General features: G+C 42.4%; 1 long non-coding RNA gene across 1 annotated transcript; it reads right to left on the bottom strand.

The window, feature by feature from the left end:
• Window positions 1-65,858: 65,858 nt before the first annotated feature.
• Window positions 65,859-128,580, bottom strand: LOC311242731. Its single transcript, XR_014620637.1, has 3 exons — window positions 128,447-128,580; window positions 66,100-66,188; window positions 65,859-65,969 (listed from the first exon to the last, which is right to left on the bottom strand). It is a non-coding gene; the product is annotated as an uncharacterized lncRNA (long non-coding RNA).
• Between the last annotated feature and the right edge of the window lie 15,599 nt (window positions 128,581-144,179).

Raw genomic sequence — 144,179 nt, 5'->3', positions numbered from 1 at the left:
CACACACACACGTGCGTAGTGTATAGTATATGTGCGTAATGAATGAACAGTAGGCTTATATTATTCGAATGACTATTTATCGTTTATCCTTCTAATAAAATTTCAAAATTTCAAACTTGTTTTATTAGGAGATCACAGATACTGCACTGCCTATACAGTACAGTATACATCTTAGTGTGACATCTCCACAGAGTCGGGCTTGAGCTGACCGGACTCTGCGCGGCATGTCCGCAATCGTTTGAGGTTTCAGTCAAGCTTACCACCGCGTACAAATTTCCTACATTTCTCATGGCTGTTTACTACATTTAATGCAGGTCAATGTCAACCAACACGCCGAGCAGTGTGACACCGGTGTGCAATGACTGTCGAGTCTGGTCCGCTCACGCCCGACTCTGTGGAGATGTCACGCTAAGATGTATACTGTACATACTGTACTACTATAGGCAGCGCAGCATCTGTGATCACCTAATAAAACAAGTCCTTAGAATAATATAAGCTAGGGGTGTAACGGTACACAATGGTTATAACTTATTATGTATTGTTTTATGGGCCCATAATAGTGATTATTAATATTATTTAAGTTACGTTTTGCCATAATCATGTCTTTTGCCATAATCAGGTAGCTGAAAAAAAAATACATTATATATATATTTATATTAATCATTTTCGGCCTTTCGACATTCGGTTTTCGGCCAACAGTTTCCTATTTTCGGTATCGGTTTTGGCCAAGAATTTCCCATTCGATGCATCCAGGGAGCGAAATTTACTTTTTGACTCACCGGCCAGTGGCAGGTAGATGGGAAGAGTCTACCCGCCAAGCATATTTCTTACCTGCCAACATTTTTTTGATTACAAAAAAATATATATATATTTTATATAAAAAAAAAATGTAAATAAAATATATATTATATAATCATACTTGTAGTTGTATTATCTGCGAGACATCGCCACCACGCAATAAGTCAAAATGCTTGCTATCTGCAAACAGCTCCACTGTCTGTGTGTATACTTGAGTAGCCTCCAGCTCCAGCAAGGATTCTCCGGCCCTGCAGCTAGACCCTATATTCAGCATGCAAGGATTCTCCGGCGATGCAGCTGGACCTATTTATAACGTTACCGTTCTTTTGTCAAATCACATTCAACATGCCCTCAGCTAGAATACGCATTCAATCAATGTTATAAGACATTGATATCAGGAGCTATCTGTAGCTACTGCTAGCCCGGTAGATAACGTTAAGACAATTTAGTTTACTGGGACAGATGGATCAACGTGAGCTAGCTAAGCTAGCTAACGAGGGACCGGAGGTATTATGCACTCGAGTAGACTATTGCTGGAGCATTTGTTGATATCAGCAGCTATCAGTAGCTAGCCAGCTAGATACCGTTAGACAATGCCTCGTCATGTATTAAACTAAAAGTGAATAGTTGACTGGGTCATTGTTTAAACAGTAACATTAGCTCTTGGAGGTCCGATATAGACTAGAGCAGATGGAAGTAAACAAGCCAAATGATAGCTTCCGATTGGTCATTTGCTTTTTTTCTCATGAAACCAGTTACGTCACTCTACTGTGATTGGACCGTTGACTTGAGTGCGATGTGGGACTTGTAGTTTTTTAACGTTCTCGCGGCGGAGAAAAAAAAGACGAGCGGCTATAATCTGTACTCGCACAAGAGTATCGTTATGAAGTTATGAACTACACGTCTACACGCCACACGGCGGGCAGCCCTCTAAGTGTCATGCGCCAAAGGTAAAAACAGCCCGCCCCTGGCGGGCGGCGGGCTTTAGTTTCGGTCCCTGGATGCATCCCTAGTGTTTTTGTTTTGTTCTCGACTTATTGTGATGTTTTTTAAAGAAGACGTGTCCGGCCCATGGGGACATTAACGTGTGTTGTCGGGCCTTACAAATAAATTTGATTTGATTTGATTTAAGCGCAACAGACCTCGGAACCTAGGAGCGTTACTGCAGAACCAATCAAAACTTGTTACAACTCCACGAGAGGGCCTACCTGGAAGAGGTCAAGGTCCTGGCGGGATGGTGCCAGGAAAACAGCCTCTCCCTGAACGTCAGCAAAACAAAGGAGATGATTGTGGACTTCAGGAGGTCGGGGGTCAAGGACTACAGCCCCCTCAGCATCGACGGGGCACCGGTTGAGAGAGTCAACAGCTTTAAGTACCTCGGAGCCTACATATCCGAGGACTTGACATGGACCACACACATTAACAGTGTTGTGAAGAAGGCACGACAACGCCTCTACTTCCTCAGGCGCCTAAGGAAGTTCCAAGTCAGCCAGAAGATCCTTAAGAACTTCTACTCATGTACAATAGAGAGCATCTTGACCGGCAACATCACCTCCTGGTTTGGGAATAGCACTGCACAAGACCAAAGCAGACTACAAAGAGTGACACGTTCAGCCGAACGCACAATTGGAGGGGGGCTCCCCACCCTCCAGAACATTTACTACAAGCGTTGCAAGGGCAAGGCTAAGAGAATCATTAAAGACTCCAGTCACCCGAACAACTGCCTCTTTGAACTGCTGCGGTCAGGCAAGCGATACAGGAGTCTCAAGGCGAGCACAGAAAGACTCAGAAGAAGCTTCTATCCCCAGGCCATCAGGCTGCTAAACGAACAATGAATGAACACTACACAACAACAACCACCAAACGCACATAGCACACACATCCACACGCACACACTCACTTTAAACAAACACACTGTAGCACCCACTCCACACACTTATAGCACACACCCACTTTAAACAAACACACTGTAGCACCCACTCCCCACACTTTATATTTATGGATGAAGGATTGCACTACAACTCGTACACCTTACTGTAAATTGTACCTAAAATTGTACCTCATCCCATTTCTGCTTTGCACTAGATAGTACTGTACATTAGTACACTGCATAGTATTGTGTATTGTATATTATATGGTAACTCAGAACATTGTACATATGTCTATACCGAACACTGTGACCTCATTTTCTTCTTCTAAATTCATGCTATATTATGTTATTATGTTATTTGATACTATCTTGTCTAGCACAGTCTCTGGAGCGTAACAGTAAGAAGCATTTTGTATGAAAGTATTCTGTACTTCTGTATGACAACTATTAAAGAACTTGAACTTGAAGTGACTTGATGTCTCCCAATGACATTCCTCCAGCTCAGGAACTAGGAAGTAAATATCGCCTTCAGTGTGTTGACAATGGTGGACTTTGTTCTGCACTCGGTAAGGTCTTAATTCATATAAATTAATATTGAAATGTATTTTTACTTAACTTTACAGCATTATTAAAAAGTGATAGGATATTAGGAGTCATCAGCAGTTTATATGCAGTACATTTTGGCTTCAGAGATTACACATGGCAAAGTGAGGGCAATGAATACTAGCCACCTTAACTCATTCACGGCCAACCACGACTATAGTTGGGTTATCTCGCCATGCGGTGAGCGGCAAAACCTGAGTATAGTTGGGTTTTCGATTGTTTATAGTTTTTTTCTTTTATTCTATTTTTTTTATTCATTACAGTCTGACGGACCTCTGTTTTACCATTGGAACTCATTCTGAGACCCAGAGAGTGCAATACCGGCAGAATCCTGCTAGGTGGCAGTACCCTTGAAACCTTATTTCACATTGTGTGTTCAGGGGAGGAAACTAAGTTTTTGGCTTACCAGCCAACTGGCAGGTAGATGATTTTTTTACCAGCCAAAGAAATATTGCGTATGTGTCCCCCACCGGCAGCCCTTTCTTCTCATCTAAACTGCAGAGACAAAATGGGTGATTATTATTATTATTATTAGCTTGTTAAACTGATGTTACCGTAACGTATGGTTATTCTATAACCCTAGTTACATGATACTGGCTGAGCTTCTCGCTCTGCTACTGAGATAACTTCCTCGCACCTAGCGTGCACACGAAACAAAAACAAGCACCCACTTGCCGTGACCGCGCCACCCCCATGCGTCCCTATATGACGCTGGAAGTGGTCACGCCTCACCCTTCCCAGTTCGATTTCCATAAGCGGAAGCACCCCCAAGGGACCTCAGGGCGCTAAGAGCAAGACGCTCAGCCAGTATCATGTAACTAGGGTTATAGAATAACCATATGTTACATTTCAACTGGCCTCACATCTCGCTCTGCTACTGAGATAAGGGGCAGAGCGGACGTGCAGCCCGACAAATGTACCCCCTGAGGGCCCGTAAGCCCCAGAAAGGGAGGAGGGGAGTCCTGTCCACCCTGCCCGTCCTAACGAAGGGGGGGAGGCAGTCAACTCCACCAAAGTGCGAAAAAGGGGGGAAAAGGTACCCCTGAAAGCACAGCACAGGCGGGACCACGTGTGACACAGCACCCCGCGGTCCACACCCACACACCCCTGCTAGCCCACCTGATGGCGGGATGCAGGAGAGGTCCCGGACCTCAGAACCGCCTGGGAGACAGAACCCCCAGTCATGTCCATGAGGTAAAACCTAACAAAAGGACCCGGGGAGGACCAGGAGGCCGCAGCACAGATGTCCTCCACCGAGGCCCCCCCTAACAGGGCAGCAGAGGCCGCCACACCACGAGTGGAGTGCGCCCTGACGCCCCCGGGGGGGGGACCTGTCCAGCCAACGTGTAGCAAAGGGCAATGCCCTCGCACAACCAATGTGACAGGCGCTGCTTGGATAGTGCCTTACCCGCGAGAGGGCCACCGTAACAAACAAACAGTTGATCGGAAGCCCTGAGATCCTGCGTCCGACTAAGGTAAACCCTCAGTGCACGGACAGGACACGACAGGTGAAGGCTCGCCTCCAACCCACTAGCGTGAGGAGGCGGATGAAACGCCTGAACCACAATATCCCTGGAGCGAAAAGAGCTCAGAATATTCTTCAGCACGAAGACTGGATTAGGCCTCAGAGTCGCACACGCGACGTCCCTCGGTCCGCTGTCACGAGACGAGGAAAACCCAGGACAGGACCGCTGCGCTGTTAGGATGTGCCAAGAAGGTTCCGGGGGCTGGTGAACTTCTGGCGTATACCCAACATTGTGTAATTTCTCCCTATGCTTCATAACAGCTAGTTTCACAAAGTGCACTGCTACTTCCGTGTTGGAAACAAAATGAGGAAGGGTGAGGCGTGACCACTTTTGGCGTCATATAGGGACGCATGGGGGTGGCGCGGTCACGTGCAAGTGGGTGCATTTGTTTTTGTTTCGTGTGCACGCTAGGTGTGAGGAGATAAGAGGTTATCTCAGTAGCAGAGCGAGACGCGAGGCCAGTTGAAATGTAACCACCAGTCCCCACCCCACCTACCCAACCCCCTCCAATGTAGAGTTTCTTCCCCCTAAAATGTATATACTCTTTTTAGAAACTCTATCTCTTAAAGAGTTTCCAACGCCAGGGTCTATGTGACAGGCGTTGTACTCTTAACCTGTTCCACACGATGTGAAAATCTGCATAAAATATATACCTAGGTAAATGGAATATTGCTCCACTTCTACAAGGGCTATTTGCATATTCTTGGTATCTAGGTACATCTATGGACCTCAGGGAATGTATTCACAGTGTCAGAAATATTGTGTCTATTACTAGGCTTGCTTAAATTGTGATGAAACAAAGGAGAATATGAATTATGATTTTTCTTTGCATCTTTGACAGTGAATAGCACCATGATAATAATGACCAAACTTAAAAAACTGACACTGACCTCGTTCAGTACCCTCGAGAGCATGTGTAAAAAAAAAATAAAAATAAAAAAAAGGAAATTAATAAAGGGAAGATGATAAAACCGAAGGTTCTGTAGATACAGTACTGAATTCTCCCATCCGGACCAATGCAATTTGAAATATTATTATAGAATAGATGCTTATACATTCATTACCTTATTATAGCCAATTCGCACATTTATATATATATACCGGTATATACATATAGTATCTTTCAAATGGCCGAGTTCAATTTGGATTTAGTATCACCAGGCGTGCATAAGAACAGATAATGATATCTACTGTAATCTAGTGTACTTTTTTATTTTCCCCACAGTGCAACCGTTTTGAAACTAATTTCAGATCTAATTGTTCCTACATGCTAACAATAGGGAGGAGAAACTAACTGCGTTTTAATATTTGTCAAAAACTTTACCTTTTGTGGTTTATTATCGTGAATAATAACAGTTATTGACATAATTCATAATTCAACTCTGAATTTTGAACCCCCATAGAACTTGCCGCAAAAAGACTACAATTCCCATGGTTCAAAATTTCCATTTTCGTTTCAAGCTTGGAATGGACGATCGAAAACTTAAAAACTATCTTTTAACACATTTAACCTATTGCTAAACTAACGTATTGATGATAATATACATTCTACATGCTTTTGTGACATGTTAGTGATGTTAATACTTGAAAACGTTTGATTTTAAAATCGCAAATCTTTTGCATCACTCTGAAAAATATGGATCTATGATCATAATGTCATTTAGGGGTCGGTACCGACCCTGATGGGTGACAGTTAGGGCTGCAACTAATGACTAATTTGGTAGTCGACTAATCTGTCGATTATTTTTTCGATTAGTCGACTAATCGAAAACCAATTATGTATGTTTTTTTTAACTACCTATCTTTGTGAAAGTGGCTTCTCAGCTCTGGTCCAGCTGAAGACAGAGCAGAGGAACAGATTGGACATTGAGCATGACCTCAGAGTTGCTTGTCTACCATCACCCCAGACTTTGAGACTCTTGTCAGGACCAAACAACAACATCATAACATGATGATCCCATAGCAAATTAAAATAATGACTTCATGAAACGTTTTAATTTGGATCTTAAGCCACTTTAAATGAAAATGTATTTGAAGAACAATACAGCAATCACTCATAACAAGATAAATAAATTAAATAATACAAATTAAAGTGGAAAAAAAATAAAAATAAAAAAGAAATAACTAGCAGCATCTGCCCCCAGCACCGCGGCTGATGGGGCTGTAACTTGGTCCAGGACCAGGAGGGTGACGTGGAACAGCTGTAAGGGGAGAGGGGGATGAGTCAGATCAGACAGACTTCTAGGTCTTTTGTTTGCTGTGTGTGAGAGGAGTCCTTGTGTGTATGTGTGTGTCTTACTCTGATCGCTGTGTGAGTGAGAGGAGTGTGTGTACTGTGTAATTTGTGTGTGTGTCTTACTCTGATCGCTGTGTAAGTGAGAGGTGTGTACTGTGTAATTTGTGTATGTGTCTTACTCTGATCGCTGTGTGTGAGTGAGAGGAGTGTGAATGTGTGTGTGTCTTACTCTGATCGCTGTGTGTGAGTGAGAGGAGTGTGTATGTGTGTGTGTCTTACTCTGATCGCTGTGTGTGAGTGAGAGGAGTGCGTGTGTAATGTATTGTGTGTCTAGTCTGATCATCATCTCCTGCAGGGGAACAATGTTTTCAATGTCCAAAATTTGCTATGGGATCATCATGTTATGATGTTGTCTGGAACCCTGAGAAGCCACTCTCACAAAGATAGGTAGTGCACAAAAAAAAAAACTAATCGACGCAACAATTTCTCGTCGACGATTTTTTATAAACGACGTCGTCGATTATGTCGACTAATCGTTGCAGCCCTAGTGACAGTGCTGTATTTCTGTAGATCTGGTATGTCATAAATGTCTGGATGGAACAGTACTGTCTATCTGTATGTCATGTATGTCATATAGGTAACGATGAATTGAAAATGGGGGACCCTGATGTAAACAAGACGAAAGTCTTTCTCTGGTCTGCATCCCCTTAACAATTGTGTGTATTGAGCTGTACTGTATTTATAGGAGCCAAAGCACTCAAAGTTATACCTTATTTCTATTGGCTTAGTTGCCTACACTGTTAAAGTCTACATTTCAGAATACAATGGGGCTTAGCTGTATATTTAGGTTATTGTATTATATTTAGTGAGAATTAGGGATGCCCCAATCACGTTTTTTGCCACCAATACCGATCGTCTATGAGTCATATCGGCCGATACACTGCCGATACCGATCGTTTTTGGTTTTCTTATAGCAGCTGGCAGTATTATACTGTAGGTCTAACACAGGCATTCTCAAAGTCCTGTCTAAATTATCTAATCTAATCTTAGAAATTAAGTAAAGTGAATAGTACTGGCTACTGGGTGTTGAGCATAACAGTATCTAAGTTAATTTACTTCTGACCATTATAGTCAAAGTATTTTCCTATGAACTGAAACTTATAAGATGTTCTCAGTGTTCAGTTAGCTATGAAGTACGATAGCTAATTAGCCAACAACTGCAAAAGCTAATGATGTTATAAGACATTGATATCAGGAGCTATCTGTAGCTACTGCTATCCAGCTAGATAACGTTAGACAATGCCTCATGTATTAAACTAAAGTGAATAGTTGACTGGGTAATTTTGTTTAAACAGTAACGTTAACTTGGTAGCCAACATTAGCTCACGGAACAACGATAGCTAGTTAGCCAACACTAGCCAACTACTGCGAAAACTATTGGCAAAATGATGATATCAGACGTTGATATCAGGAGCTATCAGTAGCTAGATAACGTTAGACAATGCCTCATGTATTAAACTAAAGTGAATAGTTGACTGGGTAATTTTGTTTAAACAGTAACGTTAGCTAACGTTAGCTCACGGAACAACGATAGCTAGTTAGCCAACTACTGCGAAAACGATTGCCAGAATGATGATATCAGACGTTGATATCAGGAGCTATCAGTAGCTAGCCAGCTAGATAACGTTAGACAATGCCACATGTATTAAACTAAAGTGAATAGTTGACTGGGTAATTTTGTTTAAACAGTAACGTTAGCTAGTATCACTCTTGCCGGAGCATTTGTTGACATGGGCTCTGTGAGGGGGAGGGGCAAGGCGTGCAGCAGCAGCAGCTGTAAGCAAGAGACAGCGAGTGAGAACTCTGCTGAGAATTGGATCATGTTTTTCACATGTGTCATCCGCTGCTGAAGTACACAGGAGACTCCGCCTTGAGCCATCTAGTGTTTTATATCTATGTGACTAGCTACCGTAACGTTGGCGATTGTCTTTACTCGCCAGACTGGCGAGTGCTCTTCATGAATCACTCGCCAAACATAAAAAATACTCGCATTTGGCGAGTAAAATGGCCTAATTTCCTCCCCTGTGTGTGTTACATTGTATATGGTCCGGGTGGAGAATTTAGACCAAGCCAAGTGAATCGCTTCATCCGAGCACTTTGGAACGCATTCAGCACACTTGAGGATTATCTTGTGCCACTTCATGTCATATAAGGACTATATGACATCAATCCTACTTTGATCCAACAATGATTTCACATCGATCGCAACGATCATATCGCTGCTGTCGGGACAAAACCTCATAACTCCATTTTTTTATTTTTTTTTATTATATAAATCAACTCCGTAGATCATCCTCCATATGTGTGTGTGGGTTTTACAAAGTTTAAATAATGGGAAAGCATTAAACCGATCATCTGTCTAAACCTCCTAACTCTATTCACCCTCAAATCTGTGTTAGTTTTTTTCATCTGCTGAAAAGTTGGGTTTTTGGAGTTATGAGGTTTTGTCCAGACAGCAGCGATATGTAACATACTCCAAAACGTATGCCGTTGCTGACGATCAGAGCATCAAAAAACGAAAACATAATACCCATTATATACATTTGATTTTGAAATAGTAACATGTCCAGGCGAGCAAGGCAAACAACGTTAGCAAAATTCACATAGAGCTCCATGGCTCAGTTTTTCAGGAATTAGCCCGGATCACTCTGAAACTGTACAATATTCACCATGGGATAACACCACGCGAACGTATACATGAAAAGATTTACTCTTTTTTACATGTTGGACGAGAGAGTGACTGTCAAGTGTCATAGTATTGTCTCCATAGCTATAAAATAGAATATAGATATAGCCCTGCAAACATTGTGACGGAGTGAAAATCCCTATCTTTTAAAGTGTGGCCCATTGACTGCAAGGATGGATAAAACGGCTGGCGCTAAGTGTTAAGGAGACTAACGTTACGTTAGCTACAGTAACTCTTTAATTTTTTATTTTAATTTTTTGCATTCATCTAAAAATGTTTGGACCTTATGGTGTTCTTGTTCTGTTCTTGACTTATTGTTATGTTTTCTTCTTGACTTATTTAAAGAAGACCTGTACGGCCCATGGGGACATTAACGTGTGTTGTCGGGCTTTATAAATAAATTTGATTTGATTTCTCCTAGTTTTGCCTTACAGTCTTTCTCAGATAGCAATCTAACATTAACATTAGTGGAAACAACCCTAACACAATGCTAATAAATAATAGTTGTTCCACATTCTTGTTGGGTGTTACGTTATATATTGTAGTAGCAATTAGGCATGCATCGATCCGATATTGGTACCGGTATCGGCCGCCGATATCAGTAAAATAGCTGGATCGGGTATCGGTAAAAATATATATATATATATCGGATTTTTTTTTTTATATATATATAAATAAAATAAGATACCCATTCAGTACATTTATATCTATGTGTTAATTTGTTACATTTAGTTTCACTAAGTTAGGAAAGTAATGTTTTAAGTCAAGCCTGATGTTGCCTTGCACAAAAGAATGATCCCAGTCTCTTCCACACAGTGACAGTGAGGCATACAGTTTATTAATTGAATGAATGAAGTTTATTTTCTGTCTTTGTTTACAACAAATCAAAAACACACTTGTGATCCTTTACAATTCTTAAAAACAAAATATATTTTAATCTAAAAAAAAAATCGGCCGATACCCAAACCCAGGTATCGGGACTGAAAAAGTCGGATCGGTGCATCCCTACTAGCAATGCTCCAAAATATATTGATTGCTTTTCTGTTTCGCCAGATGCTCAACCATGGACCACACTACAGATATATTCTAGGCCGGGCGGCCGGGTAGCGCAGCGGACTAAGCGTCTGTCTACCACCGCAGAAACAGTGGGATCGAATCCGGCTGCCGCGGTACCTCCGGCTTAGTCGGTCGTCCATACTGACACAATTGGCAGTGTCAGCGGGTGGAAAGCCGGTGGGGTGGGCCCTGTCCTCGTTGTAAACAGTGACTCCTACAGGTCGGTCAGGGCGCCTGCACAGGGAGGGAGGGAACTGGGGGAGGTAGTGTGATCCTCACACGCGTTACACTTCCCCAGTGAGAGTCCTCGCTGTCAGGTGAAAAGAGGCTGCTGGCTGTAGGGCTGTACCGAATGTAATTTTTTAACATTCGAAGCTTCGATTGAAGTATTCGAACGAAGCTTCGAATGTCTATAATAAAAAAAAGAATTACTGTAAAAAGAATTGAAAAATAAATACGTATTTTTTTCTTTTTTACTAAATCCTCTATTTGAATAAAGTGATTAAATTTGTATTTTTATTTTATTAAATCAACTTTCTTTAATCAATATAACTCATCAGGTTCGTCAATAAATAATCCAATAAGGGCACGGTTGGTATGAAAGTGATGGTGACGACTTCTAGTATAATATTATAATATTAGTGTAGCCTAATCTTTAACTTCAACTGTGAAGAAAACCCCCATTGGTTTAAACAGATTGAATAGACACAAAAAAAAGAAAAAAGAATGTATTACACATTTTTTATTCGAATGTTGATTTGGAATTCGAATGTCAACATTATGATCGAAGCTTCGAAGCATTCGGTACAGCCCTAGCTGGCTGTCTCCACATGTATCGGAAGAAGCATGTGATAGACTTCAGGGCTCCCTAGCCTGACAAGTGGGGGGGAAATGCGCGCAACAACCAGGAAGGGGAGGGGGGAATTGGCATAACGACTAAATTGGCATGAGAGACAAATACAGAAAAATAGGAGAAGAAAAAGTAGATAAAAAATATATATATTCTAGGCCTAATCTAACCTAGCCTGAGGGGTCTATCGTAATCTTAAAATATTGAGCTCTTGGGGTGACTCTGGCCCTGCTCCATATCCAGGACCATTATCAGGCAACTGCACTAATATTTCCAAAAAAAATACCACCATGATTGAATGAGAGGCCATGGTAAACAGCACAGTGAATAAACAACATGCAGTCCCCTTATATATTGTTCTCGATAGAAGTGGGGCCAGGCTAATCTGCAGAGCTCAACTTTTGAACATGGGGATAAGGATTGTCATCCTCTCACAGATGCTGTCCGGGTACCACTCTCACACAGCTCTCTACTCTGCCTGGGCCCTGGACACCCCTGCACTGTACTAGTTACTCATCACAAAATCAACATTCTGTTCTCTATTCCAGGCTAGACCTGTACTTGACTCATAGATGATGTGCATGTTACAGGATTAATACACATCTCTTACACCCATATTGATTACAGAACCAAAACCAGGGGAAATTACAGGGCCAGTCCAGTAAAATAAAATACAGTAATCATGTATCATATGTTTAAAGAAAATTGCATTTGGTACAAACCTTTTGTGGTCTTTGTAAAATGTTCCTTCCTCTTGCTTCATTTAATTTTAGCTACCATTTATATTGTACATATCTCGCAGTCCTGTATATTGTGTGTTGTATATATATATATATATGTCCTATATGTTACTTGTGTGTTTTATATTGTCTAGATCTTTTTTTATATACACCGTGGGAAGGGGGGACGACGCAATTTCAATATTCTGTATGTCTTGCACAAATGGAAAACTGACAATAACGTTGACTTTGCCTTCCTTACATTAGCAAATTGCATGTAGCATTATCTGTGGTAGCCTGTATTAGCTGGCACATGTAGAATTGGGCTGTTCTCTTCAAAGTTATGTTTTAACAGCCAATTGTGCAATTTCACTTTCTGGGCCATCTAAATTAGCCTACTGCAATGAACAGTTAATACATTTCACCTAGGCCTGCCGCGATAAGCAATAAATCGATTAATCGGCGCGATAATTAAAATGAATGCAATGATTTTGATGGGCGCGATTAATTGCTATTTGCGCGTTTGTTTTAATGAGGCGGAACCAGTACCCCTCGTCATTCACTCTCCGTGTGGGGGGCCGCTGGCCTTACTACAGAGCACAGCACGGGAGCTCGCCTATAGCAACGCCACATATAGCTTAACTACATTTCTCAATAGTGTTGCTCCTTTTAACCAAGTAGCGTTATTTGTAGTGTAACGTTAGCTATTTTTAGACCCAAGTAGTTACTCGCTACTGCCCGGAGAAACTGGACTGCTAAATAAAGATGAAAGATCTAGCGTTCGTTGATGCTCATTCAATGCTAACAACATTAGCTAAATAGCTAACAAACGAAATACAACGTATAGCATAGCTACAACACAGAATAACGTTAATACAATTACATGCATCATTGTTTACAATGAACGGGTGGGGCTAGTCAAAGGACTGGACACAGGGACAAGTTAAACATGAATTAATTCATTATAACAGCAACAGGTAATCGAGTTGCGCTCTCGTGCCTACGCACCACGGCTATTCTATTATATACGGCTTTGACGCTTCCTCCTCATCGTTGATCGCCTGTAGTAGCTGCATCTAACGTTAGTAGCTAACGTTAAAACTAACCTAAAGTTAGTTGTTCACCAACAATCTCAACATTTGTTTTATCATTAGCTCAAACACACAGAACCGGACGAGACAAGTTGGCTGCTAGGATAATAACAAGAATTAACAACAATACTTCCGCTCCAGGCGGTTAGGTGGTCGAGCGGAGATTGCGTTCGTCACCAGCCCCGGAGCTGTGAGCTTGGTTCGCCTGTTCGAATCCAGCTCACAGCTCCGGGGTTGTCACCAGCTTGGCTGGCCGTCTGCACTGATACAATTGGCTGTATCAGAGGGTGGGAGAAGCTGGCGGGGTGGGTCGGGGTCGTTGTAAACAGCGACTCCTACAGTTCGGTCGGGGCGCCTGCTAAGCGCGGATTGGACGTGAGGGGGATAGTGTGGTCCTCCCACACGCTACGCCCTCTCAATGAGAATCCGCGCTGCCAGGTGAAAAGAAGCGGTGATTGGCTGGACGTGTGTCGGAGGAAGCACGTGGTAGCCTCCACTCTCCCAAATGATCTGACTGTGGGGGGTAAAGCGCAGCGACCAGGAAGGGACTGGGAATTGGCATACGACTAACATTGGGATGGGAGAAAATCGGAGGAAAATGGAGGGGGAAAAAGACAAAAAAAAATAAAAATAAAAAAACAATACTTCCGCTCCGGTCGGTGGGCTTCAAAATAAAAGTCTAAAACACCGGAAAAGACGGAGCGGTGGGCTTCAAAATAAAAGTCTAAAACACCGGAAAATACGTTTATTTTGTACAGCGTTTTTCTCCACGAGTACATCATGTGATCAATCGATCTGGATTATTTTTGCCCATCCCTAATTTATCCTGTGCTGAAGTCTCCATTCCAATAGAGATAGTATATATTTTGGTGTTTATTTGATTATTGTTTCACTGCCTTTTTATTTATTACGTTTCCAGTTTTTTCCTCACACTTTATTAACATTTTGTACATGGTACCTGTAACTGAGGGGTACAATTCCCTGACTGTATTGTTAGATATGATACTTACTACCACTACCTCTTGTACTTTAGACTCTGGCCACCCAGTACTAGGTATAAATAATTATGATAAACACTCCCACCTGATGAAACGGATCCAACACAAATGTACCAAGTCGAAAGTCTGCGTTTAATAATAATACATAGCAAAAGGTATGTACAACGATCACTTAATTACATTTATGATTTGAAATAGTATGCACTTTTATGGCAAATGAGTATTCGTAGGTAGATCAATATCGAATGTCCAATCTCTGATTGCGCAGGAAGCAAATATACAACCTGGAATATTTAGGGAACAATAGCAATGATACTTGAATGATTATATAGCTGGATACACTAGGGGGAGGTTCCGACTGCTTGTAGGACAGCTGGAGGGGGGGGGTAGAGTCTGGCTGTATCCCGTCTGGCCGAGGGTATCCTGGGAGAGCCCACAGTCGTGCGACCCGGTGCCCAGCGATCCTCGATCCACAGATGAAAGCAGTTGGACTCTCTGTGGCCGGCGTCCTCCGGTCCACGATGGAGAGACGTGAGGCGACCTCGTCGTGTAGAGCGTCTTCTCACCTGTCGTCCTCTCCGGGGGGGGTATTTCCAACACACCGCAGTGTTGGCCTTTATCCATAGAATAATCAAAGTACTCAAAGCATAATCCAAGCCGGGGAAGGCTAGCCGTCGTCGGTAGAATAATCCAATATACAGGTCCACTCGCTCTTTGGCCTGGAGCTCCTCGGGTGCAGCTTCACGTGGGGTCAACCACCCTGGATAAGCGTCCAGCTGATGCCCGAAACGATGGGGGTGCTGATTACTATAGAACTCTTACCGCACGAGGCACTACATATGAATAGACTATTATTAGCTTAATAGAATACGTCCAACTCGACGATATAGTGCCAAATATGACTATTCAAATATTAATATACACGATGTCTCAATGCCGATACTGGGCCGAATTGGCCTTACTGCCCACACGTGGTTCGCGGGGAGGCTTTTGCGTCTGTCACTCTGTTGGAGGGTAAGGAACTGGACTAAAAGAAAGCTCTACTTTAATAGCGCAGTATATATACGCACTATGAACAAATAGTACCATTAGTGGTGCGGTAGACATATTCCTACGCGGAACTAGGACTTGTCCATACATGTTGAGCGGTACGATTGAACCTGGTCTGAGGGGTATGGCGACCTGGCACCAAGGTCTCGTCCAATGGTAGAATGGAGACTATTATGGGATGTTCAGTAGACTAGAAGGGATATTCAATGCATATTGTACAAGGAATATACAAGGGATATCAGGGGATATACAAATACAATTAAATATATATATATAAATAAATATATATATTCGGTTTAATCTGATCCTTCAGAACAGTACCGCAAGGTACATTAATAATACATGTACATGTTAAAAGGATGACACAAAAATCCAGACAGAGGGCTTGTTTCCAGTTTCAGTTTGTTTTATAATAAACAATCAAACTGAGCATTTTTTTTATTTAGGATATTTAAAATGTCTTCCAATGTTAAATAAAAGTTTATTGCACTTTGAAACGGTGTCCTTGCATTATTATGCTATTATCATTATATTAGTGAATTTTTTAAAGAAAATTGAGAACTTTTGGGAAATAAATGTATAAAAAAAAAATCTCGAACCGGTCGCTTATCGCGATATTTTCGGGGGCAATTAATCGCCCAGCAAAATGTGTTATCGTGGCAGGCCTAATTTCACCCAACTTGTCTCTGAAAATGTTATAATTTTTCTGGGCTCTTTACAACGATTAGATCATTAGACACATGCATGCAGCATCTTTAATCATCTTTCCCACTGTGAATACCCCCTCCCCCTACACCAAACCATGGGGAAAGTATTCAATGTAACCTTTTGGACATACGGTTGGTGGTTCATTAATTTGGTGTTGATTGTGTCATACTGGGAAATATGTCATATTGGGGGGGGGGGGGGGTCTACTGTAGGAGCATTACAATTGTAGGGAGTGGGATGGTAACCACATCCCTAGCCCAAGATGTTTGTCCTGGTTCTCGGATCTAACCTTTACCGGGAGTTAACGTTGGACTCTGCAAGGTGGGGCCGGGGAGGAAATAATTCAGTTTTTTTTTAATGAAGAGGACGTCTGACAGACATTCACAGGGCTGGACGCTAAGCTATGTCACTAGGGGCACAGGTAACAATAACAATTTTACCATTATAGTGCAAAAAAATATGTTCCGCCTGCCTCATTACTGTGGTCCTGTAACTGAGGGGTACAATTCCCTGACTGTATTGATAAGTATGGTATCATTAAACCACTACCGCTTTATGTACTTTAACTACTGGCCATACAGTACACAATATCTAAATATGATGAACACTTTCCCACAATGAAATCGGGTCCACACAAAGGTAATAATCAAATATTTAATATATAGCAAAAGGTACATATAATAGTTACTATTACATTTATGATTTGAATGCACTTGTAAGGCAAATGAGTACTCGTAGGCAAATCAACACTGAATGTCCAATCTCTGGTTACGCAGGAAGCAAGTATACAACCTGGCTCTTAGGGAATTATAACGATGGCACACTTAATGATTATAGCTGGATATACTGTAGGGGTCCTCCCGGTTGTAAGCCGGTAGGGGGGGTAGGAGAGCCGTCGGCAGTATCCCGTCTGGTCAACGATGTCTAGGGAGACTTCAAGTACAGAAGACAGTGCAGTAGAATCTTGATCCACAGATGAATACACCTTGGCTCTCTTGTAGGCTGTAGCTGTAGCTGTAGGTCCACAATGAAGAAGAAGCGAGGCGACCTCAGTCTGGTCTGAGCGCCGTCTCACCTTGACTCCTTTCGGGGTAAATCCAACACTCACCGGTGTTGGCGATTATCCGCTCCACAAATCAAAGTACCAAAGCAAATATATATTCCATGCCGCATAGGGCTCAGCAGTCGTCGGGTAGGTAATCCAATGTACAGGTCCACTCGGTCCTCGCCTAGAACTCCTCGGATGAAAGCACCACGTGTGGTCTGCCCAACCTGGCTAAGACTCTAGATAACACGAGGAAGCGACGGGGATGCTGCTCACTTTAGAACTCTAACCGCACGATGCACCATACATAATAGACTATTATTACTTAATAGAAATACGGTGCCAAACTCTGACAATTCAGCTATTAATTCGCACGAGGTCTCAATGCTATTCTAAGGCCAAACAGGCCATACTACACCGCACGCGGTATCGTGGGGTGAGGCTTCACGTTCTGTTACTTAGTTGGGTAGAAGGGTAAAGGACTAAGGGTCTTCTACATTTACTTGCGCCATATTTATATGCGTGGTGAACAAATAGTGCCACTCTCTTTTCGGTAGCCGTATTCCTGCGCAGAGCCGGGGCTAGTAGGGACATGTTTCGTCGGTACCATTGAACTTGGCTCCAAGGGGCTTGTCTCCTGGCGCCAGTTCCTTGTCCAATAAGAGAATGAACTATTATGGGCTATAGTAGACTAAAGGGATATTCCGTGTATATGTACAAGGAATATACAAGGGATATCAAACGATATACAAATACTATTCAATATATATCCATAAATAAATATATATATTCGGTTTAATCTGATCCTTCACAACAGCCGCCCCCTAATTAGTCCCACCTAATTAGCTAAGCAGAGACAGATTAACCGCACTGTCCACTACTCAATGTCCGCTGTGAGGGTCAGTCAACTCACAAAGTCATGGGGTCATGGTCGTCATCGATAGTATCGGGGAGCCTTGGCAGTTCTATTAGCCTCGCCACGGGTCGGGTGTAGGTCCGCCCTTGGACGAGCACTTCAGCTGCTCGGACCTTTCCATCGGCACCGGTGATCACTTTGCTTACGCGGCCAGCCGGCCACATAGCTCGGGGTAGTGACTGGTCGATAATCATGACGACTGTTCCTTCTGTCAAATTCTCTCTCTTTTACCCACTTCTGGCGGGTCTGTAGAGACGGTAGGTAGTGGAGTAGGAAGCTGTTCCAAAACTTGTCAGCCAGTACTTGACTGTACCTCCACATTCTTCGGCCGTTCGCTTCTTCAGGCCTGTACATTGTCTGGGGTAGCGCGGGGTCCAGCCGCCCCATCAAGAGTGTGTTGGGGGTGACTGGGTCGACATCTGCTACATCACTTGAGACGTAACCGAGGGGCTTTGAGTTCAATACTCCCTCGATCTCCGTGAGGACTGTCATTAGGACTTCTTCCGCCACGGTCTGGGCCCCAAGCACGGCGTACAGGGCTGTCTTTATGGAACGTACTTCTCGTTCCCAGGTTCCACCGAAGTGAGGTGCGTTCGGGGGATTAAACTGGAAGTCAATCTGGGATGGAGCGAGGTGGGTCTTAAGTTCTGGGCCCATAGCTTGGAAGCTCTCTCTCAGCTCCCTTTCTCCGCCTTTGAAGTTTGTCCCGTGATCAGACAACAATGTAGACGGTTTTCCTTTCCGTGATGTGAATCTTCGGAAGGCCATAAGGAATGAGTCTGTGCTCATGGTTGGAAGGAGTTCGATATGTATCGCTCTGGTGGTCATGCATTTGAATACAATACCCCACCGCTTCTCGGTTCCTCTTCCTTTCTTTATATACAGCGGGCCGAAACAGTCCATACCGGTGGAGTGAAAAGGCTTGTCGCCGAGTCGGAGGCGACAGGGAGGTAGGTCAGCCATCCGGGGTATACTGGGCTGGGCTCGCCACTTACGACAGTCTAGACAGGTTCGCTGGAAGCGCCGCACTGCTTCTCTCCCTTGCAGTATCCAATAACGACGTCTGATCTCCGCGAAGACTCTCTCTGCCCCTGCGTGGTGCACATCCTCGTCGTATTTCTTTATAATCAGCTCTGTGACCTTGTGTCGGCTGTTCAAGACTATCGGGTACTTGACGTCATCCGGTAAGTCTGGGGCTCTCCGCAGACGACCACCCACTCTGATGAGATTATGGGCGTCGCTCTCGGGGGCTAGGTGGAGCAGTCTGCTGTCTGATGGGACGGGCTTTGCTCCCTGTAGACAGGCTAGCTCATCGGGGAACGAGTCTCTCTGGGCTCGTTGTAGTAGAAGAAGTTCTGCTTCTTCGTAGTCAGCTGCTGAAATGTCAGTTGTGGGCTGAACCTCTGGGTGGTGCCACAGAAATGTCTTTAGCTGCGCACTCTGTAGGGTGAGGCAATAGTCTAGATCGGGGTCTGTGGGGACGAGTGTGTGTGTCAACCCACAGAACATAGGTTTTGTTCTCTGCCTCCTCTTTACTCGCCCCCCGTGGGGTGGGTGTAGGCCACTCTTCTTCGGGGAGCTTGAGAAACTCTGGTCCGTCACTGTAGAGGTTGTGACGGGTGAGGTCATCCAGGGACATTCCCCGGGTGATGACGTCAGCTGGGTTGTGTTTGGTGTCCACATACATCCAGCTCGCTACTTCTGTTAACTCTTGAATCTCGGTGACTCTGACTCCCACGAAGACCTTGTATCTGCACGAATCAGACCGGATCCATGTGAGTACTGTCGTGGAGTCTGACCACAAGATTGTTCTTTGCACCGGGATGGTGAGTTCACGTTGGATTAACGTGGCGAGCTGCGCTCCTGCTAGGGCTGCGCAGAGCTCTAGACGCGGGATAGATTGTTGCTTTCGTGGGGCTATTCTTGAGCGAGCCAGGATGAAAGCAGTATGTATTTCTCCTCCCTCCTCTCGGGCACGCAAGTAGGCCACCGAACCGTAGGCTACTTCGGAGGTGTCGCTGAATACGTGCAGGTCGATCTTGCATGTCTCTGGCCTCACTGTGGGTGGGAAGTAGCTGCGGCGTATATTAACACCTGGGAGTGAGCGGAGTTCCGTCTCCCACTCTCTCCATGTGGATGCAAGGTGTTCGGGTATGGGATCGTCCCAGCCCTGGTCCTTGTCCCATAGCGCTCTTACAATCATCTTTGCCCTGGTGGTGTAAGGTAGAATACATCCCAACGGGTCATATTGTCTGGCGAGTGTTCTGTATACACTCCGTCTGGTGGTCGGTATTGCCGTCGACCTTCCCTGCTCCTTGGTCAGGGGTTTGTGTCTATAATGGAGCGAGTCTGTTTTGAAGCGCCAGACTAGTCCTAGTGTCATTTCTTGGGCTTCTCCTGGGATGGTCGCCATCCAGGTGTCGCTGCTCGCTGCCTTGTCCTCGGGGGAGAGGCTGCGCAGTACTTGCGGGTCGCTGCTGGCCCACTGCCTGAGAACAAAGCCGCCTTTGATCAGGGAGGCGCGGAGCTTGAGTAGGAGAGCCTCGGCTTCTTCTGGCGTCGAGACGCTTTGTAAACAGTTGTCCACGTAGAAACTATTTGTCACACTTTGTTGGACCTCTTCATCTGCTGCTGGGTCCTCTGCGACGTGTTTTTGTAGTGCAAACGTAGCACAGCATGGGCTGCATGTGGTTCCGAAAGGGAGGACTTCCCATTGATAGATGGCTGGGTGCTCATCTCCGATCCTCTCTCTCCATAGGAACCGCAGCAGGGGCTTGTCCTCCTCCACTAGTCTCACCTGCAGGAACATCCCTTTGATGTCGCCGCTGATAGCCACCTTGTCCTGGCGGAAGCGTAGTAGCACGCTTAGTAGAGAGGGGCAGAGTGTTGGGCCGGCCAAGAGCTCTTTATTTAGATTTTGTGATCCGATCTGGTAGCTGCAGTTAAACACAATACGATCCTTGCCGTTGTGGTGGACCTTGTGGTGCGGCACGTACCATGATTCGGTCGTCTGATCGGCCTCTTTAATGTCAATTTTCTTTATGTGTCCCTCTGTGATTAGCTTGTTAATCTCAGCGCGGTACACAGCTTCTTGAGCGGGGTCTTTGGCTAAGCGCCGCTCTGTGTTCAATAGATACCGCTCCGTCGCCTCTTTGGTGGCGTGAAAGGTGGGCATTCCCTCTCGCCTCAGGAGTGGAGTTGCGTATCTCATCACTCCGTTGACGTTGACTCTCTTTGTCCCGTGCTCGAGGAGGGCTATAGCGTAGATATCTTCCTTAGAACGAATGTCTTTCTTTTCGTTCTTAAAGGGCATTGTCTCTAGTGTCCATAGCCTCTCGACATGCTGCAGGAGTGTGGTGTCTCCTTCTGTCGCTCTGGAGTGGAGGCAGCTAGTGGCTGCTGTTCGGTTAAGAGACTTGGCGAGGGGGCCTTGTAATGTCCATCCTAGGCGGGTCTCGACTGCTGCAGGACAACCTCTGGGTCCTGTATGGACCCGGTCTATCGGGACTATGAGGTCTGCATGGTCGGAGCCTATCAGCAGGGTCGGGGTGGCACCGTCTATGAGCGGGATAGGGAGTTGACGCAGGTGCACATATTTATCCATCAGCTTGGCGATGGGGTAGGTGTACTGCGATAGTCCTATTTCTTGGCTGGTGAAAGCCTTAGTAATCCTATACCGTCTCTCGGGCTGCCCGCTTGCTGCGATAGTGAAGGAGACATTCTCGCCCTTTATCGTCTTTAGATCTCTTCTTATTGTCCGAATCGTCATCTGGTTCTCGCTCCCCTGCAGCCCCAGCTGGGCCGCAGCGGACGCGAGGAGAAGGGTCTTCTCTGACCCGTCGTCAAGGACGGCGTAAGTGTCCATGACCTTATCTTGGTAACTCAGTGTTACGCGGACCACCTTTAAGAGCACCTGGGCGCCGCTGCTGCTAGCGGGGTCAATGTACATAACGCTTGCCTTTGTGCTGCTGGATGGTGCAGGCTTTCTTTTGTTACTGTCGTGTAGGACATCTAGGTGGGCTCCGTCACACCGACTACACCTCTTCTTGAGGCGGCACTCGGCTGCCATGTGACTGCGCGCACATCGGTAACAGCGCCTGTTGGACTTTATCCAGTGACTCACTTCTTCAGCGGTCATCTTCTTGAACAGGTCACATTGTGACAACCAGTGTTCCTTCTCGCAGTACGGGCACACCATCTTCCACTTCTCTTTCATCGAGGGGGTACTGTGGTTCTTGCTGCTCGGTACTGATTCTGATTGGTGCATGACAGTCACCGATCTTCGGCCATCGTTTGCTCTCCTAGGTCCCTCTCTGGAGCTTGGTGTGCTCCGCACGAACGTATCCAGCCGTAGGATGCTGACTTCTCTCGCCAGGAAGTCGGCTAGGTCTAGGAGGGATGGCTCGGGACCGTTAGGATAACGGTGGTCTCTTTGCCGCCTGAAGCGCTCCTGTCGGGCGGCCGGCAGCTTCTCTAAAATCCTCTCGACGTTCGAGTTTGCGTATAGTTCGTGCATACCCTTTTCTCGTTGCGCCCCCAGCATCCCTACCAGGGATTGTACTTTGATAGACAGGTCGTCTAGTGAGCGATTGTCTGTTGCTGGGGGTAGGCGGTCAATATGCCTTATCTCTTGTATTACGTAATCCCATATACGTCCATATCTTTGGTCTAGTGCTGCTAGAGCCGCTGTGTATGGGGTAGTAGAGGTGGCATAGGCCAGCGCTATGTTGTGCGCTCTGGGCACTTTCAGGTGCTTCAATAGGATGGCATACTTGTGGCGTTCATCAGCTACATCCACCATCATTGTCTCTAAGCACATCCGTAGCTCCGTGTACTGTGCTCGGTTCTCATGGGTGAAGTCTGGAAACGTCGGTGTGCCAATGTATGACGCCGTGGATGGCTGGCACATCGGTGAGCGTTGGAAGAGAGGCCTCCTGGGCGAGTCTCCTCTTACGCCTCTCGGTGGGCTGGTACTGGCAGGGTACCATGGCCCGCTGGTCCAGGTGCTATTCCTCGGGACTGGTCGTGCGTCATGCTCACCCGTGAATCGAGTCGGGGGTCTGTAGCGCAGAGCCGCGGGGGTATAGCCTGGGCTGTACTGGACCTCCTGGTCCTGTGGAGTAATGTGCTGCTGTCGGGCTTGACTCTCCTCTTCTCCCTCTTCTTCCTCTGCCAGGTCTTCTAGATCCTGTAGTCGTCTATTTAGCCTCTCCGCGGTGTCCGCCGTTCCTTCCTTGTAGCTTGTCTCACTTGGACTGGTCGGGGAAGGAGTTCGGAGGGGGGTGTAGGCTCTCTCTGGTGGTCGGGCTCAGGGTCGCTTAATCGGTTAGGGGAGGGTGCCCTTGACCCGTGTCTTGACGAGGCCCTGGAACCCCTTGTGGAGGGAGGGGGTGTTGCCCTGGTGATCAGCTGCTCCATTAGCTGCGCTTGTAGTCTGTCGCGCTCGGCTTGTAGTCTGTCGCGCTCGGCTTCGCGCTTGGTGAGATGCTTCTCTTTGGGCACCGGCAGCGGCACGCTGGGTGTCGGCCCGGTCTCTTGCCATATTCTCTTCCGTCTGAAGGCGTCTCAGCTCCAGACGTATGTGCTCTTCTTCGCTCCGTTGCTGTGCTTGGAGTCGATCGCGTTCACCCTGAAGTCGATCGCGTTCGGTAGAGGCTGCCAGGGTGGCGAGGAACGCCTGTGCCAGCATCCTCTCTGCCTCGCTGGGGGAAGACGTTGGTTGAGGTGATCCGCTCCTGGCAGTACCGGTCGGGGATGCGTTCCCCTGCGGGGAGTCCTGGAGCTCTATCTCCTCGGCGCTCTCCTCATCTTGTTCCGTGCAGAGTTCCATCTCTGAAGGGTTGTCTTCCTCCCGGAGCTCTTGGGGGACTACTTCTTCGGTCTTGGCGGGGGGTAAAGTCGTGTCAGTTCCCTCCTGGTCCCCACCGTGAGCTTGGTCAGTTACATTAGAACCCACTAGGGCCTCTGTGGTCGGGGTATCCTGGTTGATAGGGTCGGACATAATTTTACTTTCTACTTTTACCGCGTTTACCGTTTGTAGAAGGCTAGGTAGTATACTGGCAGCGTAATCCTCTAAGTACTGAGGTGGCTGTCGTCTACGCTGCGGGCGTTCTACTTTAGGAGGACCGTTTCGTGGAGTGTTCATCATAGGCCATTTCAATATTAATACCACTATATTAATATTACACTAATTACCATCCGGCTCGAAGGACCAATTGTAACTGAGGGGTACAATTCCCTGACTGTATTGATAAGTATGGTATCATTAAACCACTACCGCTTTATGTACTTTAACTACTGGCCATACAGTACACGATATCTAAATATGATGAACACTTTCCCACAATGAAATCGGGTCCACACAAAGGTAATAATCAAATATTTAATATATAGCAAAAGGTACATATAATAGTTACTATTACATTTATGATTTGAATGCACTTGTAAGGCAAATGAGTACTCGTAGGCAAATCAACACTGAATGTCCAATCTCTGGTTACGCAGGAAGCAAGTATACAACCTGGCTCTTAGGGAATTATAACGATGGCACACTTAATGATTATAGCTGGATATACTGTAGGGGTCCTCCCGGTTGTAAGCCGGTAGGGGGGGTAGGAGAGCCGTCGGCAGTATCCCGTCTGGTCAACGATGTCTAGGGAGACTTCAAGTACAGAAGACAGTGCAGTAGAATCTTGATCCACAGATGAATACACCTTGGCTCTCTTGTAGGCTGTAGCTGTAGCTGTAGCTGTAGGTCCACAATGAAGAAGAAGCGAGGCGACCTCAGTCTGGTCTGAGCGCCGTCTCACCTTGACTCCTTTCAGGGTAAATCCAACACTCACCGGTGTTGGCGATTATCCGCTCCACAAATCAAAGTACCAAAGCAAATATATATTCCATGCCGCATAGGGCTCAGCAGTCGTCGGGTAGGTAATCCAATGTACAGGTCCACTCGGTCCTCGCCTAGAACTCCTCGGATGAAAGCACCACGTGTGGTCTGCCCAACCTGGCTAAGACTCTAGATAACACGAGGAAGCGACGGGGATGCTGCTCACTTTAGAACTCTAACCGCACGATGCACCATACATAATAGACTATTATTACTTAATAGAAATACGGTGCCAAACTCTGACAATTCAGCTATTAATTTGCACGAGGTCTCAATGCTATTCTAAGGCCAAACTACACCGCACGCGGTATCATGGGGTGAGGCTTCACGTTCTGTTACTTAGTTGGGTAGAAGGGTAAAGGACTAAGGGTCTTCTACATTTACTTGCGCCATATTTATATGCGTGGTGAACAAATAGTGCCACTCTCTTTTCGGTAGCCGTATTCCTGCGCAGAGCCGGGGCTAGTAGGGACATGTTTCGTCGGTACCATTGAACTTGGCTCCAAGGGGCTTGTCTCCTGGCGCCAGTTCCTTGTCCAATAAGAGAATGAACTATTATGGGCTATAGTAGACTAAAGGGATATTCCGTGTATATGTACAAGGAATATACAAGGGATATCAAACGATATACAAATACTATTCAATATATATCCATAAATAAATATATATATTCGGTTTAATCTGATCCTTCACAACAGGTCCTTTTATTTAACATTTAAGTGCTTTTGTTTTCAAAAATATAATTTATTTTATAATGAACCAACTGAAGTATTACCACAGCTGCAAACATTTCTTCTTTCATTGATAACAGTGTATTAACACATTGACACACTTCCGTGCCGCCCATTAAAACCCATGTAAACATAGTCGTAGTTTGTAGAACTAAACCTATATTTTATAGTATCGCTATGAGTCTAATAATGCCCTCGAGTCTCATTGAGCTACTTCTGGTCAACGTGCAAAAAACAGATTATTTTTTCATCCGTACATTTCCGTTTGATACCGTTATGAACATAGTCCGGCCGCTTCTGAGCAATTCCAGGGAAAAGACACGAAAACAGGGGTTTTGTGTAATTCAATAAACGCGTTGTCATTTTTCGCCTGATTATCGGATCTTCCTGAAATCAACGCTAGATCATCACTATTATCCTTTGTGGTGCACGCATGCAATGTGGTTTAGACCGGCGCCCCCCCCCCCCCCCTGCATCCCAACGGCAGAGCAGCCAGACACAAACACATATAGCTTCAATCGCAGTAGAAATAAATATCAGAAAGCAAGCTTTCATATATAGTGTCCTTACCTGGTCTCTGAAGTAATGAAAAAAAAAGAATCCAATAATCTCATCGCCATTCCAGTTATCCACAGCGATCGTCCCTCCGACGTTATTGGGCATTGCTCTTCAACGGGCAGGCGGGGTCAGTTTTCCAAGCCATCCCTATAAGCGTGTGTTTTGCCGGAGTGTTTAGGACCCTCCCCCATGCCGCAGCTCGGTATAGAAAATAAACGAACCCATTTCTAACCGGGTGCATTACTGGCCAAAGGCGTTAGAGGGTGGTATAATACCGTCTGCCAGCTTAGACACACTCAGAACAGTATTTACAAGGTGCCCCGCTGAATTATGAATAGGGTTGGGCACCGAAAACCGGTTCTAATAAGAACCGGTTCCTAACTTCCGGTTCTGGAACCGGAAGTAACATATTTGAATTTCGATTCTAAATTTCGATTTTTTTTTTTTTTTACTTTTTTTTTTTTTTTTTTATTATTTTTTTTTTACTTTAATACCCTAGTTACAGTACAGCAACCAAATTAAACTGTATCAAGTCAACTGAGAATGTGAATAGTATGATTTTCTTTTTGAAAAAAAGAAAAAAAAAAAAATCTCCTTCGAAATAAGCTGTGACCTGTTTTGACCTGCACCTCAAAGAATCGGAATAGAGAATCGTTTAGAACAGGAATCGATATGGAGAATCGGAACCGGAATCGTTCAAATCCAAACGATGCCCAACCCTAATTATGAATGGATATAGATAATAAAAGAAATACCGTGACAGAAACGTAGCAATACAATCGTCAAATTTGCTGACGACACAGTGGTGGTGGGCCTGATCTCTGCCAACGACGAGAGGGCCTACCTGGAAGAGGTCAAGGTCCTGGCGGGATGGTGCCAGGAAAACAGCCTCTCCCTGAACGTCAGCAAAACAAAGGAGATGATTGTGGACTTCAGGAGGTCGGGGGTCAAGGACTACAGCCCCCTCAGCATCGACGGGGCACCGGTTGAGAGAGTCAACAGCTTTAAGTACCTCGGAGCCTACATATCCGAGGACTTGACATGGACCACACACATTAACAGTGTTGTGAAGAAGGCACGACAACGCCTCTACTTCCTCAGGCGCCTAAGGAAGTTCCAAGTCAGCCAGAAGATCCTTAAGATCTTTAAGACATTAAAGACAAAAGACCCATGCATTTAGCATTTTTATATTATATATTAGATTATTGGATTATTAGATTATATATTATTGCATATATTTAGCATTTCGTTTTTTTTTTAATTATATATTAGATTTAGATTATATATTGTAACTATTTATTGTAGGGTAAAAACAACTGAGGGCATACATAGTACTTATCTTATTAAAAAAACAAAGCATTCATTAGCAAAACATGAAAATGTCAAACCACATTGTCAGAATTGTAATGTTTATTGTTTACTGAAACGTTTGACTGTTTAAAAATAAATGAACCACCACACTCACACATGACGACTAATTTATTTTCTTTAATTGTTACATTAGATATAAATACTGATATTTTGTATGTAAATCTACAAACTAGTAGCTTATAACTGGTAATCGAATGCTTTTGCATACATTTATATGAACTATTCCACTTACCAATGGCCAGGTGAAGCCTGTGCCCAAAACACTGGAGTCGAGTCCACTTGTTCAAAGCCAAGGCTTTGACAACGTTGGCTGCGCTGTCTTTTCCACGGTTGTCAATTGAACCATGTCCTTTCCTTATGGCTATGTGGAACGTTACCCCCCCCCATCGCTTGCTCTTCTTGTCATAAAGTGAGCCGCACACGGCGGGCGATTTTTGCCAGGTGACTAGGGGTGGGGGGGGGGGAAATCGATACGTAATAGTATCGCAATACTTTGCATGGCGATACTGTATCAATACAGGGAAGCCAAGTATCGATATTTAATTATTCATAAAAAATAAAAATAAGTGTATAAGGAAGTTGCATTGTTCATTTCAATATCTGTAATAGTACAGTAGTCCACACACACACATGTGCATTCAGTTAAGTTGGAATATGACTGTAATACAAACAGTTCAGTTTGTCAGGTACATGCAACACAGATTACAGTGTTGACATCTGTCTGCTTGAGAAAATACCATGTTCTGCAATACAAATTATTGAAGTGAGATGAACAGACTGAACTTTATTTTATTAGATAAAACATGTTGACAAAGTTTTACTTTGCAGTTGAAAAAAGGTAATAAATGAAATTGGATCAAATTTTTTTTTTGCAAATATAATATAAGTATCGCAATATATTTAGTATCGCGATACTATCGTATCGTGACGCAAGTATCGCGATATTATCGTATCGTGAGGTCTCTGGCGATTCCCACCCCTACAGGCGACCGACTTTTATCGCGTCCATTGTTATGAATGAGACAACCCACACATAACAGGGCTGTACGCTAAGCTTTTTCACTAGGGGCACACTTGCCCCTAAATGAGAAATTTAGGGGCAAAGAATATTTTTTAGGGGCACATTTTTAAATAACTATTTTACCATTATACGTAGGGCTGGGCGATATGGCCTCTAAATGATATCGCGATATTTTTGGCCATATCACGATACACTATATATATCGCGATATTTTGACATTTCCTCTAAAGCACTTAAAAATGCTTGATTTAACCCTTTGATGCATACAGTCACGCCAATATGATGATTATAAGCATTATTAAACCATGAAGATGCTTTAAAAAATTATTTAATGAAAATGTACTAAGAGTAGTCTACTGACACACTAATAAAAAAAATTATTTACATCCAAGACCATTTATATAAAAACTCTTGGGTGCCTTTTTTTTTGCACAGTACTGTGTTTTCTATACACTTTAGCCAAACACACATATATATATATATACACACACTACTGTGAGAAAATAATAATCACACACAAAGGGATAATGGCTTATAGCAGACTTAATGATTTTAGAATATTTCAGATAATGAAATTAAATGTTTATATCATCAACTATCCAGTTAGTATTTATACTGTCTGTAACGTTTGGCTACTTTAAATCATTGAATGTAGAGAGAGAGCGAGAGAGGGGGCGAGAACGAATGAGAGAGCCAGCCCCCCCCCCCCCCCCCCCTCGGGTTTTGTTCTAGGTTCGCGTTTTGATCGTCTAAGCTGCCGTAGGTGATGACGTCACACTCGAATGTAAACAGGAAGAGTTTAACACACAGAGATGGAAAGTGGATGATATACAGAAACGAATAACCAATAAATATGAAGTTATGTTTAAACTTCTGTTGTCAAGCGTCGTCAATATAACCCACCCCCTTTCCTCACGAATGGAACTAGTGTTGTGGAGTCCGCTTTGACCGTTTCCAGGGTTAGCAGCAGCTAACGCTACCTTGGTTACCAGCTAACGTTAGCCCATTGCTCGTGTCAATTAAATTGCATGTTATTAAAGGTCCACGCTGGTCTGTCTAATGAAATTACAACCGCAACATTATGTCAACACTATTTTTTGTATCCAATTTGTATGGATTAATTTAGGAGTGAAATGCGAATGAAGGGTTGAAATCACTACTCGCAAGCTTGCCCCCAGATATTATTTTCCACTTGCACCGGCCAGATTAGGGGGCAATTTGCGATCATCTCGTCGCAGTGTACAGCCCTGCATAAGGGATGCTGCTGCTGGCAAATGTAGTTAGCGTCGTCTGTTTTGGCTGTGGTTTTAAAACACTCGAGGTAGTAGGGCTACCGCACAACTTAATGCTTTCGGCATATTCTTTTGGGTGTTTTCTTTCCTCCCGTTGGCCCGAGTTTACTTTACAAAGTTTGCACAGAATGGTGCTTTGACTCACGTCTGTTCGCGTGTAGCCGAACCAGGTCCATATCACTGAGGTAGAACCCTTTTTTGGAATTAATTCTACGGAGTCCTCGCTTTCGTTTTCACCACACCGAGCCACCCCTCTGTGTCTCTGGCTAGGTGTGTGCGCTTGCGTACGTGTATGTGCGTTTAGATGACGTAATTTGGACGAGTGTGTGTGTGACTGACTTCTTTTTTGAGAGGAGAGGCGAGAAAGCATTTTGCGCTTAATTTATGAGTGAAATGCGAATGAAAGAATTGAATCAGTACTCGCAAGCGTGCCCCCAAATATTATTTTCAATTCGCACAGGCTATATTTAAGAGCAATATGCGACAACCTCGTCGCACTGTACAGCCCTGATTCAGACAAGATGTGAGAGCTAGCCACCTTGGTTTGTTGTTTTGAATTGGATAGCACTCCAACCCGGTGAGGCATGTAAAAAACTTGAAATATAATTGTGGTCGGATACATCTAACATTACTAACGTTAATGTTAGCCATCTAATGGCTAGCAAGCTCAACTGTAACGTCGGTATGGCTGAATACAGTTTGCAAAATACAAGAGGGAATATGTCAGGGTTCAACAATCTTAGTAACATTTTGTGCACGACACAAGTTGGAGCATAGTCTTGAAAGCATTTTGGGAGTCCTTAATCCCTGTATGCAAATACAGCAGTATTGTACAGCCAGTAACTATACTTTTGCTCACACAATATCTTGAATGAATGAGTTTATTTATTTCATACTGTAGTGTATAGTATAGCAAATGGTTTTACTTTTATAAGTGTTACCCCAAATCTCCACACAGTAGTTCAGATATGGTATACTAGTGAGCAATATAGATTGTAGAGTGATTTATCCCTGCAGATTAATGTAACCTTCTGAGTCTTGGCAAATAACACCTCCATGCAGTCTTTGAATTAGGCTTGGGCGGTATGACGGTATACCAGGGTATTTAGAAATCCTGACGGTATTGAAAATCAATACCGTCAAAATCACAGATGCGTTTGTGGTAATATTGCCTTGGAATTTCATAATTAATATGTGTGAATAAATTGGAGAACCATAAATATAAAGCCAGATGTACCTTTCAATAGCAGAGTGGACTCAGTGGCTAAACAGTCTCAACTGTCAGTTGAGACAGCTGCATCAGATAACAGCTGCAACAGTTATTTCAACCCCCACTCAAGCAATGACTAAATTAGAGAACAAACGACACCTTCTCGAACTGACTGTATGTAAATGCTGATCAGAGAGAGCTGGGTTGACCACAGGGCAGACCAGTTTAGACTTGTTGAAGCATGGACACTAACTCACAGACAAAGTAATCTATTAATCAACTGTTTAGTATCAAAAGGTCTCATATGATGTCTGGTATCAGTCTTAGAAAGCACTGACTGTACTTGGATGATATTAGACATCTATAGCCATACCAAAGGGTTAAAGCGATCATGTCACACCCCCCCTTGTGAGACAAGCCAGGTCCCTTCATCTCAGCAAAAGATCACACGGACGTGGGCCACCGATGGGCCCCTTCTGTCTGTCCCATCACGTCCCCACAACCCCAAGGGGGGGGGGGCTGCCAGCGCCCACAAGGACACCCCCCACAAGAGATCAACCCCCACAAGAAGACGCTAGGATTGGACCAGCCATATGTATTATTGGCTAGAAATGATAGGATATAAGGCCCTACATAGGGTTATTCAGGAGCTCTCAGGCCGGAACCAACCAGGGTCTGGGGGCTCCCCCACCGCTAAACCACCCAGAAACAACTGTGAGCTGATTGCATTTTACGTGAGTAAAATCATGGGAAACACCAAATGGTTGTTTATAGATTAGAGTAATGTTGTACAGATCCCTGATCTGTAAACCAGATTTACTCATGTATAATGTGTACAGTAAACCATGTATGTTCAAATTATGTTAACCAAGTGACTGTTTGATGTGCAGTATTTAGGTTTGAGATGCAAACCTGATTGTGATATTTCTGTACAACAGACAGCTGTTAAATATTCTCTGATCATCTGTTGTATGTAGAAGTCAACCTTCTATTCACCTTGGACTCCTGGCTCTGATCAAATAAATCAGCTGAGTTGAACTACAATTCTGGTTTGTCTGGCGTACACGTTTTATTCTTCATCTGCATTAAGCCAGATGAGGAGACCAACCATTCTATCAAGTATGAATCTTTCCTCCTCCGTCCAGATAATCAATCTCATTGTATTGTACTACAATAACCTCAAATTATTGTATAAAGTCTGTGGGAATTTACTACACGTTTCAGTTTATATTACACTGAAACAGAGTTTTGACTGGTTCGTTGTAGTGCACACACGCGCCAGCAGAGGGCGAGACCAGTCCTCACTAGTGGAGCGAGCCGCAGAGCTGGTTGTCTACACACAGGAGGAGGAGGAGGGGGAACCCCGCTTCAGTGAGGGAAATTAAATGAGACACGCTTACTGTTGCTGGTGCTGCGGGCTAACTGGCTATTCTGAGAGCTAACTGTTGTGTATGTGGAGCGTTGTGGTAACGAGAGTGTGTGTTGTTGTTGTGCACTGGTGGAGCAAGCAAATAAACGGTAAAACGTTACGTCGCAGTCCGGTGCATTTTTGAATACACAATACTAACGTTACTAGTACTAGGGTGCTGCGGGCTCCCGGCTACCATTCTGAGAGCTAACGTTACTAGTACTAGGATGCTGCGGGCTCCCGGCTACCATTCTGAGAGCTAACGTTACTAGTACTAGGGTGCTGTGGGCTCCCGGCTACCATTCTGAGAGCTAACGTTACTAGTACTAGGATGCTGCGGGCTCCCGGCTACCATTCTGAGAGCTAACGATAGTAGCACTCTGATGCTGCGGGCTAACTGGCCATCTCCGTGATTTGTTTACTTGGTAACACGGGTTGCCACCCCAGCTGATGAAAATGAAAGTCATACCGTCATATACCGTATACCGGGGTATTAGGTCATCAAGGTATGACGGTATGAAAAAAATTATACCGCCCAAGCCTACTTTGAATGCTTCAATGCTGGAATCTGGAGCTCTGTATACACAACTGACAATCACGTTTCTCAGATCTCTACTGAGATACAATCCATCAAGTTGTCAATGGTAGTTGACAAGCATTCTACAACCTTATATTTGAGGCTATTTTTTATATAAAGGGCTACACCCCCACCTCTTTTCCCAATCCTGTTAATATAATTGAGTTCATATCCATTTAACTCAATGTCAACTATGATGAATTGAAAATGGGGGACCCTGATGTAAAAAAAAGATGAAAGTCTTTCTCTGGTCTGCATCCCCTTAACAATTGTATGTATTGAGCTGTACTGTACTGTACCCATTCTGCAATCTGTTAAAGTTTTCAATCAATCAATCAACTATTTTCTCAGAGCTAAACCAAGTTTTGGATATTGCTATGATATTGAAAGGTTTATGGAATTGCTCCAAATATTCTTTAATGTTTTGATGGTTAGCATATAAGCTTCTGCTGTTGAAGTTTTAAACAATATAAAACTCAAAGGTATTATTATAATTCTTCTTATAATATTGAAACATAGCAGCAAATAAATAACTCAGTAGTGCAATAATGACGGCATCCTCTCATGTTATTTAGACTTCATATCAATAGGGTGTAGCTTTGTCAACAACACAGGGAAGTTCTACAAACAGGCCAGAGGATGTACATACTGTATGAGTAAAATATATACTTTATAGATTTCTCTTTGACCCAAATCAGCCATTGGGTGGGTGGCGCTAATGTAGCCGGTGTGATCTTGTCTGCGTTGTGTTAAGTGGATTCGACCCCTGTTAAGGGATCGCCCCGAGTGAGAGTTGAACGCGGCATCACAGACCACTAAGCAAGAAGACGTGAATTCACTTCTTGCTTCCGGGTCTGGATGCCTCTGGGGAGTGAGTTTTACTTGCAGTACCGCTTAACGTCCACAGCCACTTCACGACTTGTACCTCGTGACTGTGGATAGACTGCGGTACCTCCGTTACACTAAGATGGCGGAGGTCTCGTGACCCAGCCATTGGGTGGGTGGCGCTAAGATGGCGGAGGTCTCGTGACCCAAATCAGGCATTGGGTGGGTGGCGCTAAGATGGCGGAGGTCTCGTGACGGTAGGTGTGGAGGCGTCTCTACAATTCGTAGCCGCATTTCTGCAGACCCCTCTCTGATTGGTTGAACTCCATTTTTGCAGACCCCTCCCATTTCTGCAGACCCCTCTCTGATTGGTTGAGCGAAGCCCCTCTCTGATTGGCCCCCCGCATGAGCCGAGACAAGCTCCTCTAGCCAGGAGTCGAAACTCCGTTAACTCCAGAGAGAGAGGCTGAACGCAATTTATACGCATGGAAGTATTGATTACGCCATAACGAATCATTAAAAAAATATACCGTTAACTGGAATATGTTGTGTGTGCCTTTACACATGTTGGATAGGATTATGTAATTGGTTTGTATAGCGTCGCGTATAACGTTATTTCGCGTGACTTCACGGTTTATTCACATTTCACAACACAGCCAGCGGTCAACTTGTTTACACTCCCCACTTACTGTACAATGTAACATTTAGATTAACCCAGTTGTCTATCTGTATGTCATATGTTACGATGAATTGAAAATGGGGGACCCTGATGTAAACAAGACGAAAGTCTTTCTCTGGGGTCTGCATTCCCTTAACAATTGTATGTATTGAGCTGTACTGTGTACTGTACCCATTCTGCAATCTGTTAATAAAGTTTTCAATCAATTCAATCAATCAATAACTAGACAGTTACAATATAACATTTAGATTAATTAACCCAGTTAATGCCTTAAGAGAGAGGCTGGTGGTCAAGTCAAGTCAAGAGTTATTTGTCACAAGTTGTTTATTAGCCTAGACATTTTCAATTCATCATCTTGTTTACATCAGGGTCCCCCATGTTCAATTCATGATAACATATATGACATACAGGTAGACAGATGGACAGTACTGCTACATTTAGACATTTATGACATACCAGATTTTGAACTTGTGGTAGGCCTAGACATTTTCAATTCATTGTCTTGTTTACATCAGGGTCCCCCATGTTCAATTCATGATAACATATATGACATACAGGTAGACAGATGGACAGTACTGCTACATCTAGACATTTATGACATACCAGATTTTGAACTTGTGGTAGGCCTAGACATTTTCAATTCATCGTCTTGTTTACATCAGGGTCCCCCATGTTCAATTCATGATAACATATATGACATACAGGTAGACAGATGGACAGTACTGCTACATCTAGACATTTATGACATACCAGATTTTTAACTTGTGGTAAGCCTAGACATTTTCAATTCATCGTCTTGTTTACATCAGGGTCCCCCATGTTCAATTCATGATAACATATATGACATACAGGTAGACAGATGGACAGTACTGCTACATCTAGACATTTATGACATACCAGATTTTGAACTTGTGGTAGGCCTAGACATTTTCAATTCATCGTCTTGTTTACATCAGGGTCCCCCATGTTCAATTCATGATAACATATATGACATACAGGTAGACAGATAGACAGTACTGCTACATCTAGACATTTATGACATACCAGATTTACAAATACAGTACTGTTTGTGATACAAAAAGAGTCCAGAAAAGAAAGGCTATACATTTGACGTAGAAACTGTACATTGGAGGAGGTTGGGTGGGTGGGGAGTAGAGCCATATGAAATCCGTTTTATTATTTTCCAAATTCCATTTTATTTTTTCCCAAATTCCGTTTTTTCCGTTTTAATATTTCAGAATTCTGTATTTTGCTTTTTATGCTCATTTTACCATCAGAAATAGTGTCTAATAAGTGGGAATGAATAAATGTCTACAATTGAATATGATATAACAGTCCATTTAATGTTTTTAAGTGCTGCAACTCAGAAATACAGTTACATTTTACACAATACTTTTCAAATAATATTGTGACAAAATAAAAATACACATTTCAAGTGTAAACAATGGATACAGCTAGCTACTACTGACATTATCACAATGTCAGTAGCCTAGCTATATCTATTTTATTGTGATGAAATATAGTAATGCATAATTTAGGCACCTTTAGTTTAGTTTATTTCGTTTATAAAGGACAGTGTATAATGACAATCGTTTGCATTAAACAAATGGATTGCACCAGATTTAGCAAGAAGCTATCATTTCCATCTATAGTCCTATGTACTGTAAAACGTTTCATAGCTATTTAAGTTTATTTCAATTATAAAGAATGAATGAATGAATGAATGAAAACTTTATTTAACAGATTGCAGAATGGGTACAATACAGTACGGCTCAATACATACAATTGTTAAGGGGATGCAGACCTGAGAAAGACGTTTGTCTTGTTTCCATCAGGGTCCCCCATTTTCAATTCATATAGACATATATGACATACATGACATACAGATAGTCAGTACTGCTACATCTATACATTTATGACATACCAGATTTGCAAATACAGTACTGTTTGTGATACAGAAGGAGTCAAGAAAAGGGAGTATATACATTTGACGTAGAAACTGTACATTGGAGGTTGGGTGGGGGGGGTTGGGTACATTGGGATATTGACAACCATACTGGGTAATTTACATTGGAGGTGGTTGGGGGGGGGGGGGGGGGGGGGCGGGGGGCATACTGTATAAACAAGTAACACTGTACATTGAGGGGGGGGGGGAGGAGACACTGTACAAACAAACACAATTGTACATTGAACTATTGACAGAACCATACTAGGTAAATGACTGTACATTGGAGGGGGTTGGAATGATTGGGTTAGGATATTTACAGGGGCCAGTGTTGAATTGCAGTCTCCCGTAGGTGTCCCTTGAGAGAGGTTTTGAAAGTGGGTAGTGATCCACATTCCTTTACAGCTTTGGGTAGGGCGTTCCACATTGATGTGGCATAATTGCGAAACGTGTTTAGTCCCTTATTTGAGCCGAATCTGGGTTTGACATGATTTGTGGAGCTCCCTCTGGTGTTGTGATCGTGGTATTCACTGACCTTTGGGAAGTATTTTGACATGTACATGGGTACCTTGGTCGTGTAGTGTATCTTGTAGACCAGGCCCATTGCAAGTTGTTGTACTCTGTCGTCTACTCTAAGCCATCCTAGGTTGTCGAAGTGGGCAGGGGTGAGGTGGGTTCTAGGAGTAAGGTCAAGCAGTAGTCTGACCAGTTTGTTTTGAGATGTTTGTAATTTTGTTTTTAGCGCCTTTGAGGTGCTTTGGTACCATGAGGTGCAAGCATAGTCGTAGTACCCCTGAATGAGTGCTCCTGCCAGAGTCTTCAGGGTGTTCTTGTTTACCAGAGAGGAGATCCGGTACAAGAATCGAGTTCGTTGGTTGACTTTTTTTATTACATTGGATGCCATTTTGTCACAGGAGAGATTAGCCTCTAGGATGGACCCCAGGTAGGTAATTTCATCTTTCCTTGTGACAATATTGTCACCCACTGTAACTGAGAAGCCGTCGGTCTTGCTGAGTTTGTTATTTGAACCGAAGAGAATGGACTCTGTTTTGCCCATGTGTAATGATAGTTTGTTATCAGCGAGCCATATGCAGATTCTGCCTAGTTCCGAGCTGAGGGTTTTTTCAACCTGTAACTTGTTCTTGTCAGAGACCAGCAGGGCTGAGTCGTCCGCAAACAGGAACAAGTTGCAGTCACAAGCTGACGACATGTCATTTGCATAAATTAGGAACAGTAGCGGTCCTAGTATGCTTCCTTGTGGAACACCACAGCTCACTGTGAGGGGGGGGGATAGGGTACCGTTTACCTCCACCATCTGTTCCCTCCCCTCAAGGTAGGATTGCATCCAGCTCACTGATAGACTATCAAAACCAATTGCTTTTAGCTTGTCAATCAGAATGGAGTGATTGACCGTGTCAAAGGCCTTTTGTAGGTCCAGCATGACCATGCCGCAGTATTTGCCTGCGTCCACCTCTTGTTTGATGTGGTCATTCAAATAGAGAAGGCATGTGTCAGTGGAGTGGGATGTTCTGAAGCCAGATTGGAATTCGTAGATTAGATTTTTTTCCGCTAGGTACTTTTCGACCTGTTCGTAGACTATTTTTTCCATGACTTTCGAGATGGAGTGTATAATGACTCGTTTGCATTAAACAAATGGATGGGTGCACTAGATTTAGCAAGAAGCGATCACGTCCTAACGTCTATATGAATTGAAAATGGGGGACCCTGATGGAAACAAGACAAACGTCTTTCTCAGGTCTGCATCCCCTTAACAATTGTATGTATTGAGCCGTACTGTATTGTACCCATTCTGCAATCTGTTAAATAAAGTTTTCATTCATTCATTCATAGCTATTTAATCACAATAGTGTCGCAAGTGTTTTTGCGGGTCCAGTCCACGGAACGTTGACAGAATTAGCAAAACACCTTATCGCCGGAGGCATAAAAGTCATAAGGATACTGCTCTGCTCTGAATTGAGGGCTTATTGGGGAATTTATTAGCTTCTTGACGATGTAAACACCGAAGCAGCGAGACGCTTGGGAGACTGCCTGTGTTGTGTGTAACCCGCTCTAGCGTCCGCCTCCCCGGTCGCGTGTGCACCAAGCGTTCCACCCAAAAACGGAATTTCAGTCCAGATTAGGCCAAATTCTGCAATATTCCACGTTTTGCAGTTGATTCCATTTTTATTGGTCAATTCCGCGATTCCGTCCGCGATTCCGTGAACGCGGATTTCATATGGCTCTAGTGGGGGGGACTGTACATTGCTTCTTCTAAGTGTCTATGCTTTTTTTTGTCAGTATTTACTGGCTTTCAAAAAAATAACATCTTGTTGCTTGTGTGTTGAAGGACTTTTACCGAAGGGTTACACATATCATGTCTGCACGTACAGACGTGCGGTGAACCCATCCTGCGACCTGCGTTGACCATACCTCTTTTGAGGCCACTGTGCGAATGACTCACCAGTCTGAGGAGGAGATCCTGGTGTGGGCAAGGTCGATGCAGGTCACCTCACTGTGCGAATGACTCACCAGTCTGAGGAGGAGATCCTGGTGTGGGCAAGGTCGATGCAGGTCACCTGGAGAGTGGCCCATACATATATGTCATATATGTTATCATGAATTGAACATGGGGGACCCTGATGTAAACAAGACGATGAATTGAAAATGTCTAGGCCTACCACAAGTTCAAAATCTGGTATGTCATAAATGTCTAGATGTAGCAGTACTGTCCATCTGTCTACCTGTATGTCATATATGTTATCATGAATTGAACATGGGGGACCCTGATGTAAACAAGACGATGAATTGAAAATGTCTAGGCCTACCACAAGTTCAAAATCTGGTATGTCATAAATGTCTAAATGTAGCAGTACTGTCCATCTGTCTACCTGTATGTCATATATGTTATCATGAATTGAACATGGGGGACCCTGATGTAAACAAGACGATGAATTGAAAATGTCTAGGCCTACCACAAGTTCAAAATCTGGTATGTCATAAATGTCTAGATGTAGCAGTACTGTCCATCTGTCTACCTGTATGTCATATATGTTATCATGAATTGAACATGGGGGACCCTGATGTAAACAAGACAATGAATTGAAAATGTCTAGGCCTACCACAAGTTCAAAATCTGGTATGTCATAAATGTCTAAATGTAGCAGTACTGTCCATCTGTCTACCTGTATGTCATATATGTTATCATGAATTGAACATGGGGGACCCTGATGTAAACAAGATGATGAATTGAAAATGTCTAGGCTAATAAACAACTTGTGACAAATAACTCTTGACTTGACTTGACCACCAGCCTCTCTCTCTTAAGGCATTAACTGGGTTAATTAATCTAAATGTTATATTGTAACTGTCTAGTTATTGATTGATTGAATTGATTGAAAACTTTATTAACAGATTGCAGAATGGGTACAGTACACAGTACAGCTCAATACATACAATTGTTAAGGGAATGCAGACCCCAGAGAAAGACTTTCGTCTTGTTTACATCAGGGTCCCCCATTTTCAATTCATCGTAACATATGACATACAGATAGACAACTGGGTTAATCTAAATGTTACATTGTACAGTAAGTGGGGAGTGTAAACAAGTTGAACGCTGGCTGTGTTGTGAAATGTGAATAAACCGTGAAGTCACGAGAAATAACGTTATACGCGACGCTATACAAACCAATTACATAATCCTATCCAACATGTGTAAAGGCACACACAACATATTCCAGTTAACGGTATATTTTTTTAATGATTCGTTATGGCGTAATCAATACTTCCATGCGTATAAATTGCGTTCAGCCTCTCTCTCTGGAGTTAACGGAGTTTCGACTCCTGGCTAGAGGAGCTTGTCTCGGCTCATGCGAGGGGCCAATCAGAGAGGGGCTTCGCTCAACCAATCAGAGAGGGGTCTGCAGAAATGGGAGGGGTCTGCAAAATGGAGTTTAACCAATCAGAGAGGGGTCTGCAGAAACGCGGCTACGAATTGTAGAGACGCGGTGTGGAGGGGGTCCATTGTTGTTAGCCGCATTAGCTCGATGCCTCGCTGTTTGAATAGCAATACAACCCGGTGAGGCATGTAATACACTTTGAATGGTCGGATAGAACTACCGTTAATATCACGTTAAAGTTAACCTCTAATGGCAGCAGCTCCCCGTAACGTCGGTCTGGCTGAACACAGTGAACAGTGAACAACAACAAGTGAAGTCAACCAGATGGAGCCGCAGTGTTCTGTCTCTCTGGGGCTCCGTCCAAATGTTGCTGGATTTGGTTCATTTTTACTGTATGAAGCCAGTGGCGTCGCGTGGGTAAAATAACAGGGGAAGCCAAAAAAATATTATTAAAAAAAAAATTATTCAATATTTTTATTAATATTTTTTTTTTTTTTTTTTTTTTTTTTTTTTTAGGTCAAGCAGTCACCATGTACACTACAGTATGGCTCGGCGGCCAGTCAAACGTTATTTTTATTTATTTAACAGATTGCAGAATGGGTACAATACAGTACGGCTCAATACACATTTACGATGAATTGAAAATGGGGGACCCTGATGTAAACAAGACGAAAGTCTTTCTCTGGTCTGCATCCCCTTAACAATTGTATGTATTGAGCTGTACTGTACTGTACCCATTCTGCAATCTGTTAATAAAGTTTTCATTCATTCATTCATTCATTCACACACAATTGTATAAGGGGATGCAGACCAGAGAAAGACGTTTGTCTTGTTTACATCAGGGTCATTAATACTGCTGGAGCATTGGTTAATTTTTGGTCCGATTTTTCCTTGCGCGATTTTGCGCGCCGCGTGGGAGCAAATTCGAGACACATATTCGGTTGCAAAAAGGTGTCCCACGGTCTCCTCTATGGCCGTGAATATTTTCACGCGGATCGGAATCACGGCGCGCCCGTGGGACACTTTTCCGTTTCGGCGAGTTTATTCCACGCTTTCTGTTTTCCTTTTCTAAGCATTTTAGGGGCTACATGTGAATCAGTAAAAGTTGCGGGACGCCCAGATGTTTCCACGATAGAAAGCTCGCGTGGATCCCATAATAGGCTCACTTAATACAGCGTTTTTAAAATCACGCGACATTTTCAGGGTCGCGAGCCGACCTTTTCCCCTCGTTTTCGATGATGGAAGTGATTTAGGAAAAGCTTCGGCACGCCGAGAGGTCCCCGTGGATTTAATCTCGCGAGGATCGGGGCAATATTCGTCCCGTGGGAACAGTTACGGGTTAATACAATGTTCAGAGTGCAGAGGGGAAAATATGGCACCTGCCCCGCCTCCAGGTGGAATATTATGCTGAACGTCTTCCTCCCAGCTCCGTTTTAAACTTTTAGGGTGTGGCCCAGTGGCAGTCAGCTCGAATCTGATTGGCTAGGATCGGATTTGGAGTTTGGACTCACTCTATAATGCTGGAAGCCTGGAGAAAGAGACCTACCCACTGCTTCTCTCCTATACTAGCTGCAGTAGTGAGCACAGTCTGACAGTGTGTTAGAGGGAGTGAGAAGGAGAAGAGGGAGACATTAAAAAAAAAAAAAAAAAAAAAAAAAAAACACAGATGCACAGATGAAAATGAATGTAAACTATATAAAGAAAAATATATTTTAATTTTTTTTTTTTTTTTTCATATTTCATATTTCATAATTTGATATGAAATTTATAGGGAGGCATGGCTTCCGTTGGCTTCCACAAGGATTCGCCACTGTATGAAGCACAATCTCAGGGTACCAAGCATATCACTATAATGTACTTGTACCTTATATGTGACAAATACAATAAACGTGAAACTACAGCTACGATAGAGCTAACGGTATCGGCAGAAATGTAATAGTTATTGTGAAGAGAATTATGTCTCTGCAGATGCTAGCAGTTACTGGGATTGTACAACTTCAAGGCTCCTTTCGAGCCGCTGCTGCAGGAAGCAGCACAAGAGAGGAACACAATGTGAACATAATGGTACTTACAGATGTTGTGGTGTCCACAGTGTGATGTGTGTTTTCTCAGGAAGAACGTTTTGATCCAGATGTGAAGTCTTGCTCCAGTAGAGTTCTGCTATAAGATAATCTTTACACTGTAAACACACAAAGCGTTCGTGGAGGAATCCAGGAAGACGTTGAAGCCTCAGCGCCGACGTTACACGTATCAGGAAATGATATGGAGCAAGACCTATTTTTTTTCGTAGCCGCAGTTTGCGGAGACGCTCTCTGATTGGCCACTGACGTTTCTGGTCATGTGACATGTGCGCCTAATCGCGTGACGAGCTGTGTCTTTGCCCATTTCCGCGTCGAACAGCCTGCAAACTACCTAACGCGGCGCCTAGTTATCACTGGTTAAGTTTAGGCCCTCTTTCGAAGTTGGTTAAGGTTAGAGTTTGGAATCAGGGCTGGTGTTCTATCGCCCTGCTCTAACACAAACTCTAACCTTAACCAACTTCGAAAGAGTGCCTAAACTTAACCAGTGAAAGAAACAGCGTCACACGATTGGGCGTCAGTGGCCAATCAGAGAGCGTCTCCGCAAACTGCGGCTACGAAAAAAGATAACGCAGCTCATGGAGGAAGTGCGGGGGGGGGGGGGGGATGTTGATGAGAGCCTTGACCTCCAATAGGGGGTATCTGCAGAGCCGCAGAGCCAGGCTGGACGGGTATAAGTGGTCTGCACAAGTATAAGTGGTCTGGACAAGTAGTTGCGAATGGGGGGGGGGGCGGGGTTCGTCTCGTTTACATAGGTACATTATACATAGACAGTAATGTTACATCTAGACATGTAATAATAGAGTAAACTTGTACCCATACAGTGTTACATCTAGACATACCAGATCTAGTAATAATAGAGTAAACTTAACTTTCGTCTCAGTAACAATGTTCATGAATGAATGAATGAATGAAAACTTTATTTAACAGATTGCAGAATGGGTACAATACAGTACGGCTCAATACATACAATTGTTAAGGGGATGCAGACCTGAGAAAGACGTTTGTCTTGTTTCCATCAGGGTCCCCCATTTTCAATTCATATAGACATTTATGACATACATAACATACATGACATTTATGGCATAGGGACATATAGGTATTGTCGTGGAATATATTATCATGTCATTATGAGTCTCTGTTATTTTATCATGTCATACAGCTTGAGTTTCAGTCCAACCAGATTTACTGGTTAATGTGTGTATGTCTCTTTAAGATACTCTATCATTCTCTCAGTCGTAATGAAGTTGCTGTTCCTACCAGCCATAGAGCTATAACCCAAGGTCATGGGAACTGTAAGATGGAGCTGTTTTTCCTTCCAGGCTTAGCCATAACATAGTCGTATTATTAATTTCTCTAACCAGCCATTTTGTTTTCTTCTACGTAATTTCATGTATTCAATTGTGTGTCTGACGAGGCCTCGAGGCCAGTCCCTGTCAGACGCTAGGGGGTAAACATGTCTGTCTCTGGCGGGTGACTGGTCTGGCAGCGTGGCCACGCTGTCATGAACTTTCTTTATTAAATAAACCTTTCTATTATTATTAATAATGACTCAGAATGATTAATGTAAGCGGCTCATCGTTTGTCCTTTAATAATTCCCATGACAGATGGCGACGAGATGTTTTTTTTTTTTAACCGATGGGTGTCGAGGTCGGCCGCCAAACGGACTCTGCAGAAAGGGTGAATCCTGGAATTCCGGGGGAGCGCTGTCTCGAGGCTCCTCCGTGCGAGACACCGAGGGGAGAGAACCAGCTGCGCCGTCCGCTTGGCTGTCACCTCCGGCATGAACCTTGGGGACGCGTGATGGGGAACACTCGGTGAGCTGTTGACATTCTGATTTCTGTTTAAAACATTTTTTGTTTTTAAATTTATAATTAGAGGTCTAAACTAGAACATGGTGCCGGTCAGAGCTATTTTTTAAATGTATATTACTATGTGCTCTGCAGTGGTTATTTTTTTCATTGTATTGGTGTATTACTGTGCTTGGTAGACTGGCAATGGTTTTTTCTATAGTTTCTCAATCTTGGTACGTCCCGAATGTATTAGGCAGGGATTAGGCTCGTGCCTTATAGACGGGGTGCGGGGGCCTACCACGAGTATAATAAAATATGTTGACGACGAGAAGAATTATGGGGTATTTTTTTTAATTAGGTTAATATATATTTTAGAGCGATGGGGGTCGAGTTGGCCGCGAGCCGAGGCGCTATGCGGGCAGGTTGAAGTCTTGGGCTTCAGGGAAAGCGCTTTCTTCTCCTCAATACTCCCCCGCACATGATGGGAAGGGAGTGAGGAACCGCTTGCTAGCGTCAGTTTGGCTGCCAACTACGGCTAGAATCCATGGGAGCGTGGGGGAGATATTCGGTGAGCTGGGCATTCTGTTTAGAAGCGGTTATTTATAAAGTAGCCATTCTGTTTAAAAGCGGTTATTTATAAAGAGGCCATTCTGTTTAAAAGCGGTTATGTATAAAGTAGCCATTCTGTTTAAAAGCGGTTATTTATAAAGTGGCCATCCTGTTTAAAAGCGGTTATGTATAAAGTAGCCATTCTGTTTAGAAGCGGTTATTTATAAAGTGGCCATTCTGTTTAAAAGCGGTTATGTATAAAGTAGCCATTCTGTTTAAAAGCGGTTTTTGTTTCTATCTATAAAGTACTTATGCGAGTGGGGTATTGAATATAGGATAATGTGTGTAACCCCCCTGTGTTTCCTTGAGTACTGGGATTTAAGGGGTATGTTCTGGCTGTACGCTGTTTACAGAGCTTTTTGTCTCCGAGTGCTCAGGAGGAACCAATTTTTGGGGGCTACATAATTTGTACATAGTATTGTTTTTTTTGGGTACCTTTTTTATGGTTTTCCTCTGGACACTTTAAATTAAGAGGTATGTTCCGATAATTAGGCGTGAATTACATTTGTATCCGATATTGTAGGCGTGTGCAGAATGTACTGTGGAGTATAGTGGAAAGGGTTTTAGGCACTGATTCTGGGTTTTTTGGTTGTTTTCCTAACAAGGAGGCGGGAAGTTGGACCGTGCGTGGGATGCCAAAAGATAGGGGGACAGGGGCTTATGTCGTGTGATTAGTTTTCCACTGTCTTATCTGGTCATACTGCAGTTTTTCTGAAAAGAAATAAGATAGGGGCATTGTATCCGAGATAACAGGCGTGATACGCTACTCCACAGAGCTTTTTTCTCGAAAGTGTTCAGAGGAAACGATTTGTTGCCACATATTGTGGGTTTTTATTTTCTGTTTGTTTAGAGGGGCCAGAAAGGGGGGCCTGTGGGGTCATGACGGGAGAAGCTAAGAATCTGTTTTTCTGTCTTTTCTCCCACGGTGTGCCCGGGGCTGGATTTTGGGCTCGGTGTCTTTCCGTGTGCGTCACCGTCACCGGCCGTCCCGTCTTCTATCCGCTGGTCTCGCCGGCGACCATCAACTCCGGTGCGCCGGGCATTGGTGTAAAGACCTATAGAGCCTATAAGGAGGTGTTCGAGGGGAAAAAAGCACAATGGCGTGCGGAGGTGCAGGACGGGACGGGCCCACAGCGCATTGGCTGGACGCACGGCGGGGAGACATCGACCTGAGCTCAGGCAAAGTATAGCGCACACTCACATGCACGCACACAGATCGATGGAGATACAGGTACAGCAATATATTAAGGCCATGTGAACAAATCACTGACAATGGGCCTTCTGAAATTTGTATTAGTAGCTCCAAAGTTATCATAAAGTGTATAGGGTTTAGGTATACCTTTGAGACTGGGATTTAAATACATTTCAATATATACCCTGTTTTGAATCAACATAAAAAAAAAAAGAGAGCAGCCATAAAGGCACAAATATGGGTAATTATTTTTATTAAATACAGGATAGAATAGAAACAAGTGCATACTGTAGCACAGGCTGTGCACGCTGTTATATTACATAGAAATATTTTCCTCTGTCTGTGTAGGCACACACACACACACGTTTACATGCACGCACGCTGTGATAGGGGATAAACAATTCGCTATTTTATCTGCATCGTTTGTGTTTATCTGCATCGTTTGTGTTTATCTGCATCGTTTGTGTGTGTTGACATTGCCATGGGTGAATTTACGTCAGTTAGTATCTTGTTATTGACAGTAGAGCTGGACTGTTTTTGCTCATCATCACATTGTATCAGCCACCAAAATACTCATCAATATTTACATAGATTGACACTTGTGTCTGTGATCAATACATAGCTACTGCCGGAGAAATTGGGCTGCTAAATGAGGATTAGAGATCAGTAACGTTTTGGTGGTGTTCGTTCAGTGATAACAACATTGGCTAAATAGCTAACAAAATGAATACAACATATAGCGTGGCTAACGACACAGAACAACGTTAAAACAAGTGCATGCATGATTGTTTACAATAAGCGGGTGGTCAAAGGACTGACATAACGGGTAGATTGCCTGCACACCACGGGGCACACAGGGGTTCCGCGAGGTGCCTGATGGGAATGTTTCTTTAAGAACAACTATTGAACTAAACAAATAGTCTATCTAGTGCTTCATGTGTATACAATAAGTGCTTAATCTAATAACATGAACTAAAAAAAAGAAGTCGATCAAAATGTCTTCACACGTTTCGTAAAGTTATTATAGGAACTTTATCAACTTGACGTCCGCGGCAGGCGTCATTGCTTTTACCAACAGGGTTCCCAACGCGGCTCTGGTTCGTTATCGTTTACAAGGGAATACAAAGCGGCTGTCGTGATAATCACACAACAATACTTCCGGTCCGGTCGGTGGGCTTCATAATAAAAGTCTAGAACACCGGAAAAGACGGAGCGGTGGGCTTCAAAATAAAAGTCTAAAACACCGGAAAATAAGTTTATTTTGTACAGCGTTTTCCTCCACGAGTACTCGAGTACATCATGTGATCAATCGATCTGGATTATTTTTGCCCATCCCTAGTTTATCCTGTGCAGCAAGTCATATTGTTTATTGTTGAAAAGGATCCCCATTAGCTGTGGCCTGAGCTGAAGTCTCCATTCCAATAGAGATAGTGTATATTTTGGGTCTTTATTTTGCTATACATTGTGGCGAGGGGAAGCCACTGTATATATATATATGTATATATATATGTTATGTGTGTATATATATATATATATATTGGGGGGAGAGACAGGTATAATGGGGGGGCAGACATCATTATCAACATCAGCTCACATATTTAAGTAGTGCATTCTTAGGTGGTATTTGAAAGACACTTTACTATTCAATTTACTTATGTTCAGTGGGCAGTTATTCCAATGATTGATGGCACGATGAACAACAGTCCTCTTTAAAGATTTTGGTATTGTATGAGAGGGCGCTGTCATAACCCTGCCCTCTCACTTTCAAACATGCAGAGCGGCAGGGTTTTTGTTATGACGCCAGCTGTAATAGTGTGCCTTGGGACAGGCGAGTGCAAGAGGTACATGCGCGTTCACAAGTAATGTATGCTTGTGGATAATAGAGTGGATATGTATTAATACTCCCAGATGAAGGTACTAGGCTAATGTGTTGGACCTGAAAGGCTGTCCCTCCTAGTTGTGGGCTTTCAGAGGCAGGGCAGAGGGAACAGAGCGAGTGGAGAACAAGACAAACCACTCTTTAGAACCAAATTATCAGAGTAGCAGTATATACACGGCACTCCATTTGCAAAATAGGAAGAACAGCAATATTCTTCACTAACAAATTACAGGACAACTTGCTTGTGCCATGTCTTTACAAAACTGTCATGGGAGATGACCACAGCCAAAACGGCGCCGGGTCAGAGAGGTGGAAGTGCATGCTGACGGTGGAAGCAGGAGATGATGGTTCAGTAGAGCAGGGTGATTGTTGTGAGCCACACTGCCAGCGAGAGACTGTTTGTTGACATTCCTCATTAGAACATCTGAGATTAGAGTGTACTGTAGGCCCAGTAGCAGGAGGGAGAGAGGTTCATCTTAATGAAACGTGAGTTTATTAGTGTTAAAGGTTATGCAGTTGTCATGACAACACGTCGCATGACAACCAGAAGGCGGGACGAGAGATCAAAATGTGCATGGTTTGCCTATGTTTAAAACTCAAGTCCGCCTTCCCTCCATCCTGTATGACACAAGACATCGGCAATGTATAGTTTTCTCTGATTACAGTCCCAGATGCCCCCCTGGAAAATGCATAGCGCCCGCTTATTTTGCCCCTGGACAACTTTTTACCGTAAGCACGCTATGTGTTGCTCCTGAGTCAACAATGAATGTCACCGGTGCATTTGAAATATACAAAGTCATAACTGGCATTTTTTAAGTGAACTGTATTCTCAAACTTTAAATATGTTTCTACAGCTAAAACAGGCCCTCTACTTTCAATATGCGAAATGGCTTCCGCTATCAGTGTGTGCATTCCTTCATTTTGTTTTTCATTGCACATTGCATGTGTGCGAAGTCGGTTGAGAGTGTGTGTGTAGTTCTTTAATCCATGTATAGGCTAGCTGAAATAATGTCATTTATAACCAAAGTGATGGCAGATGTTGTACTAAGTTTGGCTCTAAAACCAGATGTTTGAGAGCAGCCAACTTAATAAAAAGACTCTAAGTTATCCTCACCTGTAGCATCAATTGATTAAATTACCAGAAGGATCAGGCCTCATGTGATTAAAAAAAAAAAAAAAAAAAAGGGTAGTGTCTTAAATGTAAGTAGTGAACTGGGGAAGTTTCAGTGTGATATATATTAGTTCACCTGCAGTGTCTCCCCTTTAAGTTCAGTTCAGTCTTAGACCTGTCCTCTGGTAAGGAGGTGAGAACTACAACATGTCACCCCTGAGTGACAGTGTGATTGAATGACCTTCGTCCAGCTTCAGAATACAGTTTTTTTATTATTAATTCTTTATTTTCTTTCTCTCTCTTTAATCTTATTCGTATGTCACAGGAGTGCACGTGATTGTGTTCAGTTGTGTTTGAGCCATGTACTGATAACACTACAAGTTATTGCTCATATTATATTGTAAATCTCCCATAACAATAAGTATCAGAAGGCCTAGGTCAAAAACCTCAGTTGTATTTGAGCTATGTACTGATGGTTTTTTCTTTCTTTTTTCTGTGGTGGGGTCTCGCTGAACGGTCTCTTCACTCTCCTTGCGGTCCGGGCACCCATCTCTGACCAAGAGGAGGACGCGCAGAGGACCACTGTCTGTACCAGGCTTCTGCAGTTACAGCGGTGACACATGGACAGTACTCCGTGACCATCAGATCTGTGAGACGGTTTCCAGCAGAACCTGACGGGGGAACCGACTACAGCTGATTACGGGGAGACAAGCTGGCCCAGCTAATCTACTGGACCAGAGCTCCACTCTGCAGCTACAGCATGGACACTGAGACAGTTTCTAGCAGGCCTGTTCCATCAGGGCCACAACCAAGGGCCTGAGTGGGGGGACCGACTACAGCTGGTTTCTGTGAAAGTAAGCTGTCCCAATCTGCTCCAGAACTAGGAGGCAGAGGGCCTATCGGCTAGTGAACGATGGGGCGCTAAGACCATCAACCGACAGCTGACTCCAGTCTGATAGGATCAGTGGTCCTGAGATAAAGATCTTAGAGACAGTTTCCAGCAGGTCTAAGCCATTCACCGGACAGGCTCCTTGCATCGGAGGGGAGGATCATCAGGACCGAGCCACGGCATACATGGACTGCAGAGGGGGGGTGCTTGGACCAGCGACCGGGGGAGGGAGAAGAGACCGTTTCCGGGATGAGGCAAGTTTTACCCACAATGCTTAGGTTTGAACCACAATACATGCAGATATTACAGTATCGTCCTAAAAGATGTTAGGTAATGATGTAATGAACTTTCTTTGATTCAGGTGGAGATTTTGTAATATGTTGTGCATTATAATAGTAACCAGTTATTTTTTTTCATTCTTTGTGAGGAGTCTGCAGATTGTTTTTGTTTTGTTTTGGCTATCTCCCGGAGAATGCAGTCACGTGTATTCTGTTTTCGCTATGTTATATTTCGTGAGCGCAGTCTATCTTGCAAGGTACTGCCCTGTGTTTTCTTTTGTGATTTCAATTTTTCAGCTTGGTGGTGGGAGAAGTATGGCCTTGACAAAACCAGAGACTGGACACTGTACCCTTGAGTCCTCCGACCATCCGTCTGGGCATTTGCAAAGAGACGCTAATGAGGGTTGCTATTATGACAACTTCTCTTTTGCACGTGACACGGGGTCTATGCAGAGGACCTTTTGTTTTTTAGATAATAAAAATAGTTTTTGCTGGGTTATTATAATCTGTGTTTGAATGATAATATTTTTTGTTGTCTTTATGAAATGATAAATGATTGTGATTAATAATTATCAAGAGGAGGGAACTGTCGTGGAATATATTATCATGTCATTATGAGTCTCTGTTATTTTATCATGTCATACAGCTTGAGTTTCAGTCCAACCAGATTTACTGGTTAATGTGTGTATGTCTCTTTAAGATACTCTATCATTCTCTCAGTCGTAATGAAGTTGCTGTTCCTACCAGCCATAGAGCTATAACCCAAGGTCATGGGAACTGTAAGATGGAGCTGTTTTTCCTTCCAGGCTTAGCCATAACATAGTCGTATTATTAATTTCTCTAACCAGCCATTTTGTTTTCTTCTACGTAATTTCATGTATTCAATTGTGTGTCTGACGAGGCCTCGAGGCCAGTCCCTGTCAGACGCTAGGGGGTAAACATGTCTGTCTCTGGCGGGTGACTGGTCTGGCAGCGTGGCCACGCTGTCATGAACTTTCTTTATTAAATAAACCTTTCTATTATTATTAATAATGACTCAGAATGATTAATGTAAGCGGCTCATCGTTTGTCCTTTAATAATTCCCATGACAGTATTTAGTACTGATACATTTGTGACATAGGCGGTATTCAAATATACAGTACTGTTACCCCTAGATCCTGACAGAGTATATACATATGATGGGGAGGGGACTGTACATTAGGAGGGGGTGGGTGGGTGGGAGGGGAATATACATACGGCGGGGAGGGAATATATACATGCGGTGGGGAGGAGACTGTCTATTAGGAGGTGGTGGGGGTTTTGGGCATTTACGGTGGCCAGTTTCGAATTGCAGCCTCCCGTAGGTGCTCTTTAAGGGCGGTTTTGAATGTGGGCAGGGATTCACATTCCTTTACAGCTTTGGGTAGGGCGTTCCACATTGTTGTGGCATAATTGCGAAACGTGTTTAGTCCCTTGTTTGAGCCGAATCTGGGTTTAACATGATTTGTTGAGCTTCCTCTGGTGTAGTGGTTGTGGTATTCACTGACCTTTGGGAAGTATTTTGACATGTACATGGGCACCCCGGTCGTATAGTGTATCTTGTAGACCAGGCCCATTGCAAGTTGCTGTACTCTGTCGTCTACTCTAAGCCATCCTAGGTTGGCAAAGTGGGCAGGGGTGAGGTGGGTTCTGGGGTTCAGGTCAAGTAGTAGTCTGACCAGTTTGTTTTGTGATGTTTGTAATTTTGTTTTAAGCGCCTTTGAGGTGCTTTGGTACCATGAGGTGCACGCATAGTCATAGTACCCTTGAATGAGTGCTCCTGCCAGAGTCCTCAGGGTATTCTTGTTTACCAGAGAGGAGATCCGGTACAAGAATCTAGTTCGTTGGTTGACTTTTTTTATTACATTGGATGCCATTTTGTCACAGGAAAGATTTGCCTCTAGGATGGAACCCAGGTAGGTAATTTCGTCTTTCCTTGTGACAATATTGTCACCCACTGTAACTGAGAAGCCGTCGGTCTTGCTGAGTTTGTTATTTGAACCGAAGAGAATGGACTCTGTTTTGCCCATGTGTAATGATAGTTTGTTATCAGCGAGCCATATGCAGATTTTGCCTAGTTCCGTGCTGAGGGTTTTTAAAGTGTTGAGTGCTACAGTGTAGGTTAGTTTATTAGGACAATTCCACCATTGTGGGGCAAGGACTAAGAATAGGCGACTTCTCTTTGATGACCCGACTTCTCTTTGATGACCCTCCCGGAGCTTGGATAGGAGTAGGAATAAACTGTACATATACAGCACTGTTTGAACCTGGCACACAACATACTTCACATGTCATTTTTCTTTTTGTGGAGACGAAGATGATGAGTACCGGTCTTCTCCACAGACATAAAATCAGTTTTTCAATACAAGTACGACTCAAGACACAGAACATTAGTATGCAAAATAAAAAATGAACACAGATTTTGAGTGTGAATGAAAACTTTATTGCAACAAGATTGCAGAATGGGTACAATACAGTACGGCTCAATACACACAATTGTTAAGGGGATGCAGACCAGAGAAAGAAGTTTTGTCTTGTCTTCTCGTACTGAAAACGTGACTGTTAGCACAGAGACGGCTGCAGTTACACACAGGGCCATTTTCGTTTCGTTTTCAGGGTCAGTTTAGCTTTTCAGAACGCAACGTAATGGCAGGCAAGTTGCCCAGTCCACACGAGCGCTGGATTTAATATAACCATGATTGTATGTGCGCAGTTGCACTGTTCGGCCACACACAACCGGGGATTTGCTACACTGCAACCCCGGTCTTTGAAAACCGGAGTCCAGGGTGAAGTTTTGCGGTTTTGTGTGGGCATAGCAACCAAGGTTCCCAGTGTACAGCAGAGCTGTCGCAATTATTTCCCATGTTCACGGCAGACTGTAAAAAACAATAGCAAGTTAGCAACCGAGCGCGGGGTAGAGAGATTAGTGTCTCGTTTACATCAGGGTCATATCGACCCTGTACCCGTTGCTCTTGAAGGGCTATTAGACAAGTACAGTACAATGAGAGAGGTAGTGCGACCTTCCACACGTTACTCTCCTAGTGAGAATCTGCGCTGCCAGGCTGGCCGCACATGCGTCGGAGGAAAGCATGAGACAGTCTCCGGCCTCTCGGACCAACAGTGGGGGGGGGGGGGGGGGGGGGGGGGGGGGCGCACAACAACCAGAAAGGGGGTTGGGAATTGGCATAACGACTAACAGTGGGATGGGAGAAAAATCGGAAAAAGGAGGGGGGGAAAAGATAATAAAAAAAAATATCTAATGATTGCGGAGGAGGAGGCTCTTGTAGGGGATTCGGTAGTTGATGGGGAGCCAGTGGAGTTTTTGCAGGGTGGGGGTGATGTGCTGCCAGGGTTTGGTATGTGTGAGGACCCTTGCAGCCGAGTTCAGCGCTTGTGTGTGGCCGAACAGTGCAACTGCGCACATACAATCATGGTTATATTAAATCCAGCGCTCGTGTGGACTGGGCAACTTGCCTGCCATTACGTTGCGTTCTGAAAAGCGAAACTGACCCTGAAAACGAAACGAAAATGGCCCTGTGTGTAACTGCAGCCGTCTCTGTGCTAACAGTCACGTTTTCAGTACGAGAAGACAAGACAAAACTTCTTTCTCTGGTCTGCATCCCCTTAACAATTGTGTGTATTGAGCCGTACTGTATTGTACCCATTCTGCAATCTTGTTGCAATAAAGTTTTCATTCACACTCAAAATCTGTGTTCATTTTTTATTTTGCATACTAATGTTCTGTGTCTTGAGTCGTACTTGTATTGAAAAACTGATTTTATGTCTGAGGAGAAGACCGGTACTCATCATCTTCGTCTCCACAAAAAGAAAAATGACATGTGAAGTATGTTGTGTGCCAGGTTCAAACAGTGCTGTATATGTACAGTTTATTCCTACTCCTATCCAAGCTCCGGGAGGGTCATCAAAGAGAAGTCGGGTCATCAAAGAGAAGTCGCCTATTCTTAGTCCTTGCCCCACAATGGTGAAATTGTCCTAATAAACTAACCTACACTGTAGCACTCAACACTTTATGAACATTGTTACTGAGACGAAAGTTAAGTTTACTCTATTATTACTAGATCTGGTATGTCTAGATGTAACACTGTATGGGTACAAGTTTACTCTATTATTACATGTCTAGATGTAACATTACTGTCTATGTATAATGTACCTATGTAAACGAGACGAACCCCGCCCCCCCCCCCCCCCCCCCCCCCATTCGCAACTACTTGTCCAGACCACTTATACTTGTCCAGACCACTTATACCCGTCCAGCCTGGATCTGCGGCTCTGCAGATACCCCTTGACCTTTCGCAAAGCCACACCCCTAAATGCCTGTTGTCCAATCATATTCGATCACGTGTGCGGCTCAATGTGGAGGTCGGACAAGCTTTTCTTTGTGTTCATGCGTGCAGGGTTGGAATCCATTGCAAAAATGGTGAAGCGTTGTGCTTATGGTCTTTGCAAATCCGACAGCAGATATCCCATAACTTAGAGGGGGGGGGGTGATATTTTACCCGTTTCCTAAACCGAAAACCCGAGAGGAGAGATGCCGACAGTGGATAAAGAAATGCGGCAGACCCCATGGCCAGCTGAATATGGCGAATATCAACAAACACAAATACGTTTGTTCCAAGGTAAATACGTGCTAACGTAGCTAGCTTACTATATATATACTATATACTACTAGTATCCACAATGAGGAGAGCTACTAAATGGTAAATAGCTACTAGTAGCTAAGTAACGTTAGTTAGGTAAGGTTGTTGTGTTCACCTGGCTAACTTGGGTACTAACGTTAGTTAGGTAAGGTTGGCCTTGTGTTCACCTGGCTAACTTGGGTACTAACAACGTTAGCTAGGTAAGGTTGTTGTGTTCACCTGGCTAACTTGGGTACTAACAACGTTAGCTAGGTAAGGTTGTTGTGTTCACCTGGCTAACTTGGGTACTAACGTTAGTTAGGTAAGGTTGGCCTTGTGTTCACCTGGCTAACTTGGGTACTAACGTTAGCTAGGTAAGGTTGTTGTGTTCACCTGGCTAACTTGGGTACTAACGTTAGCTAGGTAAGGTTGTTGTGTTCACCTGGCTAACTTGGGTACTAACACGACTACAACTGTAAGCTGTGTGCTTCTAGGTCGTGTTGACCATGTATATCACTTGATGCATAATAATGTCTGAACAGCTGAGGCCTGTATTAGTCTACCTGTGGTCAAAGTACAAACAAGAAAGCCAACAGGCAATCACTCATTTATATTTTGCTGTCATCTTTGTAGCATTTTGTGCATGGAAAGCCTACTGCCGACTTCCCTAATCCTGTTGCACAAGTGGGCAACCCAACCCCCACAAAGGAACAACAAGGTGGATGCAGAAAGTCACCAAGGAAACGGTAGTTAACTTTAGACAAACTACAACATTTAATGCCTCTTGTGATTGTATTGTTTTATCCCAAAATAACACAAATTATGGTTGTACAGACTCATGAAAACGTTGCAAGAGGCATCCACGTCCAGGACCATTGAGGAAACCCCAGAAGAGACTCTGTGTGTGATTTTCAATGATGAGTAATGATTTTCAAGTTTCAAGTTGTTGTATACATATATACAATACAGAGTGAATGAGAAGTGTGTGTGTTTTTCATGCCCTGTTTGCTTAAGCAGCAATTTAGCAAGTAATAAATTAAAGGTGTCATAAAGCTACATGGGGAGAAAACAACTAAATGAACACAATGCCTGCATCGAGTGTGCAGTAATTTTTCCCGATCCGATCTTTTGGCAATGCAGTAAGAAAAAAGAAAAGAGAAATTCAATCAAGTTGACCCTTAAGTTTTTTTTTTATTATTATTTAACAGTATCCAACAATCCATTATATCCAACATGGATATATAGCTTCTTTTTTTCACTTATTGCAGCATTGGATAAAAATTCAAAACTAAATAAAAATAAAGCTTATCAGTGGTGCACCACAAAATAAATAAACTAATAAACTAAAACAAATGAGATGTGCAGAATAGTGCAATAACAAAGGTAGTGCGCTTCACAAGTACAGTTACATTCAGTCATAAATAATAAAATATCAAATTCGTTTAGTGCAGAATAACAGCCATTCTGATTAACAAAAACACACCATTTACTCCATCTGATGTGATCTCTGACCCTAATGGCAGATTCATTATAGTTTCAGGAACTCTCTATTCCACAAAGGTAGTCCTAGTCAACGTATATGCTCCCAATTTTGGTGACACGCATTTCATCAATGCCATGTCCATCATTTGGGAAGCTCTTAAAGCTTTTCTCCGTGGAGAAACTATTTCTAACTGTGCTCGACGTAATAAACTGCGCAACAGCAGACGCGCTGAACTTTCAGACCAAATTATTAAATTGGATTATTTATATTCAGTCTCTCCGACACCATCACTTTATAATGAAAGAGTGACTCTACAGACGGAATTTAACCTCCTTTCCACCAGCTTCTACTCAAATCACGCCAGTCCTTTTTTGAATTTGGTGACAAACCTATAGTAAAGTGCTGGCACTACAGCAAAAACACTGCACCGCTCAGAACTTGATCACGCAAATTAACTCTGCCACTGGAGAGATCTATACGGACCCATTGGAAATAAATTGTCAATTCAAAACATTTTATTCTTCACTATATACCTCTGATTTTATGCTGGATTGTAAAAATCAAAGTTAAAAGCATCAAGCTTGCTCTTCATCTGCTCCCATTTAGCTACATTAAAGTGTATTCTTTGTAGGTGGTAGTCTGCTGCACAGTGCACATAGAAATCACACCATGACATACCAGTGAGCCCGAGCTGCCCTGTTATCTGATAGTGATAATCGTGACACTCTTTTAGCTGGTAGCTGCCATCTGCCTGCTTTAAGAGGTAAGCACACTCAGTGAAGCTTTCCTTGGATGGACACTTAATTTCTAAAAGCCCATAGCTTGGACTCTCTCCTATTTCTAAGACCTTACGGTCAGGTGATGTACCGAGGTGTGGTGCCTGCGGATTCACAACAAAACCACATGGATACACTTGGTTTCCTGTTAGCTTTGTGTATTGTGTTGCTGCTATGGGCTCTAGTGCTGTACCCCTTTTCATGGCCTTGGTTTGTAGTACTGATCTTTTGTACTTGAGGCTTACAGCAAGTGTTTCATGGTCTGCTCTCCTGGAGCAGATTCTTTTAAAGGTGCTTGATGTTAACCGATCAGATCGTGCAGTAAACCACAGGTTGTTTGTGTTTTGTTCTCTGGTGTCACATTCTAGGGCTATAGATTCGGGTAGGGAAATGGCCACTCTGTTGTAACTACGCGTGCCATTTTCATCCAAGACTGTGCACAAAGTTGTCGGCTGGGATGGTAGAGGAAACCCAGGGAAGTCATCTGGTTGACTGACAGGCGGCGCTTCAGCAGAAGGGGCTCCCTTGTTTAATAGGGGAAGCTGTAAAAAAGAAAAGATGGGATCAAAATGCTATTAACATGTAAATATGTGTCTTTTTCAGAGACGGTGGTGCCACCCCTCCTTTCTGAACAAGGTCAACTGGAAGGGGGACCAGAAGAACAGCAGTCCACAGACTCTACAGAAAGAGAGAAGAAATTAGAATTAGAAAATGGTAACCTGAAAGAGATGCTTGCTTTAAAGGAAACGGAGGTAGAAAGGCTGAAAGCAGACAATGGCACATTTAGAAAAGGAACTCTCACACCGGAACTTCTCCAAAACAGTGACATCCGCCAAATGTTAGCATACAGTACTGGGTTCACATATGAACGCTTCAACCACCTGTGCACAATATTTGGCATTCCAAGTGATCCATGTGCCACTCAAATAAATGTCCCCTTAAAATACCAGCGGAATGATTGGCAAGTTGTTGAAATGCCCCTGCGTAGCCAGCTGTTATTTGTTTTAATGAAACTACGCAACAATAAAGACTTGAAAAACCTTGCCTTTAGATTCAACATAACCGTGCAAAGTGCAAGTAATCTTTTCAACTCCTGGATTCATTATATGTTCAACGTTTTGGGTGCAATACCAATTTGGCCTCACAGAGATGTCATTATGGCAAATATGCCAGACGCCTACAAAACGGATTATCCATCAACATTTGCAATATTGGATTGCACTGAACTAAAAATGGAACGGCCTACCTCACTGGTGTTGCAAAGTCAGAGCTATTCCAGTTACAAAAGCACAAACACTATTTTTTTCTTTTTTAAACTTTGGCCATTCCGCTGGCTCTTTTTTGCGTTTATCGCATTTACTCTGGTCAAGAATGACCGACAGAAACAGGCTGAAGGGGGTACAGATGGGGGGGAAGACACTCTGGGAAAGGCACGGCTGCAGTCCGGGATTCGAACTCGCTAAACCCCAGATCCGTGACGAGCACGGTTGTCCCCGGCGCCGAAATAGCGCTCGAGGTACGCGGTGAGCTACTGGATCTCCCCAGCACAAACACTCTTAAATCGTTAGTTGCCTGTGACCCCTGTGGTGCTGTGATTTTCTCTTCTGCACTTTTCACAGGCTCTATGTCTGACAAGGAGATAGTCAGAGAGAGTGGTCTCATCCCACTACTGGAGAAACTGATAGAAATTGGCCATCTGCAAAGAGGTGATGGCCTAATGGCCGATAAGGGATTTTTGATAGACGACGATATCAAGTCTATCGGACTGCAGTTAAACCTGCCACCCTTTGCGAGGTCTAAGAGGCAAATGCCATCTGGAGATGTGCTCACAACTAAGCGCATCGCAAAGCACCGCGTTCATGTTGAAAGGGCCATCGCTAAGATAAATAAATTCAAAATGGTGTCAGACCGAATTCCCAATACTAGGTTGGGGAATATAAGTCAGATCTGGTATGTGGTGAGCGTGCTCTCAAACTTCCAGCCACACATTCTCAAACAGTGAGGGCACCGGACTGTATAAATCCTTGTATAGCGCGTGGGCCCACCTCGGTTGGAGGTACCTCCTAGTCCTGTACAAAGAGTTGTGTTGAGCGCTGCCGCCCCAGCGTTATGGATGTTACATTCAGAGAGAAAATTGGAAAACTTAACATTGACATGATGGCATCGATTTGAATTGGAAGTATAATTTACACATTTTAGTTACACTTATTGAGATAAAGATGAGCCTGCAGTAAGAAATGTTTTCACCTTTTGAGATAGGTGACAAAATACACAGCGTTATGGAAATGGACAAAAATTGTATGAATTAGTAAATAACATAGTATGTTCTGATGAGTACATAGGGGTGGGATTAAATAAGTGTGCTTCTTCCCATTCCTTTTCAAATATGTAAATGACAAAAGAAAAAAGATTTTGTTTAACTTAGTTGGTTTGTTATTTGAAATTTGTTATATACATTTATTATTAGAACGGCTTATACATTTATTATTAGAACGGCTTAAGGCTATATATGTACTTGATGTTTGTTTGTTAAGTTGCATATTTGAAATAAACTTCAATGAAATAAAATATAATATGTATGCATCAGAGACTGGCTTCTTGTGTTTAGCCAAGAATTTTTCTCGTTGTGACATAGATTTAACAATAATTCTGCTTGCACCTTGATATGATTTATTCCATTTATTTTTGTGGTTCTTAGCACTGCATTTTGAGGAAAAACTAACTTTTGTTTCATAGTGGCGTTTCAAATTGACACTATTCACAAGAGCTACCGTTTCTACATTGGTTTGGTGCTGGTTGGAGGGAGGATGAACGCATATTTTATATACAATGTACAGGTGGTTAAACTGGGTACAAAATATACAAATTAATATGTATGTGTACAGAGCTGTATTATATAGGGGGGGGGGGTCTTATTTTATTCCATAATTATACACGTTTCTCACCTGGTGGCTTAGGCCACATCCCACAGGATATGTCATGCCGCAGACTTCGACCTCGGGTGTGTGTTCTGCTGCAAGGTAGCTTATAGGCGCGTCGGTCATCTCTTCCATGAGCTTGTAGGTATTTGTACCTAGTGTTTGCCTAGACACAAAAATAGCATTATTAGCAAGAGCATGACTGGTAAGTATGGTAATATGCAGTACACAGAATGGAATAACTTACTTGTTGTGGGTATAGTTGGATGTTATAGGCTTCCGCTTACGGTTGACCTTGGCCTTGGCTACCACCACATTGAAAATAGCTTGTCCAGTTATTTTCTTCCTTCTGGCTTTGTGCCATTGTTGAGGTTGGCTTGTGGAGGAGATCTCTTCTCCTTTTGCACGCCAAATGTCCAGTGTGTGCATCAAGCCAACAGTGTGTGAACAGTACCCCGGCATACTGTAAAAAATTATTATTTTAAAAGATCAGCTTGGTGGCATGTTTATCCAAAGCAACTTACATGTTTTGTACAACAAGACAGCGTGTAGGCTCTTTTTTTATTTTTATTAAATCGTTTACCAGTCAACATCTAGTTATTCCTTTTTCATTTCAGATAATCATTGAAGAAGTGTGTCTACTCTTTAGTCGACACGTTAAGGACAGCATTAGCTGTTACAGGCTGGTCTACAGCTCCACCATGTGGGCTTACTGAGCCTGTATAATAGCTTTTATATTAAAAGTATAATGTCGCACGTCATGGAAAAGGTGTGGTATGTTTACTTGTGTTCTGTAATGGCATTGAGACACAACCCGACTCATTTATTGTACAAACATTAGCTAGCTATCTCATTCATTCATTCAGCTTGATAGGATGATCATTCAACATCATCCAAGTTGTCCTTAACGTTAGCCATTTGTTGTCGTCGACTAAAGACGCACTTCTTCAATCATTATCTGAAATGAAAAACAATAACTAGATGTACGATTTCAATAGCAATAACAACTCGATATTACAAAAAGCAGAACGTACCCAGCAGTACATGAACAAGCTTGGTCCACAATATTGTGCTCGTCGAACTTAACATAGAGCTCGTGTGGTTTCTCACTCTTGCACTGTGATCTGTAAGCTAGTGCTTCTATCGTGGTTGTGCCTCCCTCTTTCTGCATCTTAATGCTGTGGATATATCCCTCCATGGCATATTGTAGCCCCTTTTGTCGGGACCTGGAGGATATTGCGGCGTTATTGCTCCAAAATGAGTCTGTTAAGGCGACTGATATGTTACGGAGAACCTCCATGATGTCAACACCTGTTGAACATATCCGGTATTGTGCCGCATTCTGGCTCTTAGCTTGTCGGACGTAGCAACAGTAACCAAGGGGGGCGTGGCTTTGCGAAAGGTCAAATTGGTTGTAGCTACGGCTCTGACCCGCGCTGCTGGCCAATGGAGACCGACGTTATGGAGGTAGATTTATATATAAAAAAAAAAAAACTGGTAGTGAAAGGTTAACCTGAGGGGTTGCTCCATAGATATATATAGAACACTAGATAGCTTACCCGCGCTGCCGGCCAATGGAGAGCGACGTCACTGAACCGCCGCCATCTTACCCCAGTCAGCCTTGAGTGAGAGTGAGTGAGCTGCACAGACAAAAATACTCATAACTCGCTGAAATATTAACGGATTTACAAACGGTTTGGTTTATTACAAGCATTATTAACGTGGCTATGATTCAAGCGGTTTGTAAAAAAAAACATCTTTAAAAGATTTTTTTTTTATAAGTATGCAGTATCATAACTACATCTTTGATGTTTATAGCAAACCAACCCGTTTGTAAATCCGTCAATATTTCAGCGAGTTATGAGTATTTTTGTCTGTGCAGCTCACTCACTCTCACTCAAGGCTGACTGGGGCAAGATGGCGGCGGTTCAGTGACGCTGGTGACTCCGCCTTAAAGGCCAACCTTCACGTTGTATTTTTGTTCAATAAACAATGTGGACTAGGCCAACGGTGAGTTTCATGAAGAAGGGAAAAAAAAGTATTGAAATTGACCCAGTTTTAGCGTTTTTATCAAACATTTTGTCTGCCCAACACAATCACCACGCCCGTGGATATTTTAATCAATGGTTCATAACGTGCGTGTGTAATCGAAATGATCGTCACAACAGGTGCAGGGCACCAGGGGGCGCTGAGAGTCACACACAGCTAGTGGCAGGCACTGCAGGCAGAGAGCCTTGCTACCATAGATATATGCTACTACTAGCCGAATGAAAATGTATCTGTTTCACCTAACACTATTGCTCCGTGATTATAGCCACCCATCTCTAAAGCCACAACCACGTTACCATATTTGTAATAATGTAAATCATTGTGTCGTTGTACACATATTGTGTTTATAACGTTAGTAGCTAACATAGCTTAGCTTGGTAGCTATTGTGCTAACAAAATATCCCGACATCCGGCTCGCTGGCCGGCATGAACGGCCGACCCAAAATGGTTCTCTCCTCTCTGTACACCCCGTCCCCGCGGGTACCCTGCCGGGGGGCCCATGGACGCGACAACGGCGACAATGGTGGCAGCCTGTAGGGTGCTCGAGCCCGTAAAGGCTAGTGATACACGATAGCTATGAGCTAACAACGGCCGCCGCTGTTGTCGCGTCCACAAGCTCCTCCGCAGGACACCCGCGAGGACGGGGGCACACAAAGAGGAGAGAACCATAGGCTAACGTCAGTGTAGTGGTCCCGACTGTAGCAGGGACGGCGGAGCTATATAGGCTAACTGTGATGCACCGAGTGGCCCACCATTGATCTAGTACTATGACCCGGACAGGCAAGGCATTTCCTGAAGTGACGTCACGGCCGTGCTAGCGTCTGATAAGCTTTTAGATTCGGCTCATTAATATGCACCTGTAGTGACGTCGGCGTTTGATAAGCTTTTTTGATTCGCGCGTGCATGTTATTCGTGCGTGGACCTTTTTAATTCTTTCAGAGTGGCATTTCCGGTGTCAAATGGAAAAAAAATAAATAATGAAATTATATACCAATGATGTAAACTACCCATAATTGATCAGTAGGGTTTAACCTGGAGGTTGGGCTTTAAGCTATCTAGTGTTCTATAGATATCTATGGGTTGCTCGGCCGTGGTTGAATGAATGAATGAATGAATGAATGAATGAATGAATGAATGAATGAATGAATGAATGAATGAATGAATGAAAACTTTATTTAACAGATTGCAGAATGGGTACAATACAGTACGGCTCAATACACACAATTGTTAAGGGGATGCAGACCTGAGAAAGACATTTGTCTTGTTTCCATCAGGGTCCCCCATTTTCAATTCATATAGACATTTATGACATACTCAACATACATGACATTTATGGCATAGGGACATATAGGTATTTAGTACTGATACATTTGTGACATAAACGGTATTCAAATATACAGTACTGTTACCCCTAGATCCTGACAGAGTATATACATATGATGGGGAGGGGACTGTACATTAGGAGGGGGTGGGTGGGTGGGTGGGAGAGGAATATACATGCCATTCGAAACTACGGTGGCCAGAATGGCAGCCTCCCGTAGGTGCTCTTTAAGAGCGGTTTTGAATGTGGGTAGGGATTCACATTCCTTTACAGCTTTGGGTAGGGCGTTCCACATTGATGTGGCATAATTGCGAAACGTGTTTAGTCCCTTGTTGGAGCCGAATCTGGGTTTAACATGATTTGTTGAGCTTCCTCTGGTGTTGTGGTTGTGGTATTCACTGACCTTTGGGAAGTATTTTGACATGTACATGGGTACCTTAGTCGTATAGTGTATCTTGTAGACCAGGCCCATTGCAAGTTGCTGTACTCTGTCGTCTACTCTAAGCCATCCTGTCAAAGTGGGCAGGGGTGAGGTGGGTTCTAGGGGTAATGTCAAGTAGAAGTCTGACCAGTTTGTTTTGTGATGTTTGTAATCTTGTTTTTAGAGCCTTTGAGGTGCTTTGGTACCATGAGGTGCAAGCATAGTCGTAGTACCCTTGAATGAGTCCTCCTGTCAGAGTCTTCAGGGTATTCTTGTTTACCAGAGAGGAGATCCGGTACAAGAATCGAGTTCGTTGGTTGACATTTTTTATTACCTTGGATGCCATTTTGTCCCTGATGTAAACCCTGATGTAAACAAGACGAAAGTCTTTCTCGTCTGCATCCCCTTAACAATTGTGTGTATTGAGCCGTACTCTATTGTACCCATTTTGCAATCTGTTAATAAAGTTTTCAATCAATCAATCTACCTTAGGTAACGTTGCAAGTGCAGTAGGCATTTATTTACCATCATGTGGCGACATCTTGTGGATAATTAAAGTACTGCAACCAGAAAATCTCCCCAATGTGGCAGTTTAACCCAAATCAAAGCAGTACTGTCTATATAGATTCTCTTCAAGTTTGATTTCAAGATGTCATCAATGATAATGGATGAATTATCAAAATCCAAGTTTCATATTGCCACTAAAGTCATTTTACATAACTAAATAAAAATGTTAATAGCCAGTCGTATGCATGAGGATCTGATATGAGCCAAATGTATTTTCCTGTACCAGGGCTCACTTGGAAGCAGACAGCTGGACCAGTTTGTTGTGGAGAATCTTAGTTTAATTCACAAACTCAAAACAAAACCACTGAGGATTAACAATCTAGGGGTTCACTCCTACCCAACTAAAGAGTTAATGCCCAAACAGTCTTATCTTTTAATAATAAGTAGCCCAAATTCTTTGAGTAGCACAGAAGAAAAATAGGTAAAGCAAGTATTTAAACTAAAATCTAGTTAACTTTACAGTACAGTTTAGATACAGTAGGCCTACAGTTTATACATGAAGTCAGGAACAAGAAGAGATCAGGCACTAGAGTTTCAGGAAGGATGAATTAAAGCCTTTATTAAATTAAAGCCACAGCTGCATCATTTAAAACAACGCCAACAGATTCTGACAGCTGCTCTTCAGGGCAGAACAAGGGCGGACATCTTAGGACATGTGGCCGACATCTACACCACATTGTGGACCACGTGTCAAATCTTGGGACAGTCCAAACCGGCCTCCAGAAGCCGTACACTGCCCCAACCTGGAGAGAGACAGGACAGGTCCACTGCCCCAACCTGGAGAGAGACAGGACAGGTCCACTGCCCCAACCTGGAGAGAGACAGGACAGGTCCACTGCCCCAACCTGGAGAGAGACAGGACAAAGGAAGTGTCAACACCATACAGCAGGACGAGGACAAAGTTCCGTTGCTCAGCAACTAGTGATTCTGGTCTTTAGAATATTGGCCATCTCACCATGATGACATTATAGAGGGTATAGTTGCACATCGTCAAATACTTTTGTTAAATAAAAAAGGTAGCAACATAACAAGATATCATAGAAGCATTGAGAAATGTTTTTCCCAATTCTGAAATTGTGTGAAGGGTATGTGAAAATGTTTTGGTTTTCCATTCATAAAGAATCAGATAAGAGGCTAAATCAAGTTATGTTATAGCAACTCATACCAGAAATCTTATAGATTATGATAAATGTGTTCTTGGAATTTGTTTACATCTATAAGCCATTGTGGGTAGACTCCCGTTATCCGTCTCGTTAACCATCCTACTCTTGAGCCGTGAGCTAGTAATCCACCCCAATGCTCTCCTCTCTTCTTAGGATCATCCTCATGGCGGCCTGGAGAGACAGAGCAGCAACAGAGGCTCATTAACTGGACCACACCCCTCTCTGCATGAAGGAACAGACAGTAGAATCACATCATACTGTAGAATGACCTCATACCGCAGAATAAATATATATGCAGTACCTTGTAATAGCAATAGAGGGCAGTGTAGGACAGCACCAGAGCCAGCAGCCCCACGACGTGTCTGATGATGATAGCAGGCAGAGGAGAGTCTGCAACACAGAAATGTTGACATGACAACATCCATAAAATCACAGCTGATCATGTGACACCTGGAAGTACTCTCATCAAGTTAGAGTAATTTACAATAAAATACATTAAATACTTTGTCTTTAAACTCTTTATAGTTACTGGGATCAATGGTGTTAGTAACGTCAACAATACAAGGTACATGCACTGCCAGTAGCACAGTCCTGACTGAAAAGTCCATTTCATGTTTTGTACTTTGTCCTCATTCTCTGTTGCTGATTGCAGAGTCAGGACTTGCTGTGCTACTTAATATACTGTCTGCCTTTTAGACTCAAAGTCTAATAATTTGACTACAAAACATGTGGACAGGGCTTCATGAGCTGCTTCATGAGGGTTATGTGCAGGGCTTGACATTCACTTTTTGGCTCACCAGCCACTGTGGCTAGTGGTTTTCTTGTATTTTATTTTTTTTATTATTTTTTAAACAAACACATAAACAAACATGACAACACAAGATAAGATATACAAGCATTAGTTGACAGTGCACATCCAATGAAATCACCATTTAGTTAATTGTCTTATACAGGATATACCCCTAATACCTGTTATCTAAAAACCTACACACATATGCTCTAGCTCGTACCCCCCCCCCCCCCCCCCCCCCTCCCGGACCCCCCATTGGATAATCCAACCATTGTAACTTGTTCCTAACCAGACACTACCATTATATGCTAGCTTTTATTCTCTCCACCACTTCTAACCACATTGTCATTTTGGATTCATTGAGACCCAAAATTCTTGCTGTAGATATTTCTTGATAAATCACATCGAGATATGTAAGAATCCAGACCTGGTTTTCTGAAGTCACTAGCCACTCAGCATTTTCACCAGCCAGAAATCCCCCCGCTCGCGCTCCCTATCCATAAACTTCAATCGGTTCGGAACCTTTGAATGAAATGAAAATGTAAACAAACACTGGCCTCACGTTAGAAAGTAGCACTGGTGACGTGAAATCACTGCGCCCAGAGAGGAGTTAGGCAAAAAAAAAATCCGAGTATATTTGCTTAGAAAACGTAAATGTCGAATTCAATTATTTTTTATTTCTCCACATGGTAAATACACAGGTCACAACATGTTTACAGGAACGTTTTGGAGTTGTATTTGGAGTGTATTTCGTGACTGTAGGGGACTGTAGGGAACTTCAGGGTAAAAGTCTGACCCACTTCCAGTGATGAAGCTAAGCTACGCTAACGGTGCGGGCGTTCCCTAAGCCTAATGCATGCATATAGACAAAAAAGGTATGTATCTTCTTGTCTAACTCCAGGGAAGATGTTAAATAAGCTAATTTCCCAAAATGTTGGAGTTTTCCTTTAAGTGACTGAATCTTATGATCACATTATGTTTAAATATTAAATTGAGTTTGGATTTTGTGTGTGAGCTTACTTTGAATATGTACATTTGTGATTTTTTTTCCTTTTACTTTTGAAAGTCCACACATGTGTGTTTTTGATTTATCTGTAAACAAAGACCGAAAATAAAACTATTCATCATCATCATCATCATCATCATGATTAATACAATCTATTTAGAATTTGTCATGGACCTCGGCCACTAACACTAACCCTCTGCAGAGTCATGGACCACTAACACTAACCCTCTGCAGAGTCATGGACCACTAACACTAACCCTCTGCAGAGTCATGGACCACTAACACTAACCCTCTGCAGAGTCATGGACCACTAACACTAACCCTCTGCAGAGTCAGGGACAGACTGCTGAGCTGAGTCAGCATGTCATGAAGGAAGCAGGAGAATGTGATGACTGCTCCAACAATATGGAGGAATCATCGGGCCTTTGCCTTCTGCACTGCATTCCCATCTGCTTCTGATGACGGTGTATGACATGAAACAAATTGTATGGCGACTGTCCAAACAAACTGTAGTCACAGAGAGACTAAATCAGGGAAATAATTATACCTGCCAGATGCGCTGCTTGTCATAACATCACTGCTCCAGGATACTGCGTTTGGTTAGTTTATTGAAGTTAAAAACAGTTCATATACTAGTATCAAAATAAAGTGAACCACGGCTTGATTCATCTATTGTGTAGTATCAGGCCTCATGCATGAAATGATATATGAACAGATTTCGTTCTTAACTAGCATTTCCTCTTACTTTGTTCTTACCTGGGATTCAGCAAAGTTTTCTTATTGTTGTTTTTTTCTCAGGCAAGAACAAATTATAAGAGTGGTCGAGAGCACTCTTACCGAAATAAGAAACTCTTACCCAAAATAAAAATTAAATTAAAAAAGCATACCATTGGTTAATTGCCCCCAAATACGACTTTAAAAATACAGAACTTTTCAATAATAATAATAATGATTATTATAACTTTTTGTGTGCGTTCTGTCTGAAATGGATTATATGCTCTGGCCCCCCAGGCCATTGATTGATTGAAGATTTTATTTACAGATTGCAGAATGGGTACAATACAGTACAGCCCAATACACACAATTGTTAGGGGGATGCAGACCAGAGAAAGACTTTCGTCTTGTTTACATCAGGGTCCCCCATTTTCAATTCATAATGACATTTATGACATACACAACATACAGATATGCAGTACTGTATACGTAGCATAGAATGCATATTTAGAGATTGTCTGTATCAGTGGTTCCCAAACTTCTGTTTTATGCGGACCACTAGATTGTTATCAAGAACATTTGCGGACCACCTTGTATGCAAACAGTAAAACATAAATAAATAAACAACTGACTTAAACCCAGTAATACACGAGACCCTCTTCTTGGACCAAGTAAGGTTTTGTCGATAATCCAATGTACGGCTACCCCCACCCCGCCTACCCATCCCCCCCCACCCGACCCACCCAACCACCTCCAATGTACAGTCCCCCCCCCCCCCCCCACCTACCCAACCCCCCCCCCCCCCCACCTCCTCCAATGTACAGTTTCTTCGTCAAATGTATATACTCTCTTTTTTTTAAACTCTTTTTGTATCACAAACAGTACTGTATTTGTATGTCATAAATGTATAGATGTAGCAGTACTGTCTATATCTGTATGTCATGTATGTCATATGTTATGATGAATTGAAAATGAGGGACCCTGATGTAAACAAGACGAAAGTCTTTCTCTGGTCTGCATCCCCTTAACAATTGTGTGTATTGAGCTGTACTGTATTGTACACTGTAAACCCGCATGTTCAAAATAATCAATTAGTTTGAGTAGGGTATACTCAATATTCTATGAAAGTTCTACTAACTTGAATGTCTTGAGTTCGTGTGACGTGTTCTTATGTTTTGAGTAAATAAAACTCATAGTTTTTGATTGACTTGGAACTATTCACTTATTAAGTAAGTATAATGTAAAAGCATAACTTAAGTACAACTTAAGATAATTAAGTAGATACAGACTGAAAACCGCATTATGTTTTGAGTAAATAAAACTCATAGTTTTTGATTGACTTGGAATTATTCACTTATTAAGTAAGTATAATGTAAAAGCATAACTTAAGTACAACTTAAGATAATTAAGTAGATACAGACTGTAAACCGCATTATGTTTTGAGTAAATAAAACTCAGTTTTTGATTGACTTGGAATTATTCACTTATTAAGTAAGTATAATGTAAAAGCATAACTTAAGTACAACTTAAGATAATTAAGTAGATACAGACTGTAAACCGCATTATGTTTTGAGTAAATAAAACTCAATAGTTTTTGATTGACTTGGAACTATTCACTTATTAAGTAAGTATAATGTAAAAGCATAAATTAAGTACAACTTAAGATAATTAAGTAGATACAGACTGTAAACCGCATTATGTTTTGAGTAAATAAAACTCATCGTTTTTGATTGACTTGGAACTATTCACTTATTAAGTAAGTATAATGTAAAAGCATAACTTAAGTACAACTTTATTAACAGATTGCAGAATGGGTATAGAGGTGTGATAGGTGTGATATGTGTGAGAAGTGTGATAGGTGTGATAGGTGGGATTGGTGTGAGAGGTGTGAGAGGTGTGAGAGGTGTGATAGGTGTGATAGGTGTGATAGGTGTGAGAGGTGTGAGAGGTGTGATAGGTGTGAGAGGTGCGATAGGTGCGATAGGTGCGATAGGTGCGATATGTGTGATAGGTGTGATAGGTGTGAGAGGTGTGAGAGGTGTGATAGGTGTGATAGGTGTGATAGGTGTGAGAGGTGTGAGAGGTGTGATAGGTGTGATAGGTGCGATATGTGTGATAGGTGCGAGAGGTGCGATAGGTGCGATATGTGTGAGAGGTGTGAGAGGTGTGAGAGGTGTGATAGGTGTGAGAGGTGTGATAGGTGTGAGAGGTGTGAGAGGTGTGATAGGTGTGATAGGTGTGAGAGGTGTGAGAGGTGTGAGAGGTGTGAGAGGTGTGATAGGTGTGAGAGGTGTGAGAGGTGTGATAGGTGTGAGAGGTGTGATAGGTGTGAGAGGTGTGATAGGTGTGATAGGTGTGAGAGGTGTGAGAGGTGTGAGAGGTGTGAGAGGTGTGATAGGTGTGAGAGGTGTGAGAGGTGTGATAGGTGTGATAGGTGTGAGAGGTGTGAGAGGTGTGATAGGTGTGAGAGGTGTGATAGGTGTGATAGGTGTGAGAGGTGTGAGAGGTGTGATAGGTGTGAGAGGTGTGATAGGTGTGAGAGGTGTGATAGGTGTGATAGGTGTGAGAGGTGTGAGAGGTGTGATAGGTGTGATAGGTGTGATATGTGTGATAGATGGGATCGGTGTGAGAGGTGTGATAGGTGTGATAGGTGTGAGAGGTGTGAGAGGTGTGATAGGTGTGAGAGGTGTGAGAGGTGTGAGAGGTGTGAGAGGTGTGATAGGTGTGAGAGGTGTGATATGTGTGATATGTGTGATAGGTGGGATCGGTGTGAGAGGTGTGATAGGTGTGAGAGGTGTGATAGGTGTGATAGGTGTGAGAGGTGTGATAGGTGTGAGAGGTGTGATAGGTGTGATAGGTGTGATAGGTGTGAGAGGTGTGATATGTGTGATATGTGTGATAGGTGGGATCGGTGTGAGAGGTGTGAGAGGTGTGATAGGTGTGAGAGGTGTGATAGTTGTGAGAGGTGTGATAGGTGTGATAGGTGTGAGAGGTGTGAGAGGTGTGATAGGTGTGATAGGTGTGAGAGGTGTGATAGGTGTGATAGGTGGGATCGGTGTGAGAGGTGTGATAGGTGTGAGAGGTGTGAGAGGTGTGATAGGTGTGAGAGGTGTGATAGGTGTGAGAGATGTGATAGGTGTGATAGGTGTGATAGGTGTGAGAGGTGTGAGAGGTGTGATAGGTGTGATAGGTGTGAGAGGTGTGATTGGTGTGAGATGTGTGATAGGTGTGAGAGGTGTCATAGGTGTGATAGGTGTGAGAGGTGTGATAGGTGTGATAGGTGTGAGAGGTGTGATAGGTGGGATCGGTGTGAGAGGTGTGATAGGTGTGAGAGGTGTGAGAGGTGTGAGAGGTGTGATAGGTGTGATAGGTTGGTATCTATGACCTGTGCCTGTATGCTAGCATGACATGGTTGGTATCTATGACCTGTGCCTGTATAGCATGACACTGTTGGTATCTATGACCTGTGCCTGTATAGCATGACACTGTTGGTATCTATGACCTGTGCCTCTATAGCATGACACTGTTGGTATCTATGACCTGTGCCTGTATAGCATGACACTGTTGGTATCTATGACCTGTGCCTGTATAGCATGACACTGTTGGTATCTATGACCTGTGCCTGTATAGCATGACACTGTTGGTATCTATGACCTGTGCCTGTATAGCATGACACTGTTGGTATCTATGACCTGTGCCTGTATGCTAGCATGACACTGTTGGTATCTATGACCTGTGCCTGTATGCTAGCATGACACTGTTGGTATCTATGACCTGTGCCTGTATGCTAGCATGACACTGTTGGTATCTATGACCTGTGCCTGTATGCTAGCATGACACTGTTGGTATCTATGACCTGTGCCTGTATGCTAGCATGACACTGTTGGTATCTATGACCTGTGCCTGTATAGCATGACACTGTTGGTATCTATGACCTGTGCCTGTATGCTAGCATGACACTGTTGGTATCTATGACCTGTGCCTGTATAGCATGACACTGTTGGTATCTATGACCTGTGCCTGTATGCTAGCATGACACTGTTGGTATCTATGACCTGTGCCTGTATAGCATGACACTGTTGGTATCTATGACCTGTGCCTGTATGCTAGCATGACACTGTTGGTATCTATGACCTGTGCCTGTATGCTAGCATGACACTGTTGGATCTATGACCTGTGCCTGTATGCTAGCATGACACTGTTGGTATCTATGACCTGTGCCTGTATAGCATGACACTGTTGGTATCTATGACCTGTGCCTGTATGCTAGCATGACACTGTTGGTATCTATGACCTGTGCCTGTATGCTAGCATGACACTGTTGGTATCTATGACCTGTGCCTGTATGCTAGCATGACACTGTTGGTATCTATGACCTGTGCCTGTATAGCATGACACTGTTGATCTATGACCTGTGCCTGTATAGCATGACACTGTTGGTATCTATGACCTGTGCCTGTATGCTAGCATGACACGGTTGACCAGTATCTATGACCTGTGCCTGTATGCTAGCATGACACGGTTGACCAGTATCTATGACCTGTGCCTGTATGCTAGCATGACACACAGAGAGAGAGAGAGAGAGAGAGAGAGAGAGAGAGAGAGAGAGAGAGAGAGAGAGAGACAGAGACAGACAGAGACAGAGAGAAAGTGAGAGAGATGTTAATAAAGTTTTCAATCAATCAATCAATCAATCAATCCGGGCCTGTGACGTCACTGTACCCATTCTGCAATCTGTTAATAAAGTTTTCAATCAATCAATCAATCAATCCGGGCCTGTCACGGTCACTGTACCCATGATTTCAATAAAGGAATATCTTATCTTATCTTATAAAAAATATATTTTCCACTAATTTCTATGTTTCAACATTACTGTCTGATGCAGTAACATTAGTGTGATGATGTCTGCATGAAAACATGCAACCTGCATGTTTCCCAGATAGCAAAAGACATTAATTAAATGTTGGATTTTGGTCAGATTGGTTATTTTTGGTTGAGGTTGAAAAAGCTATGTTGATTCAATATTTAATTACAGATACCATTTCAACATTTGAAAAACTGTCGTTGAATCAATTTAGTATAGATTCCCCCTCCCCTCCTCCCCCTCCCCTCCCATTCGAGAGGGTAGTCCTAAGCAACTCGCGAGACCTAGAAGATCTCACGGGACTTGAGGTATTCAAACGTAACTTGTTGGCGCGATGGTGTCTTCACTACTGGCTTGACAAATAGTCTGAGCCAAACTCCTTGATAAGTCATTGACAATATAATGTATTATGCCATTCACATACCATAATCTTGCTGTCATCGTTTGACTACATGCTACTTTGTGAATTATTACCGTGATGGCAACTAGTAGCCTACAGTGCAGAACGAAGCTTGTAGCATTGTTAGCATTATTAGCTAGCATGCTAGATAGTATACTAGTTAACTGGTAAGTGAGTTCTTATGGGAATAGTATGATCCCGTTCAGATACCATCACCGGGCTGTTATCGTTTGACTAAATGTTATCTCTGTGCCGTGGCAAATAGTTTGGAGCTTGTGTGGTAGTATTGACGTTGAATTTCATAATTAATAGGTGTGAATAATTAGGAAACCATAACATTATGCCTTGTATACTGTTTAGCAGAATGGGCTGCAGGGCTAAATGAGGAACGAGACTAGAGACAGTTGAACAGACAAAGGTCACACCTACTGTGACCAGATTACCACCACACCTACGGGGGCCACTAGCAAAACCCTGCTGTACTCAGCAAAATACCACACCAAAATCAGGCTCAACGGCCAGGGGAGAGCCATTCTCAACCCCCCACTAGTCATGGACACTAAAACACAAACAAAGTTATCTATTAATCAACTGTTTAGTATCAAAAGAGTAAACCATAATATTAGAAATAAGGTTTGAAGGGTGATTACACTCTTGATATAGAATTCTGGTTAGTACTGTATGGTAATAGGTAGGCCCTTCTGTTCCCAAGCTATGGCCTAAAGGAGGGGGCTATTCACACCACCCCACCAGATGACATCACACCAACCCCCACCCACGGACTGAACCTGTTGGGGACAGACCCAACAGGAAGACAATGACGGGGGCCACTAGCGGCCCCCTCTGGGTATTGAGTCAAGATCCACACAGGAGATCAAGGAGGTGGGGGCAGCCGGCCCCCCCCCCCAGAGAAACCCAGAGGTGGGGGCTGCCAGCCCCCACAGGAGACCGCCCACAGAAGACGCCTGATTGGACCAACTGTATTAGTAAAATGTGCTATTATTGGCCAGAAATTATAGTATATAAGAGCGAACATATTGGTAGTTCAGGAGCCCAGACCACCCAACCCAGGTCTGCGTGCTCCACCCGCGCCCCACCCAGAGACTACTGTGAGCAGATGGCATTTTACGTGAGTAAATCATGGGAAACACCAAATAGGTTGTTTATAGATTAGAGTAATGTACAGATCCCTGATCTGTAAACCAGATTTACTCATGTATAATGTGTACAGTAGGTTCTCTATGTTCAAATTATGTTAACCAAGTGACTGTTTCTGTACATATTGGGGTTTGAGAATGCAAACCTTATTTGTGATTTCTGTACACAGGCAGCCATGTTGATGTTTTCTGATAATCTTTTGTTTGCAAAAGGCAAACTTCTTATTCACCTTGGCCTCTGGCTCTGATCAAATAAATGTTGAATTGGACTATAGTTCATGGTTGTCTGGCTACACGTTTATTTCTTCCAGATGAAGAGACCAACAATTCTATCGATATGATCCCTTTCTCTTCCTTCCAGATAAGCAATCTCATTGTACTGTACTACAATAACCTTAGATTATTGTAGGATTCTGTGGGAATTTACTACACTTGTTTTAGCAAATAGTATTGCATATTATTACAGTAGCTAGCATGCTACTAACGTTAGCTAGCTAGCATGCTACTAACGTTAGCATGCTAGCTAACGTTAGTCCGCCATTTTGTTTCGTGATTAAAATGTAAGTTTTTAATAGTTACATAAGCATTGTTGTAACTAGTGACCTGTTCCACCCCAGGTGAAAATCTGCATAATATCTATACCTAGGTAAATGGAATATTGCTCCACTTCTACAAGGGCTATTTGCATATTCTTGGTATCTAGGAACATCTATGGACCTCAATGAATGTATTCTCAGTGTCAGAAATATTGTGTCTATTACTAGGCTTGCTTAAATTGTGATGAAACAAAGGAAAATATGAATTATGATTTTTCTTTTCATCTTTGACAGTGAATAAAACCATGATAATAATGACCAAACTTAAAAAATGCAGTACCCTCTTGAGATCACGTGTACAAAAGATCTAAGGAAATTGATAAAGGGAAGATGATCAAACTGAAGGTTCTGTATATACAGTACTGAATTCTCCCATCCGGACCAATGCAATTTGAAATATTATTATAGAATATAGAATATATGCTTATACATTACCTTATTATAGCCAATTCGCACATTTATATATATATACATATAGTATATTTCAAATGGCCGAGTTCAATTTGGATATAGTATCACCAGGCGTGCATAATAACAGATACTGATATTTACTGTAATCGACTGTACTATTTTATTTCCCCCACAGTGTAACCATTTTGAAACTAATTTCAGATCTAATTCTTCCTACATGGTAACAATAGTGTGGAGAAACTGACTGTGTTTCAATATTTGTCAAAAACGTTACCTTTTGTAGCTTATTATCGCGAATCATAACAATTATTGATATGATTCATTCAGAACGCTGAACTTTGAACCACCATAGTATGTGACAGGAAGTGTAGATCGGAGAAATTTCAACGCAGGCCGATAGCTAGCGATCTCCTCTACAAAATGGCCGCAAGTAAACTACAATTCCGATGGTTCAACATTTCCATTTCCGGTTCCGGGTCAGAATAGACGATCGCAAATAGAAAACTTAAAATGATATAAGTACACTTTTAACCTATTGCTAAACTATTGCCAACCTAACGTTTTACATTCTACATGTATTTGTGACATAGAAAGCTGATGCAGACCACATTTGCCCTGCGCCGACAGACCATAGTGAAGTCCAGCCCACCAGTGAAAGAGCTCATGGACCTCTGGCCTGCTCTCAAAATGGAGTCTGAGGTAATATAGATCAGCTCTCTTTCCTGTGTTAACATTTGGCACATTCTGTGTGTTTTAAAGTGAAACTTGTGATTCTTAAGCCTGGTTTATATACTCTAGCGGCGCATCTGCGTGTGTGTTCTGTGCGCCCCCGCGAGCTAGTCATCAGCGACCGATTCCGCAAATCATGTAATGACATGGTTGACCAGAAATCCCGCCGTCATGCTCTGAAGCCCAAACCAAACAAAGTAAGAGATCCACTAAGTTGAAGTGACTAATTGATGTTGATATACTATATTGTCCTGCTGTTTTTAAATATAGGTGTATGCAGAGTTCCAGCTGATTGCCAACCAGAACCTGCCCAACACATTCTACGCTGAGCTTGACCGCCATCTTCCTCGACTGATGACGTTATTCAGACAGAAGGCGTCCAAAACTGGGAACACGGCAGATGCTTTGGCTCACATTTTAAAAAATCCACGATGAACAGGTGAATAGATTATTATACATGTCATAGGTCGAACCTCTGTAACATTGAACAGGTTCAATGATTCAAATGAGCTTTTGAATTTTACAATTAGTCCACCATTGTGTTTGCCATTTTTCTGATTGCATTAAAGATGTGAACATGTTATTTGTGGACATATCTGATTGGACTAAAATCCGCTTTGTTCAGTAAACATTTCCATATAATACAATTCTTTTTTTCTTCTTAATCTTACATCTTAATAGGAAATCCATGATGTTCACACCAGGCATACCACTGTTCTCCATGCCCTGCCTGTGTATCTGCATGAGGAAGTCTCTGGATTTTTCAAAACCTGCACAGTGAGTCAGAGTGAAAATAATTTACAGTACAACTGTATATTAAGTGAACAGTTAATCAAAATGCTAAGTATCAGTCTTCCTTCCTTCCAGGTCTCCCTTGTGAAAGAGATATTTGATCTCGACGGGACTAACCTGGTTAAATAAAAATAACCTTCTCACCAAAAAAATTGTTCTAACTAAAATATAAACAACTTACAAACACAACTCCATATACTTAGCTTTGTGCTGCACTTTGTAGAAACCATGGATTTATTTGTGATTATTATGTCTCTTTCATTCCTTCAGGACACGCCTGATGAGCCAGAGCTTCAGGGTGTTGCAGTGGCCCTCCTTACTGTCATCAGTGACCATGACACAAGTCCAGTTCACTACCAGCCTGTGACAATCTCTGATTGGTGATTCCTTCCTGGTAATGTTTGGACTAATCTATGCACTACACCTCAGCTACCCCAAGGGACTTACCAACACTTTTGAATTCATTCAGAAGATTTTACTAGGTCTAGAAGCTGGTAAACTGTTGCCCAGGTTGCAGACTCTCAAGAATGACTTGATGATGCAATCATTTTTTTTTCTTCTGATTTTTCAATGGATTTTCTCCCCGTCCCAATTAGTCGTTGTGCCAATTCCCCCCCCCCCCCCCCCCCCCTACCTGGTGCTGGATGCATGTTCTCCTACGAGTCGGTATAAGGGCGTCCCGAGTCGATCGCACGCTTCCCCCGAGACGTGCGCCGACAGCCAGTGACGTCTTTTCACTTGGCAGCGAGGGCTCTCATTGGTGAAGTGTAACGCGTGGGAGGGCACACTATCTCCACCAAGTCCTGCCCCGCTTAGCAACGGCGAGACCTGACCTGTAGGCGTCGCTGTCCACAAGGCCAGATTCCCACCCGCCAGCTTCCCCACCCCCTAATACTGCCGAATTGTATTAGTGTGAACGGCCAGCCAAGCTGGTGACAACGCAGGGAGTTGGATTCGAACACGCGAATCCAGTGTCTCCAGCGTTGGTGACGAACGCAATCTCCGCTACGTCACCTGACCGCTCTTGCATTAAACTTTTGAAGGTATTATTTTGACATGACAAGGAAATTAATACCTCACCCCACATCCTTCTTTCAGATGAGTTTCTATTCCTTACTGTAATCAGTGATCATGACACAAGTCCAGTTCACTACCAGCCTGTGACAATCTCTATTGTCATTGAAAGTCATATCATGATCAGCTTCCCCAGATTTGGTGATTCCTTCCTGTAATGTTTGGACTAATCTATGCACTACCCCAAAGCACTTACCAACACCTCAAAAGTGTGTCTATAGAAACTCATCTGAAATGTCTTGTCATGTCAAAATAATACCTTCAAAAGTTGCTGTACTACTTTGCAGATGTTCAGCCAATAGGTCCAAACTACTCAATGTACCTTGTTCTTTATTTTTTATGTAATATGTTTACATTTGAGAGTTTTACAGTTCGAATTTTCTTAACCGTCTATAGCTGGCATTATTGTAATTTCATCCAAGTAAGTTTTAGAGTTGAAAGAGTTTATCAGAATCTCAAAGGCAACATCCAAGTCCCAAACGTTTGTTTCTCGAGGAACAATAGGAGGCAATGGGCATAAATGCCACTCTGCTCTGACTGCTTCCATTGCTTGTAGGCAGTGGTAGAGTTAGTGTTCTCAGTACAGAGTACAAGGCGATATACCAGGAGCCATAAACGCAACACAGAAGCGTTATTATTAACATATACAGAATATGAACTTATACAGAATATGAACTGGTCAATTACACAACTAGAGTGAATAAAGACACATAATTGATTAATAAAATAACTATTCACCATTAGCTGGACTCAGTTCCGTTTCACTTGAATGAATCGCTTGGGAGTCAGCAGCAGCAGACCATCGATCTTGTATGCTGAGAGTGGGACTGTATCCTTGAGACCTTGTAGGCAGTAGTATACTGCCCTGTCAAGGGCTAACCGCAGTAACTTGAAAAAAGTAAAAATTTAGTTATGAGTGAAATTGACCTTGTCAATAAATGTTTTATCTTGTGACCAAGTTTCAGATGTTAATGTCGCTCAGTTTTGGAGATATGGGGTTTTAAAAACTGCAGTAACTACAAAATCACACTCAAAACCCAGGCAGACCGCAGTAACTTCCAAACAGTGAAAAATGGCTTTAAAGTGTTTTGACTTGCCATCCAAAATGTGTTATAGGTAAATAGATGATAGTACCCAGATTTAACATGTATTAATGAAGTAATCTTTAGGCATACAAAAATATGACATAATTATTTTAATTAACCCCAAAAAAGCAGATATTGCACTCTGCTGCACGATTTCCTTAAATAATTATACAGGTAATGTACAGGCAAAGTGCAGTAACTTCAAATACAATGTTGTTTTCCCTCCAGCTTTCATAACTTAACCTAACCATTTTGAAAATGAAATTTAATACCTGAATATATTGGAATGATGATGATCCAAATAAAATGGCTAGGTGTAATATAGTCCAAAAACAGTGTATACGGTGTTTACAGTGTTATTGTACATTGCTAACATACAGATTATATATGTATACTCTTTGAATAGAAAAAAATAAAAGAGTTGTTTGAAGTTGATATAATGTGCTTGTGTAGTTATTTTTCTGTTAACTTATTCACATGGATTTTAAAACTGAACCTTAAGTTATAGTAACTGCAAATATTTGAGTTGATTAACTTAAAAATTTGAGTTGATTAACTTAAAAGAAATGAGGCATTCGATTGCCTCAATGTCTTTGAGTTCTGTTAACTTAATCACATGGATTTAAGGTTGAACCTTAAGTCACAGTAACTGAACATATTTGAGTTGCCTCCACTTGAGAACCTTAAGTCACAGTAACTGAACATATTTGAACTGCCTTAACTGAGAACTGTAAGTCACAGTAACTGAACATATTTGAGTTGACACCACTTGAGAACCTTAAGTCACAGTAACTGAATATATTTGAATTGCCTTAACTGAGAACTGTAAGTCACAGTAACTGAACATATTTGAGGTGACTCCACTAGAGAACCTTAAGTCACAGTAACTGAACATATTTGAACTGCCTTAACTGAAAACTGTAAGTCACAGTAACTGAATATATTTGAGTTGCCTCCACTAGAGAACCTTAAGTCACAGTAACTGAACATATTTGAACTGCCTTAACTGAGAACTGTAAGTCACAGTAACTGAACATATTTGAGTTGACACCACTTGAGAACCTTAAGTCACAGTAACTGAACATATTTGAATTGCCTTAACTGAGAACTGTAAGTCACAGTAACTGAACATATTTGAGGTGACTCCACTAGAGAACCTTAAGTCACAGTAACTGAACATATTTGAATTGCCTTAGCTGAGAACTGTAAGTCACAGTAACTGAACATATTTGAGTTGCCTCCACTTGAGAACCTTAAGTTACAGTAACTGAACATATTTGAACTGCCTTAACTGAGAACTGTAAGTCACAGTAACTGAACATATTTGAGTTGACTCCACTTGAGAACTGTAAGTCAGAGTAACTGACCATATTTGATTTGACTTAACTGAGAACCTTAAGTCACAGTAACAGACCATATTTGAGTTGCCTTAACTGAGAATTGTAAGTCTTAGCCAACTGAAAACATTTGGGATGGCCTCAATTTTTTTAAGTTCTGGAAACTTATTCGGGTTTACAGTGTACCCATTCTGCAATCTGTTAATAAAATGTTCAATCAATCAATTTCAAGACCCGCATCGCGGGCACAGCGTTCCGTTCTCAGAATGGATTTGACTCGAGATAGATCATCAGCAGGCTATGCGGAGATATTCAGACTCTAGATCTATTTGCAGAGCCAGGTGAGATGAGGCAACCTGTGCGATTGGCTCTGGACAACGCACAGTCGTTCAGTATATTGACAAAGCCTACAGTACTTTGCTGGCCCACTGCGGGAGGTGGCCAGAAGCGTGCAACTAGCCAACTACTATTATATTCAGTGATGCAGTCGTAATATGGGAACTGCCCATACGCCACGTGCACGCGCATACATGTTCCCTCGGTTGCGCACAGAACAGATGATTATTATGCATAACAATGTTTTAAATGTAATTGTAGTTACAATTTCTTTAATTGAATTAACTTAAACTAGAAAAGTAAATACAAACTAAATTAACAATGTAACTTAGAGTTAGTTTACAGAAGGACAGTTTCCTTCAGACTGAAGCACAACTTGTCTCATCCTTCCAGTCGGGAGATCAAGCAGCCCCCCACCAATTGGTAGCCTAGAGGGCTTGTATTTTGGTTTGGCACTTCTCGTTGTTATGCTATCGGTATCCTATTATTATGCAAAGTCTAGGTGATAAGTGCCGGCCGGGTAGCTTCATTGCTTTCTACAACGGCCGGGTACTTATCGCACGGCGCGAAGAGTGCGCACGTCACGTGCACATATATTGTGCGCACTTCTGCCTCAGTGACCTACTAACACGCCGTGTAACCGTGTGTGTGCACGACTGCATGCCTGATATATTACTACTATATTAATACAGTCTATTCCATTATATAGCTATAGGTGCTGTATGATGACAATACATTTGATTCCTATCTAATTTTGATCCATCGCAAAGCGCTCCAGCGCTTGAATACGGCCGGGGGATCCGATGCAGACCCACGGCTCTCGTATTATAATGAGCCCGCGAGGCGTGTCTCTGTATGCAAATGACTTGTGCGAGAACATGCATCCAGTTTAGAATGAGTGGAATTCACCATTCAAATCAGGGGCGTCGTTCTGGTATGGCAAGGTATGGCACTCGCCATACCTTGGCAAAAAATAAATAAATAAATGTTTTTTTTTTTTTTATAATTACAATTTTTTTTATGTTGATTTAGAATTCGAATGTCAACGAAGCTTCGAAGTATTCGGTACAGCGCTAGCATGTTTTGATATTGTCAATTATCTCACTTTTACTATAGGTGACTAACTCAAATATGCCACAAAAAAAAAGGAAAATGGACATACAGACGTTTTTTAATCAAAGGGCAGCAGAGACAAGTGATACAGGGACATAAGGTCTTACAATGGCTTAGTGATTATAACAGTGCAGTTCAGCATTCAGTAACCCATACTTTTTTTAACATGTTTTTGATAGTTACATTCTGTTGAACACACACCTCAAAACTGTACCTAAGGAAAATTGGCTCAATTGCAAGAAAAATAATAGACAGTTATGATATTACATTCTGCATAATTTGTATGCTAAATATTGTGGTTCCCTGCTTTAGTCTGTTGACACATTTCTATACTAAAAATGCTTGTGTAGTCCTGTGTCATAACTAAATGTCATATAAGTGAATTGTATAGAAACAACTCACCAAAAGTAACTATTGCGCAACTGATTTGACAAAAAAAAATCGACCAAGGGGGGGAAACCCCCCCTTCACCCCCCACCCTTCCTAATTGCCATACCTTGGCTTTTACTGAAACGACGCCACTGATTCAAATCTCCTGGGTACGCAGATTTGGACTTTAAGAATGGCTTAATGAATGTGGCGGTGGCTTTTCTTATTGTTCTCTTAACAGACAAGAATATAAGAAAAATAATAATAGAGTATTGTTGAATGAGGCCCATTTGAGAGTATCAATATTATAATTTTTTTTATTTAAAAACGTTAATCGTGCACAAAAAAAATAGTGGCGCTAAAATAATTGTGCGTTAACGCGTTAATACCACTTAACTTTGACAGCCTTATGAAGGAGAATTCTTAAGGAAAATAAATGAGGCTGGACTTAATCAGATTATCTAGTACTTTATTCTAGTAAGAAGTAAGACATTTCACAATATCATTGATACTTAGACATTCAAGACCAGCTGATCAAATAACCAAAATGACAAGTTTAAAGACAAAAGTCTTTCTCTGGTCTGCATCCCCTTAACAATTGTGTGTATTGAGCCGTACTGTATTGTACCCTTTCTGCAAGCGGTTAATAAAGTTTTCAATCAATCAATCATCATCATCATCAAATGAGTTTCAGAAATGGCTACAGCTTCAGTCTAGTCCTCGTTAAGGAAGATGTTAGATCCTTTCAGTTTATGGCGTCTTTCCAGGACTGCCATCTTGTCCTTGAATCGTACTGTAGGAATTTCACCACGATCTGCCTGGGCCCGTCACTCGAGTTGGTTCCTGTTCTGTGGGCCCGCTCCACCTCGATCCTCCTCTCATCCATCTGTAGTTTTACAGTGAGCATCTCACAGACCTTGTCCTCTGATTCCTCCCAGCTCTCCCGTGGGGACTCAAGAATGCCGGCTATAATTATATTGTTCTGTTTAGATTGACCCTCGAGGTACTGTAGTCTGCTTTTCCACTCATAGTTAAGACTGATTCACACACAGTATTGATATCTGTGCTTCTTTGCTCTTGTTAGTCAACTCCTTGCCAGTCTCTTTTAGTCCATCCACTTCTTTTTGGGAGAACTGCAGACTGCTCTTTAGGTCCTGGACCTTTTTGATCATACCGTCCATTCACTTGTTAGTGGAATCGACCATGATTTGGAGGAAGCTCTTTTTTTTTGTATTTTATTTTTTTATTATTTTTTAAACAAACATATAATCAAACATGACAACACACGATAAGATATACAAGCATTAATTGTCAGGGCACATCCAATGAGATCACCTTTTAGTTAGTTGTCTTATATAAGATATACCCATAATACCTGTTATCTAAAAAAAAAAACCTACACACATATGCTCAGCTCGAACCCCCCCCTCCCGGACCCCACCTTGAGAAGTACCTCCACTATCCCTTGCACCTAACCAGACACTACCATTATAAGCTAGCTTTTATTCTCTCCACCACTTCTAACCACATTGACATTTTGGATTCATTGAGACCCAGAATTCTTGCTGTAGATATTTCATGGTAAATTACATCGAGATATGTAAGAAACCAAACTTTACGGCACATTTTTTCCGGTTGAAACCAGCGTGATGCGATCAGCTTTTTGGCTACTGTGATACCCGATAAAACCAATCTCTTTAGCTGTGGATTCACTGCAAACTCAAAAACATCATTCAATAATAATACCGAGGGGTGTACAGGTATATTCCAAGATACGAGTTTTGATATTTGTTGGGTCACATCTTTCCAGAATGCCTTAACTGGTGAGCAGTCCCAATACATGTGCATAAATGTCCCTTCGTCCCCATTTGTACATTGGGTGAATTTGGAATCTTGTTTAAGCCCCATTCGGCACAGTCTTATAGGAGTCAAGTATGTCCTGTGAATATAGTTAAGATTGGAGGAAGCTCTTAAAGTTGTTTTCTTGCTGTTTTAGTAACTCCACGTAGGCATCTTGTTGTTGTTTTAGCAGATCACGCACCTGTGATAGGCTGACGTAGTCCTCTCCTTTCCGTGCCATGGTTAGATGTTGTCCTGATGGTGGTAGCTGAGCAGGTGAAGCCTGATGGTGGTAGCTGAGCAGGTGAAGCCTGATGGTGGTAGCTGAGCAGGTGAAGCCTGATGGTGGTAGCTGAGCAGGTGAAGCCTGATGGTGGTAACTGAGCAGGTGAAGCCTGATGGTGGTAGCTGAGCAGGTGAAGCCTGATGGTGGTAGCTGAGCAGGTGAAGCCTGATGGTGGTAGCTGAGCAGGTGAAGCCTGATGGTGGTAGCTGAGCAGGTGAAGCCTGATGGTGGTAGCTGAGCAGGTGAAGCCTGATGGTGGTAGCTGAGCAGGTGAAGTCTGATGGTGGTAGCTGAGCAGGTGAAGCCTGATGGTGGTAGCTGTAACTTCCTCCCACCTGGGACACCCTGTACTGTAAATGAATCATGTGCGCCCCCTGCCTGTCAGCTGGTGAACAGCCATCACCTGCTGCATGACCTCCTACACAGTGTACCCTAACCTAGTAACCTTAACCACTCTCATAACCCTATCCCTATCCACTCCCTAAAATGTTTAAATACATGTAAACATATACTGGGATTGCAGGCCCCATGGGTGCATTTAGTCTCCTGATGCTGGGCATGTGGAAGTTGTTGATATCACAGAGAAGATTTTCACCTTTTAGGTGACTGTATTTGCAGTCGCTGGGATTAGATCAACCCAACCAGTTGCTGGGATTAGATCAACCCAACCAGTTGCTGGGATTAGATCAACCCAACCAGTTGCTGGGATTAGATCAGCCCAACCAGTTGCTGGGATTAGATCAACCCAACCAGTTGCTGGGATTAGATCAGCCCAACCAGTTGCTCATTTGAAATGGTTGTTTTACATTCCATTTTAATTTGACTCTTTTTACTGTGCTGCACTGGTCTGTGTCTCACCATGCTCATTTTATTTGATCTAATCATTACCACTAGTTATATATTGTTTTTATTACTATTTCAATTATTGTGTTGCATTTATTTTATGGATTGTATATGATTTCTATGTTAAGCAATTACTTTAGAGGGCATAATAATCATGATTAAGCACCTATTGAGGAATTTGATGTTAAACTATTGATTATCGTTACTCAAGTCTCAGACCTGAAATCCTTCCACTTCCTAATGACACATTCAGTAAAGACCTGTCCATCCGTTTACCTCCAATTCAAAGTGAAAACCATCAGGTGAATAATATTTTATGGTGGCATGGTGTAGTAGTGGTTAACACGGTCGCCTCACAGCTAGAAGGTCCAGGGTTCGATTCCCGCTTGGGTACCAGGTTGCCGCGTTGCCAGTTACCCAGGTGGGGTATCTCCCGGGCCTTTCTGTGTGGAGTTTGCATGTTCTCCCCGCGCTCGCAAGGGTTTCCCCTCCCGATAAGAGAAACCCAATGGAAAAACATGCAGAACAGATCGCTGACGCTGTCGCGTTCCTGACGGAGATGGACAGGAGCACTTGGATTGGTCCCCGGGCACGGCCCATGTCTGCTCCCGGCTGCCCTTGGGGGGGGGGGGGACGATGGGATGTGTCAAACGCAGAGAGGAATGTTTCATCGGCGACCCAAAAGAAACAAATAGCATGTGTGTGTATCTGTGTGCCACCCATTGCATGTGTGTGTATCTGTGTGTGCCGCCCATCACATGTGTGTGTCACTGCATGACGACATTGTCAATGTGTGCAATGAATAAAGACTTCTTCAAAGTCCAGTTTAATATACCACGCCTAACATGGCAGCGGAGATACACATACATCTGTCTCAAGACCAGTCCTGCATGTATCAACAAATGCGCATGTTGTTGTGAATTTATGTGTGTCATTATTACTACCAAATGTAATAATTGTGGAATATTCCTATAATGAGCTGTATGTGTATGAACCAAGCATCTCACTGTAATGTACCTGTACTTTATACGTAACAAATAAACTACTACTACTATATACTTTGTTAACATCTAATCTAGGTCCACGGTCATTTATTATTTATAAAAGTAAGGCGTTACATGCTCCGCTTGATAGGAGTTAACTCGACCTGGAATATGACCTCTCCTGGATATCTGTATAAATCACTGGCATTGGACTTTCCCCCAGATCTTAATATTGATAATTGAAAACAGGAAGAATGGCTTCTCGTTTACCTGGCCACACAATTCAATATTATACTGGCTCTACTTTTTCACATGTATATGGGTCAGCATATTTTTTTTTATCCTCTTTTTCTCCGCCTGATTTTCCGAGCTTTTCCCCCCAATTTAGTCGTTATGCCAATTCCCCCCGTCCCCTACCTGGTCGTTGTGCGCATGTTCCCCCTACTGGTCGGTACAAGGGAACCCTGAAGTCTACCGCATGCTTCCTCCGACACATGCGAAGACAGCCAGTGGCTCTCTTTTCACCTGGCAGCGAGGACTCTCATTGATGAAGTGTAACGCGTGGGAGGTCACGCTGCCTTCACCACTTCCTGCCTTTCGCTGAGCTGTAGGTGTCGCTGTCCACAACGCCAGATTACCACCCATGGCTTCCCTGCCCCTAACCCAGCCAAACGAGCTAGTATGACGATCGGACCAAGCCCTAGGCAATGCTGACTCCGGGAGTCGAGACCGCAGCCTCTTGCATTGGTGAGGAGCGCAATGTCCGCTACGCCACCCGACCGCCCAGTATCAGCATATTTAAACACGGTTTCTGAAAGACAAGTTAGTGGTGGTGACTAGTGGTCTCCACTCCCAGAGCGGACAGTACATTTGATTGCTAAAGATTGGAAATGTTCTGCCAAAGTGCTGTATTGTTTTAAATCAAGAAGTTTCTTCCATCACATAATACAATATTTTCTATGGCAGTTGTGTCCTGCATGTCTTTCCATCTAAGTGGAACTAAAAGATTAGTACCCTTATATTCAAGGACTGCTCAATGATGAGAATAAAATGTCTATTGTCTATAAACAAAACGTGAAAAATATATTGTAATATAATACATTTCCTGTATGGTAAGATAGAGAGCCATTAAAAGAGATCTATCTTAAATGCATAAACATGTTACTTCAGAGTTACTTTGAGAGATTATGTGCTGTAATGCAATGGGGAGAATGCCGTGTTTGCGAGTGCTAAAACTATATTAAATATTATAGCTATGGATCTAATAAACATGTCGATTGTCAGTGAGTTTCTTCTTCTTCCAGTCAACATGCAAAAAACAGATACTTTTTTCATACATACATTTCCGTTTCATACCGTGGTGAATATGAGTATAGTTCCAGAGCGATTCTGTCTAATCTCAAGAAACTCGAGCAAACCGCGCTTCAATGCATTTCCTTAGAAATCGTGGCATTTGTCGCTTGATTTATGAATAGTTCTGAAATAAACGCTAGATTATCGGTATTATATGTGTCCTCATGCATGAACAGAAGCGGGGGCTGAAAAGTCGCTTCTCTGTGCCTTGGTCAGCGCCAACCGCACGCACACACACATGCGTGATCGTTACGAAAGAAACATCGGATTAACCAAAGATTGGTAACATAGAGTCCTTACCTCACATCTGATGTACTGCAAAAAGAATAATCCAATCCCTGATCGCCATTCCAGATATTGATCGCGTTTATTGATCCAACGTTTCTCCACCAAAACGCATAATCCACGCTGCTCCCAGTCCATGTGTTATAATGATACTGCATGCCCAAGAAGGAAAACCGGAAGGCGTTAGGCGGCGGTATTGGCCTTTTGCGAGCTCAGATCCATTCCCAATGATAACATCAGGCTGGATGGATAATAGATATAGCGAATAAAAGAAATAACGATTAAAACCAGACTTTTCTCATGATTGGTGCTCAAGCGATGGCGAGTTAACCCAACTTTTCTCGTGAAAGGTGCCCAATGAGTTAATCTATAAATGCAGAGACATGTCATCATTGTAAATACATCACATATAAACATAACAGTGCCTTCATGGCACAATCTTGATGTAACTAAGAGATTATTTTCATGCATGAATTACTACCGTACTTTTCGGACTATAAGCCGCGGCTTTTTCCCCCATTTTTCGACCCTTCGGCTTATATAACGGTGCGGCTTATATGTGGACCAAACCCGAAAATATTGCTTTTTTTACTGCATTGAAATGTTATTTATCTGTTCCCTTATTTGCTAAACTTAATACAACTTGTAAATGAGTTAATTCTTGTTATTTGTCCGACAGTATTGTGACAATCCCCTCTGTGCATGAACCCTTACATATGGTAATTAAACATTAAAACACCTGCGGCTTATATATGTACACATCATTCAATTTAGCTGCTGCGGCTTATAGTGCGAAAAGTACGGTAGATACACGCATGCACACACATAGTAAATTGAGGGGAAAAGATCTGTAGCATGCTTGTCCCCCCAAAACACACTGAAGCCCCTTTCACACATGCACTGGACTCCTGACAACCTGCACAGTAATCAGAGGGGCTGTATGTGAACTGTTTGCTCGTCATCCAAAATGAACCGTTCATGAGTATTTGTATTTATTTATTAACACAGAGTTAAACAAAAGTTAAAAAAAAAAAAACATAATAACCATATTGTGAAGGAGAAGTTTACAAGCCTAGAGGCTTATCGAGAACCTCCCCTGTTTTGTAAAATCAAACATACATATTATTTTTAAAATACCAGTAATACATTCAAAAGATGTGTTAACACAAACATACATACACACAGTACATACATGCATATACTGTATACTGCGTACATAATAATACATAACCACCCACCCACCTGCCTACAAACCTACCCACCCACATAACCAAATGCATACCTACATGTATGACCTATTTATCTATCTACTACTTTTGGATATGAGAATTATTTTGTAGTTTGCTTAAAAAATAAGCAGAGATGGAGATTTCCTCAGCATATGATCAGCTGCATTCCAAAGATTGGACCCTCTATACCTCACTGAGAACTGTCTAAGGGAAGTACCACAATAAGGTATATGCAGGCCCCTGGACTGACGTGTAACATATGAATGAACATCCGAATTAAAAGAAAAAAAATATTAAAACCATTTGGTAGATTGTGATGATCATAAATGCATTTGTACACAAATATACATATCTGAAAATAATTAACCTCAATTAGAATGTTTAGTTTCTTGAAAAGAGGAGCAGATCGTTCAAATCGATCTGAGAGGGTTGCCAGTCTAACAAATCAATTTTTTGTATTATCTTTCCCCCCTCCTTTTTCCGTTTTTCTCCTATCCCAATGTTAGTCGTTATGCCAATTCCCAATCCCCTTCCTGGTCATTGCGCATTCCCCCCCCCCCCTACCGTCGGTCTGGGAGGGCGGAGACTATCACATGCTTCCTCCGACACATGTGTAGCCAGCCCACCGCTTCTTTTGACCTGGCAGCGCGGATTCTCACTGGGGGAGTGTAAGGTGTGGAAGGGTCACACTACCTTCCCCGACCGAACTGTACGAGTCGCCGTTTACAACGACCAGGACCCACCCCACCGGCTTTCCCACCCGCTGACACTGCCAATTGTGTCAGTATGGATGGCCGACCAAGCCGGAGGTACCGCGGCAGCTGGATTCGATTCCACTGTCTCTGCGGTGGTAGACAGACGCTTAGTCCACTGCGCTACCCGGCCGCCCTATCAATCAATCAATCAAATAATTTATTTAACCAGATAAGCATCAGAGATTAAAATCTCTTTTTCAAGAGCGATCTGGCCAAGCAAGGCAGCAGAAAGTTTCAACATAAAAAAGAACATCACAATAAAATACAGATAAAACATTTACAGCAAGCTGCAATTTCAGGCAAGTTATCAAACAGGCAAATTATCAAACATAGTTGCACTGTCCGAGGGAACTGAGTTCGTAGGATTTTTTGAAGATTTTTTCTTTTGAAGATGAGATGAATGAGTGCTAGCCCATATTATGTTACAATAAGTAATATTGTAACATATATACAAATATATACAAATATATATAAGTAATATATGTAAGGAAAGATCAGACTACAATACAGGATAGAAAAACGTATATTTATCAATGAACACACCTTCCTAATTATACCTACTGACTTCATTGCTTTTTTACAAACATGATCCATGTGTTTTTTACAATTGAGTTTATCATCAAATAAGATCCCTAAACACTTTGTTGAAGTTACTTATTTGATTTCGGTGTCACTGATTAATAGCTTTGCCTCCTTTTTCGAATAACTTTTACCTTTATTACAAAATACAATAAAATTAGATTTTTCTACATTTAACGATAGTTTATTAGTCTGGAACCAATCTGAGACACAAGATAAACCATCATTGGCTCCCCTAATTAATACTGCAAAATTCTAATTTTTTCTACAATATCTCATTCTGTAATACAAACATTTTGGATTGTAAAAAATGTATATACCGTAAATCCTCTAATAGTGGAGGGTACTCGATTAAAGGACGGGCCTCTTATAATGGACGGGGGTTTAATGCATGCAGACAAATACAGGCCGGTCTCTAATATAAGGTCGCAAAAAAAAGTATTTATTTTATTTTTCGTGCCGTGATATAGAATGAGATAAACTCTTGCCAATGCAAATCAAGTGCTGCCTCCCGCTACACTGACTACCATACATTAACGTTTCCCTCTGGTTGGCTTTAGCTTTAGCGCTAGCTAACGTTGTCATAATATCTAGATCTGTGGTGTCAGCTGGATGACGTTGACTTTGTTTGCAAACGTTAACGTTCGCCATCTATATGGCGTTGGCAGGCGAGGCTGGCGTTGTCCAGTTGACACATTACAGATCATGATGCTATGATAGCATTAGTAGCTAAAGCTATTGCCTGCATGTTATCAACAAGGTAGTAGTCGAGAAGGTACAACACGCAAAATGGTCCGTGCGGACCCCGCAACCTATAGACTGTTCCAAATTACATTAATCCCACAATTACTCAACTGCACTCAATATTTAAATACCAATGCTAGTCTAAATAAATGTAGACAGACAATGTACGTATAAAAAAAATATATAATAATGCAATACAAGTCTGAAAATGAAGGGATTATGTCCATGAGTGTCATTTTTTTTTTAATTAAGGCCTGCCTCTTATATAAGCCTCTCTCTAATAAAGGCCTAGTGCTCTTTGCAGCTGAGGTAAATACAAGACCCGTCCTATATTTGAGGATTTACGGTAGTTTCACAATGTAAAATCCATTTTTTTGCAATGTTGGTTGCTTATTTCACTTTATTGAATACCATTGATCCTAATTCATTTAATTTCAATTTCAAACACAAGAGGAGATATTGTCTCTTTCTGCGTCCTGCCCTGCTCAACCTAGGAGCCACCCCTCCTAAACCACATGCAGTATTTACTAGGAGTCCAGTTGCAAAGCTTACAGATGTCAAAGAATATTTGGGAGGGACGCAATCTTTCAAAACATAAAAATGCATAGTTGCATCTATATTTAGCACATATTTGATAGAATTTCAATACATTTCAAAAAATTAAATGCAATTACCACCAGCCCAGAAAAGGATTTTTTATTTTTTTTAACTTAACTCAATCAGTACCAGGCACTAGACGGGTCCCGTTGTAGCAATGCCGCGCTGGCACAAAGAGGCGTGAGCACATCAGACCAGTACTGGCTTCCCTGCACTGGCTCCCTGTTAGTTTCAAATGGCCATGTTTGTGTTCAAGGCCTTAAATGGTCTGGCCCCTCAGTATCTAGCTGAACTCCTCCATCGTTGTACCCCTGCTAGAGCACTGAGGTCAGCAAGTAAACTGCTCTCAGATGTCCCGAGGTCTAGGCTAAAGACTAAAGGCGATCGAGCTTTTGCGGTGGCTGCCCCTAAGTTATGGAACAGTCTTCCACTGTAAACTAGGTCTGCCCAGACCCTACAGAGTTTTAAGGCACAGCTGAAGACTCACCTGTTTTTATTAGCTTTCTGAGGCTTGGTAAGCCACACATCCCTTGGTCGTGTCGTGATTGTTTTTTTTAAACTTTATTGTAGTTATATGACTTTGTGTGTGTACTGTATTTTATATTTCTTTTAGTATTTCTGTTTTTGTATTGTACAGCACTTTGGTACAACTTCGGTTGATTTTAAATGTGCTATATAAATAAAGTTGACCTTGACCTTAAAAGATAGGAGTGCGTCACCTTGTTTGTAGAGCTATATATATATTCTATATTATAGCTATGGATACAATACCATGGCCCATTTGACATTATTTGACAATTATCTATCGTTCAATATGTGAGAAAGAATACATTTTTTCATCCATACGTTCCTGTGTTATACCGTGGTGAATATAAGTATAGTTTTAGAGTGGTCTGGGGTAATTCCCAAAAGGCTGAGTAATAGCCTTATACGTCAATTCTACTATAAGCGTTGCCGTTTCTTGCCTGGACACGCTACTATTCCCAAATCAAATGTATATAATAGGTATTATGTTTCATCATGAATGCATGAAAGGGGGGGGGGGTCGTTTCTGATTATTTGATTGCCAGTAACGGCATTCGTATTGAACACTAAAAACGATCGGTATAAAAACATTGCACGATCAAGCTAGAATTGACGTCAGATAGTCCTTACCTGTGATCGAGAGTATTCCAAAAATAATATTCCAATTGTTTGATCGCCATCTGGTCCATCTGGTCTACGACATAACCCACCACAACATATAGATCGGGGATATTTGATGCGTTTCAATGCAATAGAGAGAACCGCTCGACTTGCCTGACCCAGAAAAACTGCGCCCGGAGACATTCAAGTGTAACACAGGGTCTGGAACAGGGTTTACTGCACTCTCGATACTGCCCCCTGGGATGATCTGGCTGGTACTGCACCCTCGGTGCCGCAGTATGCCTTCTAACGGCAACATACGGGTCCCTGACAAAAAAGGAAAAACTATCCAAAAACGTAACATTACGTGGTTGGCACAGAAAGGGTTAAGCTCTTCCACCCGTGTGGCCCGGTACCAATGACATCACATCATAAATCATTCTCTCTAGACTGTCTGACATAATTATCTTTTTTTCTCAAACGTATTCAATAGTAAACATCCTAACCATGTCACACACAGTCATACTAGTGTATATTTTTATCAATACGTTTGTTTACCAATATGTTAAAGTGTTATTAGCTCATTCCACGCCTAGAGGTCGCTGTTTACCTTGTGGTAAACAGCGCTCTGTTCAATGGGATAATGCCGTGTTTGCGAGTGCTAAAACTATATTAAATATTATAGCTATGGATCTAATAAACATGTTGATTGTCAGTGAGTTTCTTCCAGTCAACATGCAAAAAAACAGATCAAATGTTTTCTTTTTTTTCGTAAACATTTATCGTGAGTTAAAAAAAATAGTGGCGTTAATAGAATCGGGCGTTACCGCGTTAATACTGTGTTAACTTTGACAGCCTTAACACAGACACTTGTGATCGTTACAAAAGAAACATCGGATTAAGCCAAGATTGGTAACAGAGTCCTTACCTCACATCTGATGTACTGCAAAAAGATTAATCCAATTTCTGATCGCCATTCCAAATATTGATCGCGTTTATTGATCCAACGTTTCTCAACCAAAACACATGAATCCACACTGATCCAGTGTCCCCCAATCAGTGTGTTATAATGTTACTCTTGCCCGAGAAGGAAAACCTGGGCCCTCATTTATCAATGGTGTGTACGCACAGATATGTGCGTAACCCGTGCATACGATCATTTCAAAGCAAAGTGTGGGACTTATCAATTTGAACGTGTGCTTGACTTTGTGCGTATATCTACGCACAGCTCAGACCATGCATACCTGGCGCCCAGCGGTCGACTATGAAGACTGCACGCACCATGAGACGGACTTTCATTCATTAGTTTACCTTCAACACTGACGTGTTCATATGATCCGTAATTCATTATAGTTCATTGTAAAATAGCGACATTAGTGTAATTATTGTCAAACCCTATAAATATAGCATATGGAATAGGTCTTTCTTTCCGAATGAATGCAGCATTGTTTATATGTAGCGTTATCGGAATACTACGTGGTGCATGTGCTCCGCAGGGAACTGTTTTCAGAGATAGCAGATAGGAATGAATGAATGAATGAATGAGGGGCAGTCTAATTGCAGAGAGAACATAATATTAACTAGAGTCCGCTATACCCGAGACACCTCCTTGGTTTGTACCGCAATTTGGGACCAAAATTGGAGCGTTGAACAAAACGCACAAATGCCATCCCTGTGCACATTCAAGTCCTCTCCACCCTTGGGTCTTTGGCCACCGGCACGGTCCATCGTGATATTGGAGATGGATTGAGCAATGGACTGTTACTGTACCACCCATGTAGCTGTCAAAGCTCCATCACAAATTCAGTTATGTGAATAGAAAGGGATTCCACTCAGTCAATGTTGCGATGCGCATTTGCCTGATACATGTCGTTGCTGCATGCCGGGAGGAAGGCACGCATTGTATTGAATTAAATTGTAATGTTATTACTGGGGTATCTGTAATTAAAATATCGCTTAAATGCAGGGGATCGGGGCTATCTACTGAAGCCATGGATGACTCCTCTGATCAACCCCAACAGGAGCGCATCTATACCGGGCACACTCGTGCACAAGAAAGAGTCACCATGGAGCGTGCAATTTGCTTTTTTTCCAGGCCAAGTCATATTCTTATTTTAACCTAAACTGTATATTTTTTATTTAATAGCGTTAGCGTTTTAAGGGAACTAGATTATTTTTAACATATTTTCTATTGCCAGTTTGCTTTTGCATATATCAATGCTATGTTTGCAATTCATTAAATAAAACTCGTACTTTTTGCAAGGGTTGACTGACTGCCATAGAAATAATCAACCATCTACATACTGTAACTTTTCAGTGCACGTTTTTATTTACATTGTGACAACAGCCTTGTGAGCTCCCGCACACAGACGTGATGGAATTCAAGTTAAAGTTTGTATTGATCACATATAGGCAGGCTACACATGGCGTAGGCTACATGGCAGTGAGATTCATTGTTCTTGTATGCTCTCGTATTATTGTTATAGTAGGCTATTGTCAAGAAAGGAAGTACATTATTTTCAATCGTGGCTTTAATTCGTAGCCGAGAAGCAGTCTCCTATCAGCTTCATTAATCCCAATCCGTCTCAGCCACAGCATAACTGAGACCGGCTATTATGGCCAAACATTTATTTGCATTTATCTTACATTTTTGGACCTTATGGTGTTCTTGTTCTGTTCTTGACTTATTGTTATGTTTTCTTCTTGACTTGTTTAAAAGAAGAAGACCTGTACGGCCCATGGGGACATTAATGTGTGTTGTCGGGCCTTATAAATACATTTGATTTGATTTGATAAATATTATTAAATGTTTTCATAAGCGTAAAGATACAAGGACAACAGTTATATTAACGATCAAGTTAGTTTACTGTATGCAGGCTTCACGGGGCTCCGTGTGACGTGTCTGTGCCATGCTGCGTTATGCGCAAATTACTGTTGCATAATGTAGGCTATGCTATTATATATAATTTATATAGGCTACCCACCGACATCAAAATAGATTGTATGCCTCTACAAATCATATGCAGGTAGAAAATGTATGGAAAATCAGTCATGATTTGGAATCAAATTGACGGAGAACTTTAATCCCTGGGTATTATTCGAACTAAACGAAAAATTCCAGCATGGTTATTAATGACACCAACGGAAAACAGTGGTTAACTGTCTTTATTAGTGTTTAATGGTCTTTAGGAAGTTAATAGATATCATATCCGACATCACCGTGTACACGTCTGTCAGCCTGTCGCGTATTTCTCCCATAACACGCGTTTGCTCGGTTTAGTAAATTCTTTCACATTTCATGGGGGTGTTTCAGTACCGTATATGGTTAATTACGGGCGGTTCTATATGCAAATACTTAAAATCGTGCACGAGCGCGAAGCGTAGAACAAGTGGCATTTATCAACACGGAGTACTGGCAGGTTTGCGTAGGACCTGTGTACGCACGTGTGATAAATCTCGATTTTTCTGTGTGTACACACATTCTAAATTCCGTTCGTAGGAACGGAAATAGAACACTTTCTACGCATTGTTGATAAATGAGGGCCCTGGACCGGACTTCTTAGATCGATGCACAGCCCCAGCCAGCGAATAACGATTAAAACCCAACATTTCTCGTGATTGGCGCTCAAGCGATGGCGAGTTAACCTGACTTTTTTCGTGCTTGGCGCTGAAACAGTTAGTGAAGTCCTGTCTTTGAAATGTGTTGTAATTTTCCGTGGAGATCCGCCATTTTTAATTAGCGGCCGTCGATCGAATGATGACGATTGTAGTCATTATGAGAAGAGGACATCCAGAGCTCTCAATGAGCTTTGGAATTTCGAAAAACTACACTACCCAACGGATTCTAGCTTCCTGCAAGCAATTACTTGTGTATAAATAAAAATAAATGTTGGGATTATACACCACAAAACTTAACGTTATTGGCATATATTGGAGCACAGTTAGTTATTATCCCGAGTAACATGAGATATTAAAAAAAAAATCCAATGCTCATTGATAGCTCTCGATGTCCTCTTCAAAATGGCATAAAAAAACGACAATTCCGGACGGTCAATTTTTCAAAATGGCTGACTTTTGCTAACAAAAAAAACAGAAAAACGAATCTAAAATCTATCTAATAACATTTTAACCTATTGGTAAACTAAAGTATTGATGATAATATACATTATAACTGCTGTTGTGGCATGGTTATGTTTATACTTGAATATGATTGAGAAAAAAAACTATACTTTTGTCAGACTGTCTGGAGAGGTTGATTTATGACGTGATGTCATTCTGGGATCGGTACCGGTCTCGTCGGGCTTAAGAGGTTAAGGCTTCTCTCCTGTATGAATCTGCTGATGTTTCTTTAAGCTGCCAGAGTTACTGAAGCTCTTCTCACACTGGTCACAGTGGTAGGGCTTCTCTCCTGTATGAATGCGCTGGTGTTGCTTTAAGCTTCCAGAGTGACTGAAACTCTTCTCACACTGGTCACAGTGGTAGGGCTTCTCTCCTGTATGAATGCGCTGGTGAATCTTTAAGTTTCCAGATTGACTGAAACTCTTCTCACACTGGTCACAGTGGTAGGGCTTCTCTCCTGTATGAATGAGGTGGTGACTCTTTAATTCTCCAGAGGTCTTGACGCTCTTCCCACACTGCTTACAGTGGTAGGGCTTCTCTCCTGTATGAATGCGCTGGTGCATCTTTAAGTTTCCAGATCTACTGAAGCACGTACCACACTGGTCACAGTGGTAGGGCTTCTCTCCTGTATGAATGCGCTGGTGAATCTTTAAGTCTCCAGATTGACTGAAACTCTTCTCACACTGGTCACAGTGGTAGGGCTTCTCTCCTGTATGAATGAGGTGGTGACTCTTTAATTCTCCAGAGGTCTTGACACTCTTCCCACACTGCTCACAGTGGTAGGGCTTCTCTCCTGTATGAATGCGCTGGTGAATCTTTAATTGTGCAAAGGTACTGTAGCTCTTCTCACACTGGTCACAGTGGTAGGGCTTCTCTCCTGTATGAATGCGCTGGTGAATCTTTAAGTGTCCAGATTGACTGAAGCTCTTCTCACACTGGTCACAGTGGTAGGGCTTCTCTCCTGTATGAATGAGGTGGTGACTCTTTAATTCTCCAGAGGTCTTGACGCTCTTCCCACACTGCTCACAGTGGTAGGGCTTCTCTCCTGTATGAATGTGCTGGTGAATCTTTAATTGTGCAAAGGTACTGTAGCTCTTCTCACACTGGTCACAGTGGTAGGGCTTCTCTCCTGTATGAATGCGCCGCTGGTGAGTCTTTAACTCTCCAGATTGACTGTAGCTCTTCTCACACTGGTCACAGTGGTAGGGCTTCTCTCCTGTATGAATGCGCCGCTGGTGTTTCTTTAAGTCTCCAGATTGACTGAAACTCTTCTCACACTGGTCACAGTGGTAGGGCTTCTCTCCTGTATGAATGCGCTGGTGTATTAGAAAAGCTGCCTTTTTGATGAAGCGCTTTCCACACTGGTCACAGCAGTGAGGCCTTGACTCATTCATATCTCTGCTTGTTGTTGGGGAGCAATGCAGCAATTGTACCTGGAGAAGAGAGAAGTACAACAATTAACACTTTCTTTGCCAGGCTTATGTACATCATTATACCATCCTCTGCCAGCTCTATTTGTCTATGGAGAAGTTCCCCTTCTTTGCAGGGCTATAACTTTTTTTTAATTGTATTGCTAAATTGACATTACTATGGCCCATTCAACGTCAATTATCTATCGTTCAGGATGTGGGAACGTTATACTTTTTCATTCACATATTCATACTAAAATACGGTCTAAAGTATAAATATGTTTTTATCGTTTTCTGCAGCATTCTGCAGAACGTGATTTATAGCCCTAAATGCATTATATTGATGATCAAATACAGTTTAATAGCGATCGGCGCAAGATGAAAAAATTCAAATGGACGTGCTTCTAGAAGTTACTACTTATCATCTGATGTTGACCGGATGGGGGGGGGGTCGTTTATAATTCCGTGGCCAACGTTAGATGATTCATCTAGTGTGGGTGATATGATCATTAGAGCAGTTTGTATCGAACACGGTAAAAAAAAACGCTGAAACTTACCCCAGTCTCCTCGGGCCGTTGGGCGATGAGCATGGAGCAAAAATATTCCTATTATGGGATGTTGAAATATGCGATCCATCTCCAGGTTGTATAATAGTATATACGTCCAAATCATGTTGTTTATCGAGTTATTGGTAACGGATCGCTATCCATTGTGTTGCGCTCGAGTCCCGGGACCTATAGCGAGTGATCGGACCGAATTTGGATGAGCACCAGTTTCCGGTTTGGGCGATCCGCAGATCGGCCACCAGATGGCGCTCTTGGACCGTTGGAGAGTTGAGAGGGGATCAACAGTAGATCTCAAGTCTCCGGGGGAGAAATATGATTGCGATCACAGATTTTTGAAATATTGATCTCAATGATGTGTTACGGCGTCATTGGCAGAATTAGCATGGCGGGGAATGACGAGTTAAGGCGTCCTTGGCGACCAAATTTTTTGTGCGTTTTGCATTCGTTCTCAAGTTCTAAAAATGTTTTATGCTCCAAATGTAGTTATTGATGTGATTTAAAAGGTTTACTGAGAGAAAACCCAACAGTTGCCTGAATGAAGATGGCGGCGTAGAGGAAGGACGTAGTGGAACTGGCTCCTACACAAAACGCTAAGGTATGGTTTAACGTAAGTATATGATAACTCATGCTGGTGAATATTATTAACCACATCTCTAACAAAGAAATGCCACCCAAAAAACCTGAAGTGAAGGAAGATAAATGCAAGAAGCCGACTGCATCGCCCAACGGTGGCGCTAGCATTAGCGTGAAACCACAAGGAGCTAACGCTCTAGCTAATACGTTAGCTAACACCGAGGCTAGCAGTGAAACCCCGCCGGCATGGTTTCTTGGGGAACTGGAAAAAGTATTAGACCGAATACAAACCATGATGGACCTCAAGTTGAACTCTCTAAATGTCTCGGTGGAAAGTCTTATCAGTGACAACCGGGCGCTAGGGCACCGTGTTAAGGAAATAGAATAAGTGCATGCTAGCTATAGTGATAGCCTCAACTCCCTACACCAAGACCTCAGCGAACATAATAAAAATACAGAGGAAGTCGTCAGCGGTCTGAAAGAAAAGCTTGACGATTTGGAAAACAGAGAGAGAAGACGGAACCTAAAGGCCCTCCCATGGTCGAGCAGACTGTAGACAGAGCAGACTCCGCGGAGGTCCGCGCGGACTCAAAGGGAGTCAAAGCAGACCAACAGCAGAGTGCAAAGTGCGAAGCTCCTATTGTCTGACGCGCGGACGTCCGCTGAGATCAAAAGCTCAAAGAGTCCGCGCGGACCTCCGCGGAGTCTGCTCTGTGTACAGTCTGCTCGACTATGGGAGGGCCTTAAGACTGGCAGTCTTCCCAGAAGGTGTGGAGGGTAAAACGCTATCGCTGTCCTACAAGTATGGCTCCCCAAAATACTAGACCTAGACAACGGGCAATAGAATAGAATAGAATAGAAATACTTTTATTATCCCAAGGGAAATTTGACACTGCAAATCGCTCAACATTAAACATTTACAGGTCACAAATAAGAATAACAAAACAAGTCAAATTGCCTAAGATAAGAGTAGAATAAAATAGAATAAAATGGAATAAAATATACAGTAAAAATATACTGTATCCATTGAGATCGAACGGGCTCACGATACACTCCAACGCCGACCAGATGAAGGCAGCCTCCCCTGAGCCATAGTGATCCACCTACTCCGTTTTACTGATGTGTCCAGAATCCTTAAAACGTCCCGGGCCGGGTCGGTGCCAGTTAAGATAATGTATATGGTCCAAACACCAAGATGACCCTAACTTCTATGTGAACCTTTTTCTTAAAGTGACATGCACCCCCTCAGAGCTTATAATTGGCGGTGATTTTAACCTGGTATTAGATCCCACAATGGATAAATCCTTCCCCACCCTTTAACATCAGCGGCCAAGGTCCTTAATTAAAAATAACTTATAGATATTAATTTATTAGATAGGGAGGGGCATACATCCAGTGTTAATTTTGTCAACGAAAATTTTGACACTTTTCTCATTTCCGTTTACGGCAATAGCTAAGCTCTGCACCGTTTATGGCCCACTAAAAGCCAAGCTACGCGAGGCTAAAAAGCGCGTCCCAGGTCTCTCTTGACTACAGCTTATACCAATAACTAGGGGTGGGAATCACCAGTTTCATCACAATACGATACGATATTGATTCTTTGGACAATGATACGATTCGATTCAGGTGCCTGCGATCGATATGAGATGATATTATATGCCCATTTAACACAATCAGTAACATTTAGATAAACTCAAAAAAAGAAACGGAAATATCATTTGACATTTTTATTTTTGAGCTCTTCCAGACATTTAAATGAAAAACAATCTATTGTTTTTAATACAAAATAGACCTCCTGTTCACTGTAAAGTGCCACGTTTTGATATATATAGGGATGGGAATCGAGAACCGGTTCCTAATTGTCCGATTCCTGGAATCACATGCCTCTGTGACTATCGATTCCCCTTATCGATGCCATGTTTTTCGGACAGTTGCACATTTTAAAACAATAACGTTAGCGCCACGCATGCAGCCATAGCAGACTATTTGATTCCTTGACTAGGAAAACCTAAATGAAAACGAATGCTTTCACTGTATAAATATTCTCCCATTTCATCCATTTTAGATGATCACAATAGACTGAGGCTGCAGCTAGTGGTTCTCGCGCACCTCAAGAAAATCCTTTCACGCTAGCACAGCGGGGTAAACTGACTCAGGAAAAGGTGAACGAGTCACAGAGTCACTACATTTGTAAGGGCTCGAAATTGCGACCATTTTGGTGGGGGCTCAACAATAAATGACAGAAATGTCAAGTTGCATGTTGTTATTCTAACCAGCTTAGTTCTGTTGTATTTCCAGTTTATTAATTTAAATGATAAATGTATCAGGAATCGATAAAGAATCGTATCGATAAGCAGAATCGATAATGGAATCGTATCGATAAAATCTTATCAATTCCCATCTCTAGATATATATATATATAAGTTAAAGTTTTTTTGAACTAACAACATGCAACCTAAAACCCCTTCCTCTCCCAAACCACTCCTACAATTGTTTTATGTTGCATGATACATTTATTATGTATTGTATTTTTTTTGTTTAAATATCAACATTATCTGTCCATCCTCAGTAAATTTACTATCAATATAATATACTCCTCTGACTTCATCTGGTCTTTCCAAACGCACACACAGAAAGGGAGAATGCCCCTCCCCCATTCCCCACTAATGGACCTCTGCTGTTCTCTCTATGGCTCTGATCAGGGTTAGCTTAGCTTAGTTAGCTTACGCTTAGGGCTGCACGATTTTGGGAAATAATCTAATTGCGATTATTCTGACAGATATTGCGATTGCGATTTGCGATGCGATTATAACATATTTAAAAAAAAAATACAAGAAGAATGTTGCTGCTTTCTGTAGTCGGGTCCCAACTGCAAAATTACTGTATTATCCTGTATTATACACTTTTACTATCATGTAGACTATTCTGCTTTGTGTTTACATGTGATGTATTGTATACATGCACATTTATTATGTTCTTGTGTGATGTATCGCACATTTTATTGCTGTGTGATGTATTGCAAATGTTATTGCTGTCATCTTGGCCAGGTCTACCTTGCAAAGGAGATCTTGTATCTCAATGGGACTTCCGGGTTAAAAAAAAAAAAAAAATTTATTGCAGGCTTGGCGATTTGCTAATTGCATCATTCCAAATCGCGATTTCGATTAAAAAACGATTAATCGTGCAGCCCTAAACGTAACGTTCATTTCGGTCTTTAACGCGACGTGGGCATAAAGGAATGGCGAGGATGCAAAGCATGTTAGTACTCGTCTGTTTCTTTTCTTTTCATACCTTTTTAAGTGAACGTGGTCTTGTCCTTGTTGTATCCATGTGTAATGTTGATAGTAGTGGGTGTACACAGATGAAAGAGAGCAAGTCTGTGTCTGGGATATAGGTCCCGACTCCCAGGCTATTAGCCTAGCCATCCTCTCAGCCTCTGTCGTCTTAAATGCTATGTTCTTTTGGTAGAACGGTTCGGCTGCCGCAGGAGTGTTGAGAGAGTAGCAGATTCCGTTCATGGTTATTGGTATAAGCCAGGGGTCGGGAACCTATGGCTCGCGAGCCATATATGGCTCTTCTGGTGACAGCATATGGCTCCCAGAAATTTTTGAGTAAAAAAAAAAAAAAAAACTAGTTTTGAAGATACAGCTAATAGTATCTGTAGCTGAAGATATAGCGAGCAGAGCTGGCGAGGGAACACAAGTGGACAGAAATAAAAAATCTTCAACCTAAAGACCAGCTGATTCTTAAAACTTGGAACGAGCTTCCTGTGACATACCACACAATGCAGCGTGAGTATTGCAGTATTGACCATGTTTGGCTCTACATATGCATGTGGGCAGTCATTCTCGCATATGAGGAACATTAAGACCAACCTACGCTCACGTTTAACTGATGGAAGCCTCAACGCCTGCATGAAGCTCAATCTCACCACGTGTGAACCAGATTACAAGGCCATCAGCAAAACCATGCAGCACCAGAAGTCGCATTAAAAGTAAGACATATTTAATTTATTATATGTTAAAAATACTATATATGGCTCTCAATGAAATATATTTAGAAATATTTGGCTTTTATGGCTCTCCCAGTCAAAAAGGTTCCTGACCCCTGGTATAAGCTGTAGTCACGAGAGACCTGGGACGCGGTTTTTAGCCTCACGTATGTAGCTTGGCTTTTAGCCATAAACGCTTAACCCGGAAACGGAAATGGGAAATAATAACGTGAATTATTCTAAAAGTTATAATTATTTTGTCTCATCTTGTTTTAGTCAACATAAATTAACCCTTTTCTCGCCAATGACGTGTTACAACGTCATTCCTCGTCATGCGCAATCTGCCAATGACGTTTTACAGCGTCTTTGAGATCAATATTTCAAATTTCTGTCATGGTATTCATATTTCACTGACGGATCCTTGACGGGTGCTGTAGATCTCCACTCAACTCTCCAACGCTTCAATACCGCCACCTGGTGGCCGATCGGCGAGGTGCCAAAACCGGTAGGACCGGACGTGCTTGGTGTTTCCCCTATTCGGTCCGGCCACTCGCTATCGCTCGCCGGGACTCCGTCTTGACACACTGGATAATCGATCCGTTGCCATAACTCGATAAACAACATTATTTGGATGTATATAGTATTATACAACCCGGAAATGGTTCGCCTAGATCAGGGGTCTCAAACTCAATTTACCTGGGGGCCGCTGGAGGTAGAGTCTGGGTGAGGCTGGGCCGCATCAAATATTCCACAAAAAAAGGGTTTCAAGTATTCAAAAAAAAAGTACAACTGATCCAATCTTCTCAATCTTTAGCAATAACATTTCAGAACATGAACAGTTCTTCAGAACATGAACGGTTCTTCAGGCTTCTCAGTGGTGTCAGTGGACTCATCCACAGCTATGGAAATGCACTGTTAGATGCAGCTACTACAGGCAATCAACGATGAGGAGGAAGCGTCAAAGCAGTATATAATAGAATAGCTGTGGTGCGTAAGCACTGCAGCACGACTCGAAACTACCGGAGTGTTATAATAAATTAATTCATGTTTAACTTGTCCCCGTGTCCAGTCCTTTGACTAGCCCCACCCGTTCATTGTAAACAATGATGCATGTAATTGTATTAACGTTATTCTGTGTTGTACTTGTAGCTATGCTATACGTTGTATTTCGTTTGTTAGCTATTTAGCTAATGTTGTTAGCATGGAATGAGAATCAAAGCTCTATCTTTCATCTTTATTTAGCAGTCCAGTTTCTCCGGGCAGTAGCGAGTAACTACTTGGGTCTAAAAATAGCTAACGTTACACTACAAATAATGCTACTTGGTTAAAAGGAGCAACACTATTGAGAAATGTAGTTAAGCTATGGCGTTGCCCCACGGAGCTCCCGTGCTGTACTCTAGTAACGTCAGCGGCCCGCCTCCCAACACGGACAGTGACTGACAAGGGGCACTGGTTCCGCCTCATTAAAACAAACGCGCAAATAGCAATTAATCGCGCCCGTCAAAATCATTGCATTCATTTTAATTATCGCAGCAATTAATCGATTTATTGCTTATCGCGGCAGGCCTACTCAACTACATACTCGTCCATCCTTTTCTGCTTCCTCCTTTGGCTGGTAGTATGTTCCTCAATCCCAAGGCCATTACATATGGCCTTTGTCCTGTCATACATGTCCACTGCCATCTCTGAGGTGCGATAACCTTTTGAGTGTGTCCTGCACTGTGCTTTTAAATAGTACAGAGCTAGAGCTAGGTGGTCTGTAGGTACTGTATATTTATTTCATAAATAGTGTTATTATTTATTTCCTGACTTTTTTTTTCTGTGAATATCCCGGAAAGGGTTCTTAATATTTGGTTATGTGTGGCTTTCTGGAAAACAATAAATGTTTATGTTTAGGCACCCCTGCGATCGTCACACTTTTTCTGTTACAAACTGACCACGGCCCCCACCAGAGAAGGGAATAGTTATGTGGCCCTCACAGGAAAAAGTTTGGGGACCCCTGCTGTAGATGAACAACAATTTATTGAACTGGAACTTTGAGACACATGAGCACTGGGATTGATATATGTTCTCTCTTCCACTCCTCTCCTATCTCATCCTGTCCTCATCTCTCCACACCTCCCCTCTCGTGTCTTCTCTTCCTACTCTTCTCAACTCCTCTCCACTCTTCTCCCCTTTCCTCTGTCATCCTCTACTCTCTTATCCTCCTCTTCTTCTCCTCTTTCATCTTCGCCCCTCTTCTGTATTTGACCGTTCTATTGAGATCGCAAGTAACGGTTCTCGGTAGGGATGTCCCGATCCGATCACGTGATCGGCGCCGATCACGTGCTTTTCAGAGGATCGGGAAAGGAAATTAAATAGAAATCGGCAGTCAATAAAAGATTTTTTTTTTTCAACAAACATGATGACCATGTTCACGTCTTAAACTCATACGGAGGCCTTAGTTTTGGTTTTAAATTACATATAATATATCATTAATGTATTTATTGTCACACAGAGCAGAATAATTGTCCACAAACAAACACATTCTCTTTAATTTACACCGTTGCAACAAACACTTTCCCTTTAATTTAGACCGGTGTTCTGGCTACACGCTCACATCACAACAACAGTACAACACGTCGCTCCCGAAACACTGTTATCCACACTGTTATCCACTCACTTGAGCAGCTAGAGGTTTGGAAGTTGGAACTAAGCATTTTAAAATAGAAAGTGAAGCCAGTCCAACAGCAATTGCAATGTTTGCAAGGACGACATTCCGTGTGGAGGAAAAACTCAGCAGGCTGGAGCCTGGAGGTGGACTTCTCAGACTAACTTTTCACCTGGATAACGTCAATTATTTGCTGTGACTAAAAGCAGCTAGAGGTTTGGAAGTTGGAACTAAGCATTTTAAAATAGAAAGTCAAGCCAGTCCAGCAATTGCAATGTTTGCAAGGACGACATTCCGTGTGGAGGAACAACTCATGAAGCAGCAGACTGGAGCCTGGAGGTGGACTTTTCAGACTAACTTTTCACCTGGATAACGTCATTTATTTGCTGTGACTAAGGATTATCGTCGGCGTTTCAGACCGTAAGTCGAACACTGAATGTATACTAATGGGCAAACATATATTGAAACTTTTAATATTTCTCATGAAGCACATTTCTCAGGGTGAATGTAATAACAAGAGCCGCCGCGCTCGCGCCCCTCCAGGGACTATAGCCAACAGAGGGACTTGTCTTGCTTCACCAGTTTCTGACAAAAATGCGTCAAAATTGATTACTAATGTGAAAGATCGGATCGGGAACGATCGGAATCGGTAGATATTTAAAATCACATGATCGGAATCGGATCGGGAGCAAAAAAAGGCGATCGGGACATCCCTAGTTCTCGGTTATTATTCCGGAAGTCCACCAATCCGAAACTATACTTTTAAAGTCCATATCACCAGGTTGCCTGCATAAATTCCAACATCCAATATACCAGATATGATGCGAAGAGCATGCTCTACAACATGGGATCATCTATTTCTATCTATACTAAAAGCTGTTCACATGTAAAGGGTTTTTATAAACTCATATTAATTATGTGCTCAATAGTTTCATTTGATTACTATTTTACACATCATCCAATAACATTTTCCGGGACAACTGTTTCAATTTCCATGTAAGTGTTCACTTTTGCTCAGTTTCCATGACTTTTCCATACCTGGAAAATGAAAAAATAAATTCCATGTTTTCCAGGTACCGTGGGAACCCTGTACAAGGATGGATATAAGCGTGGCAGAGAAAGGGTTAAGAGAGAATTCGTCATGGTTTTTGTAAACAACATTTTTGTGTCCTCAGTTGTGGTCAACGATATTTAATTAATAATTTAGTGACGTTGGCGTCACATGGTGTTCAATAAGGTGACGTCACGTCTCGTTGTCGTCGCGGGAGAAAGCTTCGTTGACGAAGATCTTTCGTCATCAAATTCGTTGACAAAATTAACACACAGCGCAGATTGAATGAAAGACTGAAAGAAAGACTTTGTTTAGAATAATTTTGAGTTTATTTGAACCCCTTTTGCTGCGCCTGTTTGTTTTGAAACCTTTTAGTTCAAGTCTGGAGCCTGTTTCGTTGTTTGTCCAATTATTATTTTAAACTTTTGCACAACTCCTTCCATAAAACTCAACCGGTTCGAACCCATCAAGACGCAACCATCAAGAACATCAAACAGTGAGTAACAAGACAGCCCAAGTCAAAGTGGTGTGAGCGCGTTAAAGACGTATTCTGGCTTAGATAGGCAAATTGGCCCTACACCACGTTTACTTAAAAAGGTAATGTTGGTATGAAAAGAAAAGAAACAGATGAGTACTAACACAGAGTGAGATGGACCCTACTAGTATAAGTTGTTAATTAATCCCTTTGGCGCTTTAAGCGCACTAAAACATCGTAATGACTTTATTTTTCATATAATGTTGGGTACATGCTCAGTCGAGTTAGAACGCTCCCAGTCTTAGGGGCTGTGATATTTTGTTACTATTAGCACACTTTACGCACATAGAAGTGCAGTGGCAGGTAATGTCATTTAGTCCTTGGGCCAAGTGCCCAGATATGACATGTCGGTACCGGTGAGGCGGCAAAGTTTAGTTGTGATTTTTTTATTCCTATACATCCCTAGATTAGGTTTTGATATGATAGACCTTGCTGACTGGCAGCTTTTTAGTAGTTATCACCTCAAACCCCCCTTTTTGGTATATGGCTCTGGCGAAATTGTGTAAAGGCATACATTAATTCACTAAAATTACAAAAATCGACTTGGTAGTCTAAAATTTGTCATGTAGTATCTTGACACATAGGGGTAAGTAGCAGAATAGTATTTTGGGGCATGCTACCATTGTATTGTTAAATATGACCTGCATCATCCACAGAAACACAAAGAAATATACTGTCCGCTTAACAAATAACAACAAAATGGTTATCTTCCAGCACATTACGGTGAATATCACTGCCTCACTTGTATATAGAAAACTTCCCATATCCCTAAGCTTCAATTTAAGCCCAAGATGACCTTTCTATCTTGAAAATGACTCTTTCTGTAGCCAAAATTCTGCACTATACCTCAAATCTGTGAAAATTGTATATTCAAAAAACTAAAAAGTGCCTTCCCTGGAAATCATCTTCTTTCATTATATCATCTCCTTTGGGTGTGTTGAACTATTAGCCAGCCACAGATACTTGTAATAAACCCTTAAGTACTAAATAATTGCAATGTATATTGTCTAATTAAGGAACCTTTTTGACAAATTATATTGTTCTTCTCAATACCTTATTCACACAGGTACATGTCAACACTTGGCCAGCAGATGGCGTCAATAACTTGCATAATGCCCTGTCAGCATTCCAGATAGTCTCTTTGAATGATACATTGAAATATCACAATAATAATAAAATACACAATGAAATAATACAAATTAAATAATAAGACATCTCCAATTACCTGTTGAAACATCCCACAGGTACATGTCAACACTTGGCCAGCAGATGGCGTCAATAACTTGCATAATGCTACAGTGGGGAAGAAATGTCACGCTGTGAGAAACGAGGCCTAACACACATTGCTCAGACCATAACCACAAACTCAGTCAGCATGTGTCGTACAATAGTTCGCCAACACATCTAAACCACATTACAAAAAGTGCAAAATTGTCCACATTAACACAGTTACCACTATATACAACTCCGGTTCATTGCCCGGCAACTTATTTACAATAGTGCGTTCTTTTAGACCTGATATAATTACAGACACTGAAAGCACGTCTTACCCCTGTCAGAATTCCAGATAGTCTGGCGCGAGAGGGGAAGTGCAAGGGGAAAAACGTCACTTCGGCAGGAAGTGACGACGGCTTCAAAATAAAAGACTATTAGAGTAAAAATAATAATAAACAATTAAAATAAAACGTTAGGGAGGGATCTTTGTGGAATACAACATTAGTATATTTTATATACCTGCTACATATACACTCTATACAATCATCCTGTGTAAAGTAGACCGTAAAAAGGCAATCCTAGTTATGACATCAGCACAAACCAAAACACAGGTGACATACAGTATCAGCTATAACAGAAATATGTTACAATGTCACATAACATCACTGAGTCACAACTCCAGACTCCACACAGAGGTCCCTCAACCCTGCATCTTGGAATCGTTTGCCCAGAATGGAAAGCAGATTGCAAATAGTGTGGAACACCCCCATCCTGATGATAATGTTTTGAAACTTCTCATGCTTCCACATTACTTCTGCTGCCTTGGCATACAGTGCTTGGTCAAACACACAGACGATCGTCGTTAACTGCAGGGACTCCATGATACCCAACGTTTGGTTTAGCATATCATACACCGTTGACAGTGCTGTAGCAGGAGCATTTATAGTTGGCAGGTAGCCTACAGTGTCTTGGACCACTGTGACATTGTTGCGGACCTGAATATTGAAACCAGTCCAGCTGCTCACAGACTGAGCTTCTGGGACAGACATTCGAGCAAGCAGCCAAACAAGGTTCTTTGCCTTTGCATCCTGGACTTGTGCTGTAGTGTCAGCATCTACACTTGGGGTTTTTGGTGGCCCCACTCTCTGTCCAGAATTGTACGTAGGTAGCAGCAATGTTTTGGGGCTGATACTCCTCTTCTTTGACTTGGTGACTGTAGGCATGATCCTTTGAGGTGCATGTCCAATGACTTTTGCCTGGACAGCTATGCCATTGACTCTGTGAGAGGTTCCTGCTCCACTACATGTTTCCTCTAGCCGGTCTATGTTGTCATAAGCCAGGGTGGTGAAAACATTTTGGTAAATGTTTGCCGGTAGTGGTAGGTCATCTCTTGACAGTTCCATCTTCTGCAGACACAGTGCTGTGTCAATCTCTTCAAACTGTGAATAGGACACACTATGTCCAAGCCGGTTCAGAGTGTGCACCAATTCCGTGTTTCCTGTCAAGGACTTCACAGCAAAGGGCAGAAGTACATGTTTTGGTGGCTTGATTCTGCCACATGTGACTGCAAAGACCAAGTCACTACCAAAGGAGGTGACAAGTCGTTTTACTCTTTCAGACGGGCTGTTGCAGTTTCCACTCAGTAGTGTTTGCAAGAACTGAGTGATGGATTCAGGAATTAAGAATTCACCTTGTTCTACATCAGGTGGCCACACTTGTTTGGTGTCTTGTTTTTTAATAGCATTTCTCATCAGCAAAGCTGCCTTTGTTACAGCATCATCAGGGTTCACTGATCTGATATGTTGCAGTTCTATTTTCAAGGACAATACTGTTTTGACAAGCTCAGTCCTTGATAGGCTGTCTGGGTATAGAAGAAGCTTTCCATTTTCATCAGGAAAGATATGGATGGATCCGCCAAGCTCGTCTTCCATCCTACGGCGGATATGTTTCTTAGTTGAGTCCTTGATCTGGCTGACACCAAGAGACTTCATGGATGATTCTAGTCTTGATGAGAAGTTTGTCATGGGTATTACTTCTGGATTGGGAAAGAGTTCATTCCTAATGTATGAAAACACTTCGTCATAGGCTTTTTTTTCCTGCTACCTCATACTGTTTTTCTGCATCTCCACTTTCTTTCCTTGACTTAGAGCAGGTAGCAGGCTTCCCAGATGTAATATGAGATGTGTATGCACGGTAGCAAGACCTATGATATTGGCCCTCAGCAGCAACAAGCTCTCTACTAGTGATAGCAAGCATTCTCTGGTCCAGTTTGATGACTGCTGCTTTTCTGATCATGTCATCTGCGCGCAACTCTGAACATTGTATGAGAGGTTCCCTCGTGTTTTGGCCCTTCATATACTTGCTTGATTTTTCGCAGAAGATACACTTCACTTCATACACTATTGATTTGCTTGGTGCATCTCTAGATGGTCTTCTAGAAGTTTCTTCTGCTGCTACAGAGGCAGATGCTGTTTTTGAGGCAGATGCTGTTTTTAGAGTGATAGTGTCTAGTGATTTTTTCAATGTGAAGATGCTACGGCATCGGCGATGATACAGTACTTTTGGAATTTCTCCTTCACACAAGTCTTTGGCTATGTCCAAAATTGGGATATGATGTCTGATTTCTGCTGCCCTCAGCAAGTACTTCCATGAGTCCATGTTTTGGGGTGACACCAGGTTTGAGTCAGAAATCCCGTCAGAGCAGTGGATGATGCATACCTTGCTGCTGCCTACGACTGAAGTTGGATTCATTTTTTCACGAGGACGTGACACTCTGAAATAGACAAATTAATATTTAGTTTTTACATTAATTAGCTTGAAATCTGACGCTAATGCACTTCTAAAGTAGCACTAAACAAACAAAAGTCTCTAAACAAACAAATATATATATATATTTGTTTAAACCCAAGAATAAAAAGTTAGATTTGTCTTACCAGTCAGCTGTGTCACATTCAGCTTTGATTCCTGTAAGAACTGCTCTATGATGTGACTCTCTGAAATAGATAAATCAATATTTTGTTTTTACATTAGCTTGTAGATCGGCTATTCAGGGCTAATGTTCAAATTCACTTTTAGGACCCCTGCATGATGCCTTACGTTATTGCCCTTATGCAATGAAACATACAGTTAGTAACAAAATATGTCTCTAAACAATCAAATATGCTTCTTAAATTCTCATGCACATGTGTATACATATATATTGTATATGTGTTTTCATAACCCTTAACATGTAGTAACATTTAAAGTTGGATTTATCTTACCAGTCAGCTGTGACAGCTGTGTCCCATTCAGCTTGGATTCCTGAAAGAACTGCTCCACCACCAAATAATAGGCCACACCCACTTCATCAACTAATTTAATTGGACACGGGTTTGTTTAATTTATAAAAAGGAATGTCCAAAAAGAGTGTTATAGAAATTTTAATGTGCTATTGGCTGTCTGTGTTCTTTTTGGAACTGATGAAAATCCGCCTATAGAGGAAAATAACAAACAGTCAAAAAATATAAAAAGCTGCTCCTATGGAAAGTCTATCATATTTTAATTAACTTATATTGACCCTATGAACACTTTAAAATAGGTAAGTTTTTGCCGCCTTTTCGGTACCGATATCTCGTCTGGCCCAAGGACTAATTAGCGTAATGCTCTGATGGAGGCCGCCATTTTAAGTTTTAAGTTTAAAGTGACGTCAGCGATCTACAGTACGACTCGACAGACAAAAGGGAATTGACTGGAATGTAGTATAAATGGAAAACACCACCCGCCTCAAGTATTTGAATTTTATCAGACACCAAATTTATAGCATTGAAAATAATTACTTTGAAAACATGCATCCTGCTCCGAATGTACCTATGTGAAATAAAAATTCAGTGTTTAAAATTCAATGTAAAAAATTCAAATGCATAATAAAATTCAATGGAAAAAATTCCATGCATAATTGCGGTGTATAGAATTTGATGTAAAAAACCATCATCCGGGCTACCCAGACAGGATAAACAATCGAGCCTGGATGCAATCGAACTGACTTCTGGCCTATCACTGCACGGCTTTGTCAGTCATGTGATCACACCAACCCGGGAGAAAGATGGCGGTATATATACATACGGTGGGGAGAGAATATATACATACGGTGGGGAGGAGACTGTACATTAGGATGGGGTGGGAGAGAAATATACATACGGTGGGGAGGAGACTGTCTATTATATGTATATTTCTCTCCCACCCACCACCTCCTAATGTACAGTCTCCTCCCCACCAGGGTTTCCGTTAGAAAAAATTGTTGCCGGTCTCCCGTGACCTGCAAGATTTCAATCTACCGGACAAATGAGATTAATTCCGGTCATAGTTTATTGAGCTTAAAAACAATTGATAGGCAGGCTATAGTGAAGCACCGATGTGAAAATTGTGGCCGATACAGATAACCGATATTAATATTGCTGTTCTGGCCGATACCGATATTTACCGATGTCGATATCTCTGTATAGAAAACACTTTATGATAATCAAATAAAGAGCTATTTTCCAAAACGCATAATTTTTTTTTACTTTTGTAACTTATTTTCAGAAATGACTGATATTTTGAAACTATTTAAGGCCAAAACATGTAAAAAGAAGGAAAAAAAAGATTAAAAAAAAAAAAAAAAAATTATATCGGCCCTATTTTGATATCGGACCGATACCGATGTGTAAAAAAACGGCCATATCGGCCAATATTATATCGGCGGCCGATATATCGTGCATCACTAGCAGGCTATATAAAGAATGACATCCTCAAGGCATGTAGATTTATAATATTTTAACTTAAAACTAGGCTACTTTTGCGTATACAGTCATTAATATATTCCAAATAAAATAAGTCCCTCGATACTCCGTGCTGCTGCTGACTTGAAATAAAATAGACTGCGTCTGTGGGCAGTCGGCCCGACACTAAACAGCAGTCTGTTATAATCACATTTTTATGAGCTAACGAATTCCGTTATATTGGACATTTGTATGAATTATATCAAGCGAAGAACTGAGAAAGCAGAGAGAGACGGCAACATTATCGTGTGGTTCAACGTTGTGTGATCGCTGAAACCAATGCCGATCTCCGCCTCCCAGCGAGGCGATGGAAGAGTCCCAGTGGTGTGCAGCTGCAGAGCCGCAGAGCCAGCGGTGCTTTCAGGTTCGGTCTGGGGACCGCTCAGCAGCGCCACCCACCCAACAGCTGAATTGCCAATTACTGAATTGGAGTATTGCACTGTGCGAACACAGCTCTGTGTGCTCTGCGGCTCTGCTGTTGCATGCTTCTTGCAAATCCAGCAACAAGCTCCCGCTGACACATCGTTGTCACAGGACATTATGACCGGAGATATTTAAATATGTCGGACTTCAACAGATTTTGCCGGTCAAAAAACGGTAATTACCGGACAACGGAAACATTGCTCCCCACCGTATGTATATATTCTCTCGCCACCATATGTATATTTCTCTCCCACCCACCCCCTCCTAATGTACAGTCTCCTCCCCACCGTATGTATATATTCTCTCCCCACCATATGTATATTTCTCTCCCGCCCACCCACCCCCTCCTAATGTACAGTCTCCTCCCCACCGTATGTATATATTCTCTCCCCGTGACAGGGTTCGAAATTAACGGGGGCTTGGGGCAAAATGCCCTCGAAAATTGACAAAATGCCCTCGAAAATCAGTTAAGGGGGGCAAGAAAAGCAGTTTACTAATTATATATATAATTATATTATGCTCTACAGTGCGAGCATTTCCCTCGTATTTGCCCCTAATAATATGTGTGTGCGCGAACCGGAAAAATCATTTACTTGCAGTGTACGAGATGAGTGAAGATTACAAAACAGCTCCGCTGCCTGTTAATAGTTCAGGAACTGGACTTAAATTCAGTTTTTGGGTGGAATGTTGCAAGGAGGGAGGGAGGTGGGGCCCGCTGCGTGTTACAGGGTGCTTGAGAGGTGCGAACACAGACAGAGCGCTCTGCTTTCATCAAGCATAAGCAAACACTGCTATCTTAACGTTAGCAAGCTAAGCATCTGCATAGCGCGACCTGTGTAACGTTAAGTAACTTGTGTTCCGCGGGGAAAGACTGTTCCATTTGTAACACAACTCCAAAGAATAACATCCAAATCCGATCGCGATGCGCATTTCCTTCATTCCACAGCGCTGAGCGCGCAATGTATTTCATTGATAGATCTGGCCAGAGCCTATACTCAAACGTTCCAGTGCTGTCTTCCTGATGATTTGAATCCAAACGCCCATTCAAAACTTGTATTATGAAATAATTCTGGGATTTCTGACTATTTCCCTATGCATTGGTGCGAGTTCAGCTGATAGTCCATAGAGTCCATGACATAAGTTTCATGTATCAATTTGAAACAAGCCTCTTGACTGTTGGAATTAGGGATGTTAAAAATAAAATAGCTAATAATATTATTCAATATTAGACATTCATTGATCCAGAGGCAACCGGCTATTCGTCTGCTATTTGTAGATATATCAAGACAACAACACAACTTGCCCTCAGGGACAATCATATTTAATCTATTTAGATAGAGTATGTATGTATTATTTACAGATAATTGAAGGTACCTCAAAACATGAAACCAAGCCATGTCACTTGTGTGTGCGTTGTCACTGTGCTCCTAAATTTCTTTGTGTGCTCCTAAATTTGTATTTAGATTTTATTTATTAACATTTTATTTAGGAGCACATGTGCTCCTTGGGAAAAAGGTTAGCGTAGAGCCCTATATATGGAGACATTAACATTACGTTATCAAACATATGGACGAAGACTGTAAAAAAAAGTGTCAACAATGTTTTATAATCTTTATGTTAATTTTCATTATAAAAATGTTGTGCCCCCGAAATACAAAGCCCCCGAAAATCAATTAAGGGGGGCAAAAAAAGCCCTTGAAAAAAATGTTAATTTCTAACCCTGCCCCGTGATATGTATATTTCTCTCCCACCCACCCCCTCCTGATGTACAGTCTCCTCCCCACCGTATGTATATATTCTCTCCCCGCCATATGTATATTTCTCTCCCACCCACCCCCTCCTAATGTACTGTCTCCTCCCCACCGTATGTATATATTCTCTCCCCACCATATGTATATTTCTCTCCCACCCACCCACCCACCCCCTCCTAATGTACAGTCTCCTCCCCCCACCGTATGTATATATACTGCCATCTTTCTCCCGGGTTGGTGTGATCACATGACTGACAAAGCCGTGCAGTGATAGGCCAGAAGTCAGTTCGATTGCATCCAGGCTCAATTGCTTATCCTGTCTGGGTAGCCCGGATGATGGTTTTTTACATCGAATTCTATACACCGCAATTATGCATCGAATTTTTTACATTTAATTTTATACACCGCAATTATGCATCGAATTTTTTACATTGAATTTTATTATGCATTCGAATTTTTTACATTTAATTTTTATTTCACATAGGTAAATTCGGAGCAAAACAATTCAGATGCATGATTTTCAAAGGAATTATTTTCAATGCTATAAATTCGGTGTCTGAAAAAATTCTGATACATGTTTTCAAAGTAATTATTTTCAATGCTATAAATTCGGTGTCTGAAAAAATTCAGATACATGTTTTCAAAGTAATTATTTTCAATGCTATAAATTCGGTGTCTGAAATTCAGATACATGTTTTCAAAGTAATTATTTTCAATGCTATAAATTCGGTGTCTGATAAAATTCAAATACTTCCGTCACTCATTTGCTTCCATATAAGGAGGTCGTTTTATGTTTTTTAAATTATTTAATTAATTAATATTATTATTTTATTGTTTTAAATATTTTTATTTAAGAAAAATACTTTGAGATAAAAAAAAAAGAATCATGTTATTTTACCATTTGGTAAAGGAAAAATATTTTATATCTAAATTGATCTAGCTTTTTTCGATTCATGTAAACTAAGTTGCACTAATAGTTTTCATTGTGGTATGTATGTGTGTGAAATTTGTAGGTCCCAGTGAGAATTGCAATCAGTGTTGATTGATTGATTGATTGATTGATTGAAAAGTTTATTAACAGATTGCAGAATGGGTACAGTACAGTACAGCTCAATACATACAATTGTTAAGGGGATGCAGACCAGAGAAAGACTTTCGTCTTGTTTACATCAGGGTCCCCCATTTTCAATTCATCATAACATATATGACATACATGACATACAGATAGACAGTACTGCTACATCTATACATTTATGACATATCAGATTTGCAAATACAGTACTGTTTGTGATACCAAAGTGTCCAGAAAAGGAGTGTATATACATTTGGCGTAGAAACTGTACATTGGAGGAGGTTGGATGGGTGGGGTGGGGTTGGGTGGGTTGGGTGAGGGCTGTACATTGGAGGTGGGGGGGGGGGGGGACTGTGTGTACTGTGTATTTACCCTATCCTATTGTTGCTTTGTTGGTTAAAAAAATAAATAAGCTATTTAAATCAGAATATGTTCCATCTGACTATTTGTGAATCTATTGACCATTTCAAGTAAGGTTTGGTTACTATTGGGCTTCTAGCCTTCTACTGAACTTATTGTGAATTAGCTGATAGGGTTTTGGATAGACTATACTTAAAGAATAAATAGAATTGCATTATTTACAAGAGAATAAAATGCCTTTTTTTCCATTAACGAAAAATAGACAAAAATGTCATCCGTTTCAGTCGACTAAATCTAGAGTAAATCAAAAAAGACAAAATCGAGACTAAAACTGACTAAGACTAAAATGCTCAGACCTGTAGTTGACTAAAACTGACTAAACAAAAAATAAATGAAGGTGACTAAATATGATGGAAACGAAAAAAGGAGCATTTGACACATGACTAAGACTAAAACTAAAATAGCTGCCAAAATTAACACTGCATACATCTCAACGTGGATATAGCTTCTACTCATACATGCACAACAGCTACTCTAGGATTGACACCTTCTTTATACATGCAGCAAAACTCAATCTTGTTTCGTCCTGCAAATACTTAGCCATGACACACTCGGATCACGCTACCCTTTGGCTCCAAATAGCAATGAGGGACTCTCACACAAATTCAAAACACTGGAGGTTTCCTAACTTTCTAAACAACGACAAAGACTTTATCAAATTAATTAACCAACAGTTGGACTGGTATTTATTGATAAATAGAAACTCCGCCTCTATAGCTATAGCTATAGTTTGGGAGGCTCTTAAAACGTACATAAGTGGAGAACATCCGCACCTTCTTCTCCACCCCTTCCAAATACTGAATCGAGAACCTCATCCTTCATTCTGTCATCTTTCTCTCCCATTACAGACGTTGAGACCCTGATACAGGTAACGTCAAACTGTCCCACTACATGCCAGCTAGACCAGTTACCCTCCCCACTCCTCCTGACCATGACACCAGACATTCTCCGATGTCTAACTGCAACCATCAACTCCTCCCTCAACTTGGGGGTGGCCCCCACCTCCCTAAAACAACTATCGTCCGGTCTCTCTTCTCTCCTTCGGGTCTAAAACACTTGAACGTGCTGTATCCAACCAACTTACTGATTATCTCTTACAGAATTACCTCCTAGACCAGGGGTAGGCAACCCTAGGCACGCGTGCCTGTTTTCATAGGCACAGGGGGCAGCAAAAAAATATATATATATATTAGTATTATTATAATTTTTTTTGCTTTGAAATATTATAGTGAAATATTTTGCACTGTTGTCGCATTTATCTTGTTTAAATCCTCCCACAGGTTCTTTTTACTATCACATATTTAATTGAGACCCTTTATTTGTTTATTATTTCAATTTAGCTGGAAATACATTGCTACATCATTCAGTAACATTTGCAGAGCCTTATAACAAAAACATTATTACGGTCACCATTGTGACCAGTGCGATTAATCAACAAATTGTATTATTTATTTTTCTATTTCATTGAACATTGCACATGTTAAAAGCCATTTTTTTTTACTCAAAATGTGAGTATTACCAAGTCAACTTGTGTTCTTAAAACAATGACAATAAACATAGTTTTATTAGGTTGAAATAATGTGGTTGTGTACTTATTTATCTGTTAACTTATTATGGATTGAAAACTGAAAACCTGAACTCAATATTTTTAAGTTCTGGTAACGTTTTTTTTTTTTTTATAGTGTAGTCTTGCGATCAATCAAAACGTATTTACACAATATACCTCACATTAGGGCTGGGCGATAAAACGATAACTATCGCGATAAATTATTTCCTCGAAATAAACATGAAACGTGGTCGCAAAGTTTCGATATATCGATTTTCCAAGCTTGGCTCCGTTCAGCCTCGGCTCAGCACTCACTAACAACAACCAGCGTTAGGGTGGACGGTATAAACGGTATACGGTATAAACGGTATGAATTTGCTCTACGGTATGGATTTTGACTATACCGTATAACCGGTAGTGCAGCTCTAAAATAGCAATGACGTCATGTAACCACAGCGCGACTATTTCACTCGCATTTGCCCCTAAAAATAGATAGAATTAGTCATAGATAATAGATATGTGCGAACTAGAAAAAGTTATTTAGGAGGCTTCGCGCAGTGGGCGTGCCAGCCCCTCCCGCACGCATGTAAACACGGGTCTACTAGTAGTCTAGTGGGACGGGACGTCTCCCTGAGCTAACGTTAGCTTAGCTACCGTTACAAAATGACCCAGTCAACTATTCACTTTTAGTTTAATACATGATGAGGCATTGTCTAACCGAACGGTATCTAGTCGGCCAGCTACCGATAGCTCCTGACATCAACAAACGCTCCATCAAGTCTAGTAGAGTAGACGTGTATGATAGCTCCGTTAGCCGTTAGCTCACGTTAACGCAAATTAGTTCACCGTTCAAAACGAAATGTCCCATTGAACTAAATAATTCACTGAGGCGTTGTATTAACGTTATATATCCGGCTAGCAGTAGCTACAGATAGCTCCTGATATCAATGTCTTATAACACTGATTCGATGCGTATTCGAGCTGAGGGCTTGCTAACGTTATAGTACCAATACAATAGGGTCCAGGTGCAGCGCCGGAGAATCCTGGCCGTAGCTCTGCTCGAGGCTACTAGAGTATAGGTCCAGGTGCAGCTCTGGAGAATCCTGGCCGTAGCTGGAGGCTACTAGAGTACACACAGACAGTGGAGCTTGTTGCGTGGTGGCGATGTCTCGCAGATAATACAAGTACAAGTCTAATTATATAATATATATATTTTATAAAAAAAAAAAAAAAATTATATAAAATTAAAAAAAAAATTTATCAAAAACGATGATACCGTGATATATACCGTTACCGTCTATGCTTCAAATTATACCGTGATATAAATTTTAGACCATACCGTCCACCCCTACGTTACGTGATGACGTACTTACGCACAACAGCTAACAACCAATCAGTGAAGGAGATGGCCGAGACCCGGAAGGAGGTAGGACTCACTCAACAACAAGGCTTGCTAGGCTAATTAGCTTGCACGGCGTTGTTTTATATATTTACGTGCCGAGTATGTGTGTGTTTTGAATTCTGAGGCCACATTTATGGTAGTGTGGGATATACAGTGGACGCCGTTTCAATATATTGTGGCGGAAGAGAGTATTTTAGTGTCATATTTAGCACATTGTCATGGAATAGACGGCTTAGAACCAACAGGCTGGCTAGGATAACTAGCTTGCACGGCACTGTTTTATATATTTACGTGCCGAGTATGTGTGTGTTTTGAATTCTGAGGCCACGTTTATGGTAGTGTGGGATATACAGTGGACGTCGTTTCAATATATTGTGGCGGAAGAGAGTATTTTAGTGTCATATTTATTGTCATGAGATACTCCGCTTGTCGGCTAACGTGCGCAGACTGATGACGACATCAACTCGACTTGAGACATTCGCAGCAGCATAAGAAGTTAATTAAACTTGACGGACATTATATCGACGATAATTATCGATATCGAATTATATGAAAATAATTTTATAATTTTATCGCAATAACGTTTTTGGTCATATCGCCCAGCCCTACCTCACATTGACATCCTGGTGTTCTCCATTAGGCCTGTAGATGGAGCTATGACAGCACACGTACAGTGCACACACCGATGGTGTGTGATGTGTCCAAAAATGAATTGGCAAATGTGAGTGAAATGGTCGCACTGTATGCAGCTGTTTGTCTGCATTGCATCCCCCCCCCCCCCAAACTCAGATTTAGGGTTGATACAACCATCATAATAATATTGATATGATAATTGATATATGATAATGTAAAAATTATCATTAAAAAGACCTGTTTATGAGAAACAATTATTACGATGCATGGAATATTGTTGAGGCACACTAGTTACAACTATATTTCAAACAGGCACTCCATGTCAAAAAGGTTGCTGACCCCTGTCCTAGACCCTAATCAGTGAGGCTTCAGGACTGGTCACAGAGGCACTTCACTTAGTGAAAGGCCTCACCTCTGTCCTCCTAGACCTGCCTGCAGCCTTCGACAACCATCAGATCCTCCTCGCGTCCCTCACACTGCAGCAGGGCTAGAAATTGTGACCGAATTGGAGCCGTGTGTCAGAAACACCGGGGCCCCGCAGGGGACAGTCCTCTCTCCCTTCCTCTTCACTGTCTACACCAATGACTTCCACTATCGGTCAGAGTCCTGCCAGCTTCAGAAGTTCTGATGACTCTGCGATAGTGGGATGTATAAAGGACGGTGACAAGAGGGAATACCGGGAACTAGTAGTGGACTTCGTCACATGGTGCGATAAAAACCACCTGCAGCTAAATGTGGCGAAGACCAAGGAACTGGTTGTGGAGCTGGGGAGGAGGAGGAGAACATCTGTGACCCCCGTTTCCATCAGGGGAGTTGATGTGGACATGGTTGAGAAGTACAAATACCTCGGTGTGCACATCGACAAACTGAACGGGTCAAAACACGCAGAGGCACTGTACAAGAAGGGCCAGAGCCGACTCTACTTCCTCAGAAGGCTGAGATCCTTCAATGTCTGTACAAGAATGTTGAGGATGTTCTATGAGTCGGTGGTGGCGGGCGCCTTCTTGTACGCTGTGACCTGTAGGGGCAGCGGACTGACAGCAGGGGACACAAACAGGCTGGATATGCTGGTCAGGAAGGCCAGTAGCGTGGTTGGGGTGGAGCTGGACTCCCTAGCGAGGGTGGCGGAGAGGAGGAGCCTTGCTAAGCTCCAGGCCATCAGGGAAAACCCCTCCCACCCACTATACACATACTTGGCTGACAGGAGGAGCATGTTCAGTGCTTGGCTCACACTACCCAAATGCAGCACTGAACGGCACAGGAGGTCCTTCATTCCAACAGCCATCAGACTATACAATGCATCACTGTGCCTCACTGCTTCACTGAGCACAGAGTGGCAGTTACCATCTTCCTGGACTTAGTTTGAAACAGCACTGTGCAATATTACACCTACTGTAGACCTCAGTATATTTTTACTGTATTTATTTACTGTATATTTTATTCCATTTTTATTCTATTTTACTCTACTCTTAGCCTAGGCAACTTGATTTGATTCGTTTTATTATTCTAATTTGTGATTTGTTCCGTCTAAATGTTTAAATGTTGAGCGATTTGCAGTGTCAAATTTCCCACGGGATAATAAAAGTATTTCTATTCTATTCTACTCTATTCTATTCTATATGTGACCGAAATTGTATCGGTGCGACCTCAAAATATAATTGGGAGCATTCGTGCGAGTGAAAATAATTGTTCTGGTGCGACCTCCTCCCCCCCCCCCCCTCTCTGTCCATTCGCTAGTTTGTCACTCAGTATGTGCCTTGTGAGTTGACAGTGACCATTATAACCAATCAAACGTGAGCTTGACGTTCTTACATTTAATGCTGATTTTAGATTGGTTAAGATTAGCCTTCAAGCCTCGCTGTCTTCTCTCATCCTACAGCAAGTTGTTGACGCACACACACGTTCACACACGCTGCTCCCAGTGCTCGCATTGCCCCTGCCCCTCCCCCTCACAGACCCGTCTAGTCAACATCTCTCATTCGCTCTGAAGAGAGCAGCTCCTCTTTCAACATCACTTAAGAAAATGACCCATTAAACTATTCACTTTAGTTGAATGCACAAGGCGGTGTCTAACGTTATGTAGCTGGCTAGCTACTGATAGGTGCTCGTGTCAACAGCTGATACCATCATAGGCATTCGTTTTTGCAGCTGTTGGCTAGCTAGCTAGCTAACATTAGCTACCTAGCAACTGTAGCTAGCTAATACTGGAGCTAACTAACTGTACAAATCGATGTGATTGGCTGAGACTGTATTTTGTATGGTTGGCTGCCTGGCTGTTGTGGATTCGAGTAGCCAGTAGCCCCTTTCGTGACTGTGATGCACTGAGTGAATCCATATGGATACAGGATGAGATACAAGACAATAGCTCAGGGCCGTATGCCCCATGGGGGCAGGAGAAGTCACTCAGAAGGTTCAGCTGTTCCATGGGACCGGTTGAGACAGAGGTTAAAAGGTTCTCCAATGTATGCAGAAAAGCAGACATGGGAGACATCCTAACTAAACTAGACAGATTAATCTAAGGGTCAGTCCCCAACCAGATGAGATCAGGGTAGGTTGAAGGAGAGAGAGAAAAGATGGGTCTTAAGCAGGGATTTAAAAGCTTCGACAGAGCAGGCGCCCCTGATGACGGCAGGTAATTTGTTCCACAGGTAGGGAGCGCGGTAGGCAAAGGCTCTGTGGCCGGCGGATTTCTTTTTAATGTTCAGGTTTGCGACATGCCTTTTTAAAGGAGCGAGTTTCCTCCGTAAACCAGGGAGTTTGTTTTTGCGGAGCACGTTTAATTTTAGGCTTAAGGGGAGCGACAATGTTGAGCGTGCTACGAAGGGCGGCATTAAGTTTGTCTGTAAAGAGATCAAGGGGGCCAGAGTAAGAGAGGAAGGGAGAGAGGGTGTCTGGTAGGCAGTTAACTAGAATTGGGACAGTTGAGGCGTTAATACGACGGCTCATGTAGGATTCTACACTGTCTGGGCGAGAAACCGTTAAATCAATTTGAAATTTGATGAGGTAGTGGTCTGAGAGAGCAGGTCCATAGGGAGAAACGGTCAAATCTGACACAGTGAGACCGCGGGCTAGGGTGCGAGTGGGAACGATTTGAATGAGACCGACAGAGTCAATGATGTCGGTAAAACCCTTATTTGGGGGATCTAGAGTTTTGTTGGAATGAATGTTAAAATCACCAACAATTAAAATGTTATCGGAGTGCGTAACAAGCTCAGAGATGAAAGTGAAAAACTCATCTAGGAAGAGGGTGTAAGGGCCTGGGGGGCGGTAAAGGACAGCCATTACAAAGGATGCAGTGGAGGTAGGAATCAGACCGCCACACTTTCTGTTGGGGGAGAGGGACGCAACAGGAGCACCTCAAACGAGGAAAACGTACAGTTTGCGTCGGATGTACAGTTGTGCTTGATTAGAGAAACTCCGCCTCCTTTCTTGGAGGTGCGTGCGATATGGGAGCTACTAAAATTAGGGGGTGAAGCCTCGTTTAAGGGCAGAAAGGCATTAGGTTTAAGCCATGTCTCAGTGAGGCCCAATAAGTCGAGACTATGGTCTGTTATCAGTTCATTTACCAAAAGAGCTTTGGTTGGCAGGGAGCGAATGTTGATAAGGCCAACCTTCACACACTCTGTATATTTAACAGCGCGATTTTCAGCCATGCGGGTAGGTTTAATCGCAATTAAGTTGGCATGGTTTATCGCACAAGGATGAGCTGGGTAAAGCGGAGCGTAACGAGATATTCTAGTTTTGATTGGATATAGCAGGTTAAGGATAGAGATAAGATAAATCTTATGGCAATGTTGGTGGATGAGACCCATTGTTAGAACATTGTGTAGAGCCCTACATTACATTTACATGTAATGGTCCCGAGCAGGCAGGGACCTGCTCTGGACCATAGAAAGAATACACATGCCAGGTACAAAGCTGCCATTCAATATAGCTCCAAACATGAACAACTCATGAGATCTGACTCTATGGCTGAGAAGCTTCTTAGCTGTAATTAGAGCTGCCGCGATAACCGCGGTATCGCTGTTGCATCACGCTCACCGCAGAGTTAGGCTGAATACCGCGTCACCGCTGTTTTTTATCATAATAATAAAGTTGGCTTGCGGCTTGCGGCTCTGCAGATATACCCTACTCGGTTCCAAGCGACCCTATTGGGTAGAAGTGGTACCAGAAAAGTCATGTGAAACATTGCAGACCACTGACTGGTCAGAAGAGAGACGCGTCACACTTTGTAGCCTCAGTCTGAACAAAAACAGAACGCCGGCGCCGCCATCTTTACTGCCTCGCTAAGGATGCATTTCGTTCAGGATTTGTTTGCGACAGAACCAAGCAATAAACAAAAAAGAATGGATTCACTGTGTATTCTGCCTTATTTATTGATGAAACAAAACCGACATCAACCCAATTTACCACCGAGCGGAGAGTTTAGTGTCACAACAAGATCGCTGATGTGTTAAGTTTGTTGTTGTTAATACTACCGTCAGCCGATATACACGAGAGGTAACGTTAAACCCGGGTTTGCTTGGTAGAATACACAATGAGAGGTAACGTTAGCTTTGGCAGAATAGACGCAACGAGAGTCTGGTTAATGTTGTTATTGATTGATTGATTGATTGATTGAAACTGTGTTAAACTCTGGCTTGCTGCAAGCCCTCGGACATCTATGCCCACGGAGCTTTCAGTGTACACAAGCGAGCGGCCCCGCCTGCATTCCCACACGGAGACAAACGGAGTAGTACCTGGCTGCAGTGGAAAAGGAACGAAGTACCAGGTGCCTAAAGCGGGTCGAGTCGAGTAGGTACTATGCAGTGGAAAAGCGCCATTAGACTAGAGGCAGGCTATAAGAGTAGACTACTAAAAAAAAAAAAATGCATTCAAACTTTTTTTTTTTTGTGCGCACTGTGCGGTAATTACCGCGGCGGTAGGAAATATTTCGCAAATTCGTGCGGTAAGGAAAATATCAATACCGCGGCAGCTCTAGCTGTAATGTCACTGGTTTTTGGAAGGAGGTTAAGGCCCTGAACCGAGGGAGTACTCTGCTACCGGGAATGGTTGAGGGAGTGTCTGGTGCTATCAACATAGCTGAGCTGTGGAGGCAGCATTATTCTGCTGTTTTTAACTGTGTTCAGAGTGACCCTTTTCAAGTGGGAAGCCTCCCCAACAGTGAGTTACCGTAAATCCTCTAATAGTGGAGGGTACTCGAATAAAGGACGGGCCTCTTATAATGGCCGGGGGTTTGATACATGGAGACAAATAAAGGCAGGCTTCCAATATAAGGTCGCAAAAAAAGATTTATTTTTTTATTTTTCATGCCGTGATATAGAATGAGATAAACTCTTGCCAATGGAAATCAAGTGCTGCCTCCCGCTACACTGACTACCGTACATTAACGTTTGCCTCGCGTTAGCATTAGCTTTAGCTAACGTTGTTGTCATATCTAGATCTGTGGTGTCAGCTGGATGACGTTGACATCCATAACGCTGTGTATTTTGTCACCTATCTCAAAATCCAAAAGGTCAAAACATTTCTTATTGCAGGCTCATCTTTATCTCAATAAGTGTAACTAAAATATGTAAATTATACTTCAAACAAAGGGGCCATAATCGGACTTAACAACACACATTCGCAATGTAACATCCGTCACTTGCAATGTAACATCCATAACGGTAACATCCATAACACTTAAAGAATACAAAAAATAAGACCAGAATGACTAGTTGTTGCTAATATGTCATCTTTATAAAAGTTAGCTTTGCTTAGGAAGTTTGGTTGACATTGCATTCCAGATGCATGTTTTATGACAACTTTTCCTGGAAAACGTTATGGATGTTACATTCGCTGTCCCATAAAGGGGCATTATAACAGCATGCTTCACCTGCCAATGGAAAGACACAAAGTACATAATTGATTCACATACAACAGCCCTTCATGACCAAAGGTGAGGTTAGAAAAATATCTGTTGATTTTTTTGCCATTCTGGCCATTCAGAAAGTCATACAATTAGGTTAATCGAAAAAAAAAATCATCATTGTGTCTCCTCCTGTAGTGTGAAAAAACATGCATTCTCATAAATATTACGATCAAATCTATTTTGTACTTCAAAATATAGACCTTGATGATACATTTGAAATTGGTTTGGTTATGATCATGTTATTTAAATTATTTCATGGTGAGGTTGACATTTGCATGGAATTGCCCTAAAGGAATGTGAATCACTACCCACTTTCAAAAACACTCTCAAAAAACACCTACGGGATACTGCAATTCGAAACTGGCCCCTGTAAATGTCCTAACACAACCCCCTCCAATGTACAGTAAATTACCAAGTATGGTCTTGTCAATATTCCAATGTACAGTTTTGCTTGTACAGTTGTACAGTGTCCCCCACCCACCCTTCCTTGAGCTGTACTGTACCCATTCTGCAATCTGTTAATACAGTTTTCAATCAATCAATCCACTCCCAAACAGTTTCAATTTCCTCATGGTTCAGGTCAGTATGGTTGATGAATTTGGTATCTTTATGAATATATACCATTTGCCTACTAGTACAGATTTCGCCCTTTCTAACAAGATCTCATGGTAGGTGGGGAGGGGGGATGGTAGGTGGGGAGGGGGGATGGTAGGTGGGGAGGGGGTCCTACGTCCATTGTTGTTAGCCGCGTTAGCTCGATGCCTCGCTGTTTGAATAGCAATACAACCCGGTGAGGCATGTAATACACTTTGAATGGTCGGATAGAACTACCGTTAATATCACGTTAAAGTTAACCTCTAATGGCAGCAGCTCCCCGTAACGTCGGTCTGGCTGAACACAGTGAACAGTGAACAACAACAAGTCAACCAGATGGAGCCGCAGTGTTCTGTCTCTCTGGGGCTCCGTCCAAATGTTGCTGGATTTGGTTCATTTTTACTGTATGAAGCACAATCTCAGAGGCCACACAGAACCAAGCATTTCACTGTAATGTACAAGTACCTTATATGTGACAAATACAATTAAATAAACGTGAAACTACAGCTCGCAGTCACGTAAGGGGCTAACAGCTACTGTGCCGCTGCTGCAAGGAAGCAGCACAAGAGAGGAACACAATGTGAACATAATGGTACTTACAGGTGTTGTGGTGTCCACAGTGTGATGTGTGTTTTCTCAGGAAGAACGTTTTGCTCCAGATGTGAAGTCTTGCTCCAGTAGAGTTCTGCTAACTGTCGGCACTTCCGCGTTACATTGAGCTCATGGAGGCAGCCACAGAGACCGCGCGCTGATTGGCAGAGAGGGGACGTCACTCCACATTGGTTCTAGCCCCTCCCCCTTGACCAGGCTCGGTTGAGACGTTGAGAGAGAGAGAGAGAGAGAGAGAGAGAGAGAGAGAGAGAGAGAGTTTTGAATTGATTGATTGAAAACTTTATTAACAGATTGCAGAATGGGTACAATACAGTACAGCTCAATACACACAATTGTTAAGGGGATGCAGACCAGAGAAAGACTTTCGTCTTGTTTACATCAGGGTCCCCCATTTTCAATTCATCAGGACATATATGACATACATGACATACAGATAGTCAGTACTGCTACATCTATACATTTATGACATACCAGATTTGCAAATACAGTACTGTTTGTGATACAGAAGGAGTCAAGAAAAGGGAGTATATACATTTGACGTAGAAACTGTACATTGGAGGAGGTTGGGTGGGGGGGGTTGGGTACATTGGGATATTGACAACCATACTGGGTAATTTACATTGGAGGTGGTTGGGGGGGGGGCACACTGTATAAACAAGCAAAACTTACATTGAGGGGGGGGGCAGGAGACACTGTACAAACAAACAAAATTGTACATTGGACTATTGACAAAACCATACTAGGTAAATTACTGTACATTGGAGGGGGTTGGGTTAGGATATTTACAGGGGCCAGTGTTGAATTGCAGTCTCCCGTAGGTGTCCCTTGAGAGAGGTTTTGAAAGTGGGTAGTGATCCACATTCCTTTACAGCTTTGGGTAGGGCGTTCCACATTGATGTGGCATAATTGCGAAACGTGTTTAGTCCCTTATTTGAGCCGAATCTGGGTTTAACATGATTTGTGGCGCTCCCTCTGGTGTTGTGATCGTGGTATTCACTGACCTTTGGGAAGTATTTTGCCATGTACATGGGTACCTTGGTCGTGTAGTGTATCTTGTAGACCAGGCCCATTGCAAGTTGCTGTACTCTGTCGTCTACTCTAAGCCATCCTAGGTTGTCAAAGTGGGCAGGGGTGAGGTGGGTTCTAGGAGTAAGGTCAAGCAGTAGTCTGACCAGTTTGTTTTGAGATGTTTGTAATTTTGTTTTTAGCGCCTTTGAGGTGCTTTGGTACCATGAGGTGCAAGCATAGTCGTAGTACCCCTGAATGAGTGCTCCTGCCAGAGTCTTCAGGGTATTCTTGTTTACCAGAGAGGAGATCCGGTACAAGAATCGAGTTCGTTGGTTGACTTTTTTTATTACATTGGATGCCATTTTGTCACAGGAGAGATTAGCCTCTAGGATGGAACCCAGGTAGGTAATTTCATCTTTCCTTGTGACAATATTGTCACCCACTGTAACTGAGAAGCCGTCGGTCTTGCTGAGTTTGTTATTTAAACCGAAGAGAATGGACTCTGTTTTGCCCATGTGTAATGATAGTTTGTTATCAGCGAGCCATATGCAGATTCTGCCTAGTTCCGAGCTGAGGGTTTTTTCAACCTGTAACTTGTTCTTGTCAGAGACCAGCAGGGCTGAGTCGTCCGCAAACAGGAACAAGTTGCAGTCACAAGCTGACGACATGTCATTTGCATAAATTAGGAACAGTAGCGGTCCTAGTATGCTTCCTTGTGGAACACCACAGCTCACTGTGAGGGGGGGGGGATAGGGTACCGTTTACCTCCACCATCTGTTCCCTCCCCTCAAGGTAGGATTGCATCCAGCTCACTGATAGACTATCAAGAGAGAGAGAGAGAGAGAGAGAGAGAGAGAGAGAGAGAGAGAGAGAGAGAGAGAGAGAGAGAGAGAGAGAGAGAGAGAGAGAGAGAGAGAGAGAGAGAGAGAGAGACTCCACTCCAATAGGGTCCAGCTGCAGCCCCGGAGATTGTTCTCTCACGGCAACTTCCGCCCAGCCACACAACATTTCTCCCGCTGACAGGACAATGCGCTGATTGGCGGAAAGTACGGAAGTATCTCGAAGTACGTCTGGCGTATCTCGAAGTACGTCTGACGTTTCTCTACGTTAGCGAACGTTAATTGAACGTCAAAAGCAGATGCAGTTAGTTAGCACGCAGCAAACAAAGATGGAGAAATGCAATTACAAGGTAAGCCTTATTATTACCTTGTATTCATAAGATAAGATACATTCAGCAGCATGGGGATTGGGGAGGGGGGAGGGGAGGTACAGGTAGTAGAAGACATAGAGGTGCAGGTCACATAATTATAGTACAGTGGAGAAGTAAAAATTGAATAAAAAGGCAGTGTAAACAATATACAATATTATTAACTCTCTAAAATGTATTATGTTGTCCTTTTGTATTGTTTCAGTGAGGTGGAGAAACAATATACAATATTATTAACTCTCTAAAATGTATTATGTTGTCCTTTTGTATTGTTTCAGTGAGGTGGAGGAATTTGACCGGAGGATCAACAAGCAAATGAAGAAGGAAGGGAGACCATTTTGGACCATATAATAATACTGTAGTTGTGGTGAATGAGGTGTTGAAGGAATACCCAGGTGGCCAAAAAGTTCCGGCCCATTAATGGCCTGTATCCGGCAGGCCGGAAGAAATTAATCGGCCCAAGTCCGGTTGCCACAGTCGGCCAAGTAGGCGGCAATGACTGACTGGCCGATTCCAGCCCGAGTACACTGGGCCAGGTCCGGGGTTGCCGGAAGCGGTGAACGTCCGGTTGCCTAAAGCAGCCCAGATGCGGCCCAAACACACTGGGCCAGGTCTGGTTGCCCGAAGCCTAGCCGACACTGCCAATGCAATGGTACTACACAGTAAATTCCGCAGAGTACATTTGACTCAAACTGAGTACATTTGATTCAAACTGAGTAAAGAAATTTTACTCAGTTTGAGTGAAATGTACTCAGTTTGAGTCAAATTTACTTTGCGGAATTTACTGTGTACCCAGTATTCTGCCAGAGCTACTCCACTATCTGCCTATGACCATACATTACCGGAAATACAGTAGGAAATGGTTGATTAGTAATACAATGCCACATATTTAAGGACCCTTCCCTTTACCAATGGAGTATTGGCATGTCCCTCATTGAACAATTCAGAAGTTTACATGCTGTCTCCTACCTCACTGAAATATATTCTCAGTGTATGTGCACATTGTACACAATATACACCATTCTGCAGTGAAGCTCAAATATCAAGTAAAGTAACAATTACCCCCATACATGCTACTTTTTCCAGTTAAAAATGACAACTTGAATAGATATTTAAACATTTATTAACAAAAAATATCACATCCTCCTCTCTGAACCCAACGACAAAGCCTCCAATGAAATTAACCCATTGTTCCCCTGCAACAGCTTCTCCCACAGGGGATCTTTGATTAAACACCTGCTATCAGAAGAATATAGACAGTCAGAAAAAAAGTTCACTGTTTACTACTTAAGTACATTTAAAAGTAGAAACTTTGACTTTTACTCAAGTGTGTACTTTCACTTAAACTTTCATGTTAGTCTAGCTTAGCAACATTTTTTAGGAGAATTAATACAAAAACCGAGTGATATGGCCGTTCAGTTGTAAATGAAAGCCTGCATTTAGTAAGACGTTGTTTATAAATGTCTTTTGGTTTGGTTATGAATGAATGACAGCATCTCTATAGCACAGCTCTATTACTAGGACATAAAGTGCTTTGGAATGACTGTATACATCATTCACAACGGGTGGCCCCAGCAGGAATCAAACCCCTAACCGTGACAGTGTTAGTGCCATGCTCGGAGTGCCAAGCACAAGACCCCAATGTTATGCGGGGCTCTGCTCATAGGCGGGCGGCTCGTGGCGTGGCTCGTAGTCCTGGTTGTAGAAGCAACCGTCGCCCCAGCGAGGTGGCGGGTGGCGACCCTGACGAGGTGAGCCATGGTGGGGTGGCGGGGGGCTGGCAGGGGGAGGCCCCTGTCCCTGGGGGGGGCTCCGGAGAAAAGCGCCAGGGGGCCGGGCCGGGAGGCGCCCCTGGGGCACCCCGGGAGGCGTGGGCATAGCCTTACGGACCACGGGGGAATAGGTGACGTGGGGGCGTAGCGTGCCGGGGGTCTGGGGGAGCTGTCGCCGGCCCCGGCGAGGTGTGCTGGTCCCCGACGTGGAGGGGACGGGACTTCCACTCACTGAACTACTGCCCTACACGAAAAGTGAAAAAGGCAAATAAAAAGAACGAACCACAAATTCAACGACAGAAGAGAAGAGGATGAGATAGAGAGAGAGAGAGAGAAGAGAGAGAGAGAGAAGAGAGAGAGAGAGAAGAGAGAGAAGGAAAGCAAGATAACAAAATACAACAAGAGCCACAGTATGGAAGCAAATGAGTGACAGAAGTATTTGAATTTGATCAGACACCGAATTTATAGCATTGAAAATAATTACTTTGAAAACATGTATCTGAATTGAATTTATAGCATTGAAAATAATTACTTTGAAAACATGTATCTGAATTTTTTCAGACACCAAATTTATAGCATTGAAAATAATTACTTTGAAAACATGTATCTGATTTTTGAATTTTATCAGACACCGAATTTATAGCATTGAAAATAATTACTTTGAAAACATGTATCTGAATTTTCTCAGACACCGAATTTATTGCATTGAAAATAATTACTTTGAAAAATGTATCTGAATTTTTTCAGACACCGAATTTATAGCATTGAAAATAATTACTTTGAAAATCATGTATCTGAATTTTTTTGCTGTGAATTTACCTATGTGAAATAAAAATTCAATGTAAAAAATTCGAATGTATAATAAAATTCAATGTAAAAAATTCGATGCATAATTGCGGTGTATAAAATTCGATGTAAAAAACCATCATCCGGGCTACCCAGACAGGATAAGCAATCGAGCCTGGATGCAATCGAATTGACTTCTGGCCTATCACTGCACGGCTTTGTCAGTCATGTGATCACACCAACCCGGGAGAAAGATGGCGGTATATATACATATGTTGGGGAGAGAATATACATACGGTGGGGAGGAGACTGTACATTAGGAGGGGGTGGGTGGGAGAGAAATATACATACGGTGGGGAGAGAATATATACATACAGTGGGGAGGAGACTGTACATTAGGAGGGGGTGGGAGAAAATATATACATACGGTGGGGAGGAGACTGTACATTAGGAGGGGGTGGGTGGGAGAGAAATATACATACGGTGGGGAGAGAATATATACATACGGTGGGGAGGAGACTGTATATTAGGAGGGGGTGGGAGAGAAATATACATATGGTGGGGAGAGAATATATACATACGGTGGGGAGGAGACTGTACATTAGGAGGGGGTGGGAGAGAATATATACATACGGTGGGGAGGATACTGTACATTACGAGGGGGTGGGAGAGAAATATACATATGGTGGGGAGAGAATATATACATATGGTGGGGAGAGAATATATACATACGGTGGGGAGGAGACTGTACATTAGGAGGGGGTGGGTGGGTGGGAGAGAAATATACATATGGTGGGGAGAGAATATATACATACGGTGGGGAGGAGACTGTCTATTATATGTATATTTCTCTCCCACCCACCCCCTCCTAATGTACAGTCTCCTCCCCACTGTATGTATATATTCTCTCCCCATCATATGTATATATTCTCTCCCCACCGTTCTCTTGGTGTAAAAAGTTTAAGACCAGGGTGAGGCCAGGCTATGGATGGCTTTGAAGGTGAGGAGTAGTGTTTTGAAGTTAATGCGTTCCTTGATCGGGAGCCAGTGGAGGGAGTGGAGGACAGGAGTGATGTGTTCGCGGGACCGGGTGTTAGTGAGGAGGCGGGCAACGGAGTTTTGGACCATCTGCAGTTTATGGAGGGAGCGGGAGGTGATGCCAGTGAGGAGGGAGTTACAGTAGTCCAGGAGGGAAAAGATGAAGGCGTGTATGAGGGATTCAGCAGCAGGGGGTAGAGGCAGTGATGGATTTTGGCAATGTTGCGGAGGTGAAAATATGAAGTTTTGACAATGGAGCGGACATGGGGTCAAATGAGAGGGTGGGGTCGAGGATGACACCGAGGTTGTGGACTAGGGGGGAGGGGGTGATGGTGGAGTCATTGATGGTGAGTGTGATGTAATACAATAATTTATACTGTAGCATTACAAACCATTTGACAGCCAGGTCCTGCACCTCCGTTCTTGTCCTCTAGGAGCCATCGCAGCATGGCCAAGACCTTCCTCATCCAGCATACTGTCCGCGTGTAGCTTATTGCCAGCGGAAGAGTGCAAGAATGCTTCCGCATTCGTCACCGCATGCCAGTACGGTAATGCGCCTTTCCTTTCGCCCCGCTCAGACAAATGCATGTAGTACATTGCAACACAACGCAGCATTTCCGCGGCTGTCTTTAACTAGCAGGACGCTAGTGGGCTAGGCGCTAAAATATATATCGTTTTATATATAATTGTACCAACACAGATATTAGGCAGTACACACATTGTCCTGCAATACATGTACAGTGAATGCACAGCTACATTCGCCATATATTTCTATCGCTGCTGCGGTCTACAGTGAAATGCAATATTATTATTATTATTGTAAAGATTATCATTACAATCGCATGCCTGGAGGCAATGTTACAAGTGTACGAGGGTTGTGTGCAAAGAGCACAGCCTCTCAATTTGCACAACGTGCACAAAATAATAATTGTAATGATCTTTACAATAATAATAATATTGCATTTCACTGTAGACCGCAGCAGCGATAGAAATATATGGCGAATGTAGCTGTGCATTCACTGTACATGTATTGCAGGACAATGTGTGTACTGCCTAATATCTGTGTTGGTACAATTATATATAAAACGATATATATATTTGAGCGACTAGCCCTAGCGAGGCACCATCGCAGCAGCGCCGAGCGTGGTGATACAAGCGGGCTGCCCTGAGGAAAGGAGCCCCTTCACGCTAGTGGGCTAGTCGCTCAAATATATATCGTTTTATATATAATTGTACCAACACAGATATTAGGCAGTACACACTCATGTACAGTGAATGCACAGCTACATTCGCCATATATTTCTATCGCTGCTGCGGTCTACAGTGAAATGCAATATTATTATTATTGTAAAGATCATTACAAATATTATTTTGTGCACGTTGTGCAAATTGAGAGGCTGTGCTCTTTGCACACAACCCTCGTACACTTGTAACATTGCCTCTCCAGGCTGCGATTGTAATGATAATCTTTACAATAATAATAATAATATTGCATTTCACTGTAGACCGCAGCAGCGATAGAAATATATGGCGAATGTAGCTGTGCATCCACTGTATGTATTGCAGGACAATGTGTGTACTGCCTAATATCTGTGTTGGTACAATTATATATAAAACAATATATATTTTAGCGACTAGCCCACTAGCGTCCTGCTAGTTAAAGACAGCCGAAGTTGAGTAGTTTCTTCTGATATCACTTTCAAACTCCAAGTGATTCGTTGCAATGTACGCCATGCATTTGTCTGAGCGGGGCGAAAGGAAAGGCGCATTACCGTACTGGCGTGCGGTGACGAATGCGGAAGCATTCTTGCACTCTTCTGCTGGCAATAAGCTACACGCATACTGTCCTTCTGAAGCTCTGAAGTCATTAGTGGCCATGAACCTAAAGAGAGAGAGCGAGAATACGTTAGTAGATAGTCTAAGGCCAGTGATTCTCAATATTATTTTGCATATCTAGGACCTCTAATTTAGTCCATGTCATGCACATCTACATACAATATACTGTAGCATTACAAACCATTTGACTTCCGGGAGGTCTCTGGCTGTCGGTTTTTCCCCCAGAAGGGAGTGGACGGAGGAAACCATGTGGCGAAGCGGCTGCTGGCTAGCGGAAGGCGCCAGGATGGGGGAAGGAGGAGCGGTTGGGTTGGATTGCGGCTGGACGTGGTCGGAGCAGAGGAGGTTGAGGTTTTCGGAGGAGATGGTGGAAGGACTGTTCCGTGTCGATGGCGTGAGGATGTCGGAAGGGGAGGTAGAGTCGCTCCGTCAGGGGGGTAGCGTTTTGCAGGTTGAATGTTTGGAGTCTGGTCCTGGTGTGCCGGGGCGGTGGTGTCGAAAGCGGGAGAGACTTAAGTTTACTTGTCGGGAGAACTGTTTGATGGGATATGGAGACATGGAGGAGGCTCTAGCATGGAGGGTGGGCTCTCGCTGTCGTGCTGTGTACTCCGGGGATGGCAAGGTGTATCTGGGGTTTGTTTCCTGGATCAAGGGTGAAGACTGCGGGGTCAAGATTGACGGATATGAAGGGTATGAGCTGATGGGTATGTCCGCCTTGCTGCTCCCTGAGGGAGTGAGTTTGGCGATGGGAGATGACAGTATGGAGTGTGGATCGGGGGGTGAGAGCGGGGGAGAAGGGTGGAGTAAGGTGGAGAAGAGGGGCAGGGATAGTGGGGGGAAGGGGGTGAAAAGGAAGAAGGGTAGGGGGGATAGCTCGAGTGGATCAGATGGTGAGGGTAGAGACGAGGTTGTTGCGGGAGTGATTCATGTAGTGGTTAGGTTTGAGGGGGTGGGGGGAGTGAGCAAGTTAGGGTTGTTCGAGCTGCCAAAACTCGTAGGTAAGCAGTTAGGAGAGGTAAAGTATGCTAGAGTTTTGAGGGATGGGAATCTGGCCGTAGGGTGTGTAAGTGTAGGGCAGGTGGAGATGGCTAGGAAGATGAGGAGCATTGGTGGCGTGGGTATAAGGGAGGTAGTGAGAGTAGGGGAGAAGAGGGAGGGGGGATGTAAGGGGGTGATAGCTGGGGTACCGGTCGAGGTTAGCGTTGAGCAGCTGGTGGAAGGGTTAGGGAAGGACGGGCGTAATGGCATAGTTAAGGGTGCAGAAAGGATGAAGAGGGGGGCAGATAGGGTAGGGACGGAGACGGTAGTGATTAAGTTTGAGGGTAAGGTTGTTCCTAGTGTAGTGTTTGTAGGGTATAGGATGTTTAGGGTTAGGGAATTTGTTCAGAGTCCTCTTAGGTGTTATAGGTGTCAGGAATTTGGCCATGTAGCTGTTTCTTGTAAGAAGGGACACAGGTGTGCTAGGTGTGGCGGGGAGCATGAATATGGGAAGTGTGGAGAGGGAGTGAGGCTGAAGTGTTGTAGTTGTGGTGGGGAGCATAGTGTAGCGTTTAGGGGTTGTGTGGTGATGAGGAGGGAGGTTGAGGTTCAGAGAGTGAGAAGGGATGGGATTTCGTATGCGGAGGCAGTTAGGAAGTTAGGTCAGGGAAAGCAAGGTGAGGAAGGAGAAGGGCATTTGGCAGTAAGGGTAGTGCAGGAGGATCAGGGGAAGCGAGGTGAGGAAGGAGAAGGGCATTTGGCAGTAAGGGTAGTGCAGGAGGATCAGGGGAAGCAAGGTGTGGATAAGGGGTTTAGAAAAGGGCATTTGTCGGTAGAGGGAGTACAAGAGGAGAAGGAGAGGGTGTGGGGGGTGAAGTTGGAGATAGTGGCATTTGTGACGAGAGTGGTGAATACTATAGTTATGGTTAGCAGTAGGACAGAGAGGTTAAGGTTAGTAGTTGAGGCGGCAGTACTAGACATGGGTATGAAGGGGTTGACAATGGGGCAAGTATCGAGGGAGTTAGCGAAGTCAGGGAAGAAGGTTGTTGTGAGTGAGGAGAGTTAGGGAAGGGGGGTGGTGAGTGCTCAGGAAGGCCAGAGTCAGCCGCAGGGGGCAATGAGTGACTCGTAGATTAGGTTGGATAGGGTGGTGATGTTAGGGATGGGTTTTGTTTTGTTTGGTGTGTTAGGGGGTTGAATGGATTTGGTCGTGATCTGACATTGAACTGTTGAAGAAAAAAAGAAAAAGAAAAAGAAAAAGAGGAGGGGAGAATGGAAGACTGGCCCGATTTCCGGGTCGGTAGGTGGCGGTAAATGGCCCAGTTTTGGTGCCCGTCCGCCGTAAAAATACCAAATAGAAGAAGAAGAAGAATTTGACTTCCGGTTGACGGCACGCGTGTTCATGTCGCTGTGAGTGTCTCCTCACAAACCTCCAAAATGTGTTGAAATTAACGTAACTCAACTCGAAATATAAATATAAATCAAATCATGTTGTGCCAATGGATCTGAGATCAGGAGCGGTTACTCAGACGAACACGACAAAGAGCAAGACAAAGAAGCCGCCTCACGGGACAAACAAATCAGAACCAGAAATGGAAAAGCTCGAACAAAGTATCAAGATGATGTTGACAGACTTCAAAGAAGACATTTCCAAACAAATTGGGGATCTCCGATCCGAGTTTGGGAATTTTACGTCGGAGATTAAACAAATAAAAAAGGAAGTTAACGAAATCCACTCTGAAGTAGGAGAGGCTGCAACTAAAATTATAGAGGCCGAGCAAAGAATACATCAGCTTGAAGAGAGAGAGTCGACTACAAACGCGGCCCTGAAACACCTGCTACAAGAACAAAAAAAGACTAACGAAAAAGTAGAATACCTAGAAAATAAATCTCGGCAGAACAACATACGGATTTACCAAGTAAAAGAAGGCGCAGAGGGGGACAATGCAGTGGATTTCATTAGTGCACTACTTTTGGAAAAGCTGCAGATCCCCGCGGATACACTGCATATTGACGCAGCGCACCGCACGCTCAGTAAGAAGCCGACACAAGAAAATGCAACCCCTCTGTCCTTTGTGGTGAGTTTCCTACAGTGGAACACCCGGCGACAAGTCCTACAAGCAGCCTGGTCTAAGAAAGAGATAAAAGTAGGAGACAATCGAATCTACTTCTCTCAGGATTTCTCAAGCAAGATTCAAAACGAAAGAAGCAGGTACGCCCCAATAAGAAAACAACTGAAAGAAAAACGAGTGAAATCACACATCATATACCCAGCCAAACTTAAGGTGTTTGGAGATGGTGGAACAACTACAACGTATGACTCCCCAGAAGAGGCAGATGCGCGCTTAAGGGAGCAGGGAATTATCTCTACTACAGACCCGAGGCTATATCAGGCCCCGGTGCGCAGCGCAGATGCCCAATCCACCGCGTTCCAGAAGACGCACGACCAGAGGCACGGAGCAGACGGTGAGACTGTTGGCTCACACCTGAGAGACTAAGGTACTGTAAATGTGACGACTACATAAGAGAATATATCTACTGGAATCCAGTGACAATTCCCCACCATCGTCATCTCCTCCCTTTCTTTTTTCATGATTATTCGGACAATATGGAATATTGAACTTTATAAGACAATTGCAGTTTCCCCCCACCAGCCCTCTCTCTTGAGTCTACCTTCCCCGACACCCATTAGAAGATGTGAACTTGTATGAGCTTACACACGGACAACAAACTAAAGATAATTGTGAAAGGATTTTCGTTTTGTTACTCTAAAAATTATGGATTATTTAATTAATAGCCTATACTTTGTAGACCTTAAGGGAGCGGGGAATTATCTCTACTACACACCCGAGGCTATATCAGGCCCCGGTGCGCAGCGCAGATGCCCAATCCACCGCGTTCCAGAGGACGCGCGACCAGAGGCACGGAGCAGACGGTGAGACTGTTGGCTCACTTCTGAGAGACTAAGGTACTGTAAATGTGACGACTACATAAGAGAATAGATCTACTGGAATCCAGTGACAATTCCCACCACATCTCCCTCTCCCTTTTTCATGATTATCCGGGCAATATGGAATATTGAACTTTATAAGACAATTGCAGTTTCCCCCCCCCCAGCCCTCTCTCTTGCGTCTACCTTCCCCGACTCCCATTAGAAGATGTGAACTTGTATGAGCTTACACACGGACAACAAACTAAAGATAATTGTGAAGGGATTTTCGTTTTGTTACTCTAAAAATGATGTATTATTTAATTATTAGCCTATACCTTGTAGACCGCAAACGGTGTTTATTTTTATTTTTTATTTTTCTCAATTATTAAATATTAAACTAAGAGCCAGAAGGATGAGAACAAGGTGAAGGCTTAAATGATCTATGGATGATAACAAATACAAGTTATATATTATTATTATTATGAATGATGTATTATTTAATTAATAGCCTATACCTTGTAGACCGCAAACAGTGTTTATTTTTATTTTATTTTTCTCAATTATTAAATATTAAACTAAGAGCCAGAAGGATGAGAAATGATCTATGGATGATAACAAATACAAGTTATATATTATTATTATTATTATTATTATTATTATTATTATTATTATTATTATTATTATTATTATTATTATTATTATTATTATTATTATTATTATTATTATTATTATTATTATTATTATTATTATTATTATTATTATTATTATTATTATTATTATTATTATTATGAAAAAAGAAAAGAAAAAAGTCCTCATTATTCTCTTAAGTATGAGTAGTGTGTGTAGGCATGTTTATGTATATATATCCTTTTTTTATTAAATTTTTATAATTAGGAATGGGTGCATGTGTGCATGCATATGTATGTGTGTACGTATATATATGCACAGGTTTATGTGGGTATATAGTGTGGTGATGTGTGTAGCATTGTCATACGTGCGTGGTGTGTGTGCATGCATACCTGCATGCATGCAAGCAGGCAGGGCCGGTTCTGGCTTTTTGGGGGCCCTATAAAAAAAGTTGTATGGGGGCCCCCTGAACGTTAAGAAGATATATTTATACTATTATTGTTTTTCCTTCTCTCTTCTTTTCTTGAGCACATAGGTACTTTCACTCAACGCACAAGAGTGCTTGGCTACCAATAGAGACTTGTCATTTTAATAAAAAAAAAAAAAAAGAGGCTAAAACGGCAGTTTAGGGACACTATACATGCACATAATAGTGATTGGTGTTGGTATGGGGGGTATGTGTTATGTGTGCTCACATGTGGGTGCAATGCATGTGAGCGTATGCACATGTGAGTGTAGGTATGACATATGGTTACCCTTCCCCGTATTGGTGTTAGTTGATGTGTGTGTGTGTGTGTGAGTCGGTATGTATGTAGTTTTGTGTATATGTATGCATGCCGGTATATACTATGACTATTATTATAATCTATGCTTTGAATGGTATTAGAGATCTATGTGAGCTATAGAGATTAGAGACATGTCTGGAGGGGAGGGTGCTGTTGATTGTTGTGTGTGTATGTATGTATGTATGCATAGTATCGTGTATATGTATGCATACCTGCATATACTATGACTATTATTATAATCTATTCTTTGAATTGTATTGGAGATATACTTGAGTTACACAAATTAGCTATAGAGAAATTATTGGAGGGACTGTGCACCCACCGCATGCCGTCTACCATGCAGATATGGGCAACCTTTTGTCCCATAACTATAGCCACACACACCACCTTGTGGCAGGGGTTACTTAATGATAACCCCTCTTTCCACATAACCTTAATAATGTGGAATATCTCCTGTAACCGGTTAGAGGTTGCAGAAATTGGAAGTTCACTGTTGGGTGTTATGTTTGTGTTTTATGTTTGTGCTCTTGTACACAAAGTTTCAGTTATCTACGTTTTTTTTATTTTTATTTTTTTGGTTAAAGGTTTTGAATACATATATAAGAAAAGAGCCTCAAAAGCAGTGCAATGGGGACACTTAAATTAATCTCTCTCAATACAAATGGCCTAAATAACCCAATAAAAAGGAAGAGGATACTGCAAAAACTTAAGAAGGAAGGAGGAGAAATAATCTTCCTTCAGGAAACACAATTGACCAAAGTCGAACATGCAAAGTTGGAGAAATTAGCCTCAGCCCAAGTATTCTTCTCCTCTCACACATCAGCAAAAAGAGGAGTGGCAATCCTCATAAAAAATAACCTCACTTTTAATAAAGAAAAATGTATCAGAGATAAGGAAGGAAGATATGTTTTGGTTATGGGGGAAATAGAAGAACAACAAATAACTTTGATTAATGTCTACAATCCGCCTGGAAAAGGAGCGGATCTAATGAAAATAATCGCATCCTTGATAATGACAGAGGTGAAGGGAACACTCATAATGGGGGGAGACCTCAACTTGGTGATGAATCAGAAGGTAGACACCCAAAGTAGAATAAAACATAAATCGGAACAAGCGGCAGTGTTATTAAGAAAAACCCAAATAGAGTTGGGACTTTTGGATGTTTGGCGTTGTCTACATCCCCAAGGCAAGGCCTTCACCTTTTATTCCAATGCACATAAGGTCTATTCAAGACTAGATTACTTCTTTATGTTTAAAAATGAGATTTCAAAGGTCACAAAATGTGAAATATCACCTATAACTATAGCAGACCATGCACCAATCATAATGGAATTAAACTTGAAGATGGAACGAGGGGAAACGATTTGGAGGTTAAACAACTCCCTATTTGGCGACCAGGACTTCAAGGAGAAAATAAAACATAGCATGAAGTCTTACTTTGAGATCAATGACAATGGAGAAGTGACATCCACAATACTGTGGGAAGCTGCAAAAGCAACAATACGAGGAGAAATCATAGCATATTCATCCTGGAAAAAGAAGCAAAGAGATAGAGAAAAGATGGTACTGGAAAACAAAGTAAAAAAACTACAAGAAGAACATGAGAAAGGGAGGAACAAAGAAGTACAGATACAATTGAACGTAGCTAAAAAAGCATTGGAAACTATAGAAATACATGACATTGAAAAGAATCTCATGCTCTGTAGGCAAACATATTATGACAACAGCCCAAAAGCACTGAAAATATTAGCATTTAAACTAAAGAAACAGAAAGAAAAAACTGCAATAGCCACTATCATGGATAACAACTCCACATATAAGAGGGGGAAATCGAAAATAGCATTATGTTTTAAGGATTATTATCAAAACCTCTACACTCCAGAAGTAATAGGTGTGGACCCACAGAAAATTAAACAATACCTAGATATTTTAAACCTTCCCACAGTGTCCGTTAAACAAAATAATGAATTAGTACAACCAATAGTAGAGACAGAAATCCTAAAGGTCATCCAGAAGGGTAAACCGGGAAAAAGTCCTGGAAGTGATGGATTTACTTACGAATTCTACAGGGAGTTTAGATACCTAGTTACTCCCATCCTATGTAGAGTTTTTAATGAGATCCTACAAACAGGAAACTGGCCGGACACATGGAACTCTGCAATCATTACTGTTGTACCTAAAGAAGGAAAAGACCCGACAGACTGTGCATCGTATAGACCAATATCGCTCTTAAATGTAGATCAAAAATTATTCACATCAATTATAGCAACCAGACTCTCACATATACTACCTAATATAATTAATTTGGACCAAACGGGATTCGTTAAAGATCGTCTCCTAAGCGACAATGTGCGGCATACTCTTAATATCATTGATTATGCAGTACAAACAAAGCAACAAATGCTGACATTGACATTAGATGCTGAAAAAGCCTTTGATCGGGTGTCATGGCCCTTCATATTTGGAGTATGTGAGAATTTTGGATTCCACCAAACTTTTATTAAATTGATTAAGGGAATATATAAAGAACCTAACGCAAGAGTAAGAGTGAATGGGACACTCTCTACGAAATTTATTTTAAAAAGGGGGACAAGACAAGGGGACCCATTATCGCCCCAAATATTTGCCTTATGCATAGAACCCTTAGCCGAAAGCATAAGGAAAAATATGAGGATAAAAGGTCTCACAATAAAGGAAGATGAACATAAACTAGCACTGTACGCGGACGACATCATAGTGTATCTTACAGATA

Source organism: Notolepis coatsorum (assembly GCF_963971535.1).
Source record: "Notolepis coatsorum genome assembly, chromosome: 16".
Classification (NCBI taxonomy): domain Eukaryota; kingdom Metazoa; phylum Chordata; class Actinopteri; order Aulopiformes; family Paralepididae; genus Notolepis; species Notolepis coatsorum.
The sequence above is the reverse complement of the archived record's forward strand: the minus strand, read 5'-3'. Positions and strand labels throughout refer to the sequence as shown.